Genomic DNA, 116,110 nt, shown 5'->3' on the forward strand with positions numbered 1-116,110 from the left:
GGGGCCGCGCAGCGCAGGACGCCCCGTCTGAGGCCCCCCCGCCCCAGCTCGGCCCCCGCAGCGCTGCGCCGGGTCCGGCTCAGCTCCCAGCCGCGGACGCAGGACCCGAGGCTCGCTCCTGCGGGCGCGCTTGTTTTCCGGCTGCCGCCTCGCCCTGCGCAGCCCCCGCCCGCCTGGCCGCCGCGCTCTGCTCTGCCCCGCCTGCCTTCCTCGCCCGGCGCTGGATTTATGAATGGGGGGAAGAGGCTACATGCCGCCGCCGCCGCCTCGTGTTGACCGCAAGCAGCCCGGGCCCACGGAGCTCCGGCTGCCGTGAGAGTGTCAGCACGGCCCCGGCAGCCACTCGGAGGACTTGTTGCTGCTGCGCTGCCGCCGCTGCGGGGAAGCCGGCTGCTCCGGGGCTTGGTGCGGTCTGGGAGCCGGAGGGTGGCCCGTGTGAGTGTGAGCGCGCGCGCCCCGGACCTTCGCGGTGCGCCTGAACTGTGCGCTTCCTTGTCTTTGGTCAGGGTGACGGCGGGGGCGTGTCCCCGGCCCAGAGCGTCTGTCTGTCCCGTCCTAGCGGGGGACCGCGTGTGTGCTTGCTTCTACTTCCCCGGGTCCTCCCTCTCTCCGCCTCCCTCTCTCCGGAGCTTCCTGCCCTAACCCCAACCACCTGTGCACCAGAGAAATCCAACTCCTCCCGCTCCGCGTCCTAGGGGGGATAGGCAGGGGCAGGGCCACGCCGCAGAGGGGGCCGCCGCCGCCTCCTGCCTCTTCTTCGTCTCCTCCCCCTCCCCCGTCTGACGCTGCCTCCTCGGGAAGGGTGTTTGGAGGGCAGCGGCCGCCCCAAGCCGGAGCCCCGCAGCGCTTCTTATGATCAGCTCGGTGTGTGTCTCCTCCTACCGCGGGCGCAAGTCGGGGAACAAGCCTCCGTCCAAAACATGTCTGAAGGAGGAGATGGCCAAGGGCGAGGCGTCGGAGAAGATCATCATCAACGTGGGCGGCACGCGACATGAGACCTACCGCAGCACCCTGCGCACCCTACCGGGAACCCGCCTCGCCTGGCTGGCCGACCCCGACGGCGGGGGCCGGCCCGAGACCGATGGCGGCGGTGCGGGCGGCAGCGGCGGCGGGGGCTGCGAGTTCTTCTTCGACAGGCACCCGGGCGTCTTCGCCTACGTGCTCAACTACTACCGCACCGGCAAGCTGCACTGCCCCGCCGACGTGTGCGGGCCGCTCTTCGAAGAGGAGCTCACCTTCTGGGGCATCGACGAGACCGACGTGGAACCCTGCTGCTGGATGACCTACCGGCAGCACCGCGACGCCGAGGAGGCGCTCGACATCTTCGAGAGTCCGGACGGAGGCGGCAGCGGCGCGGGGCCCAGCGACGAGGCCGGCGACGATGAACGGGAGCTGGCCCTGCAGCGATTGGGCCCCCACGAGGGAGGCGCGGGCCACGGCGCCGGGTCTGGGGGCTGCCGCGGCTGGCAGCCCCGCATGTGGGCGCTCTTCGAGGATCCCTACTCCTCCCGGGCGGCTAGGGTGAGTGGCAGGAGCCCATGTCTCCCCATTTTGGGTCTGTAAGGGGCCGTGGTGGGTGGCGTGTAGGGGCTGGGAGGAGCAGGGACCGAGCCTGACTTACCTTACCACCGCAGATTGTTCCCGCCTTCCTCTCAACCCCCCTCCGAGGCCCGCAGGGGAATTACACACTCCCACCCTCTCCCCTGCACGCTCCATCAGGAGATTGCACACACTTGACTTACTACTTGGACCCAGTCCCAGCTGCCTGCTTTGCCGCATCCCCTCCAGTGAGTGGGGTGCCCAGCTCAGCTCCTCCACCACCTTCTTTGATCTGCACAGGCCGCCTTATCTTCAGCTGCCCTCCACTCCGCACAGGACTACGGTCCTGGAGAGCTGAAATTTGGCCTTTTGCTGGGGGCAGGCAAGGTTGAGAGGAAGGAAACTAGGGTGGGTTTTGTTAGATGCTTCCATGCGATGCCACCTCATTTACATCCTCCCAGCAGCTCAGTGTGCCCACAACTATGCACTTGGAGAGAGGAGGATATAGGCTTCAGCATCTTCAGCTCAGAAGAGGCAAAGCTGAGACCACAATCCGGCCTCCTTTCCAGGTTTAGGAGAGGCCTTCTTTCTCCCAGGGAGAATGCCATGCCCCCCAGGCTTCCTGCACACCTGGGATGTCCTGGCCTCAGCTGGGGTGAAAAGAAAATTAAACAGAAAGGGCCTAATGTTCTAGGCCCTGGAGGCTCCCACGGCCAGTGGCCAGCCACAGGCTTGCTGGTGATTATACCAGATTTTTGTTGCCGCTTTTCTTTCTGCTGCAGCACAAACTCTTTCCAGAAAGCCCTGGTTCAGATTACTGCTTGAAATGGGTGTATGAAGGAAGGGGGAAGCACAGGTTGATTTAGGCAAGACCTACCACCTCCTCGCCAAGTAAATCCAGTTTCCCTAACCCCTTTAGGTGGAAGGGGAAAATGGGGGAGATGCTTGCCCCATTATGCTTGGACAGCTAAAAAAAAAAAAAAAATCCCTGAAGGATGGCTTTAGATTCTTTAAAGAAAGAAAACTCTGGGGGCTGGTGTTGGATCTCATGATCAGCAGCCTAAAGCCTGGTTGGGGGTCTGTCTGGGAAACAGGAAAGAGCAATGTAACTTGTTGGGTCTGGGGACTGCTGCTTGCTGTGGAACCTGGTTGGTTCTTCCGGCATCCCCAATTGTCATGTTAATGAGTCTCAGAGCGCCCTCCCTTTCCTAGCACTCCTGTGCTGGAGTCCATCGTAGACATAGAAGAAGGCAGGGTAGAGAATTGGGGAACAGGCCTGCAGGGAAAAGCCAGGCTGGCATAAATGCCAGGCCAGGGCAGATACATCTTCTGCCTGGAGGAGAAGGGAGGAGCAGAGGTCTCAGGGGCCGTGGCATACTGGGCTGGGGCTGCAGGCAGCCATGAGAAGGCAGGGATCTTTCGCAGGACTGAGAACAAAGCTAGAGGCAACTGCCTGGGGTTCTTTCCTTGTAGCACTGAGACCGGCTCAGAAGGTGAGGGCACAGTGATGCCCCTGGTCTGGGTCTGCTGTGAGTTCTACGGGCTTCTTATGTAGATCACTAACCTTGCTAGTGTTAGCACTTGGCTGTCTGCATTAGGGGAGAGAGACAGGCACACATCATTCAGACTCTTTCAAAGTTGGGGGTGGGGGAGGAAAGAGAGAGAGAGAGATGGGGAAAGGGGACAAACCAGGGAAGCAGGGCTGGGATGAGGTGGTTAGGGGAGCTAGGCCCTATTTCTGAGCATTCTGGGATTTCTGGGGGCTTTTCACCTACTCTTGTTCCTCTCTGGAATTCTAAGTGGCACCCCACATATCACTGAGTTTATTTTCTTCCTAACACTGCTGAATGGCCAAGCCGGGGGGCCTCTTTGAGTAAGCTCAGAGCCTGGCCTGCCCCTTGAAGTCTTCCAGGAACCCAAGGTGTGCTTCGCCCCTTTGACATGGAATCACATCAGCCCAGGCATTCCAGTTGCGGTCTTGAAGTTTATGATGGGGTAAGGTTAATTCTTTCATTTAAACATTGAGAAAACCAGGATTCAGAGACATTAAGTTTCTTGCCAAAGACATTTAACTAATAGCAGAGCCAGGAAACCACCCCTAGTTTCCAGCCTTCTGGTTGTTCATCCTGATGTGAATATCTGGATGGAGTTCTGGCCAGCGCATGTGCCAAAAGAGGACTTGCCTCCTGCTGAGGAGCCCAGGCAAAGGCAACCCTCACCTGCTCCTGGGACACACAAGTGGGAATACATAATTTTTAAAAATTAACGAATAACTGCTCATTATTGAGCACCCCAGACAGATACATTTCTGTGTATACTTTACATTAATCTCTAATCCTCCCAATAAACTTAAAACCCAGTGATTATCCCTGTTTAATGGATTGAGGCTGTGAGAAGGTAAACAGTTGCCTGAGATCACATAGCCAGATAGTGGCCAGGCTTTGAATCAAAGCCAGAGTCCCTGACTCCCAAGCCCTTGCTCTTGTGATTACAACACCTTCTTTCCACTGAACTAGGCTGTTTTTGAGGCAGAGAGCTTGTTTCTTACTCTGGCCTGAGAGGTGTCCTTCTGAGGTTCTGTAACTCCTGTCGATGGCATCAGAAAACCCAGGGGCAGATGGAGATGTCAGAAGGAAGACTTACTGTATTACCCCTCCAGGCCTGAGGGTACTGTGCCATGCGGGGAGTTCTGGGGCTGCACTTTCCCCGCTCCATTTGCCCCTGGCTAGTCACGCTGTCCGTTTCTTCCCACCCCTGTTCCCCTGGGTATGTGTGCTTCCTTCCCTCGCTCACAGCTACCTCCTTCCTAGAAGGGCCCACAGCACTGTGGGGTGGTGGGCGAAGAGGGGCAGAGGAGCAGTGCTCTGCCCTGAGGCATCCTTTCGCACACATCAACCTGGTCATTCGAGTAGTGCATTGTGACAGGAGCAAAATGATACAAATGGAAAGTGAACTGAGCTGATTATGAGAGCCTGTTGCCTAGCTACAGACCTGGCCCAAGGAGCTGTTCCGCTCAGGCAGGCTCCTGGGCTGGGATGCTCAACCCTGCTCCACTGTGCTGGGCCCATGGGCAGCTGCTGCTGTGGTTCTGTTTCTGTGGCCTGAGCTGGGAACAGGCATGAGGGGCAGACTGGTCCTGTCCCCACCTGCCTACTGCCCAGGGCAGAGTGAAGGCTCACCATGGAGACTTCACAGCCTCAGGGGGCCCAGGGGAGGTTTGGCAGCGTCCAGAGCTTTAGAAACCTGCACCTTCTTTTCTGAGAGCGGACAAGAGGCCTGAAGAACGGGGCCAGGACGCCCTTCCCCTACGCAAGTCTCCAAGGTCTCCGGGGCAGGGCTGGCTTTAGCTCAGCTATCAGCCTTATTAAGGATTACAGTTCCTCTCCTTTGGCTAAATCAGCGCATTTTTCCTGTGCTGTTTCCCTTTTGAGTAGAGGAGGGGACCCACAGGAACTCCCTGCTCCATGAAGGCAGCTCCAGCAGGGTCCTCCCCTTTGTTAAGTGTCAGTTACTATGTGGGAGGCTTGGCCTGTGCTTTCTGCTACTACTCATCTGGCCTAGGTGAGGCAGGTATTGTTAACTTCTGTATATCAGTATACAGATGAGGAAACAGGCCTGGCGAGGCTTTCTCAAGGTCGCACCGCTTGTGGTAGAAGTAGGATCCAAACCCAGGTCTCATGAATCTAAGTCCGTGCTCCTCCTGTGGCCTCTGACTCCTGCCCAGAGAGGATCTCTGGCTTCCAGAGGGTGGCTCCTCACTGGAGAGCTTCTTCCTCCACTCTGCTCTTATCTCTTCCTTTACTTCTCACTCCCTAGAATTGCTCAAGTCTAACCTCTCTTTTTTTTTTTTTTTTTTACTATGCCATTCTGTTTATTTGAAATTCTACCCTAACCTCTCTTCTTACTGTGGTATTTCCATAGGAAAAATGAAGGGAGGCATGGTTAGGAGAAAAGACTGAGGGAAGCTCCCTCGCCCAGGCAGAGCATGAAACCAAGGCCTTCTAGGAAAGGAGCAGAGCTGCATTCCTGCCTGCCGCTTCTGAAGCTCCCTGGCTTCTCTGGTCTGGGCATTGCCTGGGGGACAGGTCAGTGGTCACAACAGGCTTTAGAGTGAGGGCCAGTACTCACTGATGCTGTGCCCTCTGAGCTGGGGTGAGCCAGGAACGTGAGCGCAGGAGGGCAGCACCCTGGCTTTCTGAGCTCCCCAGGAGGGCAGTGCCAGCCTGCCCTGGGCAGCCTCTCCACCTTCTTCCTGAGGAGCAGGCAGGGGCCAGGCTGAAGGCTGCAGGACTCCCTGCACACCCTGCCCTCAGGGCAACCTCCCGGTTTCCTCTTGGGTTTGTTTTCTTCTCTTGTTCTCAACAAACCAACATTTGTCTCTGAACATCTTTTCTCTGAATGCTGAGGTGTTTCTGGTTGTCAAATTTGGGGTGGGGTGTGGAGTAGGGGAAGGGGAGAAAATAGACGAGCTATTTTGGAGACTTGGGGGAAGAGCAGGCAGGCAGGAACAGAGCCAGGCAGCTTGGCCTTGAGGGTAGGAGACTCTGAGCCCTTCACCCCCACCCATGGGCAGTGTCAGCCTGGGATGCTGGGCACCAGAGCTCTGTGCCACCCTTATTCCCTGTGCGTAACTGACTTGCCATGACCTCTGGCCCTGCTCCCTTCTGGAATTTTCTTCTGGCTAAGGGGTGGTCACCTGGTCTCTAGCAAGGGTCCTTATCAGGAAGTGGACCTGGCTCACCCTGGAGGGCAGCAAAGGTCCTAGGGCCCCAGTCCCTAGAGGTATTACTGGGCGTATACCCTTGTCACTTCGTCCCAGTCAGTGGGTCTGACGACCTCTTCTTCTGACAGGCTCACCAGGACCAAGAGAGAGAGCAGGGGGTCAGCTTGGCCCCAGTCATTCAGAAAACACTTACTGCACACTTACCATACATATGCCATACACACCTGGGGTTCTAGAAATCCAAAGATGAGTCAGAGGGGGTCCCCTGCTCCTGACGAAAGCCAAGTCGGGTGGAGTAAGTGGCGGTCAAGGGAAATTAGGTGACAAGAAATGGCAACAGTAATACAAGATGGATCAGGAGAGGTGCCACAGGAGTCATAAAAGAGTAAAGTTCAATAGGAAGTGAGAGGAGGAATCAATAAATCCCACCTCTATGTGGGATGAGATATAGGAGGTGTTCAGAGAGGCTTCCACAAGGAAATAGAAGTTGAGTTGGGTGGGCCTTGTAGGATACTGAATTAGCACCTTAAATAATTTTTTAAAAGAGGTACATTATAAATAAATACATAAATAAATAAAAGTTCAGTGTGGGTAGTGCTAAACCACGCAGTATTAGGGAAAGGGGGAATTTTCTGGTCAGGCGACCAGCCCAAGCAGAGCTAGGACATTTTGGGGCCCAGATGGGCAATAACCAGGAATTTTGTTAGACTGAATAGTGGCTTCTTAGTTAGTGATTCGGGCTAACCTGAATTCCTTCTGGGGTAGGGACTCATCTGTTCTGGGCAACCCAGAGGCCCTGAGAGGCCCCAAGTGTGGGCTCATCGGAGGGTGAGCATAGGTAGAGGTGGGTTCTGGACACTGGGACCAGAAGGTCCCGGCTCAGCATGGGGTGGGGGCAGGGCCAGGTCCTGTTCCAGGGCCACGTCCTGTTCCTAGAGGGGACGAGGGGATGTTTCTCTACTGGGACCTGGGCCTTAGTGCGGGCCCTCAGCCAGGAACCAGGGATAGCTCCGAGATGCTTTGTTTGGCAGACCCTCTCATTTCCTGCCTCTCACCCCCAGGACTGCCCCATTGTCTTCCAGCACTACCTGGGCATGAGGATCTTGCTTCCCCGGAAGGCTCAGTCCCTCAGTCCCTCACCCCATCCCCACAGATCTTACTCTGCTAGTGTCTTTGGCTGTGTTCTCAATTTTCCTTTCTCCTACACTTCATCCTTAATATAGGTTTTTGGGCCCGAGTCTCCTTATGTTTATCTGTCCATCTGTCTCCCTGGCCCTTCTTTCCTGGGCTCTCCTCCCCTGCCCCCGCTGATTGTATTCAGTTCCCAATGATTGGTGTCTATCACCTCTCCCCTCGACCCAGCCTGTGCCAGATTCCTGGAATGCTCTAGGCTTTGTGCTGAGTTTTACAAGTGTCATTCCTTTGCATCCTCAAAACAACTGTACAAAGTAAATACTACCCTCGTCCCCTCAAACATAGCAAGCAGATTGTAGCCTCAGGACCCTTGCAGTACTCATCCCTTCTGCCTCGAACTTTCTGGGTCTTCGTATGACTCACTCCCTCACTGTTCATGGCTGTTCAGGTGTCACCTTGTTGTTAAGGCCTTACCTGATCTCTCTATTGGAAACAACTCCCCTATCCTCACACCCCTTATCTTCTTTTTCTCTTTATTTTTTTCATAACACTTGGACCACCTGACATACTGTGTATTTTGCTTGTTTATTTGTTAACAGTCTGCCTCCACTAGAATGTAAGGTCCCAGGGGCAAGGGTGGTTGTCTGGTACTTACCCAAACACAATGTCTGGTACTTGGTAGGCACTCTCTTTTCTGTTTTATAAATGAAGACCTTAAGGCTTGGAGAGGTTAAGGAACTCATGGAGGTCTCATATGCAGTCAGTAGCAGAGCCCAGCTTGAACCCAGAAGTGTGTGACTTTACATTTCTAGGGACAGTCCAACGATGGGGTTGGTGGAGGAGGCTGGTAATAGTGCTGAACACCTGTGCCTTTGGAGATGGATGGGTTTTCAGCAGGACACGGCCAGCCAGTGTGTCTGAGGAGCCCAGGGGGCACAGGGAGTTGGAAGGAGAGATACTCTCCTGCTTGGGTGATGGGAGCCTGCTGTCCAGGGTGCTGAGACCCCCCTGCATCCTCCCAGCAGGAGAGGAGCTGCCCCCAGTGGAGCCAGTTCACCGGCAGTTTTCTACTTGGGAGGTTTTGACTTCCAGCAGAATCCATGCCCTTTGTGGTGGAAAGAACTAGCAGCTTCAGCCATGAAAATCAGGACAAGCCACTCCTCCCTGGGCCTCAGTTTCTTCATCTGTAAAACAGCAGAAATGGAGTTGAACTGGGTAACTTTCTCTGTCTTTTTCACTTCTAAAAAGTGAAGATTCTGTGATATTTTGGCTCCAGATTCAGCTAACCTCCAAAAGCTGCATGCAGAGGACCCTACCCCTCCTCAACTCTTATTTCCATTTTATGGTGCACTTATTGGGTGCCAGGCATTTACCATGCAGAAGCTCATTTAATCCTACCGTAACACTGTGAAGGGAGTACTAGTACTGTCCCCATTTTATATAGAGGAAACAGGTACAGAGGTTACCATTCATTTACCTGACTGAGTGGCAGGGCCAGGATGAGAAATCCTGGAAGTCTAAACCCGGGCCCAAGGCTTCTAGTATAGGGTTCCTTAGCTGTTCTCTGCCCTTAGCCTTTCAGCACAGGAGCCCATGGGAGGGAGACTCAGATCTCCACTGCCAGCTCTGTAGGATGGCAGGATGGTCCAGTGGGGAATGAATAGAAGACTCGAGGCTGAGGCTTTGGCCTCTAAGCAGGGTGGTGTTGCTGCAACCACCTCTTCTTCCCTTGGCCCTGTTTTGTGCTAGGAAGCCCTAGTCAAGGGAGCTGTGTATCTCTGCCTCCAGAGGGGAAGGCCTGGGGAAAAGCACCATTTGCAAGCAGGGTCAACCACTTATGGAATAATTCAGTTTGGGGAGCAACTTAGGTCAGAAAGGAATAATTTGGGCCCTGAAGGGGAACCTGTAACCTCAGGGCCCACCTGGAGCAATGTGCCACAGTTCAGGCCGCATCTCTGTCTCCTTGGGGAGGGAGGGCTTCTTGGGGCCTGCTGAGTGCCTGCTGCCCCAGCCCTGGAGAGGCCACAGTGGAGACTGAGGCCCCACTAAGGTTTCAACAAAGGAGGAGGGGATTATACCCACTTGCTTCGTCAGAGGCGCCAATTGGAAAGAGCTTTGAGCTGAGAGTCAGGAGACTTGGCCTCAGTGTGATCCTGAGCAAATCATCTGCCCTTTCTTGTGCCTCTATTTCACTTAAAAAATGGGCACACATGACCACGCTTTAGCTCCCCTCCTCTTCTCAGGGTGGAAGTGAGGGGTAGCAGTTAATAATAGATGGAACAGTTCTGTATTTTGAAAAAAAGTAAAGGTGAGTGGGTAGACAGGAATCCAGAGGGTAGTTCCCTAATCCAGGATGTGGCTGGTACCCACGGGGCCTGAAGGACTCTCTTGCCTGCTGCAGAATGAGCCCGTGGTGGTGGCAGGTGAGGAGGGCAGTGAGGCAGGCTCGCTGGCCCTGCTATGAGAGGATGGCCAGGGCCACGCCGTCCTCCCTCCCTCCCTCTGCTCACCCTCTTGGCAGCTCTTCCTGAACTTGTTTTTCCAAGTCACTAATTAACTTTACGCTCAGTCTCCCAGGTGGGCCTACTCTCCTGGCTAACTTTTCCTCAGAGAGCCAGCTTCTGCTTCCCATGGTTCCTGGCAGAATTGGGATATGCTGTCCCTGTCCCTTACCTCAACCACTCTGTTTTTCAGGGGAGAGGGTGGTGCCAGGACTGGGTTCCCGGCATGACCAAGGCCATGGACAGGCACTTTTGCCAGCCCACCTATGGATGGCCATGGAGAGCCCACAGGCTGGAGCCGTTTACTTAATGCCCACATCAGCCTGTATTGACTTGGCAGCCCCTTTCTCAGAGGAGGAAGAATAAGGCCAGAAAAGGAACTTAAACTTACCTTTACTGGGGAGAAGCAAGCAGGAAAAACTCCAGTAATGTTGTAAAATAGGGAAAGTGGGTCTGTGTAATTGCTACTACACACGCATTTCATCTCCATTCATCCCCTGGGCCCAGCCTTCTCCTTCCGTGCTGTTGCTGATCAACCCATCCAAGTTAAAGTGTAAATGAGGTACATTGAAGTGTGTGATGGGGGATCTGTCCTAAGCCCGAGACACACATTCCCACGGGTGAAATAGCAGTCATCAGGGAACTAACTGGGAACAGGATCAGTGATTCAGAGATGGCTTTCCCAGGCCTGTGAACTGACCCTGCCTGGGAGGTGGTGAAAACATTGTGGTATGAAGAAAAGGTACAGCCTTTGAAGTTAAATAGTTCTGAGTTCAAATCTGGTTTTTGCCCCTTCCAGACTGTGTGACCTTAAGCACATATGTAACCTCTCTGGTGATCAGTTCATCCTGCATAAAATGGGATGATGAGGCGTGCGTTACAGGGTCGTAGGGAGGACTGAAGGCGATTGAAGCATATACAGAGTGCTTAACAGTACCAGGCATGGAAGAGACAGCTGAGGACTGTTCATTCCCAGATCTCCCCCCTCAAACTTTCTCCTGCTCCAGAAGCCCTGGAGGTGCTGCTTGCTTCATTTTCCCAGGTCCCCTTGTATTCTTCGTTGGTGTTTTGCAGTACTAAGAACAAGGTATGCCTTCCCCATCCCAGTGCAGACTCCCAGGGCGGAAAACCTCTCTGAGGCCTCACTGGATAGGGGATGGGCACATGCCAGTGCCTGCCCACGCAGCCAGGTGGAAATCAGGGTGGGTCAGACAGGCTTGGGGATTACCAAATGGTACCATGAGCCCACAGACCTCCCTTACCCACCTATTTAGGCACAGCCATATCTGGTCAAGGAGGAAGCCCAGTCCAGCCATCATGCAGGATAGGCGGCAGCAGGAGGCATGAGACTGGACACCATCAGTGGGCATCCTGACAGTGGTGGATGGCACGGCATGAATAACACATGAAGGCTCCATAATTGGTGTTATTACACATGCATTTCATCTCCATTCATAATGATTGGACACTTAAACCCAGCCGCCGTTCCTCTGCCGAGTGCTGCTGTCATCCTTCTAGCTGAGATCCCAGCAGCTGTCGGGATTAGCCCCTGCCACTCTGATGCTGATGGGCGTCATTCCTTTTTCTTTGGAGCTCAGAGTTCCAGGAAATGTCAGTTTGTAGAAAGGAGTGAGACTAGTTCTTGCGACCAGACCACCCTCTCCACTGCCATGGTGCATGTTGTCTGCCTTCAGGGACTTCCTCACCATCTAGGCAGTCAGAGGGGACATCCTAAGGTGAGAGGCAGAAGAAGAGACTATGGCTAATAGGCTTAGCCAGCAGAAAGTGGTCCAGGGTCATTCCTTGCAGCATCCTGCCTCTGAGCATCCCTTCATACAGTGGACCTCAAACTAGTGTGCATTAGGATTACTTAGAAGGTTTGTTAAAACATTGCTGCATCCTACCCTCGGCATTTCTCACTCAGTAGCTTTAGGTAAAGTTTGAAATTTGCGTTTCTAACCAAAGGACCAGAGACCTAATGCTTCTGGTCCAGGACCATACTTTGAGGACCATTGCCTTAAAGCCCAGTTACTGCAACTGTGGTGCATGGACAAAGAGCCTCACCTGGGTGCTTGTTACAAATGCAAAATCACAGGACCTGCCCCAAGCCTCTGGATCAGGAGTGCATTGTAACAAGATTCCTGTTGCAGCTTGACAAGCCTTAAAATGCATATGGGTCAGAGGTGGGCAAAGCTATCGAAGGCAGGTCTGGCAGCTGCAGATCCCTGACCAGTTGCTTCCGGCCAAGAGCAGCTTCAGTCTTCTGTAACAAAGATTGGGAATCATTGCCTGAGAGCCCCCAAGCATATGGATAAAGACCCTCTGAGGAGGGACTTCCAGCCCTGTCTCCACATGTTAATCCCACCTCTCACCCTGGAATGCCCTTTCTGGTAACCTTCATGCAGAAGTCCATGTCCCCAGCTGGGCCCATCCATCCCTATCTGACAGCTGCCCCCTGCTCTCCTCCCCTGCCCATAGGTAGTGGCCTTTGCCTCTCTCTTCTTCATCCTGGTCTCCATCACCACTTTCTGCCTGGAGACACATGAGGCCTTTAATATCGACCGCAATGTGACAGAGATCCTCCGCGTGGGGAACATCACCAGCGTGCACTTCCGGCGGGAGGTAGAGACAGAGCCCATCCTGACCTACATCGAGGGTGTATGCGTGCTGTGGTTCACGTTGGAGTTCCTGGTGCGCATCGTGTGCTGCCCCGACACGCTGGACTTCGTCAAGAATCTGCTCAACATCATCGACTTTGTGGCCATCCTGCCCTTCTACCTGGAGGTGGGGCTGAGCGGCCTGTCATCCAAGGCAGCCCGAGATGTGCTGGGCTTCCTGCGCGTGGTGCGCTTTGTGCGCATCCTGCGTATCTTCAAGCTCACACGCCACTTCGTGGGGCTGCGCGTGCTGGGCCACACGCTGAGGGCCAGCACCAATGAGTTCCTGCTGCTTATCATCTTCCTGGCCCTGGGCGTGCTCATCTTTGCCACCATGATCTACTATGCTGAGCGCATCGGGGCCAGGCCCTCCGACCCTCGGGGTAATGACCACACCGACTTCAAGAACATCCCCATTGGCTTCTGGTGGGCTGTGGTCACCATGACGACACTGGGCTATGGAGACATGTACCCCAAGACGTGGTCAGGCATGCTGGTAGGGGCACTGTGTGCGCTGGCTGGCGTGCTTACCATCGCCATGCCAGTGCCTGTCATCGTCAACAACTTTGGCATGTACTACTCCCTGGCCATGGCCAAGCAGAAGCTGCCTAAGAAGCGGAAGAAGCACGTGCCACGGCCGGCCCAGCTGGAGTCGCCCATGTACTGCAAGTCTGAGGAGACCTCCCCCCCGGGACAGCACCTACAGTGATACCAGCCCCCCTGCCCGGGAAGAGGGTATGATCGAGAGGAAACGGGCAGGTGAGATTAGGGGTTGGGAAGGAAAATCCCTTTTCCCCCAGTGGCCTAGGGAGTTTCCAAATGAACCTCGGCCCTTGGGATTTGGGCATGTGTTTTGTGTGGGGCTTCCATAAGCATAAGAGGTGCCTTTATGAGGGCAGGGTGTTGAGGCCAAATTTCTCTATCCTCTGGCTGGGTCTCTAATAGCTTCCCAAACATCGGATGTTTGGACTGAGTATTCCACCCAGGGTAGGGTGTGATGAGCAGTACATGGGGCTGTATATTAGATGCCCTGGTTTTAAATCCAGTCTTGGCCACTGTGCCGTGTGCCCTGAGGCCAGTCACCCCCCCTCTCTAGGCACCTGTAAAATGGGAATAATATCATAGCCTACCCTCAAGATTTTGAGAGACCCGAATGAATGACAGATATGAAAGTACTTTGAGAAGTTAAAACCACTTTACAAATGTCAGGCACTGTCAATATTAGCCAATGAGCAGGGCAGCTGTTCTTCCAAGGTACGTCAACACATGAATCACTTCTTTGCAAACGTTCGAGTCTGGTATCTTGGCCTAATAAATGTGATAACGTAATAGCAGTGGGAGGCTGCCTTCTGTTCAGCACAAGCTAGATTGAGTCCTGGGCTCAGGGTTTGACATGGGGTGGAAAGGAACTGAGGAAGGAGTGGCCCAGACAGTGTTGGGAAGGGGAGGAACATGGAATAAACTAATATCTGTGCCCTGGAAGGGGAGAGCCTGGGCATCTGAATCCTGTCCCTCAAGGATGGGAAAGGCCATCCCAAGAAAGCTCATCTCCATCCCTGAATCAGGAGTTGGGGAATGGAAAACAGCTTAATCCCCAACAACACGGATTTAGGTTGGAGAGAGGGAAAAGCATCCTGACTGTTATGTGTAGGCTGGGCTCCTGGGAAAGGTATGGAATTCCTGGTATGGGGAGCTGGACTGGAGCCAGGAGACTAAGGGTAAGCTCTGGGGCAAAGTGGGACTGACCCTGCAGGAGAGGCGCCTAGCTTGGGACACTCACCTGTGGCCTTTGGCATGTGCCTATCATACATGCCCGGGTCCACTTATTCCCTGGGGTCATGTCAGGGGCCTGGGTCTTCCAAAGGCCTTGATAGAATAGCACCCATCAGGCTTCCCATTTCTCCCCCACCAAAGTGGCACTGCTTCCTAATTTGTGAATATTAATCTCCCGGGGAATTTCAGCTGCACTCTGAGGCCCATTCAGCGCATAAAGAGAATCCCAGTATTAAAATGTAGAAGTCCTTAAGTCAGCTCCTCAAGGTACACTTAACTGTGGCCCTATCAGCCTTGCACTTAGCCTAACCCTGACAGCAGCCACAGTAAGGGCATGCCTGGCCAATGGCAGGGCCACTGTCTTCAAATAGAGTAGCACCCCCTTCTCTAGATCCAAGGGCCCAGCTTCACCTGTGCTACTGCCTGACAGAGGCAAGGGGTGGGGACTAAGCCCACAGCACTTGAGAGCTGCGTCGGAGCTTTTCCCATGGTATCCTCCTCAAAGGTCAGCCCTAATTGCAGAGGGCTCTAGGCCTTTTGGGCACAGGACTCTGGCCTAGATGCCCAGTGAACAAGAATGACTGTCATCCAGGGAGAAAGCATGGATACTACTTTATAGGTTTAACCCTTGCCATGCCACCCCTCACCCCTAGCAAGCCAGGTATTCTCCAAGGGAATGCAAACTCATCCAAGAGTCAGCCTGAGCCAGACCCAAGGAGGAAGTAGAGTCTGTGGCCTGCTTTGGGCTGATCTCCTGGGGCAGCCGTCAGCAGGCAGATTTGAGGAGTCGCTGCTGTAGGGCCTCTGCGCTGTGGCTTCATCCCCAAGGAGAGACCCTAGGCTGAGGATGGGAGGGAAGTCATTTTACACCAAGTGCAGCATCTTGCCTTTTGCCTTCTGCTCCTTGGCTCTGACAACACTGCCTCCCAGGTAGATGCTAGGCCCCTCCTGAGGTTGAGGAAGTAACAACTCTGGGTCTGGGAGACCCCAGATGACTCATGAGCAAGGCCTGGGTGGCCCCTCACGCAGCCTCCTTTCTGTGTGCCCCCTTCAGACTCTAAGCAGAATGGCGATGCCAACGCAGTGCTGTCCGATGAGGAGGGAGCTGGCCTCACCCAACCCCTGGCCTCCTCCCCTACCCCTGAGGAACGCCGGGCCCTGCGACGCTCCACCACTCGAGACAGAAACAAGAAGGCAGCTGCCTGCTTCCTGCTCAGCGCTGGGGACTATGCCTGCGCCGATGGTAGTGTCCGGAAAGGTATGGCTTCCCTAGCTGCACAGGGGAGGAGCCCCCACAGAGCTGAGTCTCCCGAGTCCCCCCCCAAGAGCTTGAGGTCCCCCCCTCCCCTGAGACCATGGCCGCCATCTCCTCTGCCTTGGACGCACTCTCGCTTTTAGAATGGGTACCTGATCTCCCAGTCCCTGGATTAGAAAGGCCTCCTTCATCTCAAAGGGCACACGGCTCCCGTCCAGCTGCCCATGGGAAAGAGCAGCGCTAGAGGGTTGAGGGCACGCAAGGCCAGGGTCCCCGCCCGATGCTTCCATTGCATCTCTTTCTACCTCTCGTTCCCACTGCTGCCTTCAGGCCCCATTCCACAGGGTCACTGCCAGCCTCTCCCTAGGCCTCCCTTAAACACAGCTAAACCTTCCCAAGTAGGTCACCCCTTGAGGTACCAGCAATGTTCAGGAGTCAGGGAGCCCCACACATCGTTCCATGCTGTGCCAGGGGTCCTGGAGCACAGGATGGGTAGACTTCCATCTGCAAGCACCTAGGGGGTGACTGTCCTCTTGAGGCAGTGCCAGAGATGACCAGGGGGTGGGGTAGGTGGGCAGGAAGAGTGGGTCCCATCTGAGGAATGTTCTCAGTATTTGGAGAGGTAGAAGGAGCAGTCCATCCTCTGCTTGTCAGAAAAGGCTGAAATTCCATCCCCAGGCCCTAAGCCTGCAGCAAGGCAAGGGCAGAGGTTAGGCTGTGGAGCTAGGGATTCCTGGCCTCGGAAAGAGGCTAGGAATGACCAAAGATTGTGGAGGGCCCGTGGTGGCTAAGAACCAGGGGTCTTAGGACCAGGCCCTCCTACCCAGTTTTCGATCACTTATTCGTCTCCCTTGCCCTGTCCCTGTTACCTAACCTCCCTCAACGTTCTGCCTATTGCTAGAGTAAACCCTGACTCCCTCCAAAACAGAGCTCTTGCCCAGGTTCTCCGCCACTTCTTAACCAGCTGGATTTCCCATCCCCCACTTCCCTCTGTCCCCAAACTCCAGACCCAAACTAGGTTGAGTGAGGAAGGGGCAGTGGCAGCTACAGGAATAGCCTGTGATGCCTCTGTCCCTCTGAAGATGTCCCGTGGCCTGCCAGCCCATGCAGGCTCTGTGGGCACCTTCTAGTTTCTTTCTCAGCCCTTTCAGTACCACTGTTCCCATGGAAGCCCCAGGCCACCCTGAGTCTAACCAGCCCCTGAAAGGTGTGTGTCCAGCTGTGCTGGGCATGTATTCTGTGGACTGGCAGAAACAGGAATCGCGATCTGGTGCCTAGAAGGAGGTGGTCCAGCAACCCCAACAAAAGGCTGCAGATGGAGGGTGCTCAGACCTCTACCCTCGCCTGTGTTCCTTTGTTCACCCCTGTGTCCTATCCTGGGGCTCTGGATTTGGCCTTCTCTCTTGCCTACCATCCCAAACAGGCAGTGGGTTCCACTGTGCCCTGTTCAGGCCCAAAGCCTTGCTCTGGCTGGACCATGCTGAGCGGACAATCTGGAATGAGCGGTCACTGTGTAGGACTTGAGCACACAGAGCTGAGTGCCATACACACCTGCTTTCCTTTCTGGGCTGTGAGGTGCTCAGTGGAAATAGGTGTGGAAGAGGCCATGAGGGTACCAGTCAGGAGGGACCATGAGGTGCTGGGAGTGGACTGCACCTGGGGAAGGAGTTTCATGTGCACGTGCATGGGGCAGGGGAGCCAGCATCCCACTGTCCAATATCCCTGGGGTTCCTGTGGGGCCTGGCTGCTCTATTTTCAAGATGCCTCCACACTGCTTCTTGGCAACAAGCATGTAGCTCAGCCAATTAGAGTGACCTTCGAGAGGAACAGGTGGGTTGCTGGGAAACAGGCCCTGCTAAGCAAGCATGGCAGTTAACATCGCCAAACTCCCAATGTGCACTCGGCAACTTTCCCCACACTGTACCGTGCCGCACTTCTGCACACTCAGGTTACGCTTAAGACCAGGAGTGAGTGGGCCTGGACCTCCTCCACACAGGCCCATGTGTCAGAGTGTCAGTTCCCTGGGAGGATGGTGGTAGGTGCTAATTATAATTAGGGCTTCTTAGAGTCAAGAAGGCTGATGCTGGAGGCTGTGGGGTCTTTGTCTAGCTGGACTATCAAGGAGCTAGTGGGGAGCTTAACTGGGGGCAGGACAGGACAAAAGTCAGCTGGGTGTGGGCCTCTGGAGTCTGTCCTCAGGAGTCCAGGAGACCTAGAGGCCAGGGAGAGTCAAGGAGGGCCAGGCCCCTCCACCCCAGCCCAGGGCCACCTGCCCTGCAGTGTCTCCTGGAGCATGGACCCTGAGGAGCTGCGTCCACTGACCCATGTGCCTTTTCTTCACCAAGGCTGTGGAAAGTCCCAGAGTCTAAACAACATAGCTGGAGCAGCTGGAACCAGCCTGGGGCTGTCTCCACTGGCATCAACGATACAGCTCGCCCTACCCTCTGAGAAAGTTCCTGCTCACCCCCTTCCACCCCCTCACCGGCCCACCCCCTGGTCACTCTGCCCCTTAGCTGCACCTTCACCTCTGGGCACATGCGCACAAACAGGTGCCCTTCCATGCCCTCAGCGCTGACTCCCCAGGGCCCACAGGGGCAGCAGGAGGGAGCAGTCAGGACAGAGGAGAACTTAGGCCCTGAGCCTCTCCTCCATAGCTTTCAGCTTCCCGAAAGGTTCAGCTCTGGAACCGGAGAGCAAAGGGGAGAGCGATCCCAGAGCTTCTCCCCGTATTGGACTCTTCCTGGGCTGTAGGTGCACACCCCGGACCTGCCTCTCAGCCTTGCCTCCCTCTTGGGGTCCCACCAGGGCCAGTCTCAGCCACCAGGCGTGTATGTGTGCACAGTGGCCTGGGGCCAGTCGGCCTTGCTGAGCAGTCAGGCCTATGTTAATATTTTTAATCACTGTGAATGTATTTCCATTCCTCATAGCCTTTAACCAGTAGCCAAACAGCCTATCTGTCTGTCTGTCTGTCCACCCCACACCCAGACCAGCAAGGAACAAGGCTGTCATGTGGGGCATCTCTGCTGGTGTAAAGGTGCTTTGACTCCTTGGAAGGGCAGTGCCTATGAGCAGTGCTGCCCTGGGAGAAGAGGCCTGATGGTTTCTATCTCCGGCTTGGGGCGCAGGTGGCGGTCCCTAGCGTTGTAGCCTCAGGCTTGGTGGAGGCCGTGGGCGGTCTGCCTAGGCGAGGGAGGCCCTTCCCTCAGGAAGCCTCTGCCCAGATTCAGTGGTGACTCCCACTGGCAGCACCTGGTGTCCCTTCTGCACCCCGAGCTGCGGCATCGCTCTCCACGTTGCTTCCCCTGCTTCTGCGACAGTTTTTCTTCTCTCTCCCTCAAACTCCCAGCCCTGCCTCTGAGTCACCTGCCGTTCCCACCCAGCCTCTGCGCTCCGTATTCCTGCCAGAACCGGAGACTCATCTAATTTCTATAATTAAGTGTATTCATTTACCTAACGAGCCCAGGAGCACAACAGGTTTGTGAGTCACTGGGTGAGCAGGGGTACACCTTGCGCAGGGGCAGCTGAGGGGAAGTGTGGGGACAGAGGCCATCTTGCCCCCACCTGCTCCTGCCACTCCCAGCCTGAGGAACAAGGTTGCCTCAGCCAAGACGTTTCCTGTTTCACCTGATGGGAATTAGACCTGACAGCAGAGCCGTGCGCCTGGCAATTTTTAGAGTCAGATTATGCAACTTTGCGGAGAGAATGACTAAGTAAGGTCCAGATCGGCTCCTTCCATGGTCGGCAAAGATAGGATGGCAGGGCAGCATCAGGGCTGGGCAGAGACAGAGCAGATTATTGCATGGGGTTGGGGGTGTTGGGTAAAGCCTGTGCCGGGAGTGTCCCCATCTCGGCACCTCCCTCAGTCTTGGGCAGACACAGAAATGTCCTTCTGGAAAGGTCTGTTCAGAGTGGGTGCTAGGATTACCCCTACCCTGCAGTGGTTTGTGGGGCCTGCCTCCCACTTGCTCTGAGAATGAAGTGACCTGACTCCTAAGAGTTGAGAAGAGGGGATGTGGGGGCCTCCATGCAACTGCCCTTCAGGAGGGAGCAGGCCCTTGAAGTGACAGGGATGGGGAAGCCTGTGGAACAGGATGGAGATGCGAGGGCCACTCCCCCAACAGTGACAGGGCTCTCTGGCACAGAGGGCCTGGACTCTGACAGGGACATCACAAGCCGGGTATGCAGGTTAGCAGGGATGCCACTGCTATTTTCTCCTCTGACTTGCCTTTCTGATTCAGGGAACCGAGGCCGCTATTTCTGTGGCAGCCCTCAAGTTGTCAGGAGCCCAAGTTTCCACGGCACCCACCGCCTCCTTCCCTCTCTTCCCTCCCACAGGGCTGGGCCTGTTCATGGCACCCCTATGGTGGGCACAGATGTCCCTGGGCGACAAGATGCAGCAGTGCCAGGCTGGAGCCCTAATGCCTCGGGGAGCTGGCTCCCACACATCCCTCCTGGCTCTCTGGCTTCATCTGGGAGAGATAGAACCTAGATAGCAGGCGGACTGAGTAGACTGTCTGTCCTTATTACCTCTTAGCACCTCTGGGCCTGCCCAGGGCCCTGGAAAAGGGCAGGGTGAGCCCAGGAATTTGCAGAACCCCTGCATACCAGGCACTGCCGCAGGAAGTGGCTGCCTGCACAGGCGTCAGGCTTACCCAGGCCTTGGGCCTCCCTCCTTGGGAGAAGGCTCTCTCCCACCCACCACCTGAGAGTAGAGTTTGTTTTCCTTGGACTAGACTTGGACCTGCACCCACTACTTTGCTGTCAGACGCTTTTCCCCTGCAGCTGGAGCTCAGCCCCTTCCCACAGAACTGGGAGGCAGTCTGGGTAGGAGTTCACAACCTCACCTTCCAGCCTGTAGCAGGGCTACTGGCAACCTAGAGGCCAATTTTCAGGGCTGCTGAGAGGTAGAACCAGAGGGGAGAGCACTGCAACCTAGTGGCTGGCTGACAGGAGCCAGAGGGGAGGCCATGGTCTGGCCGCAGGGCCTAGGCTGCCCTTTCCCAGAGCTTCCTGGGAGAGGAGGGCCTGCTCTGCTCTGGCCAGCGCCACCCTCTGAAATCCCTGCCCCACCCCTGGTGGGTCAAATAGGTAAGAATCCAGGACGAGATTCCTAGGAAGACCCTTCCCCAACTCTCAGAGGTCCCTGAGGATGGAGAGTCCATGGAAGCCAGTGGAAAAGCAATCTAAGGCCTTTATCTCAGTATGGGCTGCTCTGCTCCCTGGCTTCTGGGACACTTGACAGCCTTGCTGTGACTCCTTCTGTCTCATACAGTGCCCATCCAAGTCCCCTCAGTAACCCAGGCATTCTCACCAGTGCATCTTAGGGCCTAATTGCCTGCAGGGAGCCCAGAGGCACTGCCCTGTCCCCTAGTGAGTGGGGATCAGTGGCAGGTGTTGCTTAAGTTATGCAGACGGGAGTCCAGGGCAAGACCACAGCTCTGTCTGCATGTCCTCGGAAGTGGGGCTCTGAAGAACCCTGAGCTCCTCTGATTTCAAGGATAGCACTCAGAGGCCCAGAACACTCGTAGCCAAAGGGGCAGTGTTTAAGGAGGTGGCTGGGGCATACAGTCTTAAGAAGATGGAAACAGCATCACCCCAAGATGAGGACACCACTTCCCTAGAAAGGTGATAGAGGCACCCCAAAGCCCAGGATCAAAACTGTGAGGTCTGGATGCCACATCTGCACTCTGCCTTAACAGGAGGCCTAGCCCTAGACCTCAGACCCAAGAGCTACAGGGGTTGTCCCAGCAGGTCTGGAACTCCCACCTCCACTATTGACCCAGATCTGCAGCTGGGACAGTGGTACTCCTACCTGCCCTACCTGTGCTCCCACCGGTAAGGTAGGGGAAGGAAAGACCCAGGTCATAGACATCCCAGGCTGAGGATGGGATCCCAAAAGGGCTCTCTGAGGGGTCGGGTTTCTCAATAAGGTACTATTTCCTGACCTTCTCTCCTGAGACAGGCACATTCGTCCTCCGTGACCTTCCCCTTCAGCATTCACCTGAGGCTGCATGCCCTCCAACTGCTGGGACTCTGTTCCTGCCACATTGAGGAAGGGGGCTGGGCACGACATGGCATCATACTCAGGAGCCTTCTTCACCAGCTCCTTGGGACAATGGAATATCCCAGGGTGGTGACAGCAGATGGAGCTACTTGGGGGAGAGCTCGAGTTGGTCAGGCAGCAGCTGGGGTGATGGCCTGTGAGCCACAGGCCACATCAGGAACTTTCCTCACTGCCTCCATGCAAGGCTGCAGAGCTATGGTCCCTTTCTCCACTGCACTGGAGCTTTGAAGACCTAAGAGGCTAGTGGTTCCTGGAGCTAGTGGTTACCTGAACAGATATGGCGATGAGCTACAACATCACCTGAGTCACCAGAGTTGGGTTGGCAGAGGGGTGAAGGGCTCACCCCATTCCCTGACCCATCCATGCTCTTCCTGGCCTTTTAGCCCTGGGTTCCTCATGCCTTCCAGCTCTGCTCCTGGCCTGCTCCTCAGCCCACACCCTGTGGGTCAGCAGCTGACTTCCTTCTAACATCTCATTCTTTGTTTCTCCCTTACTTTTGCTGAACTCCCTGTCCCCCCAACCCAGAAGGCAATGTTGAGCCGAAAGCGTGCGTCCCAGTGTCTCACACCTGTGCTCTTTAAACACAGAGACCTGCCAAGACGCCCTCTCATCCAACTATGCCCAGGCTGAAGTCCTCACCCTCTCTTAAAGCGGCACCAACGTGAGAGAGACAGGCAGACAGACAGAAAGCCAGAGGCTTAGGGAAACTCTGGAACCCAGACAAGAATCTTTTCGCTGGGAAAGACTCAGATATCCTTGTTTGCACAGGACTGGTGGAAAACCTCCCATGCGACCCTCGGGGCCCAGAGCTATCTGGGTCTGATGTTCTGTTCTACTGTACATTGAAGAGATATATATGCACATATAGTATTTATATTCATACATACTATACTCTTGTGTGTGGTGCACGTGCTATTGGTGGTTTGTCTTCTTTGTTAGGCTTTGTCTCCCTAAGCCCTTGCCCCATCCAGAGTTTCCCATCCCCTTCACTGATTTCTGTTGTTTCTGTTGACTGTGTGGGTGGAAAGTCCCAAGAAAAGTGCATCTGGGAATTGCCAGTCCAGCTGGGTGGTCCCAGGCTCCTGTCTTAGGGGTGTTTCCTCTGTCAGCAAGTAACCTGGTGAAGTCTATTGAAGGACAGACTGCCCCCCATGGTCACTGCTTCACTAGCCCCACCCCACCCCAGATTGGGGTTCTACCTCCCACCCCACACCCTCGTTGTGGGGGGACTTCCAGGGGGCTCCTTTGCAGCCTCCTCCACTCCTTCCTCCACCCCATCTATGTCCTTGACTTAGGGGGGCATTTTGTCTTTTTTATTTTTGATTTTGTTCTGTCTCTTTCGTCTGTTTGTTGTCAAAGATGCTGCTGGGCAGATGGGCAGGGAAGGGATCTGTCTGCCCATCTGTCCCAGGGGGTCTGAGAAGGGAAGCCTTGGGCGAGAGGAAACCAGTTGCAATACTGTACTTCCTGGCCAGTGGCCAGAGGATGCGTGCAATAGCAGAGGCCAGGTGAACCCTTCAGCCTTGGCCTCTGCCCCTCCCTTGGCCCTCCCTCCCTGCTCCTCCCTGGTGTTGGTCAGTCCTTTTCTAAAGCTGTCCTCTCGTGTGTGTCTGGGGCATGCTCAGGCTGGGCCCTGTGCCCTGTCTGCATGCCTCCAACTGTCATGCTGTGCTCGAGCCCCAATAAAGACATCTGGAGCATCCTGCTGCTCCTGCTGTGTGAGCACCTGCCTCTGCCTCTCCTTTCTGGCTCTGTGTCTATCGGGACCTCCTGGGGCTCTCACCCCTGACACCTGAGGAGTGCACACACTCGGCATAACCCCACTCCGGCAGGAATCGTCAGTGCAGCCTGACCCCTGCATTTTACAGGGAGAGACTAGTGCTCAGAGAGGACAAGTCATCAGCCCACAGCCACACAAAGAGGACTAACCCAGGACCCCGAGTCCCAGACAGTGTTCTAATCTCCACTGCTGTCCCTAAACCCCTGCCATAACATGGAAGAAAAGACTGTTTTTTTGTTTAAGGAATTCCACTGTATTCCGTTTGTGCAGCGGGCCTCCCCTCCTCCCTGCAATTGTACCAGTTATAAATGGGCCAAGGCTCTGGGGATGCCACAGTTATTGACTGGATGGCTGATGAACTGAGGCCAACTAGAGACTGGTGGCACAACTGGAGACCACTTACAGATGGAGAGTGAACACATCCTGGGCCTAGATAGGACAGGGAGATGGCAAGTGATGGTCAGATGTGGCCCTTGGCTCTCACTGTTGTTACCCCTCTCACATTCATATAGGGGCACACGCAGGGCCAGCTTCATGGGTGTGCAACCTGTGCAGCCACTCAGAAGGGCCCCACGCTGGGTTTAATGCTTGGCTGTCACCATGATGAAGTTAATAATGGTTGAAGAGGGCCCCTGCATTTCCATCTTGCACTGGGCTCTGGCGGGTCTGGTTGCCTGCTCACCTCTCCTTATTCTTGTCTTACTCCTCACTCTTACTCTGGGCATCCACGTAGGGCCATAGGGGCCTTAATTTGAAGTCTTGCTTTGCTGCTTGCTAGCTGGGTAACTTGGGGGTGACTCACCAAACCTGTTTCCCTGTTTGTTAGAGGATAATGATGGCCCCTGTTTCAGAGACAGAGTGAAGAGCCTGACCTGGTGTCATGTGTCTACCTGTGACATGACATATAGTAGTGGTACAGTGTCAGCTCCCTCCCTGCCCTGTTCCTGTCACTCTCAGACTTTTCTCCACAGATTTCTGAGATCTCCGTGTCCAGCTGCACCACGAAAGGATACGAACACACCCGGGAGCTGTCTCGGGCAGTGTAGAACAGCAGGGTGAGGAGGGCATGGCCAAGGAGAGGGGAGAAGCCAGGGGAAGCCTGTTCCTGAAGTGTAAGAAAAGATCGGACTTGGAGCCTGGGCCAGCCGAGGCAAGGGGGTGGCAGACAGCCAGTGTCAATTAAAGATAAAATCTCTTCTCCGGTAGTGGAGGGCAAACAGCAGCTGTGGCCCCCCTAGACAGGAGAAAGCCATTTGCAGCCAGGCTGGCCTTGGAAAAGCTTGGCCAGGCGATAATGGGACGGGATGCGCTGCTGACTCCATAATGACATTACGCATCAGGGCCCACGGCCAAAGTGGCTGTTTTTTCTGTAGATCGATGTGGAACCATTTCATGGTCGGGGGCTGAGAACTCAGCCAGCAGCAGGGGTACCAGATGCCAGAGTGGTCCTGAGGGAACTGAAGGGGTGGCAGCTGGGGTCCCTAGTGACCCTTTCAGGCTGACAGAAGAGGAGGGGGCAGTGTGCAGGAGGGTGGAGGGGTGGGCAAGAGAAGCAGCAGATTGCCCCTTCTCCCCACCTCACGGAAACAGCAGGCCGTGCTGTCAAGGAAGAAAGGGCTCTGGCTTCCTCCTGTCCCCCACAGCTGGAGTCGAGCCCAAGGTAGGGAGCTGGTTAAAAGAACAGGACATTGTTTAAAAGAACAAGACAGACTTCTGGAGTCAGGCAGACTTGGGTTTGAGTCCTGACTCCATCACTTCCTTGTTGTGTGACCCTAGGCAAGTTACTCAACCTGTTTGAACCTCTATTTCCTCATCTTTTAAATGTAGTTTCTGCCTGAGGTAGTATCTCCCTCATTGAGCCATGAGGAGAAATGAGCCGGCGCCTGCAAAGCCTTGAGCACAGCGCCTAGCACATAGCCATTGCTAGAGGGAGGGGGGAGTATTTTGGGGCAATTCACTCTAGTAACAGATGACCAGTTTGGTTTGATGTCCTCACTTTTCAATGAATCAGTCTCATTTCAGTGAAGTCCTTATCTCCTTGCGAAGGAGTAAGAGGGGATGATTATGCCTAACAGCGAACATTTATTGAGTGCTGGGCAGTACATTTCATGCTTATAAAGATGCATTCCAAGATTGAGGTTATCGTTACCTGTGTTTTACGAGGAGAAAACCAACACAGCAGTGTCAGGTCATTTCTCCAAAGTCACACAGCCATTAACTAGCAAAGCTGGGATTCGAACTCAAACAGTCAGGCTCTGTGGGGCCAATGCTTAGCCACTCTCTGAACTGAATGGGCTCGTGAGTCATAACCCCCAGTGTAGGAGTTTGTACTTTTTATGTTATTTCCTTAACTGCAGATTCTCATAGCAAAGGTATTGTTTTCCCCCTTTACAGATAAGAAACCAAGGCTTGGAGAAGTGAGTCATTAAACTCACTCTCCCTTTTACGTGTATATACCACACCCCACACACACAGAAAGAGGAGGAATGACCTCTTGGGATCCATTCATTAATTAGCAGCAGGTAACACCTAGCTCAGTGACTGCTTGGTTCCTTCCCTCTGCGACCCCACTGGAGTTTTATTCTGTGACACACAGGAGTGGGTAAGAGGGGTAGGGCTGCTCTGGAACCCAAGTTACATGAGGAGTGGCTCAAGCTGGAGAAGTCTTGGAAACCTGATCCCAACTACCAGGTGTTTAAAGGGTACCTATGGGGAAGTGGGTTTAGATTATTCTCTGATTGCAGAGAGCAGATCTGGAAATAATAGGTGGAAATGTTAGGAGGGCAGATTGGGTTTAAATTTTAAAAAATCTTTTTTTAATGAAATTTTTGATTTGTAATTTTTGTGGGTACATAGTAGGTACATATAAGAACCTTATTTTCTGTTGTTTCCCTTGCTATGATAAATTTAATACTGCCAGGCATGGTGGCTCATGCCTATAATCCTAACACTTTGGGAAGCTGAGAAGAGTGGATTGCTTGAGGCCAGAAGTTTTAGACCAGCCTAGATAACATAGCGAGACCCCCATCTCTACAAAAAAAAAAAAGAAAAAAATTAGCCAGGTGTGATGGCATGTGCCTGTAGTCCCAGCTTCTCAGGAGGATCTCTTGAGCCCAGGAGGTTGAGGCTGCAGTGAGCTATGATCGTACCACTGCACCCCAGCCTGGGTGACAAAATGAGACCCTGTCTCAAACATTTATTTAATACAAGGTATTGGAAACCATCCCCATACCAAATCAACAGGGAATCCCCTGTCACCCTTCCACAGTCCCACTTTCTTCCCCAGAGGTGACACTGTTAACATCTGGTGTGGGTCCACCCAGTCTTTTTGAAAAAGAAGCTTTCTAACAAAATTACCAAATCAAAATGGGCTTCCCTGCGGGGTAGTGAAGTTCCCTTCCCTGAAAATGTTTGGAGACACAGTGGATGATCATGTGCTGCACCAGGGTTTGTGGGAAGGATTTCTGCTTGGCGTGGGAGGTGGAATTAGAAGACTGTTTCCAATCCTAAGACTTTCTGACTCACGTGGCATGCACAGCTAGTTAGTGGTGGAGGCAGGTCCAGAACACAGGTATTCAGATGGGGTTCAGATGAACTCCTTTCCTAGCAAGATTTTACTTAAATTCTTCTCTGCCTCTTCCCAGCCAATCAGGGGTATAGGGCAGGGCAGAGAAACATCTGTGTCTCCTCTAGTCTGGGGTGACGGGAGTGCCCTGGGCCTGGGTCGTGATGTCATCCAGTGTCTACCCTCGTGGGGCTCCTGTGGCATTATTGCAGTGAGCACTTTCCTTCCTTTCCTGGCTCCAAGCCCTGTGTGTGCATACACTGGTACCCACACAAGAGGTAGCACGTGAGCTGGCTCAGTCACTTGGGGCTATGGTAACCACATTCAAAATGCAGCATCACGCTAAAGGGCTGCCGGGGACTCTGGGAACAAGGCTGTCTCCTGGACAGCCTCAGTTGGGCCTGATCCAGCTTTAGGGGCTGAGGAGAGGGAGCCAAACAGCTATAGCTGCAAGTCAGAGGGGTCAGAGGCCTTCTGATGTTGGTGCTGGAAGCCTCTCCTTTCTTTCCCCACAGGGTTGTGGGGGCTCCTCCACTCCCTGCTCTTACCTGCCTGCTTCTCCAGGGATCCCTAGAAGAGCAGTGGTTAGCAAGCATATGCTATAGCCATTTAATACAAGTCTACCAGAAATGTAGGCTTCCACTTGGGGCTGAGTTCGGGTCTCTGCTTCTGAAATTAGCAGAGTTGCTAATTTCTGGTTGCTGGTAGGGGCTAGGGCTTGCTCCCTTTCTCTCTCCACATACTCTTTCCTGGGTGACCTCATCCCCTCCCATTGCCTTAAACATCTTCCAGGTGCTGATGTCATCCACAGGTATAGTTCCAGTCCAGAAATCCCCTATCAGCTCCATTCATTCATTTTTTCATTCATTCAGCAAACATATGTAGCATCTCTGTCCCAGGTACTGCTCTACATGCTGGGTGTACAACAGGGACCCAAACAGACACCCCTTTCCCCATGCTCTCCCTGCTCACAAACACGCCTGCGTGGCTGTGCCTGGGTGTCTTCACAGCTCCCTGATGCTGAGCTGTGATCCCACCCTTCTGCCTCCCCCGTCCCCCTCAGTGTGCTGCCACCATCCACCTTGAGGCTGAGACAGATGTTGTCAAAACTACCCTCTCATTCCTTAATTCACTCACTCATTTTTCATGCATTAAATCTTTATTAAACATCTGTACTCTGTCGTTAGGGAAACAATGGTGAACAAGACGAACAGGATCCCTGCCCTCATGGGACTTACATTCTAATCAGGGAGAGAGGCCAGAAGACCAATAGACAAAAAATGTCTCCCACCCATATTCCAACCCGTTACCAAGTTCTACATTTCTAGCTCTGAAATACATGTTAGGGATTTCGCATTTCCTGCTTTTCACCCCATTCCTGCAGCCGGACTCCTGCAGGAGCCTCCTCCCAGGTCTCCCTGGGTCCCATCTGCCCTTCTGCCACCAGTCACCACCCAGCCACCAGAGAGAGAGTGTCTTCAAATGGAGACTGGATCAGATCATGTCACCCCTGCTTATAACCCTGTCGATGGCTGGGTTCCTACTTCGTGTACAATCTAGACTCCTTAGGAGGGCCTGTGAGGCCCTGCTGCTCCTCAGGCCCTTCCTGCCTCCGCAGACCTATTCATGCCTCTGCTGTCAGCCCCTGAGACCAGCAGCTCACTTTGCTATCAGTTTCCCACACATCCCCAGCTCTCTCACCTTCAGTGGTTTTGCACTTGCTGTTCCCTCACAGGGACCACTTTACCCCTAGCCCAGCCTCACCCCACCTCCTTCTCTTGACCGAGAAGACCTGGCTGTAAATTTCACTTTCTTGGTGAGGCATTTTCCCCTCACACACCCACGCCCCTCTGCCTCTGTCAGTTTCCATCACTGCAGCCAGTGCATTTTCTTCATGGTACTTACAGTCCTTTGTAACTATAAATTGTGTATTGCCTGCTTCCCTGTAAGTTGCTAGGGCCTACAGGGGCTCAGTAAATATTTTATGAACAAATGAATGAATGGGCTGGAGATAGGCCTGGCACAAGCAGCTGCTGAACTCCATCCTCTCTTATCCGTCACAAGCCCTGTCTTCAGCTGGCTTTTGCACCTCACTTCTAGGACATTCCTGGGAGTCCTTGGGGAATAACGTGAAAGCTTTTTTTACATTATGCATTTCCTGCCTGAGAAACTGTCAGAATAATGAGGAAGCCTTAGAGAGAGAGAGTTCCCATAGCCCTTCCTCTCTCTTCCTTTTAGAACCTACCATTTTTTCTACCTGGTACTTTTTGGTACTTGTCAAATTCCTCTTCCCACAGTGGCGAGTTGCTCAGAGGTGCTGGTTCATCCCAGCTCCCACTCGAGGGCCTAGCTTGGTGGTCCATAAAGAGTAGGTGCTCAGCAAAATGTTGAAGTGAATGAAGAAGATGGTGAGAAAGGAAGCAATGAATAAGAAGGAAGAGTGAGAAAGAAGGAAAGAGGAAGAGGAGGGAGGGGCAAAGGGGTTGATGAAAAGTGAAGAAGAGAAGGAGGGAGGGCAGTGAGGTCAGGGAGTGGGAAAGAGGGAAAGAGAACCCTGGCCTGGTGTCCACATCAAGCCAGAACCCTACCCCACCCCTTCCGGTCTTCCTGGACTCAGAGCCTCCTGGGTCTGCCCCAGCCTTAGGTGGGACAGCAGGGCTCCTCCAGCCTACCACTGACACCGAGGGCACCCTGAGCTCTCAGCTCACAGACCCCGGGCTGCCCGGGGCAGGAAAGACTGCTCCTGCAGAGACTTCTGGAGGGACCAGAGCCCAAGATTCCTTAACCTGAGGCCCAGTTCCATCTCTGAGATCCCTGGAGACTCCCCTCAGCTCCCTTCCCCTCAGCTCCTCATTTTGAGCCCCTGGTCTAAGGACGATTAACTCCAAATCTAGCATCAGTGATCAAATGTTCATAGCAAATGAAGGAAGACAAACACCGGTTTTCCTCCATGCCTCAGCCCTGGGGCCCCAGAGGCCCAGCTCAGAGACAGGTGCCTTGCCTCCTCCCCGTGCCCGGCCCAGGCCTGCCAGCTGCCCTCGAGAAGACCAGGGGCCAGCCTCAGAGGCCCGGAGGATCTGTTCCCAGAGTAGCCATTGCCACGGTGACCCTCCCTGGGGTGGCAGCTCCTAAGCTGCCATGGGAAGCAGAGTTGTGCCACTACCACGGCCACCACCACCACCACCAGAGCTGCCACCACAGCAAAGCTGCTCCTGGGGCCTCCCTCCTAATTAGACTGCTGAGAGACCAGTCTGTGCTATCCTCTCACCACACCAGGCAGCCATAGTACCAGGGAACAGGAGTCACAATCAGCCCCCTTCCAACACCCCGGCAGCATCCCGCTGTGTGTCCCAGGATGGGCTCCACCCCTGAGGGGACGACACTATTTGCCCTCCTAGAAAATCGATTAGGGACCTCATTTCTCTCAGCACCCCACTAGAGATGGCAACCAGCTCCCAGGGCGCCCGGGGGCGGGATGTTGAGGGCAGCAGTGATACCAGGTTCCCTCTGGGCCTCAGTGTTAGGTGGTGACAAGCTGGGTTTCCCTGGACAGGACTGGAGAGTTGCTCTCTAATACTATCCATCTTTCTCTTGCATTCTTTCCCATCCCTGCCAGAGGCTCTTGCTAACTACTGTCCCCTTACGTACTGGCCCCCAAACATACACACACATTGCCAGAGTCGTCCTGCTCTCTTCACTCTCTTCATTTTCTGATCTATGCACAAGCAAATATCTTGTGTCAGTCATCAGCACTCTAGTATGAATTTAGTATGCAAATATTTTATTTCCCAGGAGACAGGACCGTTGACCTTCTCTCAACTTGTGGAGTGAGAGCCTTGTTCTCTGTGATAGGAGGTCCTAGCACTAGAGGGCTCCAAGCAGGATAGATAATTTTTTGATTAGGAGAGGAAGAAATCCAAAACTTCCTGTGTGGGTCAAATTAGAGGCCAGAGCTCTGCAAGGAATTCTGGCCTGACTCCAATGAACAAAGAAGGACGTGGCACACAAAAGAGAAATCCAAAGTGATATGCAATAGAAGCTGCCTCTGTCTGGAAGATCTTCCTGCTCCTTGTGCTCCCCTCTTACATTCCACTATTGTGTCCTCAGCCTGGCAAACTCTTACTCATCCCTCAAGACCCACTCAACTGTCACCTCTGAGAATCCTTCCTGGGCTCTCCCAGGGAGAATTCCTCTGTCTTTTATGCTCTCACAGAACCTTGTATATTCCTCCATTATAGCACCTACCGCAGTGATAACTTGTTGCTTGTTTACTCATTTATGGATGCCTTCCTTATTGATAATTTTACCTCCAACCCCTGCTCAGTGGTCAGGAGCTCAAAGGTGAACAAAGGAATGAGTGAGTGAATAAGGACTGAATGAATTACCTGCACTTTGCTGACTTCTGTCCTTCACCCCTGTCATTCTAGTCCATGGTTGGATCATAAGATTTGTCCAGAATAATTATCTGGGATCCTGGGCCTCTCACTCTGCCATCCCACCACTATGTGCCAGCCAAGTTTCCTGTCACCCATGCCACCCTCACCATCAGTGCTCCCTTCCAAAGTTCCCCATTCCCCTCAACTCTCCAGGCTTCAGCCATCTGGGCCTTTCTTTCCTGATGTTAGTAGCTACAATTTATATCACAGTCAAGTTGGAACAGCGGCAGGGCTCATGTCCTGGGTACTTTCTGCCTCCATCTTCTTCCTTCTCAGTCTTCATTAGTGGTGTTCTGTGAGCCTCGCACCCACCCCAACTCTCTGAGTGCTAGTTAGGTGCTCAGGTTTGTGCTCTTGGACGAAACTCCGGCTACATAAGTGGACATAGAAAAAGAGCCTGGCAAGGGTTGTTTCCAGAGGGGTCGGAGCCAATCCTGTGCTATTGCTGGGCTTGAGGTTCCACATCTGTGAATGGGAATTAAGCTTCCCCTGCCTTCATCCAAGGTGGGATGATAATTAAGTGAGAGTGGATGGATGGGTCCTTTGGAACTCCTGAAGCACCACTGGAGGCAAAAGGTTATCATTCTTCTGGCTTTCTCTCAAGGACTTGGGTGTTCCTCCAGAGTCAGAGGGCAGTTGCCTCTGGAAGTTATAAGAGCTAACATGGATTGAGTGTTTACGACCAGCCCAAGCCCCCTACATGGCTTAATGGATCAGAGCAACGCCAGGAGGTAAGGGCTGTTTTTAGCACTCACATTTTACAGGTGAGGAAACCAGAGAGTAATTTGACGGAGATCTCACAGATAGATTTCACAGGCGATTTTGACCATGCTCCTACGCTGGCTCTGTGGCCAGCCGCTTGGCACCAGCACCACCACTGCCACCGATTCCTGGTCCACGGCCAGATTGCTAATTCTGGCTCCACTGGCTTTGCCACTTGTGAGCTGCGTGACCTTGGGCAAATGACTTAACCTTTCTAAGCATGGTCTGTGAAATGGAGATAATGATATATCTAGAGATTTTGCCCAGACGAGTAAATGGAGGTGGTATATGTGAAGTGGCTCTAGACCCAGGCAGTAAACAGTGCTCAGTGTGTGTCCTTCCCCATTGACACTGAGAGACCCTGCCTGGCAAGCCTGACTTGCACAACAGAAGCACTAGAAACCCTTTTCCAGAAATTCCTTGCTAGGGCCACTCACTGTTGACTGAGAGGATGGAGGCAGGTCCAGCTTAAGGCAGGGCCTTGGGACACCAGTGCTCAGGAGGCAACTCACTGTCATGGCCATTTCCCCCTTGGTGACCCAGAAGTGGTGACACCTGTGTGCTTCCTGAAGCAGTGAGAAGCCAGAGGGAGACCCACACAGCTGCTGGCTCGAAAGGCTGCTCCCTGTGCGCGGGCACCTTGGCCCCATCTTCCATTCCCCTCTCCCCCCACTTCCCGAGGACCAGGGGCCAGGAGCTGCCCTCAAGTCCTTTCTACACATACTTGTGAGCTCCTGGGAATGGGATTCAAGGAGGCAGGTAGGTGAGAGGAAGCACAGGGGAAGACTGAAAGCAGATCTCAGAAGCTGAGAAGAGGAAGACGAAGAGCAGGAGGAGGGGAAGGGAGAGTGGCAGAGAGAGGAGCAGGAGCCACGGAGCAGTGAGAGAAAAAGCAGGCAGGGAAGGGGGAGGGGCAGAGAAGGGGAAGGAGGAGGGACTGCACCCGGCTGTGGGCAGAGGCTGCGGGGCCTAAAATGAACTGAACAGGCTGGAAATAGAACAGCTGGGCAAACCCCAAACGCTTTGTTTGGGTGTCTGCTGAGCAAGCACGTGAATGAGCAGAACAGGGGCAACAATGCAAGGAAGAAGTGGCTCATTTCACTCTGGAGGTGGGTCAGAACAAGAGGCGTGTATTCCAGTCCAGCACAGGTTAGTCGGGGTTCTTTTTCCGGGATGTTTTCTTTATGTAATCATTATTTTTAACAGGCTGGCTTGGTGGCGGGATTAGCCTGACGCCACCCCATCCTTGGCAGGTGGAAGGTTTGGGTTACTTTGAGACCAAGACCACTCTGGGTTCTTACTCTAACTGTGGATGCCACTGGCTTTGGGAGAAGAGATCTTAATCACTTTCTAAATGGAGGTTTAGGAATCTAAGCTGTGTAATGGAATATCATTTTCCTTATTAGAACAAACCCTAACTTGGGTGCAGTGGTACACGTCTGTAGTCCCAGCTCCTCAGCAGGCCGAGATGGGAGGATGGCTTGAGCCCAGGAGTTTGAGGTTGCAGTGCACTATGATAGCACCTCTAAATTAGTCATGGCACCACAGCCTGGGCAACACAGCGAGACTCTGTCTAAAAATAATAAAAAATAAATAAATAACAAAACCCAGTTTCAGGATGGGTCAGGACTAGCCTGAGGGGCTCTGCCTGTCTCAGCTCACAGAACTGCACCATGCCTCACACACACCAGCACACTTCACCCTGGGAGGTGCCCAGGCCACCTGAGGCTCTCCCATGGGCTGGTTCCTTCCCTGATCATCAGCAGCGCCACCTCTGTGTTTCTCCCCTCCTCTCCCCACAACCCCTGACACACAATATGAAGAACCTTCAGTCTAGAAATTAGACAAGGGACCAGCAGAGGCTATGAAGATAACTGGAGCCAAGTGGCCCCAAGAGCTGCCATTTAACCCAATCCAAGGTATCCACACTGTGGGGCATTTGCTTCATCACTGATTTCTCTAGAATTCAGATCAGCTTTACTTGGGACTGAATGTGGACAGGAATTAGGGGGCCGGAACTCCAACCTCGCTTCCACCATGGGCTATGTGGTCTTTGGCAACTTGCTTAACGGCTGAGCTTCAGTTCCCCGTTTGTAAAATTGGGGATAATACTGCCCACCTCAGTGGGTTCTCATAAAGCTCCAATGAGATCCTGTGTCCCTCCTACTTAGCTCAATAAGTTGACATTTTGTAAGGTTTAATTTCCTTCCTTCCTCTCTCCCTTCTTTTCTGGATAAGCTCTAAGAACCTTTCCCAATTCACTAGAGAACCTTTGAGGAAAGCTAAATTGAGGAGAAAAGGAACACAGCCCAGCCCACAGCCTCCCCACGAGGGGCTGGGGCTGGAGGGGTAGGTCTGGCGGAGGAGGGAAGAGGAGAGATGAGTGATCGGAAGGTCTCAACCTAAGTGCTGGCGGCTTCTGTGACAGAGAGGCAACTGAACCTGTGTATGGTATTTGGATCACAGCTGGAAATCAGACTGGATTTTGGCTTTAATAAAATATTTGACATTTTGTGGAGCTCAGTTTTAAACATGGGGCTGAGAGCTGGCAGACCTAGATGCATTCCTCAAGTTCTTACTCAGTTCCCCCTGCTGCTGTGGGCTTCAGGATTCTCTGCTCTCTCTGTCATCAGAAGGCATTCACATGAAGACCCAACTGGTGATCGGTTCATGGCAACAAGTGTCAGAAGCAGGAAGACTTATCTCTGGTCAGTGTTTTCGACTGGGTAGTTATCCTGCACTTGGTGATTGTACAACCCTAAATGGAAATAGGACCCTAAAGTCCACTCTTTTCCAAGACTAGCCACTTAGAAACACATCAGCAACCATAAGGAAGCTGATTTAAGACCCCTTGGCCCTGCTCCCATAACACACCCCCAACAGAGTTGGCTTGACTATGGAACCATACCAAAATCTCTCCTCCACACTGCCTCTTCTCTTCCTGTTAGGCAAGTGCTCTTGGCCTGAAGAAGCTTGCTTAGTGCAGCACGTATCTTGTCTCCAGGTAGAACTAGAAGTTGAGCAAGTCAGTTTCCTCTTTCTGACATTGAGAGGGTGGGGATCAAGAAGGATGTTTCAGAGAACGAAGAGGTTCTTGGCTCTTTGTACTATCTGTGCCTGTTCCAGCTCTGGCTGCCCTTGTTTGACCTGCTTCTTGCAGGAGGTAGTGACCAGCATCGTAAGGAATGCCCATGAAGTACTCTGGGCTTCTCAGATGTAAAGGGCAAGAAAAATCAAAGCCAGCTCTTATCTCCATCCAGATGATGGGGATAAAAACAGCCCAAGCCCATTTCTTGCCTCACTTGTTCAGTGGCTAAGCTAATGCCAAACTGGGATTTCTCTGACCTCATGTTAACCCGACCTCAAGGCTGCCAGAGTATCAGCTACTAAATCACCAATCTATAAAAGTCATCTTGCAGCATTTTCCAGATCCCAGAAGGAGATTTTACTCCATCCTGACCTCAGAAGCCACCTTGAACCCTCTGCCAATGCTTTCTTCTTCCTGTATTTAGGAATCACATCTATCATTTGGGGTGCAGAAAATATTTTTAGCTACCAACCATGACTCAGACTTCATCCCCATCTACAACCGTGTGACTAGAGGGTAGGGAATTGGAGAAGATTCCTCCAGCCACAGGACTAACAGCTCCCTGAACAAGCTTGTTAAAAGACAAGTCTGGTCATACCTTTCCTTTTCTGAAAAGTATTCTCTGACTCCCTGCTGGATAAAGGTTAGAGGCCTCAGCATGGCTTCCCCAGAACCTTCACAGTCTGGTCAGCCTCCCTTTTGGGCCTCAGTCAGTCCCTGCCCTCCCTCCCACACACTCACACTCCAATTCCATGCACATAGAAGTGTTTGAATGAATGTACTTTCCTGCTTTGGGTCACATGCTTCCCTTAGCTTGGAGTGTCCCCTGGCTTTCCTCCACCTTGTGAATCTGCTCATCCTTTGTGAAGTCTTTTCTTTCTTTTTCTTTTTTTTTTTTGGTACACATTTATTGGGTACGAGTGCAATTTTATCACATGCATAGTTGCACAATAGTCACATCAGGGCTTTTAGGGTATCAGTCACTCAAATAACATACATTGTACCCATTAGGTAATTTCTCATTGTCCACCCCTCTCCCACCCTCTCTCCTTCTGAGTCTCCATTGTCTGTCATGCCACTCTCTACATCCATGTGTACACATTTTTAAGCTCCCACTTACAAGTGAGAACATCAGATATTTGTCTTTCTGTGTCTAACTTATTTCACCTCTTGTTCCAGCTATGTTGGTATAAAAGACATAATTTCATTCTTTTTATGGCTGAATAGTATTCCATGTGCATGTGTATCACATTTTCTTTATCTACTAATCATCTGTTGGTAGACAGGGCATTTAGGTTGATTCCATGTGTTTGCTATTGTGAATAGTACTGCAGTAAACATACGAGTGCAGGTATCTTTTTTTTTTTTCAGGCAAGGTCTAGCTCTGTCACCGAGACTGGAGTGCAGTGATGCCATCACAGCTCACTGCAGCCTTGACCGCTCAGGCCCAAGTGATCCTCCTCTGAGTAGCTGGGACCACATGCCATCATGCCCGGCTAAGTTTTAATTTTTTGTAGAGATGGGGTCTTGCCGTGTTACCCAGGCTGGTCTAGAACTTCTGGGCTCGGGCAATCCTCCCGCCTCAGCCTCCCAAAGTGTAGCGATTATAGGTGGGAACCACCAGGCCTGGCTTTCTTTTTGATCTATTGATTTCTTTTATGAAGTCTTCTTTTTTCTTCTTTTTCTTTTTCTTTTTTTTTTTTTTTTTTGAGACAGAGTCTTGCTCTGTCACCCAGACTGGAGTGCAGTGGCACGATCTCAGCTCACTGCAACCTCCGCCTTCTGGGTTCAAGCAATTCTTCTGTCTCAGCCTCCTGAGTAGCTGGGACTACAGGTGTGTGCCACCACGCCCGGCTAATTTTTGTATTTTTAGTAAAGACGGGGGTTTCACCATATTGGTCGAGTTGGTGTCGAACTCTGACCTTGTGATCCACCCACCTCAGCCTCCCAAAGTGCTGGGATTACAGGTGTGAGCCACCACGCCCAGCCTTGTTAAGTCTTTTCTAATCTACCCTGTCCCACCAGCAGAATGTTTTGCCCCTCAGCCAGTGATATGCCTTTACAAGAGCATTTGTTGCACTAGATGTTTACTCGGCTGCTTTCCACAGGCCCTTTCAAGGGCCATAGATTAGACCCACCTTTCCTGTAGCCCTGGCCAATTAGATCACAGGGACCTATGTAGATATGGTAGGAAAAATGATCCAAAATGTAGCTGTGACCTGGAGGATGCCTGCATGTTCCTTCAATATCATACTAAGGCTTTGTCTGTCATGAAGATTATTAATTCTCTAGAAGTTTGCTATCAACAGATGGCTGTTGGACACTTGAAATGTGGCTAGTGCCTCATGTCAAAATGACAATATTTTGAATGTGTTGAGTTAAATAAATTATTAAAATGAATTTCACCTGTTTGTTTTTACTTTTTCATGTGGCTACCAGAAAAATTTAAATTATATGCCTGGTTCACATTATATATCCACTGGAAAGTGCTGCAGTAGAAGACAATAATTGTTTGACTTTGTCATTTGCTATTATTAATGAAGGACTCAGAGTGTGAAGTTACATATTAACTTATAGGTTTTTTGTTTTTTTTTTTTTTTTTGTTTTTTTGCCTGATAGAGATTCAGATGATTTGTATCCAGTAGGAAAAATAAACCCAGTTTTATTTCCCTGTAGGACATTAACTAGATTTGTATTTTTAAAAAATTGTTTTGGTGTGCCTTTCTTTTAAATCCCAGTTCTTCAAATGCTCTTTGAATCAACTTTATTATCGTATTGTTTCCCTTGTCAGTTAATGAGTTCAATAAAATCTGTGATACATATTCATACTTTAACTGTATGAGACTTGTGTTTCTAACTTTTTGGAAATTATACTTTGACATATCTCTGTCTCCTGTTTGGCTGGAGGGCAGAGACTCAATTATTAACATACCTAGTATTAAGTAGGGACTCAGTAAACGTTGAATGAATAAAAAGCACTTGCTTAGAATTGAGGCCGGAAGTTTAAACTGCCAGCCAAACTTTGTGGTGGGATCCCTATCAGCCACACATATGTGGAGAGTGGCAGATGTAGGAATGATGAGACCCTCTTTTCAGGATCCTGAATATTCGGGTGGTTCCCCAGTTTGGGGGCCTGTGATCCCAAGGGGATGCTGGCCAAAGCGAGTCCCTTCTATTAGCTCAAGGGTGAGGTCCTCTCAGGCTCCCCACCCCGTCCACCCACCCTGGGTGCTCCAGGAAGTATGGAGCCCAGATAGGACTCTTGTACCTTCCTGCCCCATGGCCAACTACATCACTATGAAGATTCTGTCAGACAACCCTAACTACTTCTCACCATGTGGACACAGAGGCACTTTTGTTGTTAGAGGTCAGTAGCAGAGTAGGCCCCTTTTTTCTGGGGGCCCTGGAAAAAGTTCTTTCGGTCCTGCATCCTGGCAGATAATTGCAAGAATATGTCTCTTCCCCTTTACCCTCCTGTCCATCTCCACAATAGGGGATGGCAGGCTGGTAACTGAGGGTGAAAGTTGCTTGCAAATTTCTTGAGGACAGAAGCTGTTGATTTGTATGCCTGGCACCTGGTTAGCACGTTGCCTGGCATACAGCAGACACTCAGTGAATACTAATCTGCCTCCCCTCCCTCGGCCTGACTTCAGCACCCGAGCCAGCTTCCTTCCAATGAACCTGATATATAGATGCCTTGGCCTGGACAGAACACTGATTAATCAATCCCCTCTCTGGGAGTCTGAGCAGGATCAGCTGATAATTAGGCATCAAGCTCAGGGTTGGTGACCTTTTAGAAGTGTCACTGCTCTTGTCTGCTCTCCTTAAAAGAAAAGAGAAATCGGTAGAGGCTTGCTTCTGGAAAAGGAGAATAAAAACATTGCTTTTAAAAAAAATTGTTGTCAAGTAAACATAACCCAAATGTGTTATTTTAACAATTTTTTTCAGTGACATTAAGCACATTCACATATTGTGCAACCAGTACAGTCATCCATCTCCAGAACTCTTTTTATCTTCCCAAACTGAGACTGTGCGCCCATTAAACAGTAACTCCTCATTCTCTTCTCCCCTAGTTCCTAGCAACCAGCATTCTACTGTCTTTGTAAATTTGACTATTACCTCATGTAAGTGGAATCATACGTTTTCAAGTCCCACCTTGAAGCTGTTATCAGTGAACACTTTCCTTAATTAACAATTAACACCTTAGCTAGAATTAGTTGCTGACAACAGGAATGGGTCATCACTCCTTTTCTCATGCCAAATGAAACACTCTCTTCCATATGGTTCCCAGACACAGCTCCTCTTTCCCGGGCTCCCCCACCTCTCTTCTCCCATATGACCAGGCCTCGCACACTCATCTGGCTAATGCCTACTCAGCTCAACCCTCATCTCCAGCCAGAAGTCCAGACAGACCTCTGGGGGGGGTCTTTCCTCCCTCCTCCATGTCCTCCAGGCTGCCATCTGGTAGGCCACCCTGTATCTTGCCCTACTGCCTTCTACACTCACTCCCTTTGGCCACAAGCTCCCTAAGGGCACAGTTCCCATCAGTCTCTTTGTATGGCTTGCACCTACCAAACCTTTGAGTTGCTTAGAATAATTCATGTGTCACGTTTGGCACCACTGCACAAGCCTGGGCCACTTTGTGGTTGCAAACTCCCAGGAAAAGAGATGGAGTTGTCCTCTTGGAGAAATATGCCTGCATGGTTGGTGTAAGGAAGGGCCAGGGGCACTGTCAGTGTGGATAGAGATTCCCGTCCTGAGGAAAAGCAAATTACCAAGGGGATGAATTAGTTTTGAGACCTTCAGCACAGTTATTCCTTCCTTTATTCACTCAGTCATCCTACAAACATGCAGTGGCACTTGCTCTGACTGAGGCACCTGGCAAGGCCCCCAAGGGAAAAGAGGAAAGGAAGAGAAGACCCCTTTGGAGGTACTGTGTGCTCATACACAACCAGTCTTCTGGGAAAGGACCAGTCTCCTAGGAGAGGCCCTGGGCTTCTCTGGGAGGAGGAGAGGAGTGGCTGGGGTAGGGGAGGCTAGGCCAAGCCCATCAGGTGGGGAAGCAGGTGGCTGTTCCTAAGCCTCAAGCCCATGGACTGCCTTGAAGCCCTGGCCTCACCTCCTGGAGGCTTAGCTATACTCTAGCTTTTGGTCAGTTCTGGGGGACGGGACTAAGGCCATGTAGCAGGCAGAGAGGGGAGACAGGTCCTAGGCAAACAGGAACAGTCAGGTATCCCTTGTGGCAGCTGCTTCTACCCAGAGGGTAGCAGGGGAGTGCCTACAGGGTAGTGTGGTCTGCTGGCAGGAGTCCCTATATGACCCCCATGTGAGGGGCCCCAATGTCACTGCATGCTAGTCCAGTTTGGCTTAGAGAGTCCACTTAGAGGACTTCAAGCTCCACAGGCCCAGAACATTGTTGTGGTTTGACTGTGTTCCCACTCAAATCTCATCTTGAATTGTAGCACCCATAATTCCAATGTGTTGGGGAGGGACCTGGTGGGAGATAATTGAATCATGGGGGCAGGTCTTTCCCATGCTGTTCTCATGACAGTGAATACGTCTCATGAGACCGATGGTTTTATAAAGGGGAGTTCCCCTGCACACTCTCTCTTGCCTGACGCCATGTAAGACATGCCTTTGCTCCTCCTTCACCTTCTGCCATGATTGTGAGGTCTCCCCAGCCACGTGGAACTGTGAGTCCATTGAACCTCTTTCTTTTGTAAATTACTCAGTCTCAGGTATGTCTTCATTAGCAGCTTGGGAACAGACTAATACAAACATGAAGTCTATAGTAGAAAGTGACAGAATTTGAATCTGCTCAGAGGGCAAGCATTTGGGATTATTTACCCGAGAGAGAAGGAGGAACTTAAGTGACTTGGTTATCATGATTACTTTTAAGGTGTTAAGCTGACAACATTAACTCAAATGGTCCTCACAGTAACCCTATGAGAGGAGCAGGGCAGAAACAGCGATCCCATTATGCAGGCAAAGACAACAAGGCACAAAAGGTTAAGGCCCTTACTGACCACTCACTTCATCAGTAGAGGAGCTGGGGTTTGACCCCAGTGTTTCCATCTTTGGTCCAGGGTCCTAGCTTAACCAGCCTGCCTCTCCTTACTTCATGGGTCTAATGGGGGCCCCACATTAGGGGGACTTTGAGAACAAGCCCATGATGGTGAACGCTCCAGCTGCTCCAGGCAGCCCTTCTGATGAGGGGCCAAAGGAGGGAGCAAGGGGTGGGGCAGGCTCTGAGTCACTCCAGGCCTGCACAGCTCACCAACTTCTCACCCCCATTCCTAATCAAGGTGCCCAGAACCCAGTAAGCCTGGAGCTTGAGTTCATTTATCTTACCAGGCATTGGCAGGGGGAGCTTGGGGAGCTCAGAGGCCTCCTGGCTGCGGAAGGATGTCCAGGTTCTGTGACTCTCAGTGTGCCCATAAGAAAATAAATCCATTAAAATGATTTCTTTTTCCTTCCAACCAAGAAAAGAGGTTCATAACCCATCCTTGGCTACCAGAGCACAGCCCTCTCCGAATTCCTTCCCTACCGTGGTTACAGCTGTTAAATTGGTCATTTGGGTTTCATAGGATGAAAGTCTGCCCTGCAAAACCTGTGGTTGGGCCTGGTTAACTCACTGGCTCAGGCCTGAGAGAAGGGTGGAGAGAGGCTTAGCTTCCCAGTGGCTGGCTGTCTTGGGCACAGATGGAACTTGCCTGGATGGAGCACTTAGAAATGTTCTCCCTTGATCACCAGAGACAGGTTGGATGGCTCAGCTGAAACCCTGCCTTTCTGCTCAAGAAATTTCCCAATGCCCTGCCTCCCGAGAATGGCTCTGGTACAATACCACGTTCATTGAGCATCTACTCTGTGCCAAATATTTTACATATCTCATTCAATTCTAACACAATCCTTCAAAAAGCTATTATCTCCACTCTAAAAATGAGAAATGTGAGCATCAGGGAAGTCAACTTGTCTGGGTCAGGCAGCTAGTGAGTTGCAGAACCATGGCTTGGATCTATTGTAATCTCACCAAAGTCCCTTCAGGTATGTGTTGTTATCAACTTTTCATAGGAGAAGAAATTGGGACTCAGATAGGCTAATTATAGGCCAATTATACTTGCCCAAGGTAAGCAACTGCCCAATGTATGTTTGTGATCTTATCTCCCTGCTCTCTTAGGCAGGCTGATTCCCTCACCCCATGTTTAGTGGGGCCTCCACGCCTTTGCTAGGTCTCCTCCACTCAACACTATTCCCTAGCCCCATCCTCTCAGCCGACTCTCTGAAGCCGGTATAACTTCCCAGTTCAATGCACAATGGCTCCTTCCACAAAGCCTTCCCTAGCACTTGGAGCCATGCTGACCCCATGCTGATCATCCCTTCCTCCCCTTTCCAATCTCCAAACACGTTTACTGACCATGAGGGCACTTCATTGTTGTCTGTTTATGCGTCTTCTTGTTTTGCACATGTATGCCTTGTTCCTGCCCACTCTGGTCCTTCCCTAGAGAATAACAACCAATCATGAGAGACATCTCATTGCTTACAGCCCAGAGATGTCAACTCTAGATTCTACAAGTGTCTTCGCAGTGGGGGCCACATGCATGCATCTGCCACAGCATCTAGCATAGTGTCAACCACAAACAGAGTGTTGAATAAATTCCACACATCTGTATGTTATTATTCAAAGCACTTGAATGTCCCTTATCTTGATGCATCCTCCTGAGAACAGTGGGAGGTGGGGCCCAGGCTCTGAGGGGCTAGCGCTGTAGCTACAGTCAGTGGGAGAGCACGACCAGGACCCAGATTTTCTGATCCTGAGTCTAGGGCTCTTTCCTCTGCTCAGGCCACAGATAATCAACTGTTTCTTGGAACATGTCCTAATCAGCTTATTTCCTCCACTGTTCCTTCTTCCACAGAGCCATGAGAAGGGAGCCTTCCTTGTTGATAGTGTTATCAGACTGGCTCTGAGGGCAGCAGAAGTCAGAGGGCAGGGGTGGTGAAAGCATCTCAGGTGAAGCTCTGAATGACTCAGCCACCTGGTTAGGCTGAGGTCCTGGTCAAGAGAGGACCTTCCCAGTTCCTCTCAGGGCTTCTTGGGTCTATAGGGCCCCTGCCCTACTTCATGGCCATGCAGAGAGCCACCAATAGAGGCAGGTGATCAGTTGCAGACCAAGCTCCAGGTACCCTCAGGATCTTTCCTCTGGCAGGAGGGGGAAGGATAACCCTCAGAGGCCTGTTACTGCCTCATAAGAAGGAAGAAATAGGCAGAAGTTGGGGGTGGGGGCGGTTGCTGTTGTTGTTTTGCCTGTGGGGTTCCAGGAGGGAGCCCCAAGCAGCTCCGCTGTGGATGTCCCCACCAGACATATCTGGAGATGCTTTGTCAGAAAGAAGGATTTGGTTGCACGGAACCCTTCCCATTCTCAGCTAGACAGCCTGCAGGATTTGGGTGCATCCAGGAGCCCAGCCCCTTCTCTCTGCTCTAAGCCAACCAGCCAGCCACAGGATCTGACCCCTGAGGCTCAGGAGTATGATCAGGGTCATTGTGGCATCTTCATGTGATCCAGTGCGTCATTTGCACCTCATGTTCCTTCATAGCACCCACTGCACATCCAAGAACATCCCCAGAGAGTCATGGTCATTTTCAATTTCTCCATCTTGTGGCTTATCTGCCATGTGGAGGAGGCCAGGTTGGAGCTAAAGACAGACTGAGTGTGTGACACCTGCTTTTTGAGAACAGCCCTGGCACAGGCTGCTTTCTCTAAACTCTGAACAGCTTCCTGCCCTGGGAAATGCAGAATTAATTGAATGACATGTGCAGTGATTACGGGAAGAAGGAGATGAGTTGCGGGGAGGACTGTCTGTAGATCCTGCCAAGGAGACTAGGAATAAATTCAAACCGTCACCTTATACTGAGCTCCCTTAGCAGGTGTCAGTGTAGCAGTCACCTCGTCTATCCCAAATACAGCACCTTACAGCCTGGGCATGTACTTTGCAGAGCCAGCCAGAGCCTCTGGGAGGCCCACAAGAAGGCTGCAGCAGTGCTGTAGAACAGGCCACAGCAGTTGTAGCAATGTCATTCCAGTCCATCCCATTCCATTCAATTCTGTATTAGCTCACCACCTACTACGTTCTGAAAAGGGTACCAACATCGTAAGTAAAATAATCTTCAAGTTAAAGAAGCTCCTGTATAGCAGAGGAGACATCCAAGTATATACAGATAGTATTTCTGAACTTGCAGAGATGATTCTGATTTAAGACATTTGGTAAACTCTGGTGAAAGCAGGGAACATACATTCTCTGTTATTCACCCCTGTAATCCCAGGGCCTGGCACAGAGCCTGGAGCAGAGTAGGTGCTTAATAGATGGTTGGCAAATGAGCAAATGCCTAGATCGTCTGAGTTGGACAAACAAGTTCCCTAGAGCTCTGCAGGGAGTTAAGCTCTGCAGACTTGCTCTCTGCTGGCTGTCCCCCTGGAACCCCCTGGTTTCCTCTCAGGAGGTCCTCCTCACTTCACCCTCTTCTGTCCAACACACGCCCTCAGACTTGGGCTCTGCAGTTTTGCATTCAACACCCTACTCCATGTCCCCAAGCACAAGTTGCCAAAGATAACTAATATTAGCAGGTTAGAGTCAGCACAGATATACTTTAAGATGCTTAGTGGGGCTGGAGAGCCCTAGACAGAGCTGGGTGTATTTTTAGCTCTTTGGGTATCTGGAAAGATATTGAGATGCAGTCATTGTTACAGACACCCAGGCAAATCAGTATTCTGCTACTGGCCTCCCTACACCAGGCAGTTTCCATTCAGTGTCTCAAAAGCAAGGGTTGCCATGGAGATTGAGTGCCAGGACAACCGAACTTCCTCTCAGGAAACAACAGCACAGGTGGAGCTCTGGGCCAATGGGGATCAAGAAGCTCCTCAGATGGCCACAGCTTTCTCTCCTGAAGGCAAGTGATGGCAGAGGTCCCTGGCACCCTTGGAAGGGGTCAGCCAGAAGATGGAAGACACTGTCTCTGGAACTTCATTCAGGGAGGGGTTGATTCTATTTCTCACTCACACTTGCTGTGGATAGCTTTAGTTCTCTTCCTGGCCCTTCCTTCCACAAAGGGATCTGGCCACCCAAGAAGCAGTCTGGAAGCTGCTCAGGGAGGAAGGTGGCAGGGTCTTTTTGTAGTAGAGGCCAGTTCTGGCAGATACGTAGAACACAAGCTCTGCATGAGGCTGGGGGAGGCTAGGTCAGTCCTGCAGCCATCAGAATTACAGTAGCCCACTCTTCTGGGTGGCACTGTACAGGACCATCTTATCCTCTTCTTGCTATCATCTGGGGAAGCAGCCAAGACAGGTGGCATGATTCCCACTTTCCTCCTGCATTCAACAAACATTTCCTGTGTACCTGACATGTTAGACAACTGAGATGAAAACCCAAAGCTCCAAGAGGCTATGAAACCCTCCTACAGTTACAAAGCTATTAAGGGTGGAACCAGAAGAGCACCCAGATCTCTCCAGTCCATAGATTCAGAGGGATACGAGCCCAAAGAATCTTTTAGAGAATATTTAGTGTGACCCTCACACTTCAGAGAAAATAAACTGAGACCTCGAAAGAGCACATAACTTGGTCACTCAGAACTTGTAGTGCAGCAAGGCCAAGATCCTTTTGCCCACTCTTCTCATCACCCCTAACTCTTTCCAGATGTTCCAGCTTTTACTGGACATCACCCTGTGTCAGGCAGTGGATCAGCTAAGAATTACATTTAGTTGTGATTAATGAAGACCTGACCACAGTGACTTAAACAGGGGCTTACGTCTCTCTCATAAAAGTCCAGCGGCGACGGGGGCCTCACTCGCTCCCGGCCTGGTCGCAGCGGTTGCAGTGGAAGAAAGTCGAGTCTGCAGTGGACGGGAAGCACCGTCATGCCCCAGTATTACAAGGACAAGCTGGAGGACCTGTGTGTGTGTCTGTTGCAGTCGAACTGTATGGTCCAGGAAGGAAAATCCACTCTGCGGTGTTTGAAGGAAGGATACTGCAAAGTTTTGAAATACTCATTTTTTGAGTATAAAAGATCAATGTTGGATACCAGGTCAAGAATCAGAGGAAGAAAGGGATAGTGATACATTATGTTGAAGCCAAGATGAAAACAATAAAGGATTTTCTCTGGTCATTAACACAAAGAAGCCAAAACAGGAAACATACTTTTTACTACATCTGTTTGGTTGGAACAGTTTTCCCTTCCATGGAACACTGAAGAAAATGAATGAGTTCTGTTTTTGAATATGTATAAAGTAAATGATTCTCTTGATCCAACTTATTTTTAGAAGAAAAACCTAATTAAACAGTTATGGGTTGGGAGCATAATAAATGTGTTTTGAGAATTGTTCTAAAGCACAGAGAATGGAAAGATGGTTATTTGCAAACTTGACTCTTCAATCGAATTACACAATTTGTACAGGCCACTGATGTGAATGACACAGTTGATAACATGGAGCCTGTACAGAAGAACAGAAGATGTCAATTGGGAAAGTTTAGGGTAAAACTTTTTCTTCAGTTCAATCTTTCCTATCTAGTTCTAAAATAAATTGTGTTCGATTCCACCCCCCCGGCCCAAAAAAAAAAAAAAAAAAATCCAGGGGCTGGGTGCGGTGGCTCACGCCTGTAATCCCAGCACTTTGGGAGGCCAAGGTGGGTGGATCATGAGGTCAGGAGATCGAGACCATCCTGGCTAACATGGAGAAACCCCATCTCTATGAAAAATACAAAAAATTAGCCGGGCGTGGTGGCAGGCACCTGTAGTCCCAGCTACTTGGGAGGCTGAGGCAGGAGAATGGCGTGAACCCGGAAGGCAGAGCTTGCAGTGAGCCAAGATCATGCCACTGCACTCCAGCCTGGGCGACAGAGTGAGACTCCGCCTCAAAAAAAAAAAAAAACAAATAAAGTCCAGAGGCAGTGTTCCAGGGCTAGTATGGCAGCTTTAACCAAGTCATCAAGGATGCAGCTTTCTTCTAGCTTTTTGCATCACTGTCTTTTGCACACAGCTTTAATCCTAAAACATCCAAGACTATTGCTGGTGTTTTAGCCGTCACATCCACATTTCAGGCAGGAAAAGTGAGAACAGAAAGGAATAAAAGGACATGACGTGCATGCCTGACCTGTCTGCCCCGTTAGGAGTCTTTCTGCAATCCCATCCAAGTTCTACTTATAATCCTTTCGCACTTGCCAGTAAGGGAGGTTAAGACATGTTGTCTTTTACCTGGGCACACTGCAATGCTAAACAGATTTGAGCTTGTGGTAGGAATGAAGAATGATATTGGGAGCAAGCAGAAATTTCTGCCATAAACACTTTCCTAGGCACTGTATGGAGATATTATTCATATATCTAGAATCTGTATTTCTCCTAAGATTTATGAAGGGTTTTTGTTTCCTGCTTTTTTTTTTTTTTTGAGATGGAGTCTCTCTCTGTTGCCAGGCAGGAGTGCAGTGGAGCGATCTCAGCCCACTGTAACCTCCACCTCCCGGGTTCAAGCGATTCTCCTGCGTCAGCCTCCTGAGTAGCTGGGACTACAGGCATGCGCCACCACTCCCAGCTAATTTTTGTACCTTTAGTAGAGACGAGGTTTCACCATGTTGGCCAGGATGATCTTGATCTCTTGACCTCATGATCCACCCGCCTCGGCCTCCCAAAGTGCTGGAATTACAGGGGTAAGCCACAGTGCCCAGCCGTTTCCTGCTTCTTAAAATTGTTCCGTACTTTCTAAATTTTCTTCAGCACGTATATGTTGATTTGACAATGAGAGGAAAAAAACCCATCCATTCTCCTTCAAATCATTCACACAGATGACTATTAACCCTGCCCAGAGTCACCTAGGCTATGCTGCTTTTACAAGGATGGCACAAAAATTCTTAAAACAGGATTTGAGCAAAATATCAATTCTATTCAGCTTGAATGAAATCTACCATATCACCCTTGGAGGAGGCATGGAGCAGAAGTGGCAAATCCTCCAAGGCGCTGATGAGAATCACAGCTTCATGCACAGCCAGCTCCCCAGCCCTCAGCCTCCCCTCTTCCTGCTCCCATCTTCTCTTGTCTGGGAGCGCCTCCCACACAAGGTTTTCTCCACTCTGAAATCCAATGCCCTCAGGGGCTGCTGGGCTGCACGCCCATCTGGACTCAGAGCTGAATAGCAGGGGTGGATGCTGTGGCTCAGCGGGTGAGGCTTAGCCTTTGCACAGCCTATCACAGATGGCTCCGTTTACTTGTAAATCGGAGGTATCCTCCTCAAGCACCCAGAAGGTAGGTCAAGGACCTGGAGGAGTCTCCTTTTCCTCATAGTAAACCAAAGGCTGGGCCCACGCATCCTGACCCCTCCTGTCCACAAGGAAATTGTTCAGGAATGAATCGTAGGCCAGATCAGCAGGTGACTAGGGCACATGAGGAACCCACTCGAAGACTTTCTCTCAGTGTGCCGCTTGTCTAAGGCATGATGAACAGGTGTTTGAGAGGGGATGGCGGACAAGCAAGGATCAGTCTATTCCATATGGAATTGAAGCACGGGTGCTTAATTCATGAGATGAGCCCAGACATTCCTACTTATTCCAGAATCTTTCCTCCCCTTCATCTTTCTAAATGGATGTCAATTTTATTTGGGGCTGTAATGTGCTCAGTTGATACCTGATCTCTCAGGCTCTCTTACAGATGTTCACAGTGCTGGACCATGAAATGTAGGAACAGGACACTGGGACGGGTATGTATGCCTGCAGAGAAAGGCCCAAGAGGAAAATAAGGCTGCATTTGACCTTACCCTTTCCCTTCTTGGAGGAGGAGATGCCTGGGAATGAAGCAGCTGTCTCACACTCCTAAAAAGGAAGGCCCCATGCTAGGATGGTGGGGCAGGAAGCTAGAAGGATCTGAGGTTCTTCTTGACTTTCTTGACAACATCTCTAGACTATCTACTTCCTGATTTCTTGTTATATGACACAAATAAAAGCCTCATTTGGGTAAGCCAGCATGGTTGGGTTTCTAGTACAGGGAGCCAAATACAATTTTAAGTGATGCCTCAAGATTGTCAAAGAGGGTGCCTTTTTGTGTGATTGCAGACTCGCCAACCAACGTGCATTTCCTGTCCAGGTTCTGTCCTCAGGCTCACTTCCTCCTAGGTTGGACCTGGCCAGGCTGCATTGTCCCAGCAGAACTCCCAGCAGGCCTGGGCATGCATCTCGGATGAGGCTGAGCTCTTTGACTGTTCATCTGTATTTATCACTCTGGGAGAAAGTGAAGAATAAAATACCATGGATTGTTTTTACTTCTCTCAAGAGAGAATGTGGCATACAAGAAAATGCATCTTGGCTGAGAAGTCCCTGAGAATTAAAAACTTGATCTTCCTGAACTAGGAACAAGGGGGCTTTTCCCTCTCTTTATCAAACCATTTAGGGCATAACGGTGCTTCCCACTGATAGCCCCATGGATTGTAGATCTTGAAAATCCTTTGGGATCTGTAAGATCTTAGGACTTTGTAAAGAGGAATTGATGATCTTAGACTAGATAGCATGCAAAAAAAGAAAAAAAGAGGAAATGATGAATATATCATCTATCAGGTTTCAGGCTTTTCTCAATCAACCAACATGTTTTCCAGTGCCTACCATGTGTCTATATAACCTTCACAAAATGAACAAATGTCTTTAAAAGATTCCTGTGAAGAAATCCGAGTTGGAGATAATATCAATAATAAAAGCATAAAAAACGAAAAGAATATTTCTGGGGTGACCCTTTTCCTTCTTTATAAGTTCTTTATTAGCCACTTCATAAGGCAAAAGCAATGAGAATCCAATCAGATCTGAAAAGAAGTTGACAAAAAAATGCAACATTTAAAAAACAATTATCTCTTTGGGAGGCTGAGGCAGGTGGATCACGAGGTCAGAAGATCGAGACCATCCTGACTAACACGGTGAAACCCCGTCTCTACTAAAAATACAAAAAATTAGCCAGGTGTGGTGGTGGGCGCTTGTAGTCCCAGCTACTCGGGAGGCTGAGGTAGAGAATGGCGTGAACCTCGGAGGCGGAGCTTGCAGTGAGCCGAGATTGCGCCACTGCACTCCAGCCTGGGCAACAGAGCGAGACTCCGTTTCAAAAAAAAAAAAAAAAAGACAATCCTCTGAAACGTGGTTGCCATTTATTATTGTTAATGAAGGGTATTGTCCTAAGAGTTTTTGTCTTGAGATATTAGCTAATGATAGCAGAAAATTGCCCAATTAGTAAGATATTTAAAAATTAAGCATCTAGACATGAAGAAAAACTTTCTCAATTTTTTCATTGATGCTTAAAGTCATTACAATGCTTAATCCGGTATTTAACAACATTTCATTAAATCTAATGATAAACATATGCATGAATCCTTTGCAGTTCTTAGTAACTGCAAAACACAAAAAGCCATATGCCCTTAGGGAAACACTTGCTTTTTCTGCCATGAAAAATGACTGAAATAAGACATGAAAAACAATATGGCAATAAAAATTGCAATCTTTTGTCAGTAGGCCTTATTGAAAGATGCACTAAAAACATTGCTGAAAAAATTTTAAATGAATATTAGAACAAAGTGTGCCTGATAGGAAATCTGCTATATATTTTGTTTAAAGTATAGAGATTTCTAACATCTCAGATAATGGAATTTGCTACATTTTGTTGAAATACGAGAATTATATGAGAAAGCACTATTTTTGAGCCACTAAAGGGAAGATGAGTGGGAAAAGAGTAAATGACTTCCTTAATAAAAATGTTTTATAGAAAAAGTATTGACTGGAATAAAAAGAGGGATCTGGTGTGGTTACAAAGATAGAACCACACTTAATATTCCTTTACTGGGCAGCAAAGAAGTTAAAGCCATAAGTGCGCAAAATGCTGTGTTGTCATTGATAATGTTAATTTCATAAAAAGAAGGTCTGTAAAATATAAAAGAATTCTTACAACACTTTGTAATGGGATATGGAGTGACCAGGAAGGTCTTTTGATTCCCATAAAGGTTTACCAATTTTCTCATGGCAAGTACTTAAGATTTATCAAAATTAAAAAGTGACTTGTTTTTCTTATACAAAACAACAAGCATTCCATTTTAAAGGTGATGCTTTATCATCTTTTAAAAATTGACGACATGCTAAGGAAAAAACATTTGAAAACAGATGTTTAGATGTTCCCATCATTACACAATTTTGCCCAAAGCACTGTTTTGTAATACCTTTAAATCTCTCATACCTGTACACTTAGAAAAGAATTGGAAACAAAATTTTCTACCTTATTTTAAAATCTTGTGAATGAGGCCATAGGTTTTGATTCTATTTTATTAAAACTATAAAGATATATAATAAATGCTTATAAAATATAAAGTTATAAAAATATTTCTGTTTGCTTAAAAGAACAGACTCTGGGTGCTGTAACAATTATGTGATGCTTATTGTATACTGCCTTAGACCTCTGGCTTCTTATCTCGAACGCCTGACCTCAAGCCATCCTTGAGTACTGGGATTGCAGGTGTGAGCCGCTGCACCCAGCCAACCTGGGGCTTCTTATCATAGAGCACTTTGTCTTTTGATGCAACTGGGAGCTCAGTGACTGCTTCTTCTTTCTGTGCCTTTCCTCTTCCCTAACTTCCCCAACCCTACCCTGCCCCAGCGCCTACCTCTTTGATCTGCAGCCGCTGCATTTGTGAAAGTGAATTTAAAGTTCAGGCCAATAGAGAGTTTCCGGTTCTTGTAGCATACATTTTAAGGCCCATTTACTTGTCCTACTCTGGCTCCCAGAAGCCCATAGGATAAGCTCTAATTTCTTAGCAATACAGTTCTGCTTCTGCCTCACTGTCTCTATCAACCTTGTCAAATCCATCTTTCCCCAATACTTCTCCAGAAGCCCTTCCTCTCCCCTAGTAAGTGGAGGTCTAGATTTGTGACAAGGTACTTCTCAGGTCCCATTTCTTTGGCCCTGACCCCCTCCTTTTGGTCTTTTCCTCCTCTGAGGGCTTTCCAATAGTGCTTACCTGCACAATCAGGCTTGATAATAAGCATTTGTCATGATGAGGATGTCCTGTCTTTCCTGCCTGTCAGGCCTTGAGCACCTGTGGTGAGATTCCGTGTAACCCCATCACCCAGGATAGCCTTGGGAACCACAGAGGATGCTGTGCACAGGCCCTGTCAGGAAATGCTCATTGGTGACAGCATGACCTCTGGTGTCTGCTTCATGACCTGTGTGCATCTGTCACTTGCACATTTTTCTGTAGTGGAGGGAGTTGACGTGTGCTGTGGTTCTAGAATGGCTGCCTGCCTGGTGGCAAAGGGGACATGTGGGGTCAGCAGTGGTGGGGCTTTTCAACCTGTTTTGGGGACAGCCAGCTATCCTGAGCCCAGGAAACTGAGGGCTGGATGCTGGCTCATCCCTTGAGTAAGAGATACGGTAATAACAGCTGTTCTGGGCCAAAATACATTTAGTGACATCCTGGGAGATTTTGGTGCATGAGGCATGCTTTAAAAATACATGAGAACTTAAGGGTTTTTTTCCACACCTGCTGGGGAAACATGTCCACACATCTAGGCTAATATTAGGGCTGTTTATTTCCTAGGGTTGACATTTCCTTTGCTGTCTAAGATTGCTGCTGGAGATAGAATGACCGATATTCACTTTGGCATCCTTCAGCCAGAAAGGACGATCAAGGTTAAATAGGAGCACGTCTGGGCAACACAGACAGACACCCAGAAATATGTAGGCCACTCCAAACAGGGTCATCAAATGACCCACAGTGCTGCTCAAAGTGGCCCTTACATAAAGGACTCCAGTTTACAGTATACATTTCATATGGGAGACTGATGGTAGGTTCAAAAATCCAGTTTTATACGTAGAATAAGAAACAGCTCTTCCAGTGGGAAAGACTACTTTGGGGAACAAATTGAGGCCTGGAAGGCAACCAGCCTTCCTCTCTTAAAAAAAAAAACCAAGCTCTTGCAAGCTTTCAGTGAGGAGGGGAGCTGAATGGGGGTCTCCATTTGGGGAGAGTCCTTCTCAAGCATCTCTACCTCTGGTCTTTTTCTCTCCTCTGGGTACAAATCTCCCCCATTCTCGCTGGTCAAATGGATGGGGTGCAGGAGTCTCTTTCCAATGTTATTCTTGGAACAACTGAGGAATTCCAAAAGGGACTTTGCATACAAAAAAAAGAAAGTTTTTTTTTTTTTTTTTTTTAACTGAACAGGTGTCTTCTGACCCAGGGTAGCAAAGCCAAACACTGACACTGGGACTGCAGCGAGAGAAACCAAGACATTTATTGTAGAGCACCAAGCAAAGAGAATTGGGCAGCTAATGCTTAAGCCCTGAACTCCTCAGTGGCTTACAGGTAAGAGTTTTTAAAGGCAAGGAGGCAGAGGTTACAGGCAAAGTCATAAATCAACACATAGAGGTTGTACATTGGTTTGACCTAAAAAGGCAAGACATCTTAAAGTGGGGGAGAGAGGAACAGGTCATAGGTAGATTCAAAGATTTTTTTGATTTGTGATTGGTTAAGGAGTCTTTGTCTAAAAATTTGCGAGCGGCAGAAAAGAATATTAGTTCTGGCTCATGGGCATGATCTCCTCCAAGCCCTTCAGGAAGAAATTTAGAAGAAAGAACAGAGGTCGCAGTTCAGTCCTTAGTACCCCCTTATCTGAGGTTGACATGCCAGCAGATCCATTTGGTAGGGGTCCAGGTTTCTGAAAAAAACTCAGGGACATTTGTTGAGATGTTGTCTTTAGTTTCTACAGGGAACCAAACAGGACTTTAACTTCCTCGGCTATTGTTTTAAGCCGCTGTTACCGTCCTGCTTACCAAGTTGCTCATTTACTTCTCAAGGCTAGCCAGAAGCCTGCAATTTTCCTGGAAGGAACTCAAGATTTTTCTTTATTTAGGCCCCTAAGAGGGATCCCTGCTCGTCTCTGGAGAAGGAGGGGGAGAAAGAAGGGGGAGAACAGGCAGGGTCCGGTGGCTCATGCCTGTAATTCCAGCACTTTGGGACACCAAGGCAGGCAGATGGCTGAAGGTCGGGAGTTCAAGATCAACCTGGCCAACGTGGTGAAACCCCATCTCTACTAAAAATACAAAAATTATCCAGACATGTTGGCACGCACCTGTAATCCCAGTTACTCAGGAGGCTGAGGCGGGAGAATCACTTGAACCTGGGAGGCAGAGGTTACAGTGAGCCGAGACTATGCCACTGCACTCCAGCCTGGGCAACAGAACAAGACTTCGTCTCAGGAAAAAAAAAAAAAAAAAAAAAAAAGAAGGGGGAGAGTGAAAAAAAATAAAGTACAAAACCACTTGCAATCAAAATAGAATTTATTGATGCTATGCTAGTGACTTCTTTTACCTTGTCCATTCCCCACACTCTTTGAGCATCTTCAGAGAAAGATCTCCTTTATGGTGTTTAGGTTCTTCCTAGGCTAGAAGCCTTGGAAAATAAGTTTACAAGTGACTGATGAATGAACAGTAGAACTCGCAGGCTCCCTGAGTTTCCAGCAGCAGAAATAAAACATAAAATACATAAAATAAAATAAAATAAAATAAAATATTTCCCACCCAGAGGATGGCCCCTAGCAATCAGGTTTTAGGCTGCTAGGCTGCTAGAAGAGGGCTGTAGCCAGAGCCCAAAGGACTTTTAGAGAGGGCTGCCCAAGAAGTCATCCAGGCCTCTGTTCCCAGGCAACACTGAGGAACTCTGCACTCCTCTGGGCTGCTTGAGTTTCTTGCATTACATCAGTACCTATGTCAAATGTTAACCCTCTCTGGTTTGGAGAAAGCCCCAGTAGTCATCATCTTCCATTTTAACACCAGGGAGCCTGTTCTGGGGCCCCTGAGGAACTCAGAGCCAGGGAAGAGGCCCTTGGAGGTGGGTAGGACAGGGTAGGTCCTGCTGAGCACTAGACCCTCTCCTCCTGAAAACACGGAGAAACTGGACCGCTGGTGCTCTAGCCCCAGAAAGGCCCTTGGTTCCTTTGTTGACCTGCCCAAGTGACTTGTTGCACCTACCTTCCTACCTTGTTTGTCATTTGTTCACTCATTCATTCTTTCAGCATAGATAGACCCAGCCTACCATGTGATAACATTAAACCTCAGAGGACAGCAGGAATCCAAAATAAGTACATGTAGCCTTGTTCCCCTTTTACATGGAGAGCTAGGGACAGGGTGGGGACTGGCTCTTGAAGTTCTATGAAGGCAGAAGAGGCTCTGTGGAGCATTTAATAGATGCAGCCATTCTTCTGCTTAAGTACAATTCACCCAATTCCCCCGATAGCCCTGTGGAATAATGGGCAGGAAAGCAAGTTAAGTGGCTGATCAGGGACACAAGTACCAGCTTTGTGGCAACCAGATCCCAACACTGTTGCATGGGGAGAGCGTCTCAGCTGACTGAAAGGATCAGATATTGAAACATTCATAGCCACAACACTGAAACTGCACGCTGGAGGGCTGAGTGAGGAGGGGAGGGGCTGGAGTGCAGAACAAACCTGGTCCCACAAATAAATCCAGTCCCAGGACATCACTTTCCTAATGAGAAGCAGCAAGAATTTCTGCAAGGTTCTTGGAAGACCCTCTGGAAACAGTCATTCATTGTTGGTAACCCTCATTGAGTGCTTAGGAACAGCCAGGCTTGCTCTAAGCACTTTACATAGGACAACTCCCTTAGTCTCCCTAGCAACCCTAGGAAGTAGGTACTATTACTATCCCCATTTTGCTAATGAGGAAAGGTAAAACGACTTGCCCAAGGGCACAGAACCCATAAGTGGCAGGGCTGGGATTTGAACCCAGCCTAGCTCCAGTCTCTGCTCCTAGCTATAAGTCTGCCACAGCTGTTGTTACCATTCTTGACCCAGATTGACCCCCTTGCTCTTCGTGTGGGCCCTATTTCTTCCCCTTAAGCCCTTGGCATTTGTACCCCAGGGGACCCGAATACCAGGAGAGACCTAAAGTCTGTGTTCCCCAGACCCGAGGACCCTGTGCCTTGATGTGCCATTGTTATGGGGATGTTTGCTCCTTCTGATGTCTCCTTCTTAGCTCCTGGTTAGTTCTCTTGAAGCATCCCACTTTCTCACTTTGGCTTGCTGGGCAGGCTGAGCAAGCACCATCTGCCAAGGGGCCTGCAGCAAAACAAACTGCAGCAGCCCCAGAGGTCTTGTAGCTTCCACTTAGCAGGCAGCCCGCACGCCTCTGTGGGCAGAACCCTTGGGGAGAGGGCTGCTATTCATCACTTGTTTGGCTGTGGGAGGCTCAGGAGTCTGTGTAGGGTGGGCTTTGCTGGAGAGAAAGGTGCTGGTTTTCTGGGAGCTGAGGAGGCCACTGGGAGGGGTTGGGGCCCAGGAGGGCTGCTGCTGGACTCCACGTTGCTCAGGACCAACGTCTTTTCTCCATTCTGATGCAGAAGAACATTGTGCTTGCTTGTTTGCTATTTATACTGCAGTTGCTGTCTAGGGGTTTTCTTTGAAGGGAACGAATAGACTCTGAGGCTCTAAGTACATTTCTGGCTCAGTGCTGTGCTGCACACACCCCAATTTAGCTGATATGAGGCCCATCCTTATTCCCGCTGCCTCCATGTCCTTCTGGAATCCATACATTCCAGATAGCACCACTACCCCAACACCTCCACCACCCACATGAACACACTCCTAAGGACATTTAGAATCCGGCTCCTGCTTCCTTCCTTGGCCAGCAAAACTTCATTTCAGCCTCTCTTAGGATTAGGTTATACCCTTAGTCATCATCTTATTCTGTTGCTTTTAGCAAGATGCGACCCTCTACCTCGAGTCATTCTTAATCCTCCTTGCCCCACTTCCTATGTATCTCACCACCAGGAAGGGACTGAAATCGCCTTTGCAGAATTCTAAGTAATGAGAGAAATCTAACATGACAGACTGCATCTTGCTTCTAACCTCACAGGCTAAATTGGTTTTTTGCTTATTCTAGTCTGGAGGCCAATATAACTATGAGAGGAATATGGTTTACAGTTAAACTTTGAGGCCAGAAAAACTGCCCCTTCCTTGTTCGGAGATTGAAGTCGCATTCGTAATACGTGGTTAGAATCATGGTAAGGGCTCTAACTTTCCTGAAGAATAGGCATAGTTAAGCAATAACCTTCCATGGCTTAGCATGTTTTTCTTGAAGTGTTTTTACTACCCCAGAGTCATGTAAGCAGGGGTCGCAAGATTTATAACTTCCCCAGCTATGCCTATAGATGACATCACTATTGTGAATCCTAAAGAACTTCCCCATATGTATCTGAGGTATTTTTGAGATTTTTTTTCAGATTTGGCATTTTGGCAGACCAAGAGATGCCACCTGGTCTTGAGACCCCCTCCCAGTACCTGCCTCAGCTGCACAAAGGCAGTTTCAGACACCCCTGTGATCTCATCCCCCGCCAATCAGTTGTTTCAGTTTCCCAGCCCCCTGGCTGTCAGAGTGCCCTTAAGAAACCCTAGCCTTGGAATTCTCGGGAAGACAGGCTTGAGAAGTTTCTCCCGTTATGCTCGTGTGGCTGGCTCTGAGCTTTTTAAACTCTTTCTTTGCTGCAACAACCTGCTGTTCTCATTGTTTTCTTCAGGGCAACGGGCAAGAAGAACCCATCAGGCTGTGACAGGGCCATCTTTTCAGAAAGCAAATCTCCCTGGGCCTTCCTGTAGCCTGGTACCTAAACTACGTGGTATTTTGTTTTGTTTTGTTTTGTTTTCATTCAGGCTTATTAAAGTGCAATTTACACCAAGTAAAATACAACTCAAGATTTTTGACAGACACATCAGTTGAGTAGCCACCACCACAATCAAGATACAGAACAATTCCATCACCCTAAAACATTCTCTCATATACCTGTAAAGCCAACAACTTCCCCCATCCCCAGCTTCTCACAACCACCAACCTAATCTGTGGTGGTTTTATTTTTCTCCCCTCTGGTTTCGCCTTTCCCAGAATGTTACATAAACGAATTCTGGAGTCTGGCTTCTTTCACTCAGAGAGATTCAGCCATGGTGTTGCAAGCAGCAGTAGTCCATTGCTAGGTAGTATTCTGAAGCATGGATGTACCACAGTTTATCAATTCACCAGTTGAAGGACATTAGAGTTGTTTCAAGTTTGGGGCAATTATGAATAAAGCTGCTATAAACATTCATGTAGAAATTTTATGTGAACATATGTTTTCATTTCTCCTGGTAAATACCTAGGAATGGGATTTCTGAGTTGTAAGGTAAGTATATATTTAACTTTTTTTTTTTTTTGCCAGATCTCAGGCAAGAGGATATATTTAACTTTTAAGAAACTGCCAAACTGTTTTCCAAAGTGACTGTATTATTTTGCATTTCTCCAAGCAGTGTGTGACAGATCCAGTTATTCTGCATTTTTACAATGTCAGGTATTGCCAGTTTCCCCATTCCAACCTCCCTCCATTCTAAAGATGTGCTACATGACACTTTTGTGATCTATTTTTGTGCTTCTTTTTCTCAAGTGGCAGCCCTAGAAGGCAGGAAATGGGATTTGTTTATTTCTATATTGCCTACACAGAGTATATCAGGGTAGGAGCTCAATATATCTTTAACACATATATGAATGAACAAATGAAGCTTTCTAGGCTACTTGGCAGTTTCTAGAGGACAGACTACTGATGCTCCATCCTTCTCACCTGGAAAAACACTGACGTCTAACCGGCTTCCCTTGGTAATGAGCAGTTCCTGATCTACCTCTGTCCTCACCCCTTCTTGAAGTCATGCCGCCCTCAGACTCTCCCCTCTGGGTCCTTTCTGTTTGGATGTTGCCTGCTGCATTGGCCTCATTCCTCTAGAAATAAGCTGAGTGCAGAGAGGACCTTCCCCTCCAGTACCAGGTTATGATCAGCAGGTCCCCCAGGGAACAAGCTACTGGAAAGATTTAAGGACTGTGTGATTAAGAGAGGGAACAGCCATGAAGAACAGTTGCATCTGCCTGGAGATCAAGCCAAAGCTAAGGAGTTGGATGAGGCTATACTAATAACGTCAGGGTGGACTTAGAGGCAGCCTAATGACCCTGTCCACACAGGCACTGTGAGTCCTACAAGAGTCATGTAAGCAGTCGCCATATGTGGCTACTGAACTTCTTTAGGGAGATAAGCTGCTGACTGGTGGGTGTGAACCAGGAGGCTGAGCGAATGACCTTCAAGAAAGGAACAGGTGCGAGGGAGCTGGTTGTGAGGAAGATAAATAGAAGCAGTATGTGTGGGGGAAACAAGGCTACAAAGGTGGGAAGGGATTGCCTCCACAGTGCGCCTGGCTCTTCTCACCCAACCACACCGCATCAGAAGTGAGCAACCTATCAGGTGTCTGAACACAGGATGCCTGGCCTACCCTCTCAGTCACATTGCATTTTTCAGCCCCTGCAGACTGGCTATGAGATGGCCTCAATTCAGAGGTACACATTCCAGGACATTGGAGGAGTCTGTTGATGTGGAAGTTCAGCTCTTCAGTAGATTTAGACCCTGGGGGGCTGAATGGAACCCTCTTGAAAGATCTTTTCAGGCAGGCTTGGAGGCAAATGGAAGGATCCTGAGGATGACAGTTCCAGAGAGGGTAGAAATAGAAAACAAACAAGCAGTGAATGACTCTCCAGAGTCAAAGGCATATGCAGTTCTCTTTGTGTGAACTGGCAAGGGCCAGATGCCACTCAGACCCTGGAGAAATTGAGCACAGAGAAAAGAGAGGTTAAACCTTCAGAGGTGGGAAGGTTGTGAGAGTTCAGAGCACTGATGGTGTGGTTGGGTAAAAGCTGGGTAACAGAAAGTCAAGAAGAAAAGAGCATTAAAGATCATCTACTCCAAATTCCCTCTTTATACAGGGGAGAGATCTGAAGCCTGGGATCTCTCCCAGGTAGGAAAGGGATAGCCCACAGTTACATTGCTGGTTAGTAGTAGAGCTAAAACTGGAACCCAATTCTCTGGACTCTTGAGAGTAGTTTTGAATCCTGGCAGCTCATTAGAAAAATCTAGTCTAGAAAATTTATCTTAAAGAGCAAAAAGCTAAGAATGGGAAGCAAGACTCATGTGAACCCAGATCTGTTTGGACTGGTTTATTCCTATCCCAAATACCTGCACTTGTGTAGCCTCCGATTATAGGGGCTTAAGCTTGTGAGTTCAGTGCCAGCAGACAACTTTCTCGTTCTTTAGAAGGCCATTCCAACAAAAAGTGGGCTAGCTGCCTCTGGAAACATTTAGGTCCAGTTTTGCTAGGAAGCAAACAATCATGTGGGGGCTGTTTCTAGTGCAGGGTAGGGAAGAAGGGGGTTGGGGTGTGGGGTTGGGGAGGAGACTGTTCCCATCGCATGCTTTGGGAATCTTCCCTCTTGCTGCCAACTGTACAGTGACTCTGAAAAGCGGCTGAAAGAGTAGGAGGAGGAGGAGGCTCTGTTCACACATGAAAGGCTAAGTCACTTAGGTTGTAACACACACTCACCCATAATTACCCCATATTCCTCTAAATTATCCACACCAGGATGGACAGATCCCTCCTTCCTGCCACAATTTTCCCTAAAGTTGTGGACCTCTGATGACATCGAAACTGATCTAACATAGTAATTTTGTTCTGGGGTAGCTGGCCCACTCTTGTCTCCTTCTGTGATCTGTAAGCCCTACTGAAGGGACCAACTTGACTGTCTTATGTGTTCTATGTGACCATCCAGCTACAGCTGGTTGAACCAGAATCAGATCCTGTCTCAATGTTGAACAATCTATTGGCTGGTCAGCAGCCAATCAGATTCACCCTCTTGAGAATTTCAAGTATGTGCTGCACAGCCAGAATGCAATCAGAGCTCAAAGATTACTGAGAGTTAGGAACTTTACCTACAGTCAATGCTGTGAACAGGCTGAAGTTATTAAGAGGCAGAGATGCTTCTTGAACAAGCTGCAGAGAGAAAAATGGCCCAAATGTGTAAATAGATGAGACCATAGAGACACCATAGAGGCCCCAGAGAAAGAGAATCAAAGGGAGGGACTATAAGTCATTTCAAAGAGGGCTTGGATGGCTATGAAAACAGAGCTCTATTTTTCATAGGATGCTATAGTCATGCAATAGTGCTGTTTTCTTGTGGAGATAGAAGACTTAGCCACTCATAATCATGACATTTCATTCATAATAATCCATGATTGGAGGTGTGGGAAAGTGAATAGGTATCTCACAGTTTAAAAAGGGAGAGAGAGGAAAAGAGAAAAAGAGGGGATGGGGGGGGAGAGAGAGAGAGACAGAGAGAGAGAGAGAGAGAATACCTCGAGCCCTAACAGTTCAGATTTCCCAGATTCAATTTTCAAAAGGAGACTGGCTGCACTTTATTTCCACGAGCTGTCTTAGAACCTTACATTGACTACTTCGTTCATTTTGGTTTGCTTTTCTGTCCTTTGCATGCAGCAAATTCATCCTAAAATTCATTTATCTTTATGTAATCTGATTTCCTTGTATTATAAAAATGCTCACTCCCAAGTCTCCAAGGGATAGTCCTGGAGTTGGTTGTGGTGTCTATCTAAATCTCCACAGTTCCCCTGACAATTGGCCTTGGCAGAATGAAAGACCATTAAGAAGCTGAGCAAGGCGAGGAAGGAGGAAAGCTTCACCTCTGTAACTGCATGTAATGTTTCCTGGAGAAAATGAGCCCCGGAGCTGAAAGAGGGCATCTAGTTAGAGCTACACAGTGCCTTTCACTGACCTGGTGTGGTCCCCAGAGAGAAAGTGCTGTGTGTTTCCTAAACTGGTTCCTTTACTCATTCCATAAACATTTACTGTACATAGATATGGGCCTGACCCTGGGTTTGGCGCTAAGGAAGCAGATAAATACAACACTAAACCTTCACTAAATCATGAGTTTTTCTCATGGTTTAGTGGAGACACTTTGGCATTCTGTTGGTACTGCAACAAAACGGTCTGCCTTCTATGAGAGTTACTTATCTCTGTGTCGGCCTCTTCTTTGAGACAAAGAGTCTGGAAAGAACAGGGACCCTGGGTTATCATCTCTCCTTCCCTCCGCTGAAACTAATGCTGAGCCTGGCACTCAAAAAGTGACTGGAGAATTGGCTACCAGGTTTGGGCTGTGGATTTGAACTGTGTTGCTCCTCCCCGCCCACTGATGGCCACCCTGGCCCTCTCCTCCCCGTCCACTGATGGCCACCCTGGCCCTCTCCTCCCTGCCCGCTGATGGCCACCCTGGCCCTCTCCTCCCTGCCCGCTAATGGCCACCCTGGCCCTCTCCTCCCTGCCCGCTGATGGCCAACCTGGCCCTCTCCTCCCTGCCCACTGATGGCCACCCTAGCCCTCTCCAGCAAATCATGGAACTATGTGCTCCTGGTCACAGTGGGAGGCTAAGGAGCATTGAGGAATGTGGATAAACCACTCAAATTCATTTTGGGGGAAGAGCTCAAAGCACATGACCACTGGATATGGGTTAGTGGTGTCTGTAGGGAGGTGCCCTGGAACTTATAGATAAAGCCACTCACCTAGAAGTAGAGCAGGTAACAAAACTAGTTGTCCCTAAGTTCTCTGGATGCCATGAGTTTTCTGAGGGAGTCATCCAAATTTCAGAGTCGGCACTGGTGGTAGAGAGGACTCTAAACACTCCCAGAACCAACCCAGGAACATAAGGAGCTTCCTTAGGACTAAAATGCTATTAAGAACTTAATGTGGAAGTCAGAGCCAGAGCAATCAGGCAACAGAAAGAAATAAAAGGCATCCAAATTGGAAAAGAGGAAGTCAAATTATTTCTGTTCACTGATGATATGATCTCATATCTAGAAAGCCCTAAGGACTCCTCCAAAAAAACTCTTCGATTTGATAAATAAATTCAGTAAAATTTCAGGATACAAAATCAACATACAAAAATCAGTAAGATTTCTATATGCCAGTAAAACTCAAGCTGAGAAGCAAATCCAGAACACAATCCCATTTACAATAGCCACCAAAAAAAATTACCTAGGAATATATTTAACCAAGGAGATAATACTATTCAGCCATAAAAAGAATGAAATCTCAATGAGGAAAACTACAAAACACTGATGAAAGAAACTGTAGATGATATAAACAAATAGAAAAATATCTCATGCTCATAGTTTGAAAGAATTAATATTGTTAAAATGACCATGCTTCCCAAAGCAATCTACGGATTCAATGCAATCCTTATCAAAATGCCATTGTCATTTTTCACATAATTAGAAAAAACAAGCCTAAAATTCATATGAGACCTAAAAAGAGCCCGAATAGCCAAAGCAATCCTAAGCAAAACTAGCAAAGCTGGAGCCATTACACTGCCTGACCTCAAATTATACTACTGGGCTATAGCAACCAAAACAGCATAGCATGGGCATAGAAATAGACACATAGATCAATAGAACGGAATTTAAAAACCCAGAAATAAAGCCACATGTCTACAGCCAACTGATGTTTGAAAATGTCAACAAAAATATACACGAGGGAAAGAATACCTGGGGAAATTGGATTGCTATATGCAGAAGAATACAACTGGACCCCTGTCCCTCACCATATACAAAAACCAATTCAAGATGGATAAATACTTAAATATAAGGCTTGAAACTACAAAAATACTAGAAGAAAACCCAGGGAAAACTCTTCTGGACATTGATCTAGGCGAAGAATTCATTACTAAGACCTCAAAAGCACATGCAATAAAAACAAAAATAGACAACTAGAACTTAACTAAAAAATTTCTGGACAGCAAAAGAAATAATCAACAGAGTGAACAGATGACATGCAGAATGGAAGAAAATATTTGCAAACTATGCATCTAATAGGAGACTGATGTCCATAATTTACAAGGAACTCAAACAGTAACAAAAGCAAAAAACAAATAACCTCATTAAAAAGTGGGCAAAGGAAATGAATAGACATTTTCAAAAGAAGACATACAAATGGCCAAGAAGCATATGAAAAAAATGGTCACCATCACTAATCATCAGGTTTTAATGCAAATTAAAACCACAATGAAGTATTATCTTATGTTAATCAGAATAGTTATTAACAAAAAGTCACAAAAATAGATGTTGGTGAGGATGCAGAGAACAAGGAATGCTTATACACTATTGGTGGGAATGCGAATTAGTACAACCTTTATGGAAAAGAGTATGGCTATTTCTCAAAGAACTAAAAGCAGAACTGCCATTTGATCCAGCACTTCTACTACTGGTTATCTACCCAAAGGAGAAGAAATCATTATATAAAAAAGATACTTGCACTTGTATGTTTATCACAATAGCAAAAATAGGGAATCAACCTGAGTGTCCATCATTGGAGGGCTGGATAAAGAAAATGTAATATGTATATACCATGGAATACTATTCAGCCACTTAAAAGAGAATGAAATTGGCTGCACACGCCTGTAATCCCAGCACTTTGGGAGGCCGAGGCGGTTGGATCATGAAGTCAGGAGATTAAGACCATCCTGGCTAACACAGTGAAACCCCGTCTCTACTAAAAATACAAAAAATTAGCCAGGCATGGTGGCACAGGCCTGTGGTCTCCACCCAGGAGGTGGAGGTTGCAGTGAGCTGAGATCACACCACTGCACTCCAGCCTCGGTGACAGAATGAGACTCTGTCTCAAAAAAAAAAAAAAAAAAAAAAAAGAAAAGCAAAGAAAAAGAAATCATGTATTTTTCAACAAAATGGATGGTACTAGAGATCTTAAGTGAAGAAAACCCAGAAACAAATTCAAATACCACATGTTCTCTTATAAATGGGAGCTAAATAATGTTTACAGCTGGACACAGAGTATGGAATGATAGACATTGAAGACACTGAAGGGTGGGAGTATGGGAGTGGAGTGAGGGATGAGAAACTGCTTAATGGGTACAATGTACATTATTCAGGTGAAGGTTACACTAAAAGCTCAGACTTCACCACTACATAATATATCCATGTGAAAAAACTTATATCCTTTCAATTTATTCAAAAAAAAAAAATAAGGAAAAAAGGACCTTAGGGCTCTGTGACCTTTATACGTGAAGAATGGGTTAATAGAAATAGCTGGGTTTTCATGGTGTTCAGGCAAACAGGACACCTCGACCAGAGAGAGGAAGAGAATTTCAGTGTCTCCAGCTTTTTCAGAAGGAGAGGGAGCCCTGACTAGCCCCCATGGGTACCTGGACTTCTTGAAAGGACTTTTTCTGGAGTGAAGACATAAGTACCTAGCTCCCATGGCATAATATATTGACCATCAAAAGCATAAACCAGCCCCACATTCTGCCTCAGGACCACCCAGATCAGCCTGTTTGAGTTCTATTTCTCATGACAATTCTGATTTACCATTAATCTCTTAGGAGGCTCATTGGCATGTGTTAGTCCTATAGTGCATCTAAATGCAAGAGCATCATCTTCAGGCAGAGAGAGCAGGACATTTTGCATTCAACACATCTTAGAACAGCCCTAAGAGCTTAGTATCTCACGCAGGAATAGTGCCTCATGTCACCAAGCCAAAAACAAATTAAAGACTGACAAACACGGGCCTTCAAGGGGAAGACTGCAAAAGTGAGTTGATAACAGACAGTTGCCACCAGAAGTTCTCAACAGTGCTGAGAGCTGGGTCATATGTATATACCAATACCACCCACACATTTTTAATTATTAGAGACTCAAATTTCACCAAATTGCAAAGGACATGTAAACTGTCTTCTTCTGAAGCCTCTGCTTTCAGCATTACCTTCTACCCCACATCCCGCTGAAATCTAAATTTAGCCATCTGTTTTCACCATTCCAATAATCACAGGGACTTAGGCTTACTTGATAGCGGTGATAACGTAAGTGAAGTCAAGAAAGAACACACATCATTAAAAATGTTCAGGGCCAGCCAAATGCCTTTGAAATCACTTGCTTTTTAGCTGGAAATGTGAAATAGCATAGTGGCAGCTTGATGTCTGCAACATCAGGAGGATAATAGAAATGTAATGCTATTCCCTGTGTCACTTTTAATGCCACAGGCAACTCTGGGCTCTAACAAATTAACATTGGGAAGTTCTTTTCTTTAAGAAAGAAGAAAATAAGTTTTATTGGTGAAATGGACAGCCCACCACATTTCTTATTCCATCACCTTACCTGTCCCTGAGGTAGCCCATCTGCTACCCACCTTGGAGCGCTTCCTCTCCAAATGAAACTTACGGCCTTCATCTTCTTTCAATACCAAGATCTATAAAGTCTGACATTCAAGTCAGTGGCACTGCCATGGGAGCTGAGAGTAACAGTGTTCCTATCTCCAAAACCTGGTACACTTTGTTCTAAACCAGATTCCAGGAAGGTCAGAGTGAGAAGTAACATGGTAAAAGGCCCCAGACCCAGCACCCCCAGGAAAGGAGACAGGAGCAGAGCCCTCTTAATTAAATGTAGGCTAACTCTAAAAGGTTTTATATGGCTCTGTGCTATAAGTTGTATGACCTCACTAGGTGCAGATTTATAAGACCCTTTCTTTTTGTGTGCAGTGTTATTAGAAGAATTCTTGGCCTGGGCATGGTGGCTCATGGGCCAGGCACACTGGCTCATGCCTGTAATCCCAGCACCTTGGGAGACTGAGGCAAAATTGCTTGAGCCCCAGAGTTTCAGAGCAGCCTGGGCAGCTGGTGAAACCCCATCTCTACAAAAATACAAAAAATAGCTGGGTGTAGTGGCTTATGCCTGTAGTCCCAGTTATTTGGCAAGCTGAGGCAGAAGGATCACCTGAACCCAGGAGGTCGAGGCTGCTGTGAGCCATGATCGCATCATTACCCTCCAGCCTGGATGACAGAATGAGATCCTGTTTCAAGAAAAAAGAAAAGAAAAGAACAGAAAAGAAAAGAAGGAGGGAGGGAGAGAGGGAGGGAGGGAGGAAGGGAGGAAAAAAAAAAGAGAATTCTCCAGCGAGAGTCACCAAAGAACATACTAAATGTCCCTTGGGCAGATCACCTTTCTGGACCTCAGTTTCTTTATCCATAGATTGAGATGATATGAGTCAGTGGTTTTGAACCCGGGTGACTTTGCTTCCTGGGGACATTTGGTATCATCTGGAGATGGAGGTTTTTGGGTTGTAACAATGAGAGGGAGTATGCAGTGCCTCTATCATCCACGGACGCTGCTGATCAGCCTACAATGCACAGGCTCTGTGTGCCCCAACAACAAGCAAGTATTTGGTTTAAAATATCAATTGTGCCAAGGTTGAAAAACCCTGGAGTAGATGATTTCAAAGTTCTCTCCCACCTATAAGATTTTCTTCCCTTTGGTGTATTAAAAACCCATGTGAACATGTATAATTGGGATCCCCGGGTTTTAATGGCAAGGCCTAAAATGCATTCCAGGTGCCAGGAAGGCACCCTGCTTCTGTGCCCATGTCCTGATCTCACCTTCCTAGCAAAGCAGACCCAGGGCCATCTGCTGCCATCGTATCTGTCACCCCAGGGTCAGCAGAACACCTATCATCATGGAAGGCATTCCCAGCTAGAGAAGCTTGATGGGAAGTGGGGACAGAGGTATCACTTGTCACTGGGCTTTTCTAGCTGCCGGGTTCCTCTCATTATCTGGTGAACTCTGTTTCTGTCTGTCAACATGCCTGTCAGGGGCCGAACTGCAGTCTACCTTCCGTCTCACGTCTATTTCTTTCCTCTTCTGGGACTTAGGTCTGCCAGCTCTGAAGACTCACCTTCCCCGGCGGGGGGACTCAAGCTCTTCATCACTCCACCCCTCAGGCTCGGCTTCATAGTCCTAAAGAGATTTGAGCTGTGGGCTTTTCTTCCAGGATACAAATGCAAGGAAAGGCTTGATGTGCATATCAGTGGAACATCTGTGCTACTTCTCTTTCCTGCACCCATGGCAGACATCACTAATCACCGCAAAACTTTTCCCCATTGAGCTGGAGCATGGCTAAACATGGCTGTCTACAAAGCCACTTCCAGTTGATAGAGTCGACATTCTGATTTTAACCAAGTCGCCATCCTATTCTCTGAACCATCCAAGTGAAGATAATAGGGGTTGAGAGAGATAATGAATGAAATGAAATTCTCAACTAGATTGTAAGTTCCTTGCGGGCAAGGGCAAGTTCTGTCTCATTCACTTATCTAACCCCAGTATACACAGGAGAGGCCCAATAAACATTTGTTGAATGAATGAAGAGCCTCCCAGTTTGTGGTCTCCCTGAGATGCATGCTCCCCACCTGGATCCCTAAAATTGGAATGGACTCCAATTCATAGCTTGCCATCTGGACTAATGCTGGGTAGAGTTATCCTGGGAAAGGAGAGATTTGAAAAAGCAAAGACAATATAGTGAGCTCTGTTCTCAGGTGTAAACGGGGAATGTAGGACTGATGCTTTCCTTTATTTCTAAAAGAGCGATAATGGCTGTGAGAGAGAGCTTTGAAAGAGTCTGGAACCTGTGTCACTTCCCCATGTTAATTTTTTTTTAAAAATTATCCCTGTCTTGGTTCCCTGTGGTGATTTAAGGGCTTTAGGATTTTTTTTTTTTTTTTTTTTGAGACAGAGTCTCATTCTGTCGCCAGGACTGAAGTGCGGTGGCACGATCTCAGCTCACTGCAACTTCCGTCTCCCGGGTTCAAGTGATTCTCCCGCCTCAGCCTCCCGAGTAGCTGGGATTACAGGTGCCCGCCACTATGCCCAGCTAGTTTTTTGTATTTTTAGTAGAGACGGAGTTTCACCATGTTGGCCAGGCTGGTCTCGATCTCTTGACCTTGTGATCCACCTGCCTCGGCCTCCCAAAGTGCTGGGATTACAGGCATGAACCACTGCACCCGGCCGGAATTTTTAAGCTATCATTTATTGAGTGCTGTGTTCCATCAGCTTTGTAAACATTGACCCACTAGATGATCGCAATAGGTTGGTTCTGTTTTTAACCATTTCTTAGAAATCGAGGCACAGAGGGGTTAATTACATACCCATGATGCTCAACTAGGGGGTGACTAAGTTCAGATTCATACCCAGGCCAGTGTGCCTCCAAAGCTGGTCTTCATAAAGCCCTTCAAACAGAGAGATTCTGCATGCTTGTGCTTGGTGGCCATAGGGTGGGAGGAGATTGTGCTCTGTCTGTCTGCCAAGTTTGAAGACAGAGAGACTCTGGGGGCGGGAGTGGCAATGGGAGAAGCTAAGGGAAGGTCTCTTCCCTGAGACCTTAGGCAAGGCAGAAACAAGTCCCATGAAATTGGCGTGGGTAGGAAACAGGTCCTGAGTATACAACTCTGCGAAACCCCTGAGGGGAGAGGCCCGGCTCAGAGGCCCGGGTGAGTCTAGCTCTGGTCCGCTGCCCACAATCCCCTAATCTCCTGCTGCACCATCTCCTGGTTGTCTCCCCCAACATTTGGGTGGCCAGATTTAGCAAATAAAAATACAGGATGGCCAGTTAACTTTGCAATTCAAATAACAACAACATTTTTTTTTTAGTGTAAGTATGGCATATTTAGGACAAATACTAAAAAATTATTTGTTGTTTATCTGAAATTCATATTTAATTAGCTGCCTTGTATTTTATGCAGGAATTCTATCTACCATCCTTGGCCACCTCCCACACCATCCCCTGGTCTGCTGCCCTGCTATTCCCAGTGGAAATTCCTGGCCCCACGTAGACCAAATTGCTGTGTCACATTCCCTGCCCAGAGCTGCACGGTGATCTTTACCTAGCTTAGTTTCTCCAGGAGCCCTCCTTGAAGCAAACAGTTACATCCCTGAGGACAGGACCGAGAGCATCCCACCCAGAGTCACTCAGATCCTCCTGGGGGTATTAGGTTCAGGCTCCCTGTGGTGGTGGTGGTGGTGGTACGGGGGGTTCTGGATAGCAAAGTAAAGAAGCTAATGAGACAAGAAACCTTGCCTCATAGTTTGGAAAACTTCATCACTTCCCTGGGTCTGGGCCAAAGCAATCATTTTAAGGTGCTTGGAGCGGGGAAGGGGGACTGAGAGGAGGGTGGTTTGCTGCGGGTTTCTCCTCCCAGACTTGCCAGCTGCAGACAGGATAGGTTAATGAGCTGTGGAAGCAGAATTCACCCAGGAAATGATGTGGGGCCACTCTACACCTGTTCCCAAAGGCTGTGGAGCTCCAGGCTTGGAATGAGTGAAATCTGAAAACTCACTACCTATTTGGGGGCTCCCACTCCTCTCTTCAGACATAGAGAGATGGGAAAGGACTTGGCAGGAACCCATGGATTGAGGAGGATAGCAATGGGGGCGGAAAGAGGGAAGGAGAATTAGAGGAGCTGTGCTTTATCTGACTCCCCACATAGGTACACACACACACACACACACACACTGCACTTACAGCTCAGGAGCTGGGGAGCTGAGTTCTCATGCCTATTCTGTGGCTCATGGTGAGCCAGTTGCTTCCCTTTTCTAGGCCTCAGTTTGCTCATGTATACATTTTAGGAGAAGGGCTAGGATCTCTCGGGCCCTGCCTGCAAAGGTCCAGGAATTTGCTATCCCCACCCAAATATGAACTCTCTGAGAGCAGGGGCTTGGCTTCAATCTCGTGGATGACTGGTCACCCAGAACCCAGCCAGCCTCAGGGAGGTCCAGCAATGCTGGCTTCTGCTGCTGCTGCTGCTGTCCCTAGAGCTGAAGACTGGCCACAAAACCAGAGGCATTTCCTAATGTGTGAGCCTCTGCACTGGCAGAGGCTGCAGGGGAACCGGAAGCCTAAATTCCCAAGCAGGCAAATTACCCAGTGAGCACCCTGCACCCTAGTGCCTCGGGATCAGTCCAGGAGATGGGGCAGAGGAGGACACATCTGCCAGGTGGCTCCCAGGGTCCCACCCCCGAGTCATTCTCATACCCAGCGCCACTGTGAATGTCTTCCGCTTTAGCTTAATTAAGCCATCTGCCCACATTAAATGGTAAATTATCTCAATCACTCCCTGGATCCCAGAGGGGAGAAAGAGATGAAAGGGAAATGCCATCCCTGAGTGGAGCTGGAGGACTCTGCCCCGCCTGTGATGACTTCTCCCTCAGCGAGGACAGCCTCCAGTGTTTACAAATCCTTCCGTGTCCTTGAAACTCTAACTCCACCTGTCATCTCTCTGCTTCTTTCTTTTCCTATAGGGAGGAGCGAGGCTCTTGCATGTCTGACCATGGGTAGGAATAAAGATGAGAGCTTTTCTGTTTTTCCTCTACCTTAGGGGTGCTTGAGTGTCTGTAATGTTGCTCTCTTCCAATAAGCCTGTTAATTTTTGCACCCCTGTCAGTTCTCAGTTCTGCTGAGGAAGCCCTGTGCTCCCAGTGAAGTGACCTGTGAACACCACTCTGCTCTGCAGGCATGTGGCCAGAGGCTGGAGGATGGAGGGATCTCATTACAGGCATCTGTGGGGTAAGTGGGGAGGTGTCTCCTAGGGTAGAAGCACCTTCTTCGAAGGGTTGCTGTGGACCAGGGGATGGCCCTCACTTGGCTTTGCAGTTCCAGACATTGGATTTATAAGCATGCTCATAGTTGTTCAGGTTCAAGAATCATTGACTTACAGTCACTAAATCCCTAAGAGACTGATGAACCTGAGTCCAGTAAAAAACTGGGGGACATGACTTAAAAGAGATTGACTCACAATCACAAACTTCTAAGAGACTGAGTGTCTTAGTTCATTTTGTGTTGCTATAGCAGAATACCCAAGGCTAAGTAATTTATAAAGAAAAGAGGGTACATTTAGCTCATGGTTCTGCAGGCTGGGAGGTTCAAGAAGCATGGTGCTGGCATCTGCTTGGCTTCTGTGTGGGCTTTCCTACTATGTTAAGACATGGTGGAAGATCAAAGGGGAAGTGGCCATGTGCAGAGAGGCAAATTTCAAGGAGTGTCCTTGTTCTATTAAAGCCCACTCTCAAGGGAGCATTCCTGTGAGAACTAGTTCAGTCTCACAGAGAGCAAGCACTGACTGCCACCAAACCATTTATGAGAGATCTGTCCCCACCTGTCACTGAGCCCCACTTCCCAAGACCACCACATTGGGGATCATTTTCAACATGCATTTTGGTGGGGTCAAACTCAAACCATAGCACTAAGGAGCCCAAGGTAAATGTAAAATGGTGACAATTCCTACCAAGTATTCCCTTTTTGGTATCAAGCTTACCCAGAAAACTAATAACCAGAAGATTGCTTACTGAGTTCAGAACAAAGAGACATTAGGTCAGGGGATAGGAAATTATGATTAGCTATGTCTGGTCCAGAGCCAGTTGTCTCTCTCAGTGGAACTGGAGGCACACTAACTGGTCGTATTATTTGACTGCCCCTTTTCTGGACACCCAGCAGACCCAGATCTTCCAGTTGCTCTACACTTCCTTCAGTCAGACTGGGGACTACTGACTGGGCCCCAGCTCTCTTTAGCTACATTTAGTCCTGATGACTTTTTCTGGACTTGGATACTTCTCAGTCTCTTCATTATGCATTTATAAAGCATCATTTAGAGTGGGTCTTTTCTAGGTATGGCTAATGCTTAGCTGTTGTACTTTCTTGAAAATGACTGAAGTCCCAGGTTCTGTCAATCTCTTTCTGTAGCTCCCTAGCTACACAGTTATTTTAAAGAATCATAAGTCATGCCCCTGGATCTCAGACAGACTTCGTATGCTGTTTCAGGGCACATTGGGCTTCTGCTGAAGCATCACTCAATGGAGCCACTTGCTAACTGTGTTACTTTGGGAACAACACTAAGCCTCCATGAGCCTTGGTTTCCTTGGGATAAAATGGGGATATTAATGATGATCTCACAGGGATACAAAGATCAAGGGAAATGGTCAAGTGTTGTATCTTGATCATGTATCAAAATGGGCTGTGATCTCCTTACAGTGACTGTCATCAGTCAGGAGCCTCAAGGGATGCTTTCCCAGACAGAAATGGTCTTGGGAATATGCTTAATTTGTTTATTCATGAAACATTTATCAAGCACCTACTGTGTGACAAGCATGGCACTTGCAGTGATAGAATAAATTTTCTTAAATGCTGAAATAATTACTTTACCATGAGAGGTGAGGATAGTACATTGACAACCAATATGGGGAACTTATTGTGTGCCAGACGGAACTAATTGCAGATATCATTTTATTGAGTTCACACAATAGTCAAATGAGGTAGACACTTTTACTATGCCCACTTTGCAGATTAGCACACTGAGCTAATCAAATTCTTTAAGGTCAGACAGCTTGTATGTGGTATAATTAGAACCCTGATCTGAGTGGCTGCAAAGATCATGCTCTCAACTAAACTCCAGACAGGGATAGATTACAAGTGCAAAATCAAGATTGGTACAGACTAGACCCTCTTGCACGGTGTGTGTGATTTTCTTGCATGGTTATTAAATGTAATGTGTTGTATTCAAACAGATGACTGTGAGTTTAAGGCTACAATGTTTGGGTGGGTAAAAGGAGGATCTGCTTCAATAGGGTGAATAGTGAAGAAAGAGCCCATAATGGAGACAAAGAGGATTATCAGATTAGAATTCAGGAGGCAGAGGGAATTCCCCATGTAGGTGTGGCCTCCTGGAACGTTAAGTGCAAAGGCAGCATCCACCACTTTGAGATAAGCAGGAATCAGGAAGTGGGGAAGGGGTGGTAGGTCAGGGAGACCTGCCATCTCTCTTAATAAAATCCCAGACCTCCGAAACCAGCATATAAGGAGACCTGGGCCTCACTGCATCCAACCCATCAGACTCCCCTCAGGGATGTTGACAATGCTGCTTCTCTCATGGGGCCTCACATCTAAAGGTCCAGCCCTTGTGTCTAAAGGACAAAAGATTGTCTTTAAAGCCTATTGCTGAGTGGGCAGGGTGTCTTGAAGTCATGTTCTATGGTCATATTCTATTGCCTGCATTTAGTTTTTCTCTGTTATTCCTAAGCCTTTAGTCAAGTCTCATGTAACTGGCCCAGTCTGATTTCACCAGACAAAAGGAAAGGTCTTGTGTTCAGGCTCTAATTGGAGCATTAAAGAGATTGCAGGCTCCCTTCAGCTTTGTGGAGAGAACGTATTCCAGGTTAGGGTGTCATCTGCATCCTCATCAGGAGATATGCTGGAATGGCCTTGTCACCACAGGACTGCCATGAAGCCTGTGAAGTTCATGGAATCAGTCTAAGGCCCCAACCCACCCTCAGGCCCCGGCAGCGGATGCCCTGCTCTCAGATTCCCATAATGGTTCCAGGTGGTGACCATTACCCAGTACCACACTTTCCAGACTGTGCTCATCTCAGGGGCCAGCCTGACAAACTCATCCCTAGAGTTTGTCAAGAATGCAGAGCCTCAAGCCTACTCCAGACCTCCTGAATCAGAATCCACATGTTAACAGAGCTCAAATGATTCAGAAGCACATGGAAGTTTGAGAAGCACAGATCCAGGGCAGGGGCTCTTAATCTGGGCCCATGAGCTCAATGGGGGAAAAAATAGTATTACATCTTTATTTTTTTTATTTGTATTTTTATTTATTTATTCATTTATTTTGAGACAGAGTCTCGCTCTCTTGCCAGGCTGGAGTGCAGTGCCACTATCTCGGCTCACTGCAACATCTGCCTCCTGGGTTCAAGTGATTCTCCTATCTCAGCCTCCCAAGTAGCTGGGACTACAGACACGCACCACCACGCCCAGCCAATTTTTGTATTTTTTTTTTTTTTTGAGACGGAGTCTCGCGCTGTGTCACCCAGGCTGGAGTGCAGTGGCGCTATCTCGGCTCACTGCAAGCTCCGCCTCCCAGGTTCAGGCCATTCTCCTGCCTCAGCCTCCGAGTAGCTGGGACTACAGGCGCCCGCCACCACGCCCGGCTAGTTTTTTGTATTTTTAGTAGAGACGGGGTTTCACCATGTTAGCCAGGATGGTCTCGATCTCCTGACCTCGTGATCCGCCCGCCTCGGCTTCCCAAAGTGCTGGGATTACAGGCGTGAGCCACTGCACCTGCCCACATCTTTATTTTTACCAATCACTAACCAAACATTAGGATTTCCTTCCATTTTGGATGTAGGTTGCAAATCACAGAAGTGTGTGCGATACTTGTGGCTTTGTCACCAATAGAAATCATGGATATTTTTGTAACACATTACAGTTGTTTTAGACATCTCAAAATAGCATATATGTTCACCACTACTTCAAAATAACAATAGCTATTAGATCTGAAGTTATATTACACTATATAATATAATAGTAACCAAACTTATGTTATTATATCACAAAACTTGAAAAATATTTTTGGTAAGGATTTCAAAGGACTTGACTTCCCTTATTATCCCGTGTGTTTTATTTTCTGCATTAGAAACTTTATTCTGAGAAGGGCTCACCAAGTTGCTGAGGGATCCATTACACTAAAAAGGCAAAGAACCTGTGCTCTAAGAAGCACAGCAGGGCCGGAATAGTGTTTGGAGAATTTAAGACATGTGGGGCAAGCATAACTCAATCTGGAAAGCCCCAGAAGTCACATGCCCCCACAGACAGGCAGCCTTCAGAGCAGACCTGACTGGCAGCTAGTGGTCTGCTTCGATGGCTTCTTCATTCTCCCTTCATTAAAAAGTGGGTTTGATAAGGCCCGTGCTAAGGAATAAAACCAAGATTCCAGGTAGGGAATATTGCTCTTGTCAGCCTAGCAAGAAAATCAGGGACCCAACTGAAAGAGTATCAAAGATTGTTCCTTTTATCAGCCCCTCTCTATTTCCCTGCAGTGATCCACAGAAAAACACTTAAAAGGAAAATCACCTGTGTGCCTGTCTTTAGGGGCAGAAAGGAAGGAGCCAGTAGGGACACCAGCTCCCTTTGCAGCCAGAGGGGTGAGAAGAGTCCTGGGGAATGAGAGTGGGTGGTGGTAGCTTTAAAAAGAAGATCCTGGCCAGGAGCAGTGGCTTATGCCTGTAATCCCAGCACTCTGGGAGGCTGAGGCGGGTGGATCACCTCAGGTCAGGAGATTGAGACTAGCCTGGCCAACATGGTGAAACCCCATCTCTACTAAAAGTAAAAAAAAATTAGCTGAATGTGGTGGTGCACCTGTAATAATCCCAGCTACTGGGAGGCTGAGGCAGGAGAATCACTTGAACCTGGGAGGCGGAGGTTGCAGTGAGCTGAGATCGTGCCACTGCACTGCACTCCAGCTTGGGTGACAGAGCGAGACTCCATCTCAAAAAAAAAAAAAAAAGAAAGAAAGAAAAGAAAAGAAAACAAATCCCTTTACACAGTGTTAGGCATAAGTAAAACATAAATAAATAAAAATAAAAAGAAGATCCCATGGTGGGGGAGCAGCATCCCTAGGCCTGAGGGAATGGTGGGGGTGTCTGGGTGAGATGTGACCCTGAGGCCAACAGCAGGCCTGAGCTGGTTGGTCCCCAGAATTCTCTTGAGGAGGGGGAAGTGGCCACTCCTAAAAAAAGCTCCTCTGGCAAAAGTGTAATGGAAAGGATATTAAGATCAGGGGTCAGTGCTTCTCCCTGGGTCCTCAGCTGGAGGCAGGGCGGGCACAATGAACCATTCCAGGAGCTAGGATGGACCAACAGCCCTGTGCTCATTGAGGGCCTTGAAAACATGGTCCTATAGGGCTCCTGGCAAAGATGCTTTGGGCCAACAATGGGGCTCTCTAGGGTAAGACTAACCTCATGCTGTCCTTTATGAATAATGATAATAACTTCACAAACTGTTTAATATTTTAGACTTTTCAAAGTTGCCTTAAGGCAACCTGATATGGGAGTGGAAAAAGACCAAAACTGAAATCTACTTCTGCCCATGGAAAAAAAAAAAAAAAAAAGAACACCATAGCCAAATTTATTTGGCCGTCTTGAGCTTCAGTTCTTTCCATCTGACTGATGGGGATAATAATAGCTGAGGAACCTGCTCAGTGATTTGTGTGCAGATCAAATGGCGCATGGGCATGAAAGATGAGGGCTTTGCCATGGAAGTGGAAGGTCCTGTTTTATGTGAGCACTGTCACCTCCTGTATGAGTTTCCTAGTGCTGCTGTAATAAAGTGCCACAGTCAGTGACCTAAACCACAGGAATGTATTGGCTCGCTGTTCTGGAGGCTGCAAGTCCACGACCAAGGCATTAGCAGGGTTGGTTCCTTCTGAGGGCTGTGCCTCTTCCTTCGCTTCTAGTGGTGGGCTGGCAACTGTTGGAGTTTCTCAGCAAGTGGAGGCATCACCGTGACCTCTGCCTTCATCTTCACATAGTGTTCTTCTTGGTAGGGTGTCTGTGTCCAATTTCTCCTTTTTATAAGGACACCAGTCATACTGGAGTAGGGGCCTACCCAAATCGAATAAGACCTTATCTTAGCTAATTACATTGCAACAACCCCATTTCTAAACAAGGCGATAGAGTGAGGGAGGGGTGGGACTTCACAATTTGAGTTTGGGGCCAACACAATTCAGCCCATAACACTCCATTAGCCCACTGATGCTCCTTGGCCGTGGGTAGCCCAGAACACACAGGTCAGGTACAGAGGATGGAGGAGGGTGGAGAAGTTCCAACTCTTCTAGGCAGATTCTGCTCTCAGATGAATTGAGGTCTTCTACCATCTCTTTTATTAAACACTTAAACATTTATTAAACATCTACTTTATGCCAGATATAGAGAATATAAAATGAATAAATTATTGTCCTTAACTTCAAGGGAAAAGAGAGACATGTAAACAAATCATTGCAAGCCAGCATGATTCACACAATAAGAGATTTATGTGGCAAAAAAGACGGAGTCCAGGACAGGATTGTCAAGGAGGGCTCCTAGGAGGTGGCAACATTGGAACTAAATCTTGAAGACAACTAGGGATTTTCCAGGCAGACAAAAGGCAGAGACATTTCAACTAAACTGAAAGCACCACAGCACAGAAGTGTAAGAGCCTGGCTTGGGTAATTGGTTGGGCTAGAGATGGGAGCAATGGGAGACAGAAGTCAGAGGTAGGTTAGGGCCAGGTTAAGGGGATTGTCCACCAACCTAAAGAATGCAAACTTTAGAATGGAAATCCTATAGGATCCCCATTGAAAACTTATTATGCTGTAAGTTCTGAAAAGGCAATGATCTCATTGGTTGTGGGAGATGAGGCCAGAGTGCTAGCATAGCAGACACTCAATATATTCGCAATAAACACATGAATGAATGAATAAATGAATGGTTTTAAGCAGCAGAGTGGTATGAGAGTCTTAAGAGTAGGGCGCACATGGAAGCAGATAAACACAGTCAGGATAATTTGCTGTATACCAGGCAAGTGCTGTGAGGACCTAAATAGCCTCCAAGAAGAGCAGAAACACGTGGCCTTCAATGGGGTAGGAAAAGGTGAAAAAGGTGAAAATAATGGTACATCTGTAGGGGTCTTAAGACTGATTTTTTTTTTTTTTTTTTTTTGAGACAGGGTCTCACTCTGTTGCCCAGGCTCGGGTGCAGTGATACGATCTTGGCTCACTGCAACCTCTGCCTCCTGGGCTCAAACAATCCTCACACCTCGGCCTCCTGACTAGCTGGGACCACAAGTGCACCAAGAATACAAAAATTGGCCACCATGTCCAGCTAATTTTTGTATTCTTTGTAGAGGTGGGGTTTCACCATGTCACCCAGGCTGGTCTCAAACTCCTGGGCTCAAGTGATCCTCCTGCCTCGGCCTCCCAAAGTGCTGGGATTATAGGTGTGAGCCACTGCACCCAGCCTTAAGGTTTGAATTTGGAGGACTTCCTGCCCCAGATCTTGGCCATCTCTGGGGAGATACTTCCTGAGGGAAAGGAAAGAAGAGGCTGTAGGAGGCGCTTTTGCTGGGAGCACTGAGACCAGCAAAGAGCAGGAGGAGCTAAGAACAGAGCTCAGCTGCCCCAAGGCCAAAAGGGAGATAGATGTTCGACTGTGGGCCTGCACTCAGCTTGGGAAATTTGGAATGCAATAGAAGGAAAAAGGGGGCTATAGTGTGTTGAATAGTGTCTCCTCAAAATTCATGTCTACCCAGAACCTTGAAACGTGACCTCATTTGGAAACAGGGTCTTTGCAGATGTGAAATGAGATCATACTGAATTAGCATGGGCCCTAAATCCAATGATGGGTGTCATCATAAGAGACAGGAAAGGACGAAGACACACAGGGAGGAAGACCATGTGAAGAAGGAAGCAGAGACTGGAGCTGTGCTGCCACAAGCCAGGGAAGGCCAGGAGCCACCAGCAGCAGGAACAGACAAGGAAGGGTTCTCCCGCAGTGCCTTCACAGAGAGCACAGCCCCACCAACACCTTCATTTTGGACTTCTGGCCTCTGGAACGATGAGAGAATACATTTCCCATTGTTTTAAGCCCTTGAACTTGTGGTACTTTGTTATGGCAGCCCCAGAAAACTCATACAGAGTCAGAATACAAGGGGCTGGTGAAGGTTAGGTCAAATGGTCAACCATGGAGTAGGAACCCAGGCAGGAAAAGAAGGGACATCAGGAGGGACTGGTAGACTCAGAGAGGTTTAGGGCTGAAGGTTTTGAGGAAGAATGACAGGTTTGGGGAAAAGCTGAATGAACAGATTTATATCCTGAGGGTGGTATATTTAAAATTAAGATTTCAGAGGTGTCTGTTAGACAAGAAGTTGTAAACAACAAAAACAAAGATTTCAGTAGTGTAAAAGTTCCAGGCGATTATAGGTGTAATCAGATTAATCTCTTTTTTAGTGGAGAAAAGCTGCCTGACCAACAGATTTACCCAACCTGGCAAGACAATTTACCCTCTTTGGAATCTACGTTTTAAATCCAAGGACTAAAGAAGAGCCTACGTTCTTCTGAGAAATTACTATTAGCTCCCTTCATGTCGAGGCTTTCAGACACTGCCTGGGAGTTTTGTGTTTTAGGAAGGTCATGGGGTGGGGGACAAGGTCTCAAATTTCAGTCTGTGGGTGAGTCTTCCCAGGCCTGGCCCAGGCTTTCAGAGAAAGGCACCCCCGGAGGTTTTCAGAAAGGTGTGTTTATCTGAAGACTCCTGGGACATTAGACGGCAGAGAAAATAAAATCCACCAAAATGGCAAGGCAAAGCTGGGCCATTTGAGGAAATTCAGAAGGAAAAACTCCCAACAGAATCTTAAGGTAATAAAGTGACACCTCTGGTGCAAGCCAGAGAAATTCTCAGAGTTGCCCTGGGGCCAGGAATTACTCAATTAAATAGCAAAAGCCCAAAGGGAAATGGAGAAACAGTACCTCTTCCTCCTTTACCTGAAGCTCAGCTCCTCCTATTCCCTTCACCCCATATGCCCTCTGCCAGCAGCTTCTCCCCGCAGGCCCTACCCTTAGACCAGTCTACCATCACATCCCAGCTGTCAGTACATTCCTCCTTTCCGGCGAGGACACCAGCACTGATTGATCTTCTCTCCTCCTGCTCCTCTCTGGCCCTGGTCCAAGCTGTTTCCTATCACTTTCTCCTTGGAGCATTCTAGCTGATCTTTCCTATCACTTTCCCCCAGGGCGGGGAAGGGTCTCATTTCCACTTTCTTAAGATATTGTCTCCTATGATATATTTATTTTTTCTTTTTTAGCTATCTCCTACCAAGAGGGTGGTCTCCTACTATTTAAACAGAAAAGAGTGTTTATTTTGAGGGAGAGTGGACAGGCAATAAGGAAGCTACATTTATTTCCTTATACAGTGCCTGAGCCAAGAGGACTCTGGCCCTAGTATCCACGTGACCAGAGCATCCTCAAGCCCACCCTTCAGCCCCTGCACTGTCCCCCACAGGCGTTTGCATTTGCCAGCCCAAGACTGTCAGGGGCATAACCCTCTGACTACATCCTCACACTCTACATTTAGCTCATTCTCCTCTCCCTGTGGCATCCTGGGCACCACTTCGTCCTCTCCCTCTCCCCAGCCCTTTCTCCAAATCCCCCAAGTGGGAAGGATAGTTGGGAGCAGAAAGCAGTTTAGCTTTTACAAGCCCGGTGCAAGGATCTGCTAAGAGCTATTCCAAGGACCATGTTTGCCAGAACAGATTTTGTATTTAATCAATGAAGGTGTTTCTCTCCCAGCAGACAGCTAATCGCCAAGAGCCTCACATTCATCTTCTCTTGGTATTTACTCAGATGGGAAAAGTGGCTCCTCTTACCCTTACTGCCTGAAGATCATTCTTCCTTTCCCCAGCTTCTCACCATTCACATCGGGGAATTGTACTATTCGACCAGCTCTCTCCTGTGGGAAGAGTCAGAGGCGGGTGAGAGGATGATGACTTGGGGAGGCAAAGTGACAGAATATGTCAAAGAGCAGTGACAGTCTCTAGGTTTTAAGCTTCCTGGGATGGCATGGGGGATGGTGATTATATTGAGTCACCACTGATGAAATATTTATTGAGCTGTGAAGGAAACACTCCAGGGTAAAGCAGAGAAGCAGTAACTGATTTAAGATGCAGAAGTTCAAGTACTCACACCATTGCCTCACTGTGCAGGAACAGCAAGTTCTTTACCTCCTCTGGGTGTCAGCTCATAGGCCTGGGCTATCAGGGCTGGAAGGGAGCAGAGAGAACCTTTATTGGAACCTCACCTATTAAAGATGGGGCATTGGTGCGTTGCTGATGACAGAACCTGAAAAAACCTACTCTTCTGCAGCAGGTTGAATTCATGACCTGAAGCTGAATGCTTCCAGCATGTTCGTTCAGGGTGTAGATGGGAATAAAGTATCTTTGCAGTGCTCTGTTCCCTCCGTCTCCCCAGACATCTGACACCCTAAAAGTCATCCACAGCTATGGAGCCTGAGCGACACCTTGATTTGTGTTGTCACCTGACCAAGCCTAAAGACCTCTAGCTCAGTCCCCCACCTTCATCCCACCCCCCGGATGTTAAAATTCAGACCTCTCTCCTGAAAGGCAGAGGTTAAACATTCAGGACTGTTTCTGGCCGAGGACTTCTTCCAATTAAAATCCCCACAGTGGGCTGTCTCCCCTCATTTCACTTTTCTAAAGGGGCAGAGGCTCTTTTAGAAAATAATAACATGCAATGTGTATGATTTACTTTTCTGATCTCTTTGAGAAATATAAAAATGTGTTCTTAACTCCAGAACCACTGTTTTTGCATAAATACCTCATCGGGCAGCTTTCTAAGTGTGATTTTCCTGAGCCTCCCTTTGTTGGATCTGCCGGAAGATTTGTCGGGGAACCTTTAGTGAGGGTACTTCTTCCTATTTTTCTTCTGTTTTTGGAGGCATACACATTATGCATAACCGAAACAATGGCTCAGCTGTGTTTAACTTTGTATTTTGATTGTTGAGAATAAAAACAAAGAGTATCAATGTGTATGTGGCTGTTTGTAGTGAGTTCATTGTAGAATGAGGTTGTCTGTGTCCTTAACAAGCCAAGGGGCAGGAGGCACCCTCTCTTATCCCCTCCTCCAAGAGCAGTAGAGAATTTAAACACAAGCCTATTTGTGAAAGAATATTTTGCTTAAGTGTCATTCACTTTAGTCTTGGAATTCCTTCACAAACGTCAGGGGTTCTTTTAGCTTCCAAACTAGCATACGTATCTATGAGTCTGACAGATCGCCTGAACACCATTAAGAGGTGTGGTGTTTTTGCTTTCATTTGTCCTGCTGGGAGAAGTGGCGGTTCATGTGTCATTCCAGTATCTCACATACTCATACGGGGCAGGGAGGAGGGGGAAACGGGGAACTACATCAAAATTTAAAGATGCTTTGGAAAGCAACCGTGAACACATCAACACAACAACGTCTATGATTACTCGCTATTGACCCTCGGACACATTTAAGAGAAAGAGACAGTCACTCTTTTTTTTTTCTTAAATGATATACACACAGTCATTTTTATCCTATTATAATTGTCTTTTATCTTTATCTAGCACTATGTGGAAAGGGTTTGTATCATAGATTTTTCCCAGCCTTATAATATACCATAAGCTCCTACTTCCTTGCTCCTCTCTAATCAGTATTCTTTCAAGAGTTCTTCGGTGAAGCCATCTATCTGAAACTAAAATGAACCAAACCCATATTTCACTGGTGGTTGGAGAAAACCATAGCCAAAACGATTGTGGCAGGTCTCAGTCTTGGGAGTTTTTAAGAAGGAATGTGCCAGAGGCGTTTCCCAAGAACAGAGTTTTGTTTTGTTTTGCAGAGGCATTCAGTGTGTCTAGTGCTTGTTGGCCACAGCAGTTACTACCACAGAGCCTTCTGGGAGGGGCTGTTATGTTGAAGGAGGCTCCTGCCTGAGGGACAGCATCAGGCAGTGGGCTCTGTAGAGTGAGTACCAGGTGGACGCCTTCTGTGCCCAGCTCAGAGTCCTGCACCACAACAGGACTGCCCAGGCCAAGGGCTACTGACGCAACTTCCACTCATTCCACTCTGTGTGGGGGGCCTTGCACCCCTCCTGGAAGGGCTCTTGGAGAAGGAATTGTAGTTGCGTACAAGTGACCTAAAGGGGAAGCTTTTCTTTCTTTTTTTTTTTTTTTCAGACGGAGTCTCGCTCTGTCTCCCAGACTGGAGTGCAGTGGCGCTATCTCGGCTCACTGCAAGCTCTGCTTCCCGAGTTCATGCCATTCTCCTGCCTCAGCCTCCCGAGTAGCTGGGACTACAATCGCCCGCCACCACACCTGGCTAATTTTTGTATTTTTAGTAGAAACAGGGTTTCACCGTGTTAGCCAGGATGGTCTCAATCTCCTGACCTCGTGATCCGCCCACCTCGGCCTCCCAAAGTGCTGGGATTACAGGTGTGAGCCACTGCGCCTGGCCAATGTGAAGCTTTTCTAGATGAGATTGGATTAAATTCCATGTGATTTCTCTTTACCTTTAATTCAGGTTGGGACTCGTTTCTTTCTGGTGGATCACAGCTGCCCAGATGTTGCAATTGATTTTTATGTTTCTGTAGAGAAGTATTTTTCTTGCACCTTCAGGATTTTTTTGCCACCAAAGGAAAACATGGAACTCTGTGTTTCCTCTTGATCGTGATTTTGCAGTGTTGATAGCTAAGTCCTTAGTGTCATAGGTCCCAGCCCACCAATACTATATCAAACACTGTTATGCACATAATGCAGCACTGTGATCTAATGTAAATAATACTTTTTATTATTTACACTACTATATATAATATACATCAACACTTTTGCTATATAACCTAAGTGATAACCCTCTTTTAGTTACCTGCCAAACTCTGGACTTGGTTTATATTGCAGTTAACACAGTTACAAAGTTGTAATGGTGTCTCTTTTTCCTTTGTCATGGAATGTGTAAATCAAAGTATATACATTGTGTGGTGTTCCTGTTTCTGGAGTTTCATGAGGATTTACACATGGCATTCAGTGTTCTGTATAGGTCTGCCTACCTTTGTGAATTCATCTGTTAAACCCTCTTCCTTTGAGAGAGCGCCGGCGATGGTGGTTAACTCCTTGTATTTTCTCTCTCTCATACTGGTTATTCTTGAATTAAGCACAGACTTGTCAGTTCGGTTGCTTTATCACGAATAATGTGTGTGACCTTACAGTTCTGCCACAGTTCAACAAACAAGTGCTAGCTTCACTGACCAAAAATTAAGGAAGGAAAACACAGTTTTTAAAATGATCCATCTTTTAACAGCCAAAACCGATGTGTCTATGGTACTGCATCTTGCTGTTGTACTTCTGAAATCAGACCTGTGTGAATGATCATTTCTGACTTAACCGTGAGATGCTCATGAGTACCTTTCCCGTTGTTTTGTTAGCGCTGAAATCAAGACTGTTTATTTGGAATATATACAACAGTGTTTTTCCACTGTATTTCATTTGCAAAAGCTGAGAACTGCTTTCTCTACCTTTTGCAAAATAATTGATATTCCATATTGGATTCTCATAGATTTCGATATGGTGAACCTATTAAACCTAGAACTTGTATTCATCCTTTCATGACTGTGGCCTGAGTTCCCCAGCCCCTCTCCTCCTTTTTTCAGATGAGATTTAGCACACTCTCAGTTATTCAAACATGCAACATTTCTTGAGTATGTATGTTGAGGCCATCTGAGCTCATAGCTGATTCCATAACCAGTTTCATGCTGTGTCATTCACACTCACTACTTAATACTGCCATGGTGAAAATGTGGAGGAAAAATGTATCCATGTGTGTCTGGGAAGCCTATACACTCGTGCAGTTTTTAATACTCTGATTCTGTAACACTTCCGAGTTTTGTTTTGTTTTACAGACAAAATGAAGTGATAAAGCAATCAGAAGATCAAGAGGTTTACTATTGATGCTTAGGGTCATCTGACCTTGGCTAGCCAATAGATCTACACAGCCAATTTAATTTACGAGAGCAATAATTTTTCAAAAGTCAATTTTTGTCTGTATTTTCGGTATGAAACTGCCAATATCATGAATAGAAAGGGAGAACCATAAAGGAGAAAGAACATGATGTTCAGTTATGTTCGTGTGAACCTAAAGAAACAATGTGGAGGCAGGCACTATCAGCCGAACTCTAGGGACTAGATGGTGTTGCTTGGAAGGCATCCATACCTGCATTTTGGATTCTTCGTATGTAATCATATTGCCAAAGACAAACTATTTCATCATTTATTGTAAACAACACTCTTCCCCAGACCTACCACAAAGTTTCTGTGATGTATTGTCTTCCAGGTGCAATAAAAATTACTGAGTTACATCAATTGGGAAAAAAAAAAAAAAAAAAAAAAAAAAGATGATGGGGCATTGGACTTGGAGAGGCTGAGCTGCTCCAAACTGTAATTCCAGATGGATGGAGGCAGGGACAGCATCAAGAGCCAGCCTCCAGTCCCTGGCCACTGTCCTGTCTATCTGCTAATTAGTTTGGGAAAGACCTGAACCTGTTTGATCAGCAAAGAAGCCATTGGCCTTCCTTCCAAGTAGCTCCAAAAAGAGCAGCCTCAGATGAACATTAGGAGGCTTGGCCAGGTCCTGGCAGGAAATAGAAGGATTCTCAACTGGGATTATGAAGGTAATTGCATAAGGGAACCATTTGCAGAAGTACGGCAAGGTTAAGGGAATCAACAAGGAATACTGAGACAGGTAGGGACCAGCAACAACAGGAAGCTCTTCCTACTCTCAGCCTGAGGAGATGCATGGAAGAATGGAGTCCTCAGGACCCAGAAAGTGTGGGAGCCATGCAAGGGGGCTGCCCAGAAGGAGCTGTAGTTGAAGAATTAAAGCAAGGCAGGGGAGGAGGGAGCAGAAGAAACTCCCTGACCTGTCTCATGCCTTTGATCTCCTGCCAAAGCTTCCTGTTAATCTAACCCAAACTGGAAGACAGAAGACAGGAGAGCCCTGTGATACTATCCACAGAGATTTGTCTCCTGGAGCATGGAGCAGGCAGAAAATGGATCTTGGACTGGGAGCAAAGCAAAATTGCAAAACCAGCAGATGGGGTGTTGTAGATGGTGCACCCCAGTAGAAATAACAAGTCCTTGGAAACCAGTAGTCAGTATGAATCCTGAGTTTCCCGCTTACTGACTGTGTGATCTTGAGCAAGTCACTTTACTCTCTGAGCCTGGGTTTTCCTCTTGGGGCTAATTATACCCTGTTGATGGAGTAGTTGTGAGGATTAAATGAGACACCTTATGGGAAAGCAACGACCATGTACAAGGTTCTTATAAAGATTGTTTTTCCTTCCCTTCAGAGCCCCCCTTCCAAGCTCTGCTGGACTGGAGGCACTGGATTAGAGTGGGATGGAAGAAATACACAGACTTTGGATTCAGACCCTGGCTCCACAGCTACCAGCTGCATGACTTTCCGCAAGTCACTGAACTGCACGACCAGGGGCAGGTTATGTATCCTCTCCAACTTTGTTTTCTTAATGGTAAAAAGGGAATACTCGACTCATAACATTGTTGTGAGGATTAGAAATGATGTAAGGTACCTACTAAAGTATCGGGCTCATTGTAGGTAAGCTCCGGAATTAGACTAATTTCAAATCCTGTTTCCCTCCTTATGAACCATGTAATCTTGCACAAGTTTTTGGATCTCTCTGAGCCTCAGTTTCTTCATCTATAAAATGGGGATAATAAAAGCACCTCTTTTTTAGGGTTGTTGATAATGAAGTGAAGTCATGGGCACACAACAAGCCAGGCATAGAGTTGGCCCTCAAAAGTTTGTTGTTATTGATCATTACTATTATCAGTCTTACAATGTTTCTTGTGTATCTTTCCCCAATCAAGCATCCAACCTTTCTACTCAGACCCCCAGAGTCTTTGCTGGAGAAAAGCAAGTAGGGAATGGGACCAGGGGAGACAACTAATTCAGAGGGGATGGGTTCATGGCATAAGGATGGCTCAGCCTGCTTGGCAAATGCCTTTGCACACACATCCAGACATGAGGCGCAGTTGAACACCCGGCCTGTAACTCTTTGGCCTTCCTCTATCAGGTCGCCCAAACAAGAGGATGGCCTATCCTCCAGCTTTCTCACCCTCACCCTGGGCTGCCTGATGTCATGTTGAGACTGACTGGCTTTCGGTTGGATGAAAACAGAGGGAAAGGGGGAGTGTACAGACCTGACACTGTATGCCACAATCATAATTTGCCGAACCCTTACTATGTGCTAGGCATTGTGGAGACAACGTAATTAGCTCATATCAATTTCAACAATATTGTGAAATTAGTCAAATTGAAATAGTAACATTAGTAATATTGGAAGCTAAATCTCAGAGAGGTTAGGGAACTTGGCCAGCATCACACAGACAGTAACTGGCAGAGTCCACATTTGAAATCAGTTCTAATTGTTCCCAAAGCTCAAGCTTGGGCTGCTGTGCCAGGTGGCCTCCCGGAAGGATGGCTCATATGTTGAACATCAATGTAAGGGTTTAGGGAGAGAATGGGAAGTGAGGAATGAGCCTGGAACAGATGTGAGAACAGCATTATCTGCCATTGCCGGTCACTTCCCTAGGAGGCCTGGAGACTGAGAATTGCTGAGGCTCCTTTCCCTCTGATACTCTGAGCCAGACCCTAACTGCCAGGGTCCTGGAGAAGAAAGACAAAAATCCAGCTTCCCAAGGCCCCAGAAGCTGGCCTCTTTCCCTCCTCCCCATTCTAGTTCCTTAGGGCTCAGATCACCTTTTCCTACCCTGAGCTGCAGAAAGCCTCTTAGCTAATGGTTTAGTGTGCCCCAGAGGGTGCCTAGAAAAAGATGGTGGACTTTCAGATGGGGGCCAGGGACGAGAGGACTTTTCCTTACATCATAATGCCCAGGTGCTTTTGACCCCTTAATCTGCCAGCCTCTCAGGCGAAATCTGTGGTCATAAGTGTAAATGGACTGGCCAAAGGGTTGTGGGGAGCAGCAGTCAGACTGCTACAGCCTCTGTTGGCCTCTTCAGAGCATACATACTCTTCTTGGGACTTCTGCAGCCAGGAAATGTGGGGGCCCAGCACAGTGAAGGAGCTCAGCCATGGGGTGGGGGAACACACAGCCCTGGGTGCCCCTCAGAACTGGAGCCCCCAGGATGTTCATTGATTTCTTCACGGATTCCACAAACAGTTTCTGAGAACTTACTTTAGGTGAGCCCTGTGTAGGCCAAATCAGATAGAATCATGCCCTCGAGTTGCTTAGATCTCATGGGGGAGATAAAACGTGCAACACAAAAATACCAAAGCGCTGGGCATGGTGGCTCACGCCTGTGTACCCAGCACTTTGGGAGGTTGAGGCGGGTGGATCACCTGAGATCAGGAGTTCAAGACCAGCCTGACCAACATGGTGCAACCCCGTCTCTACTAAAAATACAAAATTAGCCAGGCGTGGTGGTGCATGCCTGTAATCCCAGCTACTCAGGAGGCTGAGGCAGGAGAATCACTTGAATCCAGGAGGCAGAGGTTGCGTTGAGCTGAGATCGCGCCATTGCACTCCAGCCTGGGCAACAAGAGTGAAACTCCGTCTCAAAAAACAAAAAACAAAACAAACAACAACAACAAACAAACAAACAAACAAAAAACCGAAAGCGTGGAATGTTATCCAAACCTCTTCTTGGCATTTGTAAGTGTTTGAAGGGTTCAGAAAGACAGCAGGTAGGAGGAAGGGGATGCTTCCATAGCACTTACTATATACCAGTCACTGTTCTAAATGCTTTGCATACATTAACTCTCATAATCCTCACAACCACCCCATCATTCTACAGATGAAGGAACAGGTGTAGAGAGGTGAAGTGACTTTCCTCAGGGCCTGAAGCTGGTAAGTGGATTTCACCCAGGCTGTGTGGCTCAGAGTCTGTGCTCTTACCTAGGTTATTGTGCGGGGTTCCTGCCTTGCCCTCAGGTCTTATCACCTGATTGTTAAAACACAATGATAAAAAACAAGCACTAATATTTTCACCTATATTATGCTCAGTTGTTAAAAATCAGTATATCTGCAACATGTTAATATGTGTCATTGTTAGATTATAAGCTACAAAGAATCTCATTCAGCTATACTCATTGAGTGTCTGCCAAGAGCCAGACACTGTTGTAGCTGCTTAGCATATTCTAGGTCAATTCACTTCTTGCAAAAGCCTTGGGAAATAGGTGGCAATTTCCCCCTGGGCTCCAAAGGAAGAAAATGAGAGACAGACCGCAAAGATATTTGCTACACCAGTAACTCCTGGAACTAAGCTTTGGACACAGTTCTTTTAACACCAGTTTTAACTTTTACTGCTTTTAATTTTAAAGATGAATATTAATATGGTTAATCTTCAGTATATAGAACCACATACAGTGTAGCCTATACCTAGTATCTTTTTCATTTGTTTTTGCATGTGAAGTAAGCTTTATTTAATTTTTTTTTTTTTTTTTTTAGCACTAGCATCTTAACTCCTAATATTAAAGAGCATGGAATGTGGGCTTTGAGTTTGGCTCTGAGTTCAAGTTTTCTGGTTATCAGTATGAGGATGTAAACTTGGGCAAATCTCCTCAAATCTCAGTCTCTTCATCTGTAAAATGGGGATTATAATAACCAACTCCAAGAGATTATTGTGAGGATTACATTAAGTTTCATACAGAAAGAGCCCAGAATTGTGTATGATACCCTATAGACTCCCAGCAAACATAGCTATTCTTTATAGATAGCTACATAGCATGGGTCCAATAAATATGTCATGGAGTGATGGGTCTTACATAGTCCTCTAATACACATCTTCATTTCATCCCATCAGTATTGTTGGGAGAAAGATATTCTCATTTCAGAGATAGATATCCCACATCTAGTAGGATTTGAGATTCTGCGTATCTCCTCAATCTCAAATGCGTATCTCATGACTCACCATTCCAGTGAGCTCGCTGCCTTCCCTCATCTGTTCAGTGGGGACAATGGCAATGCTAGTCTTACCGTCCATTGTGAGCCTGGGAGATTTGTGTGATGGGACGGTTGCCCAGAAGGATCACAAAACGTTAATGGTGACCATATAGTGCTTATGGTGCTGCCTCTCTGATGGTGAAGACAGGTGAGGGACTCCAAGGCACATGTACCAAGGTACTATCCTAGAAATATCAATCCTATGAGGTGTTAAAAAAAAAAAAAAAAAGGGTTCTTAGCTAAATTTGTTGGCTATGGCCACTGGCTGTGGCCAGTCCTATCTCAGAAAGCCCCTATTTGGCGAATAAGTCCTGACTTAGAAAATTCCTAGGTCTGCAGCTTAGTTAGAAATTCAGTGTCTGGAATCCGGCTATTGCAGTCAGGTGTATGTGGTTTGAGTGAAGGTTTTTTTGGTTAAGATATTGATGATGGCCCACTACCTCCCTGGGTTGAGAGGAGATAGGCACCTGAGAAAGGAGAGACTCCTGTTCCCCTCATCCTATCAGACCCCCATTTAGCATTAACTGTGTGATTCAGAGTGTATCTGTGTGAGGCTGGATTTACTTGTTGATCTTACCCTAGTCTTTGTCTAACCCGCTGCCTTCCATCCTACACTTGGTTTTAGCCATAAGGCCAAGAAGTAATGCCTTCTAACCTTTATCTGAGATAAGTAGATGCTCTCCAGCATCCTGAGCACTGTCAGGATTCTGTATCTGGTTGCCCTAAGCCATGTTGATCTTGACTTCCCACACCTTTCTTCTTGGAATATCACAGCGTTCACTAACATATTAGGGCTCTAAGAAATGTGCTTTAGTTAATCATGGGTCTCTTTATCCTACAACACCTGTTAATAGCCTACAGCCCATAGAACACACTTTGGGAAACATTGTCCTAACGAAAGAGAACCGAGGTTCCATTGCCTAACAGAAGGGAACCCAAATTTCACACACCCCTTAATGAGCCTCCACTTCTGAGTAATCAATAGAAGGCATTAAAGCTTACCATGTGCAGGGGTCTGTGGGAGAGCATGGAGAATGTGGGAGGCTACAAAGCTGTGCTGAGCCCCCAGGCCCGCTCTCGAGGAATCCACGGCATGATTGAGAGAGATAAAACGCCCACAAAATCAATGCTGAAGGAGGCCGAGTGTGGTTTAGTGCCAAGGATGGTGTAGGGAGGGCATCAACGTTGCTCTAGGAGAACTCACCCAGGGAGCAGGCCAGGGGAGAGAGAAGGAGTTGGAAAGTAAATTGATGATAGTCCTGGCACCATGGGTGTTCTTTCAAAGGAGAAGTTGGTCCCAACTTGAAACCAAAGAAAGCAATCTCAAGTGAGGCTGAGGACCTGGCCAGGTATGCCATCAGGTGGAGGCTTGGCAGGGCTCTGGCTGAGCAAGCAGCAGAGCGGTGGAGGAGCAGCTACCACCAAAGCCCTGTACAGCAGCAGCATCCATGAATACGATGTCTCGGCTGCTCCTGGGGATGGAGGAAGCTGTGGGAAGTGGGTTCCAAGACAGCAGTCCAGAGATGGGGGAGAACATGCTGGCCCCAGCTTTGGAGTCTGTGACTGTAGGTTCATAAAGGGCAGAGTGGGTAGGGAGAAAGGGCATATACCAGTTGTCCATGAGACTTCTTTGCATGGTTCTGTAGACCAGAAAACAAAGAATAAAACAGTAAGGACAGCCGGGCGTGGTGGCTCAAGCCTGTAATCCCAGCACTTTGAGAGGCCGAGACGGGCGGATCACGAGGTCAGGAGATCGAGACCATCCTGGCTAACATGGTGAAACCCCGTCTCTACTAAAAAATACAAAAAACTAGCCGGGCGACGTGGCGGGCACCTGTAGTCCCAGCTACTCAGGAGGCTGAGGCAGGAGAATGGCGTGAACCCGGGAGGCGGAGCTTGCAGTGAGCTGAGATCCGGCCACTGCACCCCAGCCTGGGCGACAGAGCGAGACTCCATCTCAATAAAAAAAAAAAACAAAAAAAAAACAAAACAAAAAACAAAAAACAAACAAAAAACAAAAACAGTAAGGACAATGAAACTGAAGTCTGAGCTCAGCTTCATCCAATAACTATGTACGGAGCATAGTTATTGTGAAAAGAGACTGCACCAGCCCCACCTGGGTCTCTGCCCTTCTGAGAGTAGAGGGCTAGGGGTAGAGGCCACACATGGGAAACAACAGCTTTTAATACCAATTTGTAAAAAGTGCTTGGCAAACTCTACCAACTGTAGGTCCTGCATTCATTCTCTCATCTGGCTTTGGGCAAGAGAAAGCTTCCTGGGCTAGTGACCAGGTGGACTTCATTCCATTTAGCCAAACTGATATGAATGAGCCCAACATGTGCTGGTTGCTAGGAGTGGGTTTAGGGACAGATAAGGAAATTAAAATTGTAAGACCTCACTTAGGTGCTGTGATAAAACCAAAAAGATCCTAGAAGTGTTTGATGGGCCCTTTTTGGTTCTGTCAAAGCACCTACGCCTGGCGTTAGGGAGACAAGGGCTATGCCACAGAGGTAGTATGCCCGAGCAGATCAGAAAGGCAATGTAGACTAAGGGCGCTGCCTGGGGAGAACAGAAATGGGCAGACTCAGAGGTAGCTCACAGGGAACTGTGAATAATCTTGGCCAAGTCCAGAGGACTAGGCCTTCCATAGGACCATCACAGCTCAGTGTGGAGTACAGGGGAAAAGGTGAGTATCCCAGCCTGGTTAGAGTGTGGGCTGGAGAAGAGGAACAAGGCATGACAGATCTTCCAAGGCATGCTAAGGAGTCTGGCCTCTACTGGGGAGCCACTGAACATCTATTGGTGGATGTTGCACGGGGCAGGATACCATTAGCTTTGCGCTTTAGAAAGAGCTTTCTGGGCTGGGTGCAGTTGCTTATGCTTGTAATTCCAGCACTTTGAAAGACTAAGGCAAGAGGAGAGCTTGAGCCCAGGAGTTCTAGACCAACCTGGGCAACATAGTGAGACCCCATCTCTATAAAAAATACAAAAATTTTCTGGGTGCAGTGGCACGCACCTGTAGTCCCATCTACTCAGTAGGCTGAGGCGGGAGGATCTCTTGAGCCTGAGTCTGAGGCTGCAGCAGTGAGCCGTGATTGTGCCTCTGCACTCCAGCCTGGATGTGAGACTCTGTTTCAAAAAAAAAGAAAAAGAAAAGCTCTTTCTGGTGCCTCAGCTGGTGTGGCCAGAGGCAGAGGACTCCAGTGAAGCTTAAACTGGGACCTGAGGGTGGCTACAGTTCTGGTGTATGGAGAGAGTGGGTCAGCCTTCAAGGCTGGGAGAAAACCCTGGCCTTAAGGAAATGTTGACTCCGGGGATGGAAGTAAGAAGCAGGCTAGACCCTGCTTGGTCCCTGATTCATGGCCCCCTGTGGCCACACTGTGCTCCATCTCTTTCCTATCAACAACCTTTCACCACTTTCAAATACTGTTTTGGGACCAGCCAACCTTGTATCCTGTAGAGAGGATAAAAACCAGCTGTCCCCCAAAGGGGAGGGAGGATAACAGAGGAGAGAAAGAACTATGAGTCAACAGAGGAGGGGAAGGATTCAGTGTAGGTTCTGCCCCTCTAGCTTGGTGTCTGGGCCAAGAGGTGGGCAGGGGGAAGTCTCAAGGGTAAAGCAAGCTCCAGGGACTCAGATGTTGGCTTTGAAGCACTGGCAAGGCAGCTCTGGGCCTAAAGGTCTCTCACGGACCAGAAATGGACAGTCATGTCTGTTGACATGTTCTCCTTCAATATTTTGAAGTGACAAGAGGATGCAAGATGATGACAATAGGCTTCGAAGCACAGCTGATTCAGCTGATGTGGGAACCACATGTTAACATGTCAGAGATGACATGTTAGATTCAAAATGAAGCAGGGGTTCCAGGACACCAGAATTAAAGCATTTATAGTGTAGGTAGTCTGGTTATGGTGCAAGTGAGTGGCATTAGACAGTCTGGGCATGTACTAGGTGAGTGGCAGATGAAGTTGTGTTTCCCATCCTTGTCCTATGACACTTTTCCCCGAGCATCTTGCAGAATGCTACCACATCAGCCAGACCTCAGTGCCTCAGGTCCTCCTACTGATGGCGGGGCAGTGACCAAAGCCCTATGCCTGGAAACCAAGGGCAGAGAACACAAGGCCCAAGCCCCTTTTGGAGCTGCAGAACTAGGACCATGAAGATTCAGTGATGCTTCCTGGCTGCCTAGCACTCTGTCCAATCTCTCTTCCCTACATTGTGCTGCTCAGTCTCAGAGACCCACAGGGATAAATGAGAATCTCAGAGTCCACAATCTGCCCAAGCCCAAGGGTAGAACTACATAGGCATCCACCAGGGTTCATCCACAGGGCAAAGCTGGGATGGAGGTGAGGGTCCAGGATTGGTAACAGGTAGAGAATAAGGACGTTCGGCTGAAATGACTATCAACTACTCTACTTCTACTGGGCTGAAACTATGCCTCTGCTGTCTAGTACAGTAGCCACTAGCCACATGTGTCTGATTGGATTTAAATTGGTTAAAATTGAATGCAATTACAAATTCAGTTCCTAAGTCACACTAACCACACTTCAAGTGCTCAGTCGCCACATGTGGCTAGTGGTGACCTTATTGGATAGCACAGGTGGAGAACGTTACCTTACTGGATAGCACAGGTGGAGAACATTTCCATCACTGCAGAGGTTCTGTTGGATAGGTCTGTGGCACTCCAAAGTAACTTCCTCCTTTCTTTCTCTGGTCCCCTCCTCCTCAGATGCCTGGGGCTCCCTGCTCCATTATGGCCAGACCTTTGCAGGCAGTGATATTCCTTGCCTGTTGACCTCTCGGTTAGTTCCTCCTCCTAGACCTTGGCTTCCTGGCCCCCTTCCACAAAAGTGGAGCACAGGAGAATTGCACAGGGGACACTGCAGTGTGGAGTGTATGTTCTGGGCTCCTGCCTTTTTTCCTCCCCTGGTGACTTGGACTGGACCTAAGGTTGCCTGAACCCACCTCATCTGAGCCCAGAGCTGGCCCTAGGTTACCAGGCCTCTCTTCAGAGGGTCCTCTAGGCCTTGAGAGCGCCCTTCCCCTTGACCAAGAGCTTCTCAGTTCTTTGAGCCTCCAAGTCAAATACTCCTAGCACATCTTCCCTGCAGGACACCATGCTCCTAAGGTGACGAGATGGGTGCCTACTAATGCTACCCCATGGTAGCATTGGGATATTGTCCAGGCTCCTGTGTCTTTTCCATCTGTTCCACTCTCAGGTGCTTTTTCCCAATCCTCTATCACCAAATGTCCTCTGTGCTTTTAGGCATGTGACAGAGATTGCTGATTGATCACCAAATCCATCTCACCTTCTCTGGCATTTGGCTAGGCTTCATTTCCCAGGTTGCCTTGCAGCTTAGCTGTGTTCTTGGGAATGAGTTTTGGTCAGTGGAATGTGAGGTGATGTGTGCCACTTTCAGACCTGACGATAAAAACATCCCAGTGTGGTCTCAATGTTCTTTCTGCATCCGCTGGACACCAAATCCCAGGGCAGCCTTGGTTAGAGATGGCGAAACCATGGTCACCCAAGTCCCTGAATAACTGAGTAGAGCACAATCCCCTGCGACCAACCCGCACCTGCCCTGGAGTGAAAGGGGCCAGGAGACATGGCGCATTCACACGTATACATGTATGTGCACAGGCTGTCATCACATCTGGCTGGGGGTGCTCCTCTGGGCTCCTGGCCTGGTACCATTTCTAGTTAATAGGCAGGGCATGTCTGCCTCAAGGATCTGTGGATGAGGGGCCTTCTGCTTCCCCAGACACTTTCCTGTCCATGTCGCCTTTCAAGTTAGTCTGTAAATTGCTCTGGACAATCTTGCTCAGATCCTGAGGCCAGAAAGAACATTTCTTTTCCTGTAGGCTGATGACTTGGCTCTTGCCACTTGGCAAGCTTCTTCCTCTCGCTGTGGAGAAAGGGGCCAAGTGATGGTCAGAGGAGGGACCAAGGACTCCAACTGAGACCAGATCTGATTCTAAGCAGTCAAAGGAGGCCCCTAACCTTGGCCTTCCCTGCCTACCTCTTGCAGATAGAGCCCCTGTGTCAGCAAATTTTGATTCAAGTTTCAGAGACTAGATTTGATGCACAGAAAGACCCTGCTTGCTTTACCAAAGAGGCACAGGACAGAAGGCCTTCCTCAGGCTGTCTCTGGCAACTTCCCGCTGTCCTGCCCTAGGGATGAGACTGTGTCCATGGGTCTGGGGGTCCTTCCCCTTCCACTACTCTGTGATGCCTGCTGGGTGGGGTCGTCAGTGAGGCGCATGCTCCAGCTAGTCTAAACTGCGTTAGAAGTAGTTTCTTAAACTACTTCTTAGTCAAGTGCTCATCAAGCCACAAATGAACAGCTGCCTCCTGCCTTGAGCCTGATGCCTGGATTATTCATCCTTTTTGGCTTTCAGATCCTCTTTTTGGATGCAGACAGATACTGCTCCTTCCACAGCCACCTTAGTTTGTAATGTCATCCTCCCAGTCACCCCCTCCCCACTCCTGGCCCCTTTCTCTTTTTGGTTCGGTTCGGTGCATCTACCTCTTCTCCAGTCCACTCCTTTCATCCTGGATAGAGTCTCTGGGGCATGGCTCCAGGCTTCTCTTGCTTCTAATCAATTCCTTTCCCCCTTATCCCAGCAGCCTCACATTCATTTTGTTGGCTCCTGTCCATTTTACTGAGCTTTCCTTAAAATATCTCCTTCCTTTTTATCTATCTCTGTTCCATCCCCTTGGAAGTGTGGTCTTTAGTAGTCCCTTGTTTCTTGTGTCTCCTGGGGCTCTTTCCTTCCTCATTACGACCATCCACCTTGTCCAGGTACCATCCTGCAGCTACTAGAATACATATCACTGATGGAGTGTGGAATATGTGCCAGGCACTATGTAAATGTTTTGCCTGCATTTTTTCATTTCATTTCCTCACAATAACCCCTTGGCAGCAAATACTATCATGCCCTTTTAGAGTGAGGAAACTGAGGGAGAACCACAGAGGTTGAGTAATTTGCCCGGAGCCAGACAGTCCTTGGGAGGAGGAATTCCAATCCAGCTCTCTCACGCTCCCTGCTCACCCTGCCTCACACACAGCTCAAGTCAGCAGATATTTATGAAAAGCCTACTGCATACAAAGCGCTGTGGGTAATAGTTATGTGGGGGGGAAACACAAAGAACACAAGATTCTGTCTATGCCCTCAAAGAGCATCGCCTAGTGTAGGAGACATGCATATGAATGTATAACACTACATGGAAAGCCTAAGGGTTAAACATAAGCACAGTTTCTGAGCGCTTAGGAGAGGGAATGGCCTAGCATGAGAGATGGGAATCTCCCTCAGGAGGCTCTTGCTTCCTTGAATCAAAAACCTAAACATGGAACGAGAGTGCATTTCAGGCAGGGATGCTCCAGTCACGACAGGAATGCAGGATTTGTTGCAGAGCATCTTAGATGTTCAGTACTTGAGCTCTGCATCAGATTCCTGATCACGTTGCCCTTGGACAAGGAATCTAACATCTTGAGGTATCAGTTTTTTAATCTGCAAATTGGAGGATGCATACTACCTGTGTCATAGGAGTGCTGGATTAATTGACATAGCACATTTTGAGTAAAGAATTGAGCATCGTAACTGGTATGTTTTAAGCGCTCAGTGATTATCATTCCCATAAACTTTCTTCTTGCCACAAAGTTTCCCACTCCTATGCAGTGAAAAAGGGCATTTATTGAATATCTTCTTAGAGTGAGGTGGCTTCACATGGGTTAATTCATTCAATTCTCAGAACAAAGCTGTAAGTTTTGTTTGGTGTAGCTGGTTGTCATCATTTTAACAAATGAGGGAACCCAGGCCCGGAGGGCTCAGCAATTTGCTCAAGGTCATCTGGTTAAGAGAGCCTTCATCAGGACTCCAGTGGCTCTGCCTGGCTCTGCAAGGCCATGTATTTTCCCTCTGCATGAGTCACCAAAAAGTCCTGGAGTGGAGTCACCAAGCGGAAGTGGAGGCATCAAGATCCAGGGGGACCTCAGAGTACATCAGGCCCCAAGATGTGGGCCTGTGGAAGGAGAGAGCCTAGTGGACTACTTTAAGGCAATGCTGGGCATTCTCCTGGTGACCCTATGAATACTGAGCTATTTTCCTGCTCACAGTGGGGACAGGCAACCAGAGCATCTGGTTTTCCCTGAAAATGTCTACATTTCCACCATAATCTGCCTAGTCTGCATGTGGAAAAGGTAGGAGGACGTTGTCTATCCTTGCTACAAGGTAATAGGAGGACACTGGGAGTTGGCATCTTGCTGTAATAGACACAGGATTCGAAGATAAATAGACATGGATTCCAATCTCAGCCCCAAGCCTTGGAAGCCGGGTGACCCTGCATGAGGCACTTCTGACTGGCCCTTGCTTTTCTGTCTCTAAACACGGATGATCATAATCATGCCAGTCTCCACTGACTCCAGACAGTGGTCAGTAGATCCAATGAGTCAACGCATGGGAGTACACTTTACAGAGTCAGTTATAACCGGGCATTAGTTGTCAAATGAATGAATCGGGTATTTGGGAGAGTTCACTGCCTGAGGAAGGAAATCCAACCAATCCCCTGCCTGAGAGCCGAAAGCAGCCAGCTCCAAGATACCTCCTGGGGGGGCTTGCAGCCCTCTGGCACTGAGTTCTTTCTTCTCCAACTGCCTAGCCCCAACATGTTCATAGTCCACACCACATCCATTTCTCATGGTTCAGAAAGTCTTCCACGCCAGCCCATCTGAATCCTTTAATGACACCCCCACAGCTGTTACCCAGCACCACACACAGAGCAGACGCTGAATCACTGCTTACTGACTGAATCAGTAATGGGGTACCTGCTCCTGCCCTGCTTGCTTTCCTTTGCAGAGCCTCCTTGTATCAATACTTTCCCCCTCACATGGAATCCATCCTCACACAGGCCTTTCAGCAGGAAACTTCCCCTGGGCCCCTGGCCAGTGTTTCTTTTCAGAGCTTCATCATTTCCCAGGTGGCTGAGGTTGTAGATTTCAAAGCAAGGCCACAGAACGTAAGCTCCAGGCTGGTTTTCACTGCTTCTGCCAGCCCTGCTGCTTACCCTCACACGTCCCTGAAAAGCTTTGGCTGGGACCAGATGCCAATAGGCTAAGGTCCCTGTTGCCTGGCCCTCCACAGCATCCAAACCAGCAAACCAGGGGCTTCCCTAGGGCTGAGTGACCTTCTCTGGGAAGTGGGCCAGAGCTCAGCAAAGTGCTGCCTCTTCAGCCACTGTGACTGTGTGAGGCCTGGGCTGAATCCCAAAGAACGAGGGCCCAGCTCTGCGGCCGAGAATCTCAGTAGGGGCAGGGCTACAGGACCTCCATGGTCAGCAAGCTCAACCTTGTCATTGTCCAGAGGAGGATCCTAAGGCCCAAAGAGGCTTGGCAATGTGGATGAGGTAGCAATCTGAGAGCAGAGATATGCTAGGCCATGTCTCCCAGTCCGGGGCTATTCGCACCACCCAACAGCTCCTAGTGCCTGGACTAGAAGATTCCAAAGCCCAGCTTCCAATTCTTTCCTTTTGAGTTGCTCTTTGGCTTTCCCAGGGAAGAAGATGACTGCTTAATTTATTCATCCTTCCAATTTCAGACTAAGAGGGACTGGAAAGAACAGGGGCTATAAGGTAAATACTATTATTCTCCCTATTTTATAGATGGGGACACTGAGACTTGGAGATATCAAGTATCTTGCCTAAGGTCCCATAGGTAGTACATGGTGGTGCTGGAATTGCAATGGAGGTGACTGGCTGTATCACATTATGCTGCCAACACTACACACCTGGCGAATTACCCCTCAACCTGAGAAGCACTTGCTGCTCCTTGGAGCCCTAAAGGTTAGGCTGGAGTGAGAAAAAGTCTGTCTCCCACCTAAGGTTGGGTAACATAAGCAGTGGCTAGAGTTTAGTAGAGAGGATGTAGGCAAAGAGAAATTCCCAAGGAGGCAGAGAGACTCCAAGATTTGAGCAGCTCACCATAGGGTTCCAGCCACTTTCTCCAGATGGTCACAGATGAGGATTCTAGCAGCAACTGCAAATGACAGGAACTTTCCTTCTCCTGGTTCCACTGTTCTCTGAGCCTCAGTTCTATTTATTTTTTAATCAGTAAAACTGGGAACTCAAATTACTTGTCCAAGATTCCTTCCTCATCAATAGCCAACAAGTATTGAGCAAGGTGCTGAGCCTTTACACAGCAGCATCAGTACCCCCCATCCCTCCTGGAGAGGAATGGGCAACAAAGTCCTCGCTCTAAGGTCTTAGATTAGTTGAGAAAACACATTTTGAAGAGTGCATAAACTGGCCCTTGATTGCAGGTTCAAGTTTCCTTTCTAACCATCACAGTCCATAAGGGAAATGGGAGTTTGGGGAATGGCTCCTTCCCATTCCATCCTCCAGTTTCCTCCCATTCCAGGCCTGTTTCACCTCCTTGATTTCTTAACCCTCAAAGACTTCAAGAGGCCACGCGAGACTTCACACACTTCGCATCTTTCAGCAACAGGACTCTATGGGGTCCAGAGAAGCCTGGGGAGAGGTGGCCCACGTGCTTTACCTAGAACAGCATTCCTTCAGGTTGAGTTCACCCTGCCCAGACTGACAGCACAGTGGGCATCCACTCCTCACTTCCATTCTCAAAAAAACATCTGCTTCAACTGTTATCCCAGGTACACAGTCCCCCGACCAGGATGGGAGAGAGCTGGGAAGGAGAAAGAATCGTAATCTGCATGCTTGCTTCATTCTTCCACTTAATACTCACAGTAGCGCCACCAGTTTAGAGAAAAGGAAATCAAGTCTGAAAATGACTTACCCAAGGTCCTATGACATATAGATGGAAAACCAGGACACAAAGGCAAATCTGACTCCAAACCTGCCTCTTAATCACTCAGATATCAGATTTGGCATTCACCCATTCATATCCAGCGAGTTAGCCTTTTACGCACCTCCAAATGGGGGTTTCAGCCCAGCCTGAGGAAAGCCTCAAACTCCTTAAGTGAAGTCCAGGAATTCTCTGAAGCAAACGGCCCCACCCATCCACTGTGGTAGGCCCGGCCTCCCATGGCTCCTCTGACTGGGCTGTCCCTGCTGCTTGAAACACTTTGCTGGGAAGAGATCCCTCCAGCCTTCTCCCTGAGCCATCGCGTATTAGCCTCAGCCTTCCTTCCTTCCCCATGCAGGAGGGAGCGAATTTGCCAGTCCAGAGGTCTGAGGTCTCAGCCTTGCCAGGTGACATCTGGGGCCTTATAGCCCTTGCTGGAGAGGCTGTTGCCGGAGAGGCCCAACACGCCCACACCCCTCGGAATGTTTGCAGCTTGGCAGGACTGAGTGACCCAGTTTCCCCGGCGGGGAAGCTCACTTGGCTAGTGGGCTCTGCAGGGTTTGGCATCTGCACGTCTCTCCTGCCCTCTGCTGGTCACCAGGCAGGAGGCTTGCCAGGGCAGGCAATCCCACGCTGCGTTCGCTGCGGGAATTGGCTCTCAGGCCTGTAAATATTTGCTGAATTAACTGAATGAATGAGTGTATTGTGTATAGTTCTAGGCTTTAGGGCCTAAAGTGGCCGAAGAGACAGGAGCTACTCTGGGAAAAGAGTGAATTCTGCTGAGCTGGGCCTGTGTTCCCAGCAGGCCTCCACCTATACTTTCCTCCTGCCTCCCTGTATAACCAGCCCTCCCCTCCCTCCCAGGCCCTCCCCTCCCTCACAGTGTGCTGCCATCCTAGGATGAATGAGATCTTCCCAGGCCCAGGTCAACTAGTTTCATCACCACCTGACTCGTTATATTTCCTCTACCACATTCCCATGGAGTGGTCTCAAATCTCTGTCTGAATGCCTCCAATGGCAGGCACTCACTATCAAGCAGCCCTTTCCACTTTCTGAGGGCTGTAAGCAAAAGAATGCTCTTCTTTCTTCAGACCAAATCAGCCCTGACACTTCCACTTAGAGACCCAGTTCTTACCTGTTGGTCACTCAGAAGTCTGACCAGGCCACCCTATGACAGCCTTTCAACTCCTCGAAGACGGCAGTCATATTCCTGAGACTTCTCTTCTCTCCCTGCAAACACGCTGGGCTCTCTGCTTCCTGCAATTTATCTTAGTAAGTCGGGAAGACTCGGACAATGACTCTCCAGTGGTGGAATTCTAAAAGATGAAGGGATTTTCAGTCTGAAGACCTTCTGCACTTGATCTTAGCCAAAAGGCTGAGAAGCGAGTCTGAAGACCTTCTGAAAGGCAACTTTCTGTCTACTCTAGGAGAAGTCCTAAATCGCAAAATGGGATAATTCTTTTGTCACAGCTTGCAAATTTACAAAGCTCTTTCATAGGCCGCCATCTCAGTGAGTAAAAGTATTTTCATCCCAATTTTAGGGATGAAAACAGCAAGGCCTCACAGAGAAAAAATGCTTTACTGGTGATCATGCAGGAAGCAAAAGCTAAATGGTACTCAGACTCAATCTTCTGATTCCAAGTCCACCATCCTTTCTACAAATGCCTTGTTGCTTCTGCCTTTTGAGAACGTAAAAAGGAAAAAAAAAAAGGCAGATAACAAGTCTTGAGCACTTACTATATGCCAGACATTGTTCTAAGGGGCTTAATATCTATTAACTTCATGTTCAAAATACCTTGTAAGGTATATACACTTATTATCATTCTAATTTTATTTTCCAGGGTTAGTGAATTCAAAATCCAGGACACTAACCAGTGCGATTCAGCTCCAGAACTGACACTTAGCCACGTCACCGTGGCTCTCCATGCTTGCCTAAGTTTATACGTACATCCATCTTTGTTTCTCTCCTTGCCTGTCATTTATCTGACCAATGATACTGTGGAGAAAGTTAAAGAAGAGTTCCCCAGCGGTGGGAGTGGGGAGACTTTCCTTCCTTCCAAGGCAGTGAACCAGAGGCAGTGAATCCTGGCTCTGCCACTGTTCAGCAAGTGACCTTGGGCCAAGTTATTCAACCTCCCTCCACTCCTCGGTTTCATCATCTGTAAAATGGAGGTGCCACCAGCACCAACTTCATTGGCTTTCTGTGAGTTATGAGTTAATGTTTTTGTAAAGTGGTTAGAGAAGTCTATTTCTATTACTAAATTTGGGCCTTTGGGTGTTTGAGGTGACTGGGGCAAAGTCTAGAGGGTGGGTGAAACCAGGCACCATCCTGGGGGAACACAGAAGGAAAGAGCCCTGGATGGGCTGGGGGAGGTTGGGTGGAGAGAGAAACTGATGGAGAATCGGGATGACTTTTGGTGGGATCTGACCCTTTCAAGGAGTCACAGTTTCTCTGAGTTAAAAGTATCTTTCTAGGGCATCTAATCCAGTCAAGCAGTGGAGCAGACACAAGTATCTAGTTTCAGCCAGAGGCCTTGGAAGATGAAGAATTCCATTTCCTAAGACTGGGGGCACACTGCATTAAAATAAATGATACTTGGCAGGCTGGAGTTGAGGGAGGTTCTCTCTGGCCTCTTGAAGAAACTAGACAGCAGGGATATAGGGTCCAGATGCCTTTACACCTGGCCTCAATTTGGTCTCATATTTTGTTCTCAGGAACAATACAAATTTGTAGCAGAACTGTATGAGTTGCAAGCTGATGGCACACTGATAATAATAGCTAACACTTATGAGGGATTCCCATGCACTAGATGCAATTCTGAATGCTCACTTGTGTTAACTCATTTACTTTTTACATCATTGCTTTAATGGTATTAGCCCCACTTTACCCAGGAGGAAATGGATGCACTCGGAAGTTCAAACACTTGATCATCCTCATGCAGCAAGTTATGAACCAAATCACAGGATGAGAACCAGACCCTCTGACTCCAGGAGCAGTATTCCTAACTGTTATAAAAAGTCAGCCATAGGTGGATCACTTGAGGTCAGGAGTTCAAGACCACCCTGGCCAACATGGTGAAACCCTGTCTCTACTAAAAATACAAAAATTAGCCAGGTGTGGTGGTGGGCGCCTATAATCCCAGCTACTCAAGAGGCTGAGGCACGAGAATTGCTTGAACCCGGGGGGCGGAGGTTGCAGTGAGCTGAGATCGCACCACTGCACTCCAGCCTGGGTGACAGCGAGACTCTATCTCAAAAAAAAAAAAAAAAGCCAGCCATTACCCTCATTTCAGAAATTATTGAAATTGTGTATTAAAGAATATTCATTTTGAAAATGTAACCAAATCTTCATAGGCTTCAGAGAAGCAGATTTCTCTTGTAGCTTGTGGCAGCATTTTCTCAGAACTGGACAGGGCCACCAGTAGCATCCTTCATTCCTCCAGCACATATCTGGGTGCTTGTTCCATGCAGGCATGGTATTAGGTTCTGGGGATGCTGCACACAGTGACACACACTCCGTCACTGCCCTGATGGGATTTTACCACCTGGTGAGGCAGAGAGATACTGGTCAAACAGTCACACCAACATATAATCCACAACTACAATAAATGCTATGAAGGAAAAGTCTAGAATGCTGTAAGAGTGCATTATGGGTAGCAAGAACTGCCCCAGACTGGGGTGCAGGGTTGGGGAGGGATGTGTCAGGAAAAACTTTGCCTCTAGGTTTTTATGTAAAAGAATGTCTTTGGGCTGAGTGCAGTGGCTCACGCCTATAATCCCAGTGCTTTAGGAGGCTGAGGTGGGAGGATTGCTTGAACCCAGGAGATTAAGACCAGCCTGGGCAACATAGTGAGACCCTGTCTCTTAAAAAAAAAAAAAAAAGAAAGAAAATTAATTAGCCAGATGTGGTGGCACATGCCTACAGTCCCAGCTACTTGGGAGGCTGAGGTGGGAAGATCACTTGAACCCAGGAGGTTGAGGCTGCAATGAGCTAGGATCAGCCACTGCACTCCAGCCTAGGTGACAGAGTGAGACCCTATCCCTTTAAAAAATGTATTTTCTGGCGTAAACCCAGGAGGCGGAGCTTGCAGTGAGCTGAGATCTGGCCACTGCACTCCAGCCTGGGCGACAGAGCGAGACTCCATCTCAATGTATTGTCTCCTAAGGTTATTTCTGAGTTACATGGACTCAAGTTTCACTTAGAGTTTCAATACTTAGACACAGGAAAGCTTCACCAAAAAACTTCCGAGACTGCATAGTCCTGGGGTAAAGAGGGTCAAAAATGCTTCTGGGGTGTCCATAGTGAGCTGGCATGAAGGAATCTTCATTGATCCCAGGAACTTACAGTGCTCTGGCTCTTCTTTCTAAAACCAACAATCCCTACAGATTCACAGCATGCCCCACCCAGCCTTTAGTAGCAGAGTGATGTTAGGAGCCATGGCTCTGGAGCCAGATGGACACATGTAGTAAATTCCTTAATTTCTAGAGTCTTCAGTTTCTACTCTGTAAAATGGGTTGATAATAATATCTACTTCCAGGGTTAATGTGAGATGTAAAGGAGATAAGACATAGGAAGTACCTGAGGTTTCTGTGGATCGCAGCAAGTGTTCAATCAATGTTAGCTAGTATAGCCTCCAACTCTAACTACAAACGGGCAGGACCGTGAGATGAACCTGTATTTATCTCAAGATATAACAAGGAATTTCATTTCTTTCTAAGCAAACCACTGCTTATTTCCACACAATTGTTTCCTTCTTTTCTTCCTTCCTTTCCTATTTACCTGCCAGTTTACGTTATCTAATTCTATAAACCTTCATGGGAAAAGATCACATGACAAAAAATTGCTTGGTATTTCCTATGTGAAAAGACAAAAGAGAATCAATATGGAAATTGAATTCTGTTCAGCATTCCCAATGGTTATTTATAAAATTTACCCAGAGGGAGAGAAAGAATTCTAAATATAAAAATCACATAGAAATTTCCATTTAGGGATCTCCAAAGTCCTTTTAATGTATTATTATGACTGCAGAGGCTATTGTTAAATTTCAGATGCTGTGGTAACGCTGTGGGGGTGGCAAGAAAACCTGCAGGTGGATTTCACCCACAACATCTCTGGGGTCCAGAGGAAGACGGGGTCTTCATGAGTGGCTTTCAGAGCACAACCACACTCTAAGAAACTACCTTGATGGTGGCTCCTGGCAGTGCACTTCAGAAATGCTTTTTCTCTCTCCCCAATTTGGAAATGAATCTATAAAGAAAAATATGACCCCACGGGGGATTCCTGCCTAGGTGTGTCCTGTGTGTGGGTGAAAGCTGCATCCAGATTCCTGACCCTCTGAGGGCAGGAAAGCAGCTCCTGCTCCCCGAGTCTCTAAGAGAATACTCTATCACTTATCTCCCTCCCTCGACAATGGCTGGAATGCTGCCTCTCCAGGCAAAAGTAATTGCTAACCATAATTATACTCGACATTTAGACAACACTTTATAGCCGCTCATTAGTTAAATGCACACAGCACCCCGTGAGAACAAGAAGGATCCCAGCTCTACTTCCTGAAGGGAAAAGGCCGGGTGGGGAGTAGGACCTCAGGTGCAGCTCGAATCAGAGAGGCACTGTTTCCAGGCACTACTCCCACTCCCTGCCCAGCACAGCAAGCTCTGGGCAGCTATTAATAACAAGGATGTTAGTTTTCTTCTCCCTCAGAAAGACAATGAGGTGAAGGTCCCCTAAAACATTTCTTCTGCTACGGTAATGGTAATACAAACATTACGGTCAGCAATCTCTGCATCAATCCAAAGCCCTGGTAAACTGATTACGAAGCACCTTTTGAGTTCTGACTATACATATATCTGTACTTCACCTGTGCTGAACATCATGGGGAAAAGGCCGGCCTCCATTCCTTCCCTCGAGCTCATAACCTAGCTGCACTGGAGTGGGGCAAAATAGCGGCCATGAAATAATCAGAGGGTAAGTCAACATGGAGAGAATGATGTGGAACAAAGTTTGCTGAAGACTGAATGAAGGAAGGACTTGTTGCTCCAGCTCCTGGGAGTGCCATGAGTGGACAGCCAGCAGCTGTCAGCCACTTGGGGATTTCCTCAACTGCAGAGAGCTGCCTTGCCCAAGTTCATGCTCCTTTCCATGGTGGCCCATCCAATGACTGGACAATGCAGAAACATAAAGGCTCATCCGTCTTAGCCCATTGTGGGACAACTCTGAAGGAACATTGTAACTCCAGAGCTCCCCATTGAGTCAGCTGAGGCTGTGTTGGGCCAATATTGCAGCTCCACTTTTTCTCTTTCCCAATTCTAGTTCCTTCTCTTCCCTGTCACAAGTGTCCATCTCAAAATAACTCCTTAAGAAAAACCATGCATGCTAAGCTGTGCCTCAGAGTTCACTTCCTAGGGAACCCAATATTAGAAATTTAGGTAAATGGACTTCAGTTAGGGGCCCACTCCAGAATTAGGGAAGTGGGATGTGGAACCAACATAAAGGAAGAAGAAAAAATAGGACCTTGTAGCAGATTATTTTCAGAGAGAGAAAAGACAAACATAAAAGGTTTTAGTCAGCCTACGCAACATGGAGAAACCCTGTCTCTACAAAATATACAAAAATTAGATGGGCATGGTGGCGTGCACCTGTGATCCCAGCTACTTGGAGGGCTGAGGTGGGAGGATGGCTTGAGCCCAGGAGGCAGAGGTCACAGTGAGCCGAGATGGCACCATTGCACTCCAGCCTGGGTGACAGCAAGATGCTGTCTCAAAGAAAAAAAAAAAAAAAGAAAGAAAAATGTTTTAGTCTATGTTTTTCAAAAAAGTTATCATATTACAATAATAATAATAATAATAATAATAATAATGGGATGGAGGTTTGTTGTGATAAATTCTCCTTTAGACTTGAGTTGACAACAAAACTTCCAAGTGGAGAGATCTTGGGGGCAATTGTGTATATAAAATAAGTCAATTTGGGAGCTATGTCAGATTGTTTTTTCCAAAGATGGCCACAACACGTGTTCCCATCCCATGTGTTCTTCTATATTGTCAGCTCGCCATTGCCCTCATCAAGAAGTGGAGTCTAATTCCTCCCACCCTCCTTGACTCTGGACCACTTGATACTGCTTTGACTAATTGAGTACGGTAGAGGAGATGTTGTGTGACTTCTGAAGCTAGATCAGAAAAGGTCATGCAACTTCTCCCTAGTTCTCTTGAAATGAAGCCATATGTCACGTAAGAAGTCTGACTACCCCCAGACTACCCTGCTGGAGAGGCTGTGTACAGCAGGTGACAGCTGGCATCAACTGCCAACCATGCATCTTTATTTATCTTAGCACAGACAAGATAAATAAAGCCCCAACCAACATCTGACTACAACTAAGAGGGAGACCTCAAGTGTGAATGACCCAGCAGAGCCCTTCCCAGATTTCTGACCCACAATTGTTTTAAGCTACTAAGCACTGGAGTAATTTGTTATGTAGCAATAGTAAGGTGGAAAGGGTCATTAGCAGAGAAAAGAATAGAACCTCATCATTCTGTCCTGCACAACACCTTCCTGTCTTCCAGTCTTGCTCCACCCTACCCTGCCCTGATTCACCTATCCTACCCTATCACTATCTACCTTCCACATAGTCACCAGGGATCCTTCTTAAGTATGTCCCAGCTAATCTGATCAAATCACTTTTTTTGAAAACCTTCCATGTCCCTAATGGCCTATAAAAGTCCTCAGATTTCAGTGTGCATTCAAAACCATCTATATGATACACAGTATGTATCAGTAACCATCTGTGTAATGGCTAATTTTTGTGTCAACTTGACTGAGCCACAGGGTGTCCAGACATTTGGTCAAATATTATTCTGAGTATATCTGTGAGGGTGTTTCTGGGTAAGACTAACATTTGGCTGGGCACAGTGACTCACACTTGTAATCCCAGCACTTTGGGAGGCTGAGGCAGGCAGATCACTTGAGCCCAAGAGTTCAAAACCAGCCTGGCCAACATGGTGAAATCTCGTCTCTACAAAAAATACAAAAATTAACCAGGTGGGCATGGTGGCAGGCGCCTGTAATCCCAGCTACTCAAGAGGCTAAGGCATAAGAATTGCTTGGACCTGGGAGGTGGAGGTTGCAGTTAGCTGAGATCATACCACTGAACTTCAGCCTGGGTGACAGAGTGAGGCTCTGTCTCAAAACAAACACACAAACACCTAACATTTGACCTAGTAGACTGAGTAAAGCAGACTGTCCTCCCTAATGTGGGTAAACCTCATCTAATCAATTGAAGACCCAAATAGAACAAAAGGGCTGAGTAAAAGGAAACTCCTTCTGCCTGACTACTTGAGCTGCACACGGGTCTTTTCCTGCCGTCAGATTCCCACTAAAAAATGGGTTGTTCTTGGGTCTCAAGCCTGCCAACTTTCAGAATGAAACTAACATCAAGGCCAGGCACAGTGGCTCACACCTGTAATCCCAGCACTTTGGGGCTGAGGCAGGCAGATCACCTGAGGTCGGGAGTTCGAGACCAGCCTGACCAATATGGAGAAACCCCGTCTCCACTAAAACTACAAAAAATTAGCTGGGTGTGGTGGTGCATGCCTGTAATCCCAGCTACTTGGGATGCTGAGGTAGGAGAATCACTTGAACCCAGGAGGTGGAGGTTGCGGTGAGCTGAGATCTCCGCTGTTGCACTCCAGCCTGGGCAACAAGAGCAAAACTCCATCTCACAAAAAAATAAAAGAAACTAACATCATCAGCTCTCCTGAGTCTCAAGCTAGCTGACTGCAGATCTTGGGACCTCTGAGCCTCTATAATTGCATAAGCCAATTCCTTATAATAAATCATATACATATGTATACACACACACAGAGTCATGAGCCACATAATGACATTTTGGTCAATGATGAACACTGCCTTATAGGACAATGGTCCTATAAGATCATAATACTGTATTTTTGCTATACTTTTTCTAGGTTTAAATATGTTAGATACACAAATACTTCTGTGTTACAATTGCCTACAGTATTTAGTACGTTAACATTCTGTTCAGGCATGTAGCCTAGGAGCAATAGGCTATCCATATAGCCTAGGTTTGTAGTAGACTATACCATCTGCGTTTGTTTAAATACACTCTATGATGTCTGCAGAACGATGAAATCACCTAATGATACTTTTCTCAGAATGTATCCCTATTATTAAGTAACCCGTAGGATCCAGGAATTTGCTTTTTAAAACAAGATGCCCAAAACAAAAACAATAAATAAACAAAAATAAAATAAAATGAAGATAAAAAAACAAGATCCCCAGGTGATTTTGATTTTGATTCTGACGCCAGTTGACAAACCTTAACCTACAGAATACAGTCCTTCAAAACCCATTATTCCACACCCCCTTTTTATAAACATAAAAATCTCACCGCCATTCTCAAGAGGACAATGGCTTTGCTGCAGAACCTCTGGAACTTCTGTATTTACCTATGTTTATCCAGCTTTCCTAGTTCGAGCTTTAATTTCTGTAATTCATATTATGAAAATAATTTTATTCTCATTCTTGATATATAAATGCATAAAATTGAATCTATAAATATTTTGTGTAATGTGGTTTTAAATATGCATGTGTGTAAAATTTTTAAGTTAAATAGCAACAGTAGGATACATTTTTCATATGCAATCCCCCTTCAGATACACATTGTTCCCTTCACCATCCCTTCCTTGCCCCCAGAGAATGTAATACTCTGCCTCACTGTGTTGAAAACCACTACTTTAGCTAGTGAGGGTTCCTTGGAGATCCCTGTTTGTGTTATTCTCTCTGCCTGAAAGACTATTTGTCTCTCTGACAAATATTTGTTGAAAATTTAGCACATGCCAGGCATGGTGCTATGCAATGTACCCCCTCTCCCCATAGAGAAGTAATTGATTATTTCTCTGAGGGCCACAGGCGCTGAGTGTGCACTTCTGTAACAGCCTCTCCACTCCATGATATAGTGAGCTGACTCCTTCACTACACTGTGCGGCCTCTAAGGTCAGGGACGACATCTTGTTCATCTTTGTATCCCGTCACTGGAGCAGTGCCCAACACCCACTAGGAACTCAATTCATGTTGATGAATGAGTTAATAAACCAATGATGGTAGTCCAGTGTCTGGCACAGCGTAGATGATCAATAAATATTGGTTGAAATAAAACTGAATTGAAAGTGCAGGTCACAGAAACAAGGGCAGAAAGAATTGAAAGAAAGAGGAGTTGTGACATTGTCAAAAAGACACCAAAAGATCAAGGAAGGTAAGCACTGGGGTGAAAATGAAAAAGAAAACATTGGATTTGACAAAACGGAAGTTAATATTAAGTCCTAGCATTAGCAGCGATGGACAAAACATTTATCACAAAACCAACAAGATCAGTATTTAATTGTCTTCAGAGTGTTCATGGTACTTCTTTAAATCCAGTTACTAGGTATGTAAGTTCCTGTGAATGCTGCAGGTTTATTATGCCTCACTCTTCACTGCATAGCCAGAAAAAATGCTCACATATAAAGATTTCTACTCACACTTGAATTTTAGATTTAACAATATAATTATATTTTCTTTGAAAAGATGAGACCACCAGCTAAGATGTGATCACCCCAGATACTTTCTCTCTCCATTCATTCACCAAACAAATGTTTACTGTGCTACATACCATGCTGAGCAGAGTCCATTCTTCAGCTACTTGTGCAGGTTCTATTTGTAGAACTTGTTTGTGCTTGTGGCACCGTTTAAAACATCTTAAATCCTAGACTTGCCTAGATTCCCAAGGCAGCTTGACTCTTGTGAAATTTCTCTCTCTCTCTCTTTTTTTTTTTTAAACAGACTCTCACTCTGTCACCCAGGCTGGAGTGCAGTGGTGCGATCTCAGCTCACTGCAACCTCCACCTCCTGAGTTCAAGCAATTCTCATGCCTCAGCCTTCCAAGTAGCTGGGACTACAGGTGTGTACCACCACACCTGGCTAATTTTTGTATTTTCAGTAAAGACGGGATTTCACAATGTTACCCAGGCTGGTCTCAAACTCCTGATCTCAAGTGATTCACCTGCCTTGGCCTCCCAAAGTGCTGGGATTACAGGCATGAGCCACCATGTCTGGCCAACTCTTGGGAAGTCTCTTTTACTACACATTTAGGATATTTCTTGCCATTTGCTGCTTCCAGAAACAGCACTAGCATGGGTATCTAAGTTGTCTCTCTTGAGTAGAAGTGTTGCCCACAGTATGTCCTGGTTTATATCCTGTGGTCAAATAAGTTGAGGGCTTCTTTACTGCAGGATTTGCCAGTCTTTTACATGAAAATATGTGTGGGGGGTAGAGATGGAGGCTTAAATAATACTGCGTAAAGTGTTTTCTAAAGTCATTTAACTTTTTACTCAACTTCATTTTATAGGATATTTGAAAACATCATCATAGATTAGGTTCATTCATTCACTCAGCAACAATTTTTGTGTACCAGTTATGTGCCTGGCAGTGTGCTAAGACTGGATAAAATAGTGACTAACCAGTCATACAGAGCTGACATTATGAAGACTTGGGGGGAGATACACATAAATCAAATGCACTAAACTGTAAATCAAATAATCATAAGAAACATAAAATTGCGATTTTGACAGGTGCAATAAAGAAGAGTCACATTCCATGGCCAAATGACAGCCTGTACTAGGGAGCTTCAGTCTGATCAGGGAAGGCTGCTCTGAGGAGGTGACCTGGCGCTGATATCTAAAGTATGAGCAGGAGTTCACATGGGATGAGGGTGGAGAAGAGCATTTGTCCCAGGATGGGATAGAAAGAAAGCCAGTGAAAGAATGGAGAGCAAGATGAGGTTAGAATGATAGAAAAGGTCACACCATATAGGGCCCTATAGGCCATGTTGGGAATTTGTTTTTATCCAAGGAGCATGGAAGCCATTCAAATTGCTGAGTGGAGAACTCATCAGAGGTGAGCCAGAGTGAATCTAGGTGAGCTGTTTAAAAAGCTATTGAAGTGGTTCAGGATGGTGGTAACTTGGCCTAAGATGATGGTGGTGGAAGAGATGCTGAAAAAAAAATCATCTCATGTGTCTAGACCAATCCCTCTTTTACAAAGCAGCTGAACCCACACAGAGCTGGCTTTGTAATAACTCATAGATACCCATTCACTTCTCCAGAAATCTCCCCTCTGTACCTAAAGGATTGGGAATGGGGAAAGAAGTGGTCTGCTCTCACCTCAATTCACTCAAGCAAAGCATTGTGTAGAAACAGGTCTTAAAATTAGAGATGTTCTCTGGAACATCTATTATTAGGACCCAAAAAGAGCCACAGGACTCTCTTTCCAGCCTAACACCCACCTGTAACCATGCTCTGTGGGGCCTACCATTTACTCTTCATGACTGCAAGTTTGATTTATGTATCTGGGAATTTCAAAGCTGGGAGGGATCATAGAAGTCATCATCACTCTCAACCATATGCAAAAATTCCTTCTTTATTTCTGTAAAACATCTCAAACGAGAGTCAACTTATTCTATTCCCAATTATACTAATTATTAGAATCCCAATTACAAGTCTTTCATCCTGTCCCTAAACCTCTGGGGTCTTTAGAGTTTAAGCATCATCTCACAACTGCCCATAGCAATTCCTGACATTCTTACAGTTACCTACTCTCTTATTTACTCACAACAACTCTAGTTTACAGAGAGGTTAAGTGCCATGCCCAAGGTTACACACTAAGGACACTTAGAGTCAGCACCCCTCATAAAACATTGCTTGGAATGTAATCAGAATTCTATACTGTGCATTCTGTACTCTATGGAATGTTACAGTGAACACATATAACTGGCCTGGTTTCCCCAGTCTGTGTTGATCTACTTTCACTAAATTTTTACACTTGACAACTTTTTTTTTGACAGATAAAATTTTATGTATTTATTGCATACAAGATGATATTTTGAAGGCTTAACTTTTAAATATTTATATTTTAATTATTCACTGACTAATTTTTAAGTGTACCTGGTTTTAGTCCCCCTATAAGCAAATTCTGGGTAGGAATCATATCATGATTTTCTCCCTGTATTTTAACTGTACTAGGCACATAAAACATGACTAATAATGATTAATTTGTTGATTTATTAAAGGAAATCACAATTTTTTTTTTTTTTTGAGACAGAGTTTTGCTCTGTCACCCAGGCTTGAATTCAGTGACATGATCTTGGCTCACTGCAACCTCTGCCTCCTGGGCTCAAGCGATTCTACTGCCTCAGCCTCCCAAGTAGCTGGGACTGCAGGTGCCTGCCACTATGTGTGGCAAACTTTTGTGTTTTTTGTAGAGACGGGTTTTTGCTATATTGCCCAGGCTCGTCTCCAACTCTTGATCTCAAGCAATTCACCCACCTCAGCCTCCCAAAGTGGCTGGGATTTCAGGTGTCAGCCACCGTGCCCTGCCTGGAACTCACAATTTTAAGATTTCATGGCAATACTGCTTTTACTCATGCTACATATATACAAACATTTGCAGAAATCCACTTTTTTGCTTTTTTTTTGGAGACAGAGTCTCTATCTGTCGCCTAGGCTGGAGTGCAGTGGCTCGTTCTCAGCTCACTGCAACCTCCACCTCCCGGGTTGAAGCAATTCTCCTGCCTCAGCCTGCTGAGTAGCTGGGATTATAGGCACATGCCACCACGCCTGTATAATTTTTGTATTTTTAGTAGAGATGGGTTTCCTTATGTTGGCCAGGGTGGTCTTGAACTCTTAACCTCAAGGAATCCGCCTGCCTTGGACTCCCAAAATGCTGGGATTATAGGTGTGAGCCACCGCGCCCAGCCAAAACTCCACTTTTTTTCTATAAGATGATTTACAGCTGTTTCAAGAGGCTGGATTTCTCTAAACTTGGTCTCGTCTTGCTAATAGTGGGCTCACAGAAATAGCTTGTGAGATCTCAGAAGTTGATTGCATTTGACAGACTTTATGTGCTAAAACACCCCAGAAAATAGCTGAATCTACCACTTTTTGTCCAACACAGTTGGCTGGGAGCAGTGGCTCATGCCTATAATCCCAGCACTTTGGGAGACCAAGGTGGTCTTCTATTTAATTCATTTTAAAACCATAAAAAAAAAAAGAGGAAAAAGAAAAAAGAAACACAGATGCACTCATATTCTAGCAACTTTATAACCATACCAGTTTTTATAGGTGGGTGGAATTTCAGATGTGAGAGATAGGAAGACTACATGGAATATACTCTCAAGAGCTCTTTAAATTGGAATCTCCACCAGACACTAGAATCAGCAAGAGAATTTTGCGTAATACCCAACAAACAGCTGTAAATCAAACTTTTACTGTCTCTGACTGTAGACGCTTTGCCCAATAACTGAGAGTCCCTGAATCTCCATCTCCTTTGCAAGACGCCTAATTTTTTTGTCTTTAAACTGTCCACAATCAAGTGAAATACTCTCTTGCGGTTGCTATAAACTACTGAGGTTAAAGTATCACTCTTGAAGCAGGCAATTAATAACATGGTTACTGTATATTTCTGTAGAATTGTCTGTACCACTTGTTATCAAATTTCCCCTGTTAAAGTATTGCACTTATTCACAAAAAAGAACAGGAGAATGGATACTGGTTAGGCAACAAGCAGTGTCATCCACAATATGGAAGGATGACTTAAAATCAAATGCTTTGCACAGACTGTGGTGGCGGCCAGGGGACCAACCAGGGTACACCTATTATTCTTCTTAAATATTTGTAAAATATATTAGATCTCTAACCCTCAGTTTCTTTTTCTGAAGAAAAAGGGATTATAAGCCTACCTGTCTCCTGGGGTGGTTGTGAGGGTAAGGTAAGCTAATGTGAGGAAAGTTTTAGTGGAGTGCCTGGCATGTAATATGTGCTCAATAAAGGCTGGATTTTATTTGTCAGTGAATGGATCA

General features: G+C 47.9%; 1 protein-coding gene and 1 long non-coding RNA gene across 2 annotated transcripts; both read left to right on the forward strand.

The window, feature by feature from the left end:
- The first annotated feature begins 792 nt into the window (after positions 1-792).
- Positions 793-23,368, forward strand: KCNC4 (potassium voltage-gated channel subfamily C member 4). The gene is given in 5 exon segments (XM_003892357.5): positions 793-1,521; positions 12,376-13,239; positions 13,241-13,313; positions 15,382-15,585; positions 22,234-23,368. Coding segments are annotated over 5 exon segments (1,872 nt in total). The 5' UTR covers positions 793-852; the 3' UTR covers positions 22,296-23,368.
- Positions 23,369-29,446: 6,078 nt separating this feature from the next.
- On the forward strand, positions 29,447-68,390 carry LOC116269235. The gene is made up of 3 exons (XR_004176708.1): positions 29,447-33,338; positions 53,493-53,633; positions 67,904-68,390. It is a non-coding gene; the product is annotated as an uncharacterized LOC116269235 (long non-coding RNA).
- The last annotated feature ends 47,720 nt before the right edge of the window (positions 68,391-116,110 follow it).

The sequence above is a fragment of the Papio anubis genome, chromosome 1, assembly GCF_008728515.1.
Source record: "Papio anubis isolate 15944 chromosome 1, Panubis1.0, whole genome shotgun sequence".
NCBI lineage: Eukaryota > Metazoa > Chordata > Mammalia > Primates > Cercopithecidae > Papio > Papio anubis.